General features: G+C 43.8%; 6 protein-coding genes across 7 annotated transcripts in view; 2 read left to right on the forward strand and 4 right to left on the reverse strand.

Annotated features, from left to right (window-relative positions):
- MSH4 (mutS homolog 4) overlaps positions 1 to 11,986 on the reverse strand; it is a gene marked incomplete at both ends in the record, with an annotated part of 25,451 nt that extends 13,465 nt beyond the window's left edge. The window contains 8 exons of the mRNA XM_084265848.1: positions 1,497 to 1,564; positions 2,280 to 2,452; positions 2,982 to 3,155; positions 3,674 to 3,789; positions 4,847 to 4,957; positions 7,518 to 7,681; positions 9,849 to 10,010; positions 11,701 to 11,986. Of these exons, the coding sequence (XP_084121974.1) occupies positions 1,497 to 1,564; positions 2,280 to 2,452; positions 2,982 to 3,155; positions 3,674 to 3,789; positions 4,847 to 4,957; positions 7,518 to 7,681; positions 9,849 to 10,010; positions 11,701 to 11,986 (1,254 nt within the window). The remainder of the gene's footprint in view (positions 1 to 1,496; positions 1,565 to 2,279; positions 2,453 to 2,981; positions 3,156 to 3,673; positions 3,790 to 4,846; positions 4,958 to 7,517; positions 7,682 to 9,848; positions 10,011 to 11,700) is intronic.
- Positions 11,987 to 14,981: 2,995 nt separating this feature from the next.
- Positions 14,982 to 24,889, reverse strand: RABGGTB (Rab geranylgeranyltransferase subunit beta; the record flags this gene model as incomplete). Its single annotated transcript, XM_084265849.1, has 8 exons — positions 14,982 to 15,306; positions 17,243 to 17,392; positions 18,157 to 18,282; positions 19,782 to 19,892; positions 20,008 to 20,060; positions 21,132 to 21,237; positions 23,041 to 23,238; positions 24,206 to 24,889. 8 exons carry the CDS (start codon positions 24,887 to 24,889, stop codon positions 15,166 to 15,168), a joined length of 1,569 nt encoding a protein of 522 aa, XP_084121975.1. The 3' UTR covers positions 14,982 to 15,165.
- A 222-nt stretch (positions 24,890 to 25,111) lies between these two features.
- On the forward strand, positions 25,112 to 30,359 carry LOC311193206 (uncharacterized protein). Of its 2 annotated transcripts, none has more exons than XR_014617378.1 (3): positions 25,112 to 25,401; positions 27,807 to 27,916; positions 28,044 to 30,359. XR_014617378.1 is itself a non-coding variant. In XM_084265946.1 (3 exons), the coding sequence occupies exons 1-3, from the start codon at positions 25,181 to 25,183 to the stop codon at positions 28,204 to 28,206; spliced, it is 390 nt and encodes a 129-aa protein (XP_084122072.1). In that variant the 5' UTR covers positions 25,112 to 25,180; the 3' UTR covers positions 28,207 to 30,359. The 2 variants fall into 2 exon arrangements, 1 of the variants encoding a protein (XP_084122072.1); XM_084265946.1 differs by having other exon boundaries at positions 25,112 to 25,297.
- ACADM (acyl-CoA dehydrogenase medium chain) lies at positions 26,865 to 43,007 on the reverse strand. The gene is made up of 12 exons (XM_084265945.1): positions 42,956 to 43,007; positions 38,625 to 38,724; positions 37,781 to 37,878; positions 37,590 to 37,659; positions 34,836 to 34,936; positions 34,669 to 34,749; positions 33,707 to 33,837; positions 32,420 to 32,528; positions 31,488 to 31,628; positions 31,305 to 31,400; positions 30,376 to 30,624; positions 26,865 to 27,288 (listed from the first exon to the last, which is right to left on the reverse strand). The coding sequence occupies exons 1-12, from the start codon at positions 42,977 to 42,979 to the stop codon at positions 27,217 to 27,219; spliced, it is 1,272 nt and encodes a 423-aa protein (XP_084122071.1). The 5' UTR covers positions 42,980 to 43,007; the 3' UTR covers positions 26,865 to 27,216.
- Positions 43,008 to 46,115: 3,108 nt separating this feature from the next.
- Positions 46,116 to 113,679, forward strand: SLC44A5 (solute carrier family 44 member 5; the record flags this gene model as incomplete). Its single annotated transcript, XM_084266564.1, has 22 exons — positions 46,116 to 46,152; positions 78,077 to 78,125; positions 85,392 to 85,465; positions 89,398 to 89,482; positions 91,598 to 91,682; positions 93,137 to 93,265; positions 93,912 to 93,972; positions 95,474 to 95,597; positions 96,693 to 96,776; positions 99,266 to 99,378; positions 99,793 to 99,924; positions 101,217 to 101,316; positions 103,606 to 103,698; positions 104,623 to 104,710; positions 105,900 to 106,162; positions 107,083 to 107,177; positions 107,577 to 107,680; positions 108,916 to 108,989; positions 110,774 to 110,844; positions 112,173 to 112,261; positions 112,894 to 112,978; positions 113,551 to 113,679. The coding sequence occupies 22 exons, from the start codon at positions 46,116 to 46,118 to the stop codon at positions 113,661 to 113,663; spliced, it is 2,148 nt and encodes a 715-aa protein (XP_084122690.1). The 3' UTR covers positions 113,664 to 113,679.
- Positions 113,680 to 126,314: 12,635 nt separating this feature from the next.
- On the reverse strand, positions 126,315 to 137,938 carry LHX8 (LIM homeobox 8; the record flags this gene model as incomplete). Its single annotated transcript, XM_084266500.1, has 8 exons — positions 126,315 to 126,391; positions 127,225 to 127,408; positions 129,238 to 129,333; positions 132,110 to 132,213; positions 132,653 to 132,873; positions 134,303 to 134,424; positions 137,379 to 137,537; positions 137,858 to 137,938. 8 exons carry the CDS (start codon positions 137,936 to 137,938, stop codon positions 126,315 to 126,317), a joined length of 1,044 nt encoding a protein of 347 aa, XP_084122626.1.
- Between the last annotated feature and the right edge of the window lie 4,693 nt (positions 137,939 to 142,631).

Here is a 142,631-nt window from a genome sequence, read left to right on the forward strand (position 1 = left end):
CAAAAGAACAGATGTGGTCATATGTTGTATTTTGTAATGGAATGTACCTTTGCTGCAACTGTTCTTACAGGAACTTTACTGAGCTGGTGTTAAAAGTGGATCTTAGTACATGCTACACTTTAGGGTCAAAGGGAGAAAATGAATGAATACAACCATAGTTGGTAACTCTTCTATATAATGTTACTCCTTTATGATTCATTAATGACTAAAATGCAAGCCTATCCTTTACAGCATCTGAAATTAGTTTGCCCTCAGTCACTCTGTGTACAGCACGACAATTCAGGGGAGCCTCTTCGTTTTTGTGCTAGACATTTCAGTCCCACAAATTTAAGTGCTACACCAGTGGATCACCCCTAATTTAATTTTCCTATTTCATGGAAGTTTTTTATTGTCAACTAACAATACTGGTACCTTCTCCTGTGAGAGAAGGAAGCTATCTGTCACACACCTGGAACTTCATCAGGCAAAGAATCTACTGAATATGTACTTCAGATGCAAATCATCAAGAGCAGGTGGTCCTGATTTCCACCAAAGGTTGGATGCTGATCCAACTTCTAAAGATCCTTCATGATTGAGACAAGGCTGTCTTCTAAGGAAGTCTGCAAGTGGGGGTTTGTCCAGGTATCTTTAAGATGTCCCACCCATGGAAGTGTTCAAAGTCAGGCTGGATGGAACTTTGAGCGACCTGGGCTAGCAGAAGGTGTCCCGGCCCATGGCAGGGGGCTGGAACTAGATGCTCTTTAAGATCCCTTCCAACTCCAGCCATTATATGATTCTATATACACTGATTTCCCAAGAAGTACTTGATTTCACTGATGAGGCAGCTTTTCAAGTAACACATCTCAGTTTGTTGGTTGATGGTCCCCCTTAGGATGACAGAACGCTCAAGCTGAGCATATCACTCACACTTCTAGTGACTGGAACAGTAGGATATTTCAGATGAGCACCTGTACTATTAAGCACAGCTGAGAAGTCAAGAGTGCTTCTTAAGCACCTTTTTCAATACTTTGTTTCAAGCAACAATTACTAATTTTATTGACTTATATCACATGAAAACAAAGAGATTATTTCCTTTCTAGTAAGAAAGTTGCTTAACTGTCTTTAGGCTATCAAGAATTGTATTAACCTCAAAAATAAGAGTTATACACTCTATTATACTCTTTTTCCTTTTTATGCTGATGTGAAGAAAATTCCTTCCTCTCATCCTAGTAAAGAATAAAGGTGGAAGGCAATGACAAAGTGAATGTTTTTGGAAGTCAATTTGTATGACCTAGGATGAATGTAATATTGAAGCAAACCCAAATTTTCCTAACATTCTCCTACAATAATTTTCTACTGCCATAAAATAGGATGTACTCTTGATCTACAACAACATTATCCCATGTCTTCTTAAGTGCAGTCTTTTTCTTTTTGTATCACGCATATTTACAGATATGACATTTTAAAATTGCATACTATAGCCAGGTAACTGATCATTTAAATATCATTTAACATACTGTATCCTGCTTTGGAATTTGCACCAAAACTGAAAGTAGTTGTTCTGTATCCAGGAATTTTGAAATAACTGTAAAATAAAAGTAAAAAGATCAGAAATTGAACGAAAATTGTAATACAATCTATTTTAAAAAATTACTTAGTGATATTTATACTAATTTTTTTTTTCATTCTAACTTCACAAATTATTCACCAGGAAAAAAACAGGTTAAAAATAGTTGCTATCTAAATTATTTTTGTCATAACTATATGTAACACACCTAAACATGTAGTGATTATTGTACAGGTGGACATACACCAATTCACCAATATTCTTTTTGTTCGACTGGATTATAGATTAAGATGACATGATCCAATTTGAGGCAGACTAACTAACTCAGACTCTAGTATTGTACTTTTTTATATATGACTAGACAACCATGTTTTAGGAAGTATCGGTAAAAAAAAAATATACATACACAAGTATAAAAGCCTTTGCTTTTAATGCATATGTTATATATACATGTATACCCGTATCTAGACACAGAGGTAAAGAGACAAACTCAAATTCTTCAAAAAGGCAATTAGCTCACTGACTTCAATCCACTGTACCACAGAAGCTCACTTCTCTCAAATACTTGAGAAATTATCACTGTCACAATAAAGATTACTGAAAAAGTATCCACTACTTGTCACCTAATAAATGATGATACTTTTCAAAGACACTGACTCGCACTGCATACTTTCATAGATTAGAAAAAAATGTTGAAAACTATACTAACATGTATGCATAAATAAAGTAATACCTGCTTGGAGACCAAAAAAGAGCTCCTCATCCTGGAGTAATTCCTGAACACAGTCCAGTCTTGTGTTAATTGTTTCAGCATCAACTAGTGGCTCCAGGATATTGGATCTAAGTTTTCGACTTCCACCTGGAGTTTTAGTGTAATTTAGGACACCAAAAAGCGTGTGACCATTCCTTTGAAAACAAAATACAGGTGAAGTTCCTCAGGGGTTGGTACTGGGACCAGCGCTATTTAACATCTTCTGTTGGCAACAGGGACAGTGGCATCAAGTGCACCCTCAGCAAGTGTGCTGAAACACCAAGCTGTGTGGTGAGGTCAACACACTGGAGGGAAGGGGTGCCATCCAGAGGAACCATGACAGGCTTGAGAGGTGAGCCCATGAAGGTTGGGCAATCCCAAGCACAACTACCGCCTGGGTGGAGAAGGGACTAATACACATCAGCACCATTAGCAAGTTTGAATAAAATATCCAAATCAGTGTAAAGATAACTATGTGTCATCTCTTCCTGCAATTCACTCGTAGGATTTTCTGTGCTGAATAGTAATGCATTTCTCTAATATTTTTTTTAAAAGCTCTGAATTGTATATGAGTTCTGTCATACAGAAAGAAAAATAACCATCAGCTCTTTCACACAAACAGCAAGGAAACTTGCTGAAATAAAATTTTATGTAAGTGTAATTTCTAAACTTAAATATTCTTACCGAGAATCTCTGTTATTAATTACTAGTTCAAGGTTCTGTGTGGATGATGAATCTATCATAGCTGTTTTCTCACTCCCCTGGAAACGCACCTTGAGTGACTTAGGAGCATAAACTGAATTTTGAATAAATTCAACATATTTTAGCAAAGCTGCAGCAGCTGCAAGACAGTAGTACCTTGGAAAGAAACAATCTTTAATGAATGTTGAACGGTGCTATTTGAAGACCACAAAACCGAGTGGTGTGCTACTGAAATCGCATTCAACTTCTGCTTGACAGCCACTGGGATCGGTAGCACTAACAAAGCAGCGTGTTTTACGTGCACATATATGCATGTGAATGAAATATTCATGAACGTTTAAGTCTCTGTGCTCATGACACCCTAGACGATCTAGCTGCTATTGTGAATATAGATACTTCAGTAGATCTACATGACTTGAAATGAAGACCAAGTCACCAAGTATCAGTACTTAAAATTACTGGTACAAATAAAACATTTGCTGAGGCTAGAAAGATAGGCAATCATAGCCATTAAGTTGTATCTTAAGTTTCTGGACATATGAGAAACACTGGAGGACAAATAAAATAACAGCTCTTAAGTTCTTCTAACTTTTTCAACAAGACACAGACTTGTGTACCATGTAAAAAGCTGTTAAAAACTGGGCACACTATGTTTTTTCCTTATATAAACATACTTTGATTGAACCTCCATGAAAACGGTGCTGAATTCAGATGCACACAATTGTTCTATGTATTCCAAACCCTTCGTTTCATTGAAGTATTTTCTTTGAACAGTTGTAAAAGCCACATTCTGTGAAGACAGGGGGAAACGCAAATAGTTTAAAAACTTGTAAGAGGATTTTTCATCCAACAGTCTTCTCCATTTTTCTAGTGGTATGTGTTCCCGAGAAAATCTATCAACTGATTAAGCAATCCATCTTTATAGAAGTATTCATTCTAGCTTATTAGCACATGCCAGCCACACTACTGTTACTCATCTTTCCTTCTCTCAGGTAGTTGGTACATATAAAAAAAGCTCATACTGCTGTTTTGAGCAAATTAAGATAGGCTTTTTCTTGGATATTGCTTTTCCTCTCAAGAACTAGTTATTCCAGCTTTTGGACCTAACCTGGATTTGGTTAACATAAATGTATTTTCAGGAAGAGTTATTTTCATGCCAGCATCAATGCTCACATTCAAACTCTATAGTTTTCCCCTGCCAAGGTTTAAGCCCAAGGGATCATTATTAAGATCTCAGTCAGTAACAGGGAATAAAGATATGCACATCGATGTAGCTGAATGTGTGCAATGTGCAAGTGATTCCTGCAAGAAAAAGAGGAGAAAGGCAAGGAAGTAGAAAAGGACTCATGGAGAACCGCCAGCATTGTAGACATGGAAGCAATTCAGGCAGTAATAATAAAGATTTTTAAACATTCTGAGGCTTTAATACTCAATAATTACATATACCAGTTCATCTCACCTTATTTTACTCTCCTGGTGCTCTTCTTCCCGTTCTGCAATACATGATCCCCATCTATTTATCACGTTGAGAGAATTAAAGGAGCAAAGGAAAACATTTGATTTTTTTCACCTCTGATCCTTTCCAAGGTTCAGTGTTGCTCACATTACTCCACAAGCTTTCAGCTTTAATCAGTAATATACTTACCTCTGTAATTGTTTGGATTAGAATTAGCAGTGCTGGAGCTGCATTTAGATTGTTCTTTACCAAAATTTGGCTCCAAAATCACAGAAAACACAAAATCTGATTACATTTAAAGTTTTAGAAGTTGTGGGAAACTCTCAAATCAGCAATCATATAAAAGTGATCAACACGAATGCTAAAGTAGGGACTGAAATTTACAGTTTACCTTGAAATGTTCTGTTATCAGACTGAACAATTTTGTTGTGTTCCCTGCATCACAAGCGGTGTTTGACATTATTATTTCTAGTGGTGTTAAAATCTTGAGTTTAGTAATAACCTGGCAAAAAATGTCAAGATAAATCAATGAAAATCACTATATAAGCTAAAATATTTTGACATTATAATGAATCAGCAATAATTGCAGAATCCTTATATATTAAAATGACAGTTCCAGTCTTGCAAATAAAGACCAGACTTTCTGCTAACTTCTAGTTAAATTGATCTGTATCTGTAGATACAGATATATAAATATACGTGAATGAGGAGAGGAGATGACAGGAAAGGAATCTATCCCCTGTTATTTAAACACAGAAACAGGGCTGTCATCAAAGCAAGATATAAGTATCAAAAACTGTATTCCATGGCTGTAATGGAAGGACTTATTTTCAGCAGAAGGCAGCTTTCTGGGCTTGCAGCTGAAAAAATTAACGGTGCTTTGGAAGATGAAGAAATTCAACAGGTCTGAATATTAATTAATCCTTTGATTGAGATTTGGTTTGGACTTTGTTCTAACTTCCTCTTACAAGATTTATCTAAGCTGTACCTTTTTCACTGTGGCTCAAAAGGCATGCATTTACACATTTAAACCACCTTTGCTTTGCTCATGCAATATACAAGTCCTGTAGGGAATTACAGACATCACACACTTTTCTATTTGTATACTTGTCCTGTTTTCACCAGAGATGTCGTTAATGTTCTTCATAGTAGAAGAAAGGACAAATGTTGTTGTGTATTTATATTCATTTATATAATCATCCACAAATTCCCATGGGACAAACATGAGAAAAGAGACTGTATTTTAAGGACTTAGAAGTTAAAATGCGAAAGAAGGGACCAGTAACAGTGGAAAGGTGAACAAGCATCAAAAGCTACACAAAATAAATCATCTAAGGGCACTGGGGGTGGGAGAACTGTCGCTGCCTGTCATATCTGATCATCATCAGAATGTTTTTCCAGAGGTATCACAGTTGAAGCAAACCTTAAGGAACTTAAAAGAAGACAAGAAAACTTTACTGAATTACTTTACAGAATATTTAAAAATAAAATACAAGAAGCCTGATAACAATCACTAGGAAAACACGGACAGTGACACTGTAAGACAATAGCTTATCAGCAGACAGACAGTATGGTTGGAAGTGTTAGAGATTAAGATCAGGAACTAGGCCACACAGTGCCTTTGGGAAAAAGCACTTGTGCACTTGAAGCTTTTTTTTTTTTTTCACTGGATGGTTATAGAAGATACAAACTTGTTGAGTTTTATACATGAGGAAGAGAAGAAAGTCATGTTAATGGAATTAAAGAACAAAGTCTGAAAGGTATAAGATAAGTAATTGTATTTTTTTTTCATTAAATTCAAGTCAAAACCTAAAATAAAAGGGGGGGGGGGGGACGGGACACACACGACTTGAGCAGATAAAATACTTCCCAGTTTGAAAAAGACAAATTTAGTGGAACAATAATACAGTTAACTCTGACACACTAGAACCAGGGAGACTCTAGACTTTGAACACAGCAACTGCTTGCTAAAAAATAAAGCCTTTTTCTCTTAAAAGTAACTGTAATCTTTATGAAACCATTAAAATTAATAAACAATTTCCATAAAAATAATCTGAAAGTTTCCTTGCTGAAATCTAGCCATCATATCCTTTTGATTGCATGGGACGACTTTTTTCTGTGTACAAGCAAAACGATTTTTCACTTTCAAACCTAAATGAATTGTCATTTGAACTGCCACATCATTGTCTGAATGTTTACATTTTCTCAGGCACCCAATTTTCAAGGTACACCTCTCATTTTTACTACTGTGTGTTACAGAACTAGTTCTACAGCTGTCAGGTTTAGTATGTCCTTTTATGTGTGTCAACATGAGGATAAGTTTTAAAAGTGCTAACAATCAAAAAAAAAAAAGACATTATACAACATGTTTTTCAGTAAATAGATTTGACAGCTGTTTATATTCTGCCAGATCTATTTATTCTAATCAAATTAGGAATTTGTTTCTTTGAGTATTATAAAGATGCCACAAGCCACATTACTTTCTAACATGCAGAACTGCAACAAAACCATTAAATAAGATGTTTTATTAATGCTGGTGTTACACAAACCAATGAGATTATTCTCCAAATTAATGTAGGGTATGTGGTGCTGGTAGATGGAACACTCGGCTGCAAATTGAGTGAATTTTATTTATAGCTGAGGAGGAGTTTTTATGCAACCACAGAAAGTTAGATCTACAGTTATCCTACGTGCCCCACACACATTCATGCAGTTCTGCTCTCAAGAGTTGTTCTGCCTGATGAAAAAAATATTTGCAAGTTCTACTACCATATATTGCCCAATGCTCTTCAAAACAAGGCATCTCACACTGTACAAACACAGTATTTTTTGTAGCAGGGCTTTTTTTCTTTTGCAAAATAGCAAAATAAATCTAAGGCACAGTAAAGAAAACAGAAGTCCTTGCAGCATTTCACATTTTCTTGCTTAAAAAGTGAATTTCACTTTTGAAAAATTTCCTCTACAAACTAAAAATTTAATTTATTAGTCATATGCTTTTTTAAAGAAAGAAAGTCACAATAATTAGCCTGTAGGAGACACAGCAATTAAATATGGAACTATACCTTGGCATAAGTTGTATTATCTGCAAACTGTGATAATATCACTTCAGGATTTTTTAAATCAATACTGGCCATTCCTACTTCACCCCTGGCAAGGCCTCTTCCTTCTACTACAGCTACAATAACTGACGCAGCCGTATGAGCAGAAACTGCAGATGAGGATGTAACTGTAAAACAGTTGCATGCATTCAGTTACAAGCCACCTTTTTAAATTCACAAAGCCATACTGAGTTTCCAAATGAAGTATGTGTTTACATTCCCATACCCACAGAAAGCCCTTTCAGTTTACCAAATGTCATTAAAAATAAAAATCCCAGTTGTTAAACTCCTTACTTGCCATACCATACAGACAAGGGACATTTTCCTAAGTATGAACATCATACTTTTACATGAAGTCTGATTGAATGCATTCATTCAAGACTGCCAGAACTAACTACACTTCTGTAGCAAGTGAAAACAGTTTCTGAGTCACTATCTCCATACTAAACAAAAGATGTTTAGTACAGGCCAAAAGGCATGCCTGTTACTCAATATTTGTCATTTAAATTAGAAATTATATATAGCTACTACTGTTAGTTAAAATCAGGTGTATTAATTGCAGAGAGATACTGTAATATTCCACTAAAAGTACAACTCTGATCCAGGTGGTTTAGATCTCACTGGGTTAGGGAAAACAAATGTCATATATATACATTTCATCTGACTTTACCGTAAACTTCTTAAACTCTCCTTTAAAAAAGTGTATATATTTATGTGTGTGTATATGTATCTACAGTACACTTGAGACCTAATCATTTTATGTTTTCATTCTGGTGTGTTTTTTTAAAATAATTTTTAGTATCATAAATATTTTGCAACATACAATCTCCTTTGTACTGTTATCCTGTAATTATACATTTCTCGTGGAGAAAAAAAATTGGTTTGCCTTAAATTTTCCCAAATATCATCACAAACTCAACTAATCTCATCTTCTTCAAATAGAGAGTCATAGTATCATTCAGGTTGGAAAAGAACATTAAGATCATCAAGTCCAACCATTAACAGAGCACTGCCAAATCCACCACGAAGTCATGTCCCTAAGCACCAAATCTGTGTGTGTTTTAAAAAGCTCCAGGGATGGTAACTCAACCACATCCCTGGGCAGCCCGTTCCAATGATTGACAACTTTTTCAGTGAAGAAGTTTTTCCCAATATCCAATCTAAAAGCTCCCCTGGCACAACTTGAGACCGTTTTTTTGTCCTACCACTTGTTACTCAGGAGAAGAGACAAACACCCACTTCACTACACTCTCCTTTCTGGTAGCTCTAGAGAGCGATAAGGTCTCCCCTCAGCCTCCTCTTCTCCAGGCTATACAACCCCATTTCTCACAGCTGCACCTCATTTGACCTGTTCTCTAGCCCCTTCACCAGCTTCGTGGCCCTTCTCTGGACCTGCTCCAGTACCTCAATGTCCTTGTAGTGTACTCGAGGTGAGGCCTCACCGGTGCTGATTTCAGGGGGACAATCCCTCCCCTAGTCCTGCTGGCCACACTTCCTGACACAAGCCAGGGCGCCCTTGGCCTTCCTGGCCACACTGCTGCTCATGTTCAGCTGTCTGTCACCCAGCACCCCCAGGTCCTTCTCTGCCAGGCAGCTTTCCGGCTGCTCTGCCCCAGGCCTGTAGCACTGCCTGAGGCTGTTGTGACCCAAGTGCAGGACTGGGCACTGAGCCTTGTTGAACCTCATACTTGGCCCACCAATCTACCTTGTCCAGATCCCTCGGTAGATCACACAGATCAACACTCAGAATCACAGAATAACAAGGTTGGAAGAGACCTTTGAAGATCATCAAGTCCAACCATTCCCATCCTACGCTAAACCATATCCCTAAGTACTCACACCCATCCTGGTGCATAATGCATAAAATCTGCATCATGAATCTTGAAAACTGCATCGTTACAGAGCTACCAATGCATTACAAGTATAAAAGAATCAGTGATTAAGAATGTACATAAATTTGGGCTCTTCAGTTCACCACACAAAACAACAGGTCCACAAGAACAATTCAGTTTTGGACAGTTTGAAAAACAGTTTGAATTCTAACTATACTGGTAATTTATATCTGAATGCAAAGTGGTAAGAGGTTGCAGTATCAAAACATCTACTCAGTATCTAAAGCAATATTTTCCCTTATGAGTAAATTTTTCATCAGCAAGCATCCTCTGTATTACAAAGCACACTGTCTTGTGTTTTGAATGTATTTCAGTATCTTCCTGTATCACACTAAAGTATGTTTAATACAGTAATGTTAGACATTTCAGTCGGACTATTTCCTTTAAGAGCTGTCAATCTTACCTGAATATCCCATAAGCGGGGTATGGCTTCTGCAAAGAGATCTATTAGAATAGAGGGGTGTTTTTCCTGCACATGTACTATTCAGTCCCCGTGTAGAAGAACTGGTGAGATTCAGTATGCTAGCATTTTCCACACAAGAACTTTTGTCCCCAAAATATGATTCTGAGGAGGGGGAGAAAAAAAAACCACAAACCTTTAAAAAAAGTTTTTTTTTTTTTTTTTAAAGCTGAACATTCTTTTTGAAAAGGACAATAAAAGAAAGCAAAGAACCATGTTTAAAAACTCCTCTGCTTGAGAATGATCCTGCTTTGAATGTGTAGGGTTCAACTCTTAGAAATCATAATAATACGGTATGTATTTTTACAAACATAAGATTTATCTACAGTTTTAAGCTCTGCAAAATCTTTTTCTTATATAATTCTCTAAATAAATTCCTTATTTTCAGTTCTCTTGAGATCATTAAAACAACTATCACATCCTTAATCTAGCTTGAATAGTTGCTTTTTAAGATGAATTAAAACATAAACAGAGTTTTTCTATTTAAAACCTGCAAAATTCCAGGTATTAAGAGACATGCAAACCCCGAAATTCTGTTACTTCTATTACATTAAACTAAAAAGTACTTCAGTATCATTCTCAAATGACCCATTAACTTCATGACATCTTCTCATGGTTAAAAACCAACATCACTGGGGTGCTGCATAGGGTTTTTTGATTATTTTTTGTTTGTTTTTTTTAAATCTTGCAAAACTTACTTTGGCAGCTGAAAAAAAAACACCCCACAACATTATCAGTCCAGACTGTAACTTTCTAAAGAGTGGACAGCCAGCACTGTAGTACATATAGATGTCATTGGGTTTTTTAACTAGCATGCATCTAGATGTTGCATAGGTTCATTCAGAAGTTTGGCAGAAGAGGCTTTGCTATTATCTTAGAACGTACTGCGTCTGGTATAAGATAGGGAAAGAAGTCATTTTAAAGACCAGATGAACCAAACCATCTACATGCGATTTTTAAAACCAACAGTTAACAAGTTATGCCCTACTGAAATTAGCATTCTAAGTTTGGATTGATTGTTGTTCAGGGTTTGTTTTGGGTTGAGTTTTTTTTTAGGATTCATGACTGATCATGCACATTATCCAAAACCGTGCTACTTTCTTCCCAATTAATGAGACATACATACTTCAGAAGACACTTCAGCAAGTGTTAAAAGCTTTTCCAATTCTTCTTACAATTTTTTCACTGAAAAAAACCCTGCATTTGAACCTTTCTTTTTTTGTCCTTGCTGCTAATAGATGCTGATGGTAGGATCAAGTCTAATGAACTGCTTGATGCATAAAGGACAGAGGACTTGAGTGGTTCACCCCTAAGGGAGAGCCAGGAGGCTGGTGTTAACAGCAGCTTTATGTAATGATGGCAAATAACAGTGTTGCACTGTAGGACCACAACACTCTGACCACGCATCAACAATAACAGCACTTATAACTATTTCAAAGGCCAGGCCAAAAAAGGCAAGCCAAACCAAACCCAAAACCCGTCACTGACTGAATGCCATTTACATCTCTAGTAAAGCAAATGCCATGTTGGAATTCAAGAGAGTTTATTGACTCCAGACCTCAGATACTTCTATCTAAAAAGCTTATATAAAGAAATTAATAAAAATTTGTTTAAAATTAGTGTGAGGAACAACTACTGTTGTTCTGACAAGAGGAGACCAGTAAAACGAGCAGATGATGCTGCCTCCACCCAAGTGCTACTTGTAGCAGCTCTTCAGAAGCAAACCAAGCAAAGTGGGTAGAACATCGAAACAAAGAGGTAAAGGCTCGGAAAGAGATGGAAAACTCCGCCACACCTCCTCTTCCGGGAACTGGTGTCTTCCCGCCGCGACCGCTGGCAGCAGGGCCAGGAGCCAGGCCTTCCCCGCTGGAGCTACCTGGCCTCACGCCGGCTCTGGAACAGCCGCCACTGCTGTCCGCCGTGCTGCGCGGCGTCTGCAGCAGCCCGAGGGTATAGCGGGGCGTGCGCTCCGCTCGCCCCTCCAACCCCGAGGTGGAAGAACCGCGGCCCGGATAGGAGTCTGAGGCGGCCGAGCCGGCCGCCCGCCGGCGGGCGCTGGCGGTACCGCTTCCTTTCGACATGGCCACCTCGCCCCTAACAGGAGCGGCGCGAAGCCCTACGGCAGCCGCCTCCCGCCAGCGCCGCCTCCTCGTAAAATGGCGGGAGGGCGGTATCCCCGCGCATGCGCACAAGCCTCTAACCCACACCGTGACTGCGCGTCCCTTTCACCCGGCACCCGCCTCGGGAGGAGGGGGCAGCAGGGGCCGCGCGCGGCGGGGCTCCGCGGGGCCGCTGGAGCTGTGTGTGTGTCTGTCCGTCCGGCCACAGCGAGTACCGCGCCGGGCGCGCAGCCTTACCTGGCTCAGGTGCCGCCAGCAGAAGGTATCTGCTACACTCTTTAAGAGTACAGCATTTAAACGCCGTTCGTCCCGCAGGACCGTCGCCGGCACCTTCCCCCTCCCCACCCCCCAGTCATGGGGCATCAGAAAATGCCCCTAAAAAGCATAAAGCCTGTTTACACATAGAACCGCCCCCAGTACATGTCCTTCCATGCATGTTTTAGTACACTAACCCTGCTTTCTCTGTTGGCACAGAACAAACCCCACAAAGAGCCTCGGCTGATGCTCTGACTGGGACGATAGGCCCTGCCCTGAAGGCAGCCTCTACTGCTCCTGGGCAGGTGTAGTCGGCTGGGGGCAATTCAGCTTCGCAAACACCGCTCTGCAGGTTCATCACCTCAGCCAGCAAGGGAAAGGCACAGCCCTCTGCCCCCACAGGCACACGGTCTCTCAGCACTGAGCATCACCCATCACACTGCTTTAAAAACCTGAGCATCAGAAGCTTGGTTTCACTGAAGAGCAATGGATGTAAGGCAGCAGTTCCTGGTTCCAGCTACAGCCACTGGCCTGAATTTCAAGTTCTAGGCCGAGCTTTCTGTATGCATTCAGATACCTGCAGCTGGTGTTAGACTGCCTCTTCTCTGACAGAAAGCCAAGTGTCTGGGAAGAAAAGCAGAGGCAAAAAGAACGTGTGTCTTCACCTTCCTTCCTTCTGGCCACAAATTGTAAAGTTGAATTCGCCTAACCAAACTGCCTCAACAGAACCGAAAGGAAATGCCTTTGGAATAACGCAGGTAGCTCTGGCCTTGACCATGTTTCTTAGAAGGTAACAGAATCGCCGCCCATTTCCGCACATAGGCACAGATTTATTTTAATTAACACATTCACAGGCATAAACTTTTATGTACCCGAATAATTATTTAGCAAATTCCCACACAGCTTCTTGCAAAATTTATTCCTGGGAATGTTGGCTACCCTACAGTACTTAGGATCAAGTGCTAAGACAATATAAAGATTTCCTTGGAGGGGGAGAAGTGAAAGTACACATTTCTGAAAGCCTTTAATCAAGCACCTGTAAACAAAGACTGAGAAAAGGAGATTAATTACAGCAGTTTCTAACTACATAAGCTCAGAAAAAAATCATTATCAGCACTTTTAATGAAATAGAGGTAGACAGTGACAATGTATTCTGCACCAAAATGACTTAAGTCATAACAGACGCACTGGACAACTACTATTTTTCACAGTAATAACAGAAAATGTGATTGTGTATGAAAAATTGTGATGACTCTCTACAAACATAGTATTAAAAAAAAAAGATGTAAAGAATGGGAGAATGTTCTTAACAAGTTTTTAGTTTGTACACACTCACCCCTTTTTTAACCTACCATCTTATAAGGTCTTACAAATCACATCTGACTTAGGAAATGAAGTTGACCAGACCTTCATCAGAAAAAACCCTCCCATCTTAAAAGGGCTTCAGCATAGGGTGAAAGGGTCTACACTGTCATGAAGTTATCAACCACATATTAATTCCCATAGTCTCTCAGTCAATACTAGACTAGAAATTCCTAAGAAGATTCTAGCTTGTCTATACAACATGAAAATAACGACAAATTCCTATATAATGAACAGTGTTTCCTTAGATGAGAAGTGGCACTTGCAAAGGTAACCTGGAATGAGAAAAATGTATTTTAAAATTTTCCATGACAGGTAAAATCTGATCAGTTCTCTCATTCCTTCACACTCAACACAAAGCCTACTGCAATTTTTTTCCAAACCCTGAAAAATAAACTCCAGGTTTTAACCAAAGAAATTCCTTAGAAATACTTGAGCATTCAAATACACATTCCCTTAGAAATTCTCTACCAGTTAATGTCTGCCAAAAAGTTACTTTGCCCAGGTGCATCTTACTCTACTAACATGACCAGGCTGGCTTGTAAAACCGTGCTTGAAACAAACTTTAGACCTTCCTTAAGCAGAAGTACAGAGATTCTTAAATAATACCTCCCCTTCGTGATTACGATTTACTGTATACTTCAACTGGAACACCATTCAGTCTCAGCCAGGGTGTGTGGAATATAAATTTAGAAGTGATTTTAGGGCTTCTGTGAAGACAAAGAGGACTTCATCCTTCAGAGAAAAAGTTTTCTCCATGGCTAGTGTTATTCTCAATTACACCATAATAAGTGTTGGCAATTATAGTCTTAAAAGCTACAAAAGCAGGACTTCAAATCAGCAGTAAATTCAGGATCAACTCCACACTCATTCACTAGAATGCTTAATCTTAGTTTCACTATACAAACTACACGATCCTCTATTTCAAGTATCAGCCAACTTTTGTCTATGGGACTCATCAATAAGTGAAGACATTTATATACTTAACAGAGCCATAATCCTTGTTTTTCACTGGTATCAATTGCTATCAGAAGAAAAAGCTGATTTGTCAGTATATACAAGTGATGGCAAACAAATAGGAAGAGTTAAATACACAAGTGTGTGGCATTAAGTGCATGGCTTAAGTAGGGTTTTATTTGGTGGGCTTCTGTTTGGTTTTGTTTTGCTTAATAATATTTTAAAGTGCTCTGTGTGATCTACCATCAAAACATGCTTGTGTAAAGACAGAAGCTACTGCAACTGGTATCACAGGAGTACAAAAATGAAGCATTCACACTATTGCTTTGAATTGAGTATTAAAAAAAAGCTAAGGGCCACGACAGATTAGAACTTTTTCTACATCTCTTATATACAACCAAGAACATGTTACATTCAGATTATTAGAACCAGCCTGTTCTGAGAGAGTTTACGAAGTGACAAAGCCCACAGTACCACAGTAAAGCTCCTGCTTTACTTTTGCAATGCAAATGCAGCAGGAATATGCTAGCAGTGTCAGAGGTATGAACCTTTTGTCTCCACCAGGCTTAGCTCACAAGCTCAGGCTGTACATTTATTTTTCGCAGGACATCTTCTGGCATACAAAAGACAGGATTGACAGCCTTAATTTGTTCTTCTCCTAATAAAGACAGTCCAGCGATTCCAAATAAAGTGTGAAATGGATCCACCTGGGACAGAAAAGAAAGTTTGTATCTGTTTCCAAAAGTCAATCAGCTTTGCACTTGCATGGAATGAAACTAGCAAGCAAATCTGGCTGGCTGGAGAAGGCTATGCAACTGAGCAAACTTTCATTTGTGCTGACAGGCAAGGTAATTCCACCACAGGCATTTACCACGTCTTGCTCCCCAAAGGTTTGGTGACCACATTACAGATGTGGTCAAAGCTCAGACATACATCTACTTGCTCTCTCCCAGGATGAGTATGTGGGCTATTAGAGGAGGAGTAAAATGAAGAAGTACGTAGGGAAAAAATAAGCAGCAAATAAAACCCTCAACGCCTCCCCCCCCAAAACAGCAGCTATACAATTAGGCATGGCATTACAGAATCTACTTCTACAGACAGACAGGCCCAGAAAGGGAGACAGTGCACAATGGGAAGCATGCAAATGAAGTTAGATTCAGCCTCTTGATGAACATTATATAGGTTCAGGGAAACCCAGAAGTATCTACTGCTATGTTGTCTGCTCCTTTCTGTAATTTTTAAAAAGCAAATTAAAAATGTAAAACCTGCTGATTACACCTAAGAGCTAATAAGCACAGCCACCAAGTTCATTTATTAAGAACAGATAGAGCTGTCTTGTCAAGTGGTTCAAAACCTGACATTCAATCAGTGTCACATCAAAATATTAGAACCTCAAACAAATCTGAAATAAAAACAACTGAAACCCCAAAGCTACCACCCCCCCCCCCCCAAAAAAAAAGCCAGAACAAACCCAAAACAATGAACAAAAACCAAACAAAAAAAACCAACCAAAACAAGTGTCTGGGGAGGAATGAGCTGCTGCAGGAACAAACCAAAAACCTGTAGGCACCAACATTTCTATGGCAGCATCCGTTCCCACGAGGGAGTGAAAGTAATATGCAATTAGGGCTAACACAATATGCAGAGACTCTCCCAAAGGTGCCTACATTAGATATAGATGAGAGGCTCTGAAAAGTTGTTCTTCTAGTGTGACAAATAGCTCAAGTTTAATCTTGAAGTCAGAAAAGCATTAAGACTTTATGGGTTAGGCATTTCTTGGAGAATTCTGAAAAGGGAAAAAGCCTTTCTTGTGAGCTGCTTAGAAATGCAAAACCCTTCCCGTTTTAAGAACACAAAACCACTCTCCAAATGACATAGCAAAGAGATTTCTCCCTCTCCCCCAACTGGGAATCATGTACCAGCTTGCAAAGAAAAGCAAAGATACTCCTGTTTTGATGCATTTGTGAAGAAAGAGCAAGAGGCAGTTGGCTGCAATAAGAACAGCTAAGGCTTCCCCTGACTGTTGATATACAAGCAGCCATGTCTCACCATACTTTCATCTGCCCAGCACCCTTGAAAGACACAAACTGCATTTGCCATTTAGCTGGACAATCTCAATGAATTCCACTTGAAACCAGAGAGAACAGACCAGTTAAACCATGGCTGCTCTCTCAGCCAAGCAGAAAATTCGGACCTCCAGCTTCTCCATAATGGTACCTCAAAAGCTTCTTCCTCCCTCCCTCAAGGCAAAACCACCGGAGGTTGAAGACTGCACTGAACCCTATCTTGCTTATTATTATACCAAACAAAACAAACCCCCAAATAACCTGCACATCCCAAATACCATCCCAGGAGGCATTTTTACACAGATCTTCCAAATGGTCTGGTGAGAAATGATTTGTGTGTAACGGAAACCAAACCAGAGTTTGTGAGGAATGGCAACTGACTTCAGGGGGAACACCACAGCACAAGTGCAATATAAAACACATACTCCCCAGCTAAGCCTTCAAAACCAATCCCACTCTAGTCTTTCCTTAAGCAAAACACATCTAGATCACAAGCTGAGTTATGCTTCGATGAGAAAACTTACTTTTTCATTTGAAATTTTCAATTGTCTGTTTTACTTAATAAAGGATTATTTACCATATCTCCTGGTCTGTCAGCAAATCCTCCAGTCTCCTCATCCTGGCAAGCCAAAATAAAACAGCGCAGCTTCTCTCTGTCAATCCAATGTAACCTGCCAATCATCTTCAAAGATGCTAGCACCCACCACGAGTAACACACATCAGGTAACTGGGAAGCAGGGAAGCAGACAGACAAGCAGATTTTTATTTCATTTTGTTTTAAATACGATGTTGCAAAATTTACTAGTGATTCTGCAAATTACTAGGTGTGCTGTCGTAATACTGCTGGCAGAGAAGCAACCCTTTTTTTATACAGTTTCTTTGGGGAGAAAGAGAATAAAGATTTTGGATGCAGTCTCTTTTCAGAGCACTTCCCTTTTTCAGGAAGGTAAAGTCTCTTTTTTGAACCTCTCCTTCCAAGAAACAAATCCACAAGAATGTGATTTTCAAACAGCCTTCACCATCTGCAGGAGAGGGTAAAAAACCAAAGTGCCTTTTTCAGGAGTAAATGCAATTAACTTATCAACTAGTTTCAATTAAAAAAAATAATCTGGTGACTATCTATTTGCCAGCAGAGATTATTCTAGGTTACACAATTTCCTTGGGTGGTGTGGAACACTATTATACCCAGGATTTACATCCAGTAAACAGTGATGTTTGTACAGAAGAGATCATTCCCACTGTCAGAAAATAGTCAGTCCCTGATTTCACAGGATACTGGTTCAAGAGGTCAGCAAGACGCACGTCAGTATGTTTCCTTTCCTAATGTGAGGGCTCAAACTAAGCATAGCTAAGAACTGCATGACAAGTGTCAGTGACTTCTCTGAAAGGTTTACTACTTCACAGAAGTCAGGACATTTTCCAGAAGTATTTCAGTTTTGCGAAAAATAATCTCTATTGAGGTTTGAACAAACAAAAGAAAGCACCCGATACCTTCTCTGGTCGTCCGTTGAGACCTCCAGAAGGTAACTGACGTTCACAGAGCCACCAACCCAGCAAGTCAACGTTTATTTGATGCAACTGATCTGTTATAGCCAGAAATCCTGTGCAACAATAGATCTAAAATTACAGACATAAATGTTTTGTGTATTTAAAAATTAAGTACAGTTTAGCAGACTAAGTGCAAGACCATGCCAAAGCAGGAGTCCAGTCACAGAATCATAGAATCATAGGGGTTGGAAAGGACCTCAAGAGATCATCGGGCACAACACCCCTGCCAAAGCAGCTTCCTAGCACATATTGCACAGATAGGTGTCCAGACAGGTCTTGAATATCTCCAGAGAAGGAGACTCCACCACCTCCCTGGGCAGCCTGTCCCTCACTGTGAAAAAGTTCTTCCCCATGTTGGTGCAGAACTTCCTGTGCTCCAACTTGCAGCCATTGCCCCTTGTCCTGTCTCCACAGACACTGAAAAGGGGCTGGCCATTTCCCCCTGCATTCCATGCTTAAGGTATTGATAAACATTAATAAGGCTCACTCAGCCTTTCCTCACAGGGGAGATGCTTCAGGCCCTTCAGCATCTCTGTCCCTCCTCTGGACTCTCTCCAGGAGATCCCTGGCTGTTTGATCCCAGGGAGCCCAGCACTGGACACAACACTCCAGGTGGGGCCTGAGCAGGGCAGAGCAGAGGGGGAGGATCCCCTCCTGTGACCTGCTGCCCACACTCCTCCTGATGCCCCCAGGATCCCATTGTCTCTCTCAGCCCCCAGGGCACACTGCTGGCTCATGGCCACCCTGTCATCAACCTGCACCCCCTGGTCCTTCTCCTCAGAGCTCCTCTCCAGCAGCTCACCCCCAGCCTGTACTGATATAAGCGGTTGTTCCTTCCCAGGTGCAAGACTCTACACTTGCTTTTGTTGCATGAAATCTGGTTTCTCCCTGCCCAGCTCTCCAGCCTGTCCAGGTCCAGTCACACAAACACAATACAAAATAAACACACATTTCAGCTTTTCAAATGAGTTTTACTTTTCCATGAGAAAAATACGTTATTGTCTCAGTTGCTTTTGTGTAACAGTACCAGTTAAACAGTGTAATTATAGAACAGTAAGATTTTACTAATAAAGACACTATTGCAAGGTTTGGGGAAAGACCCTAAAAGATCAGGCAGAGCCTGCTAGAGTTCTCTTTTCAATACACAGGCTCTCAAGCCAGAGTATTCAAATTGATTTCTGCAGGATGGATATGGCTTGCCTGACAATTCTGCATCCAGCCTACAGTTTGGTCCTGTATGTGGCTCTTAAAGGCTTGTGAACAGCAAACTGAAGACCACTTCCCCAACAGAAACAGGTTAGCCCTGATCATTAGCTATCCTGGCAGCCTAGTCACATCAAACTTGCTTTCAGTGTGTCACGAAACATCCATGCATTGATTAAACTCTGTTTATTTTTTTCCCAGGAAATAACATTTCCAGTGCAACAGCACAGTCTGGTGACATTTCATGTGGTCACTTAGAAATCGACCAAGCACAGATGGCAAGAAAACACACTATCAATTGAAACCTGCTCATAAACGCCTTTTCCTTGCTAACTGAAAACATTTGTATATAAAGAAAAACTCACCTGTCCTGCATGTGATTCAGAACCTGGTCTACAACCAAATCCTCCATCAAAGTTCATACATGACAAGACGAATTCAACTGCTTTCCCAACATTAATAGCATCCAGCCTTCCCTGCATGTCAGAAAAACAATGCCTTTTATATTCTACCACGTTCACCAACTACAGAAAATTCAGCAGTACTAAAGGGAAGATTCTGTACTTCTGTAAGGAATGACTTAGGACTTACCAGAAGTGCAAGAGTTGCTGCAGCACAGAAGGAGAACCTTGTATCTATTTCTCCTAGAATGGGAGGGGTAGAGAAGGAAAAAGGAATCAAACAACAGTGTTTTTGTTAACAACAATAAATTTAAATATGGAACAAAATGTTAAAATAATAAATTTGACACTGAACAACAAAAATCAGCCAAAAAACTATGCCCATCCTGTTTTTCCTTTTCCACCCCATGGATTATGCCTGCAGTAATTCAGGAAGTGTGCATTGCAACCCAAGGGATCTATGTGTTCGCTGAACATAAAAGAAAACAACTAACTTTGAGCTGGTGAAGAGACATATATATCTACAAATCACTTCAGCTAGAATTGATTTAGAAATAACTATATAATTTCAGAATTTACCTGTAGTGCTCTATGAGGTGGCTGCAGAACAGTGGACTCACTATGTGGATCTGCCTTAAATCTGGGCAGAAGTACAAGCCCTTTTTGGTTTTAGAAAAAGACTGATGAAAGTTGCAAGGATTTCTTTTTCATACTTATACCTGGAACCTAAACCAAAACTGCCACACCTATAGTAGAATGATCGCTCAGCAAGTCCACACCAGTACAACTCCCCCTGTGCAGACTGAGTAATTAATACTTGATGTTAACATTTAAAATTGAACCCAGCCACATAACATTCTTTTTCTCTTTGGTCAAGCTAATGCAAGGCTTAGCTCCTAAGCAATCCACAAGCTGAAAGAGAAGTTAACGAGTACAAACCCAGTTCTTCTGACTCCTGTATAGTGACAGGTCCTTTCACAGCCAACATGGATAAAGTCCACAACCAACTGGTATTGAATAGCAAGCAGCAAACATTCCTTATGGAATAACATATCCAGTATATCAAAGGACCATCAAGTTACAAATTCCCAAAGGTTATATTCTTTAAGTGGTGGGCAACTTTTTTTTAATTCAAGAATGGAACTGTAGCTTTGAATATTTAGGAAAGGAATGAAATGCAACTCTGTTTGTCATTACTGAGAATACAAAAGTGTTCACATACAATACCTAAACAAAAGGACCATCCAAGGAAACTGATGATCACACACTTAACATGTCAACCTAGTCACGCAATGTTAAAGATCTAAAAGTTACCCCATTTGTCTCCAGCAAATGATCCATCTTCATTTTGCAAGTTCTGTATATATTCAACAATTTTATTGACATCAACAACATGGAGACTATCATATAAGATAAGAATCTGGAAAGAAAAAGATACAGTAGCAGTCAAAGAGAAACTTTGAAAAATGTTTTAACAACTTCCCCTCCAATCCCCCCCCCCCCCCCGCCCGAATTTATAGAAGACTGTGTTTAATGGGCTGTGAATACTATTTGGTCAGGTTTGTTAACATGAAATGTTAATCACTGCAGTTCATATACCTCTGACTAAAAACTCTGAGAAGTTCTCAAATGAAATACAGGCAATTCAACCTGAACTCTTGCATGCTTTGTTACCTTCCAACTTCCAGCTCTCCCTTCAAAAGCATAATCAGATTTGGGTTTATGTTAGCATTATGAAGAACATGTATTTCATTATGGTTTATTTTGTACTGGGATAATGACATCCTAGGTATACAAATCTGTAGATTTTTCACTGCTGCCACCTGGATACATGCAAGTGTAAATTAAGCAGCTGGTTACTAATACCACCTACAGTCCAAGCCTGTCAGCAACGATTGGTTTCAAATTATAATATTTTTATATAAGTTGAATTTTTAAAAACAAGGAGTAGAACCAAACTGCAGTCATTTAAGAAAAAGCCTGAACAATATGATTAGACACAAATTGTACAGTCAGTATCTTCTGGAAGAAAAATAAAGGTCACAGTAGGGAATGCAAAGTTTTCTGAGCTAGCACTGATTTGAACCAGTACACCCACATGACACAATGTCCTGTGAAAACAAGACTGTTTCTGAGCCCCAGCTGGCTTTGTGTTTTCACTTGTAACAGCCTAAAGCAACTTCAGTCTCCTGGTTCTCAGAGTACCCAGAACAATTTCAGAGCTAAAGTGGTGATGAATATGGACTCTAGAGCACATGGTACATACCAACACTCATCCCTGACCCAAGAAAACAGCATTATTCCGTCCTACCTAAGGGCTTCAAATCCAACACCTTAAATCCAATCCTGCTTCTTCCTAAAACAGGATGCTATCTTATTTATCTGTAACACTGTTTAAATATTGCTTCCGTAAGATCGGACTAGATTGTTCAGAAGTTTTTGAGCCTTTCTGGCATTTTTTTCCACAACTGTTTCTATGACCAAGGAGGAGAGGAGGAAAAAAGAAGAAAGAAAAGGACACAATAGATAGCGAGAAATTAAATCTATAATGGAGATAGTTATGATGAAAAAACAAGATAACAGATTAACTTGTTTCCTCAGGAAAAGAGGACACACCAAGTAAATAAATAAAAGGCTCAGACTGCTATCATTTTTAAGTTCTACACAAAAAAAGCAATTTGAGGAACACAGCAAGAAATGGCTAAAGCAACACTTCTTTTGTACAGTACTGAAGTGTACACACACTACACACAATTATGCTTATTACATAAATATCTATTTTTTATAAATATTCCCTAATTATAGAAATAATAACATATAGCAATATATACACTAAAAATAAAATCCAAAAACTTTACTCTTACTCTGGTTGTGCATCTCTTTCACCCCAATGTGTCCTAAAAGTTTATAAAATCCAAAGTTATCCACCCATCTCCAGTAAAACCTGCAGCTAAGCAGTACTTTAAGATGACCTTTACAAAATTTATCAAGAACACAGTCACCATTAAGCAACCATTAAAAGCACAACACTCCTAAGATCTGACAGACAAGCTTTCAGGAAATGATTGATAAATCCTACAGCTTTATTAATTAGGAGGTTTTTAATAAGGTACAGAAGGTATTTTTGCCTTTGGTATCCACCAGCACCTGGTTCATAAATCTGCAATCATCAAAATAATTAACTACAAATGTTTCTTTCTGCAATTAACCTGTTAACATTTACCTGGACAGCACTGAGAGTATACAGAAGATGAGGATCATGACCTATGCTGGCACTTATTCCACCACATTCATGTTGACATGATTTGATGAACGCCAGAATTTCTTCTTTGTTCATCCGGTGCAGCTGCCCCATGAGATCCATTGCTGTCAGCCCCCAGTAAACACCACTCATCCTCAAATACTCCGACATACAGTATTCCTAAGTAGTGCATTATTTAGTTCTTAGTCAGGTAAGCACATCATGAAGCAATGAAAATACATTAGTTAACATTTACAAACAGTTTGCAGTATCAACCGTCTTCCATCCCATCAACAACTTGCTACATACCAGCCACTCACAAATACCCTGCACATCACGTGTGGGTGAACAGAAACACACACACATGCACACAAGCACACACTGCTTTTCCTTCCTCCCCTGTATCTTCTAATTCAAAGCATCAAGCCCAATGTCAAATCAAACACATACAAGTGGGCACCAAGTCACTGCAGGTCGCCAGTTGTCGTCTCGGCAATCAAACTACCACTCAAATTACTACTCTAACTAGTCTCAAAAATAGCAAGTCCAGCATCCAACGGAGCTTACTCCCAAGTGCCAGAACTGCCTCACTGAATTTCTCCTACACCGCTCAGAGACATTTTCTACACACAGTACTTTGTAAGTGCAACAGCAACCATAAGCAAATAGTGCTCAGAGGTCTTTCAGGGACAGTAAAGATAACAGCAACCGTTCCTCAGACATAAATAGGGATTGACATTTTTCCCCTGCTGGAACAGGAATCCCTTTGCTGTGAGCTGCGCCTGATAACGTACCGCTGTGAGACTGATGACAGTTGAAGTGGTAGCAAACCCAGGAAGTGTATGTTGTCCCATCAAAAGGGCAACATGTAAAAGCAGCTATACGGCGTGTGCCGGTAGACAAGGAAGCAGCAAACAGTTAATTTCCCAGGCCTCAGAGTAATTCTAGAGCTAAACTGATAATCTTCAGGTTTATACTCAGATAATACATGCCAAAACTCATCACAGACCTAAGGAAATTAACAAAGATGTCTTTTATACTTTGTGTTACAGGGCAAGAAACAATTATCCTGTGAGCGTGCATCTCACCCTTAAGTCTGAGCAAGGAAGCAAAAGCTACTGCTGTACTGACACAAACCAATACCTACGTAATCATCTTTCTTTGTCCCATACGAAGCTATATATTCTGCATGTTTCTCTGAAAGTAACGTGCTTGGGGCATCGGGTTTTATGACAACATCCTTTTGTGGCGTCCCCTGTAAAAAACACCAAGCAAACGCCGGTTGTGTTGCCAGTGCAGGAGGGCTCGGTACGCGGCTGTAACTCAGTGCCCACCCGTGGCAGAGGTGGAAGCCGAACCTCCCGGTCCGTCTCGAACTCGGGGCTGATTTTGTGTCTCCCACCGTCCCCGAGTCTGGCCCTGCCCTTCCCGGGGAAACCCTGCGAGCGAAACCCCTCATAGGGCTGGGAAAAAACACCAGCTGGCAGGACCAAACCGCGAGAGCAAGGCCGAGGAACCGTTCCCCCGCGCAGCGCGGCCCCGACCGGGCGTCCCAGGGCCCCGCCCGCCGGCCCGCCACCGCCAGGCCCTGCCGGGGCGGGCGAGCTGCGGCCACGCTCCCGGGCCCGCTCTGGAAGCGGAGCGGCGAGCGCCGCCAGCGCCCCCGCTGAGGGCGGCCACAGCCGGAGGAGCCGCCGCAGTACGAGCTGTCGCCCCGCCGAGCAGAGCTGCGCGACTGGAAACGAGCGCGTCGCCCCGACAGCTGCGGCGTGGGCCCCGTCTGCCGGCCGGGCCGGGCCCCCTCCCCGCCACGGCGAGCGATACCCACCATGTCTGCCGCCCGCACCGGAAGGAGCCGCGCTGCGGGGCGGAGCGGGAAGTGGCGCCCGGCCGGAACCCGCCGTCGCTGCCCCGCGCGCCGCCCGGCGGCCTCCGCGGCGCCGGCCCGAGGCACGAGCCCGCCGCGCGGCCTGGGGCGCCGCGCGCCGGCACCCTCGGCCGCCCGCAGCTGGCGGCGCGGCCCAGCCGCTGTCGGCTCCCGGAGGGCTGCGCGCGGGCCGCCCCCGTGGCGGGCAGCGCCGAGGGGCCGCGGCCCGCCGGAGGGTCCTTCAGCACCGCGTCGATGCCGAGGCCGGGCGCGGCGGCCGTTCCCGGGCCGAGCTGCGGGGCTGCTGTGGCTGAGCCCGCGGCAGCGCGGCCCCCTCGAGGCTTGCCCCAAGCAAAGGCTGTATTACAGCGGGTGAGGAGCCAGCGTGGCGTGCGCGGCTGCAGCCTGAGAGCGCACAGGAGCGTTGGGAGCGCCGTCAGTGGCCTTCGGTTACCTCAGCCACGCGCTTGGGCAGGGTAGGCCGGCAGGCGGGGGCAGCTGCGCCGGGGCTCGCACGCGCCCGTTGCCAGGTCCCTGACTGAAGCTGCCGGGACGGTCACATCGCTGGTGCCCAGCGCTCCGGCCTGGCCGGGCCTGACCAGCAGCGTGCCAGGCAGCAACAGCATTGTCACTCTGCACCATCAGTAGGTGGTGCTGGCTTAAAAAGCTCAAAAATAAGGTGGGTGGGGCTCTTTTTAAATGTATGCCGAATACTTGCCAAGGATATCGTATTGGGCCTCCTGCGGGCAGGTAAGCTGGTGATTCATGGTGATTAAACGTTTTATTGCAATAACTCATTTCCTGGGTGGCCTGTCTGGGAAGTGGCCATTGCAAAACTGATGCCTGATGACAGTAATTGTACCATCCAGCACTGAATAAAACCAAAAGAAACCACAGTGAGGCAGGGGCATTTTGTTGAGAAATTACAGGTGACTCCACAGAACTGTTGAGGTTTGAAAGGACCTCTTGAGATCACTGAGCACAACCCACCTGCCCAGGCAGTGTCAGCCAGAGTGGGTTGTGCAGCGCTGTCCAGTTTAGTTCTGAGGATCTCCACAGATGGAGACTCTACAACCTCTGCCAGTGTAGAACATCCCTCATCATTTAAAAAAGCAAAAGCCATTTTCTGTGTGTTCCAGTGGAATTTCTTCTGTTTTCACATGTGCCCATTGCCTCTTGTACTGTCAGTGGGTACTACTGAGGTGAGGATGGTTTCCCGACCCTTCATTCCATGCTATCAGGTATTTGTTGTATGTGAGATTACTCCCCAGCCTTCTCCTGTCCAGGCTAGAGTCCCAGCCTCTCCTCACATGACAGATGCTCCAGTCCCTTAATCGTATCTGTAGCCCTGTACTGGACTCCGTCCAGTTAAGTCCGTATCTTGTACTGGAGAGCCTAGGACTGGGTACAGCACTGCAGGTTTGGCCTCACCAGTGCAGAGTAATTTGTTCAACACATCCAGAGATGCCAAGAAGGGTCTATCCAAGGGTAAAAAACATACAATAATCTCACAATTCCTTCTCACCTGTTCTGGCTGCAAAGAGTGGAGTTTGCACTGCAAACAGTGGAGTAACGGGTTTAAATATACTGGATTTACTGAACAGACATACTTTCACTTGAAGTGAATCATCCTAATTGAACATTTCCTTGCTTAAATGAGTTTAACAGTGCAAAAGGCCACATTGTCTCAAAGGTGGTATGGTTACTACTGGAGAGTAACTCCATTGTTAGTGCAGACACAGAATCACAAGGTTGGAAGAGACCTTTGAAGATCATCGAGACCAACCATTCCCATCCTATGACACCTGTGCAGACAAGGGCAATGCAGGCCTTCCTGGTGCTGCACTGGAATGGCTCTTCAGCAGAGGAGGAACTGAAGTACAGCTGTTAATACATGCAATTTAAGTGATGTCACAAAGAAAACAAATAAAAACCAACAACACTTCTCAAAAAATTTATTAGAATGCAGCAGTGACTGTCAAAAATAACATTCTGACCATCTGCCTTTATAGTGAGAAAACACAGCATTCTTCCCCTTTCTCGCCCACTTCATATTTGAACAACCAATCACTTTGGAATTAAGATGTTTAGAAAGTACCAGCTTTGTTAGGAATGAAGCGAGGGATTGGACAAGAACAGTAATGCTTAATAATGTGTAGAATAGAAAGTTTTTTGGTTGGTTTGTTGTGGTTTTTCTCCATACCCTTTAAATTCTATTGAAAAAGGCACTAAAACCCTCTTCCATGAGAGCACAGAGCACTACAGCAGCACCAGGCACTTCATATGTTGCTTTAAGCCTTAAATTTGCCAACATGTTCACGAGCTATGATCATCCTTTGAATCTGAGCAGTCCCCTCATAAATCTGAAAAGAAAAATTGCAGCAGATTTAGCTCATGATTTTCTACAGGTTTTAGGAGATTTACAGTTTTAAACCTTCATGGCACTAATCCAGCACGGATCAGGATGTCAGAAAGACAGAGAAAACCAGTGTGACAGAGTAACTACAGTGAGGTAAATGGAATAAATCACATACAAGATACTGAGACACAGTCTTTTCTCTAAGGTGCTCTTCTGTTAACCCAAAAAGGTTCTCATGAAAATAAACAGGCATGGTAGGCGAAGAAGGATGAGGAAAATACCTAAGTAAGAAGACAGATCATTTAGGCTTTACATCATTTAGGCTTTACAAAGGAGGGCTGTAAAAATTAGGTGGAGGGGAGGTGGAGACTTGTGCTCAAAGTGGTGGGTTTTCTTTGACTAGCCTTTCAAGGTCATGCCCAACCTTCTCTGATCCATTTATTTCCTTTGCTTCTCTCCCACACAGTTTTGCTTGTTTGTTTGTCTTCTTTTTTAACCATGTATTCTTGGCTTTTCTTCTAGAAACAGTCTGTATCATCCCTCTATTCTGCAGCGTGTAGGCTGTCAGCAAAGTCAAAGATAGACAACAAAGCACGAAGCTGTAATGCTGAAGGAAGCCACTTTCTCCACAGGTATGGGGCAATGTAACGCAAGGCAACACAGCTGAGGGTTTTCAGTGTCCCAACTCCCAGCTTGGCCACAGCTTGGTTTGGCAGATAGCTCACATTAATGCAAATTCACTTTCTCATTCACTTACAGGAATAATCTTCCCAAGATCCTTACAGGTTTTGTTGAAAATAAAGATGCTGTAACCTGCATGCACATCATGGTTTTGGTTCAGGAGAAACCGTGTGTTCCCCAAGTGACGGGTTACCACATGTTGATCCCGTTCAGAGGGGGCAACGTGTTTTGTGAGTATTAGCTGCCTTTTGGAGCTCTACTTTCTCTGATATGCCAATTACCCACGAGCCTCTAATGAAGACATAATGGTCTGACCCCACAGCTGGACCCTGACATTTACATGCGTGTAGGGAACCTACAGCCCAAGGGACCGACTGCTGTGAACTCCACCTGCCCAGACTGCGCAGGGTGTAGTTGTGGGGGCCTCAGCAGCTACTCCTGCCAGCCACTAATCTGCTCCTATTGCACTAAATCACTTGCTGATGAAGGCAGCCATGGATCTCAAGCTTAAAGACATCAAATCTCGCAACCTCCTTAAGTAATTACAAGAAAGATTTTAGTTTATCAGCTGATGGAAATGATTTCAAGAATCATGGACAATTAATAAGGGAAGTTTTCCAAATTTGAGAAAGGAAAAGTTAAGACTTTCTACCAGAGAAGCCCAGATTTGTAGCCAGACAAACCTAGATCAACAATGTTAACCAATAAACACAGTATTAGAATTGTGTAATATTGAAAAAAACTGAAATATTCAGAAGAATATGCAAAACCCCAAGTTTTTGTACATGAAATATATGGCCAAGAGCATGTACCATCTGAAACTGGGCAGCAATATAGTAAAGTGCAAGGTATAACCATGAGACAAAATAACTGTAAAGACAAAAGCCTTTCCTGAATTCTTTTGGGTATGAAACGGAACAGAAAAACACCAAAAATTTAATACTAAGTCTAATTAATCTTAAAATAAAAATAAATCTAATGCGTTTGTGATGGATCAGTGTAATTGAGAAATACAGATAACTGGGACCCTGTAAAATCAATCTCAGCTTTCAATTAAAGTTCCTACCCCCACACCATCTTTCTCTAGGAAAGCATGCAACTGGACAGGATAAAAAGCCCAACCATAATAAAGTTCAATTAATCATTCATTTCCTCACTCACAGGAGTGCAATTAGTGCTTGTCCTTCCTTGAAAAGAGAAAAATTAATTCTTGGCTAGTGAGAATAATGGTTTTCATTTTTAAATCAGCTGTAAGAGAAGTATTAACTACCTAGAATCTTAAGGAGCACTGTTACAGCTAGCTAACATTACAGGTCACAGTCCATGTGCGCTTCTGGCTAGCATCTATTCTGCTATGCTTTACCTAGTCACTACTAATGTCATAAAAAGGTGAAAAGATAAAGATTACTGGCTTTGTTGAAAACGATTAAAATATATATTCTTGCTGAATAAAAAGCTGTAGCATAGTATATGCCTATGAGGAGTAACAACATGACATAGAATAGCTTTTTGGCAGTAACACTGCAGAAGAAAACCCCCTGGGGATTACAGGTGACTATGGGCTGAACATGATTAAATACGAGTGGGCTTTGTCATAAAAAAGGCTCATAATTTCAAGTTGTGTCACACTTCTGTTAATGCAACAAATGCAAGATAATCATTCCAGGATACTCAATCCTGGATATGGCAGCCAAAGTATTCTACCCAACTTTGGAACTAAAGTCTCAAACAGAAGGTTTAGAGCACAACAACAAATGATGAAGAGGCTGGAAACAGAAAGGGAAACAGAAAAATTCAACCAAAATCCCTGCCCTCCCCCAAAAACCCACCTAAAGAAACAAACCAACCAACTAACCACAACAAACCACAAGATATGAGGGAAAGTGTGAAGAAGTTGCTTTACAGTTCAGGCTGAGAAGAAAGCAAAACAATAGGCAGCACCAGTCCAGGATAGGCATGGAAGGTCAGAACATTTCCATCACTGAGGGTTTACAACACATTACATGTAAACCATTTCTACTTACAGAATACCACAGCCAGCAGTAGTATTCCAAACTCTTTTTTTCTAGAATGTTTTTTTTTATATCTAAGAGTTCAAAGGCTTCAAAATGAAGAGTCCAGGAATTTCAGAGACTTACCACACAGGAGAAAATTGAAAAAAAAAAAGGAAAATAATAAAAAAAAAAAACAAACCATAATTTACTTCTCTTAGGTGGGTTGTTGGTCCAGTGCAGTGACTTCTGTATGCAAGTATTTACCTGATTTGTATGACTCTTTCTTTAAATGGAAGGATTACTGTGTTAGTTTTAAAAACTTTTTAACTAATTGCACATTTCAGATAAGCAGCCATTAGTTTATTTTACATGCAGCAATTTATGCATTACTATGAGGATCACGTTCTTTTACTCACCTGGTAGATTTTAGCATCTCTCATTAGTTTTTCTACAGGATATTCAGTATTAAATCCATTTCCTCCAAAAATCTGTACTGCATCTGTGGCGACTTGGTTTGCCACGTCTCCAGCAAAGGCCTTGGCGATGGAAGCGTAGTAGGTGTTCCTGCGGCCCGCATCGACCTCCCAGGCAGCTCTCTGGTAAGCCATCCGAGCTAGCTCCACTTTCATCGCCATTTCAGCCAGCAAGAAAGACACTGCTTGGTGCTGTGAGTGATGAAATAAACTAGGTTAGCGCTGCCCATTGTGACATCCAAGAAAAATACCATCTTAGTGGGGTGATCCTCTGACCAAACCGAGTGAATTTCCCTAGAGGAGTTCTGCAGAACATGGATCAGGCTCTTGGATGCGGAACTGCCTGTGGAATTATCGTTCAAGATCTTAATTCTCAAAGCCATTTCATCATAGTGATTAAATACTGAATGACCAGGTTGTTCTTTACTATTGATTAGATTGGTATTTACGCTGCTGTTTATTCATATTTCTTTATGGCTGATCAGTGGTGTGATTGGCAATGTATTCTATCAATACTGTGGGCCTTGTTTCGCAGAACTCAAGAGGTTTTATTCCTTTCCTGAAAAATCCCTGTTTATTAGCACAGAAAAACTTCAGTAAGTCCAGATAGTACGTAAGTGGCAGGATCTGGGGCACTTTTCTATTATCATTGATAAATTACAGAAAAAAATCCTGAAGCATAACTCAGTTTACGTAAATCACACTGACCTATATACTTGGAAACCCCAAAATGGCAGAGATGTAATATAAAAATTAAAGAACAAATCAAGGAATAACCTTGAAAAGTCAGTAGTAGTACATCTGGTGTGAATACACAGCTTTTACTTACATTCTCTCTCTCTCTCTCCCCCTTCCCCCCTGCCTCCACTTACTTCCACAATTGCTTTCCCAAAAGTTTTTCTCTCCAAAGCATATCTAGTAGCTTCATCAAGTGCTCTTTTTGCTAATCCAACAGCGCCAGCTGCTACCTGAATTGAATATAGCACAGAATATTAAAAAAATACAAATAAATCAGAAATTCTTGCGGTATTTTATAAGTTACTTGTGATACTTACAGGGGGTCTGGTCTTATCAAAAGCTCCCATTGCAATTTTAAAGCCAGCTCCCTCAGCTATTAATACGTTTTCTTTGGGGACTCTCACATCTTCAAAGACAATACCTCTTGTATCTGAGCAGCGTTGACCCATATTCATTTCCTGAAAAGGGAAGTTTACATAGGTACAACTAAACTGATTATTCAAAGGTGCAATACCTTTTAAGTCTTTAGCTTACTCAAATAAAGTATGTGCTTTTTCCCCAAAACACTTCATCTAAAAACTATGACATACATAACAAATACTAGTTTTGCAATTGCAGACCAGCATGTCCTTAACTGGTTTAAGATGGGCGTTTTCTCCTTATATGAGATCACTTTTGTAGCTGTAATCAGTCTTCCTGTCTTTCTCTAGTCCAACTGTACCCTTTCAGGTGGGAGTGGAAAAAGACTGTAACATGCAGGCAGTACAGGTGTACTACAGGTAAATAAATAAATGAGCTTTTCAAGTTTTCAGCTTCCTTTCTAATGTTCAACATCCAGTTTTTCCTACTACTAAAAATAGTAGGTTTTTTCTTAGTTTTGTTTTTTTAGAGAGAGAGTTAGCTACCAGCAGTAGCTAAAGTTAATGCCACTGTGTGTGTATTTATAATTAGAATTGTCCAACATGCTTCTTATCTTTTCAAGGCATAATACTTGTTATTTATTAATAAGAGTACTCAAAAAAGTATTTCTCTAAGATTCTTCTGCAGCTGTTCAGTCATCTAAATTTCTTATCTGAATGAATAAAATTGTCTTATGTATAGTTTCTCTATGTTGTGAAAATTAACAGATCATTGTACATGAGCATATGGAAATGTTGAGCCTTTTTCCCTTTCATGGTAATTTGTTGCATTGTTGGTGTGGAATCAAGCAATAATTCCTAGCTTCTCAAATAAGAGATACAGTCTTCACCTTTCTTCCAATTTGGATCCCAGGGCTATCTGCTTCCACAATGAATCCAGTAAAAGCTTTGCTTGCAGGTGCTTTTGGATCTGGATCGGTACGAGCTAGCAAAAAATACCTAGTGCAAAACAAAGACAAGGGATGCAGTTTATCCTTACAATTAACAACCAGGCACTTTTTTAGCTACCATTTTAAATGCTTTTGCATGCATTTATACCACATGCTAAATTCTATCTACAAGTTAACAACCCTTTTTTCTTGCTCTTCCCAAAAATCAAAGAGGGAGTGAAAGAGGGAGTTTCAAAGAGTCAAGATTTCATAAAATTGAGTAAAATGTCTGCAGATCAACATGCAAAGATTCTCCAGCTTTCCCATGTATTGTAAATATTTACAATACCAACAGCTTCATGAATAGTACAAAGAAACCTATTCACAGACTGCATAAGAATTAATGCTTAGGAAACACATTCTTGCATGCAAAATGCTATCGCTTGATTTCAAAGATCTGATTTTTATCCTTCTAAGTACAAGGTGTAAGTATTTGTCTTAGAAATTAAACAGTTGTAAATCATATTTACTGTGCTCAGTAACGTTAAAAGGTATCTGCTCTCTGATGGATCTGCCTTGAACAAGGAAATAAATAACTAGAAATATCAGCTTTTGGATAAACGTTGGAAGCTTTTCCACTTGAATTAAGCAGGATGCATGTTGTGAACCAGTGTGATGTGAGACATCATCAAAGAGGTGTATATCATAAAGCACACTCCACAGACACCACAGCAATATCTGGATTCTTTGACAGAAGGAAGATGCCTTCCCTTCAGAAAATACAACCTAACACCACAATCCAAGAGTGTTTCTAGCTTCACTAGAAGAGAGGGGTATTTCTAGTAGAGTCAGAAGCAACCAGTCTCGGTCACCCCAACTACAAAGCAAGGGAGATAGGAATGTGAGCCCACTGAGTACTTGGCAAGTTAAATCACACTGTTGCCATCCTGCCTTCAAGAAAAAGCAGAAATAATATTGTTTGATAGCAGCAAGAATCAGGAGGCCTTCTTGAGCAAGGAGCTGCCATGTCGTCTCTCCTTCTCCTTTTTAGCCTTTGCACCATGTTGAGACTGCACTGTTACATCCCATCCTGACACACTGGTCAGAGGTTAAAGGGCAGATTGTTGAAACACAATGAACATTCAGATTTTTAACAGATCTCTAAAGAATTTAACTCTGGGGGAGGGAGGGGAAGTCACTATATAACATCAAACCAGAAAACACAGCATGAGTTAACAGTTAACACACCAGTTTGCTTTCCCACCATTTGTGATCCACATCTTCTGCCCATTAACAACATATTCATCTCCTTTCCTCTCAGCCTTTGTTTTTATACCAGCCACATCAGAGCCTGCTCCAGGCTCTGTTACACAGTAAGCCTAAAAAAGAAAATAAAATACACAATCTTCATGAATAAAAGCTCTATTTTTAGGCATCCACAAATTATGGCAGACTACATGCATCAAACTGATTTATAAAAGGTCCACTGAACTGCAAGGTAACCCCCAAAACATTACATAAACAAACAAGAAAACCCCAAAAAGCCTACAACAGCTGTCTAGCAAGAATCCAAACCTATATGGGTTAATTTTCTTTATAAATCCATAATAATACATGAAATTGTCTCTTAATCAAACAGAACCGTTTTGCAACACTTAAGATACTACTTCCTCAGGCTTCACAAACCCTGGTGTAAAAGCTGAGAAGATTTAACATCTGAAAATAAAAGCACTGAGTAGCATTTTAGGTTTACTGCATCCTTCATTTTATGAGGCCTAGTTATTCAGACTTTAATGCACTAAACACATCTATGTACCAAGTACTGCTTATATAGTATTTAAGATCATAAGCAGAGTTTAGTTCTCATCTGTGTTGAGCTTCTCCATACAGGAAGTTCGTATCTTGCTTAAATGCCTCCACACCCTATTAAAAGTAAAGTAAAAGGTATTAATTTTTGGAAAGTGACTTAAGATAGGGAGGGTTTTCCAAGTATTATGTTCTGTTTGCTTACTGAATGTATCATATCATCAGTTCCCTGACTTCCAGTAAATGTGTTTTGTTTATTTAGAAAACAAGATGGGCTAAGCTGTGACTATGTGTCAGTGTTTGGGGGGGGGGGTGGAGAGGAAGAAAAAAATAAAGGAAATAAAAAGGAGTAATACTGATTAATATGGTTTATGAACATTCTAGAGTGCAGCAGTTATACTTACACACATCAATGGTTCCTCTGTCATTCTTCCCAAGTATTTTTTCTGCTGATGCTCATTTCCTGCAATGATTACTGGCATTTGCTGGAAGAAAATATTTAGACCATCAATCCGTCTTTTTAAAGCACACAGATTCCAGTTTAAGGGATGCAAGAGAAGACAGAACTTACCCCTAGGGAATTGGCTTCAATGGCAGTTTGAACCCCTGTACATCCATAAGCTAACTCCTCCGTAATCAGGCACGCTTCGAAAGTGCCGAGGCCAAGACCACCTGCAAGTGAAACATGTACTTTACTAAAATGGGTTTAATTGTAACAGTGATTTACACAAATTAATTTTTAAAACATGTGTTCCCTCACACACATTTGATCATGTACCACGTTTGATTAGATATTCCCATGCAAACTTTTTAAATGGAGGTCTGCCAGAAGAGTACGACACAGTGTGAGAACTGCGCATCACAGGTCCCGGGTTACGGAGTGACTCAAGAGAGGAGAATTGCTCAGCGTGCCAAGAACGTACTGATGAAATTTTTCTGTCTATATTAGTGACAAACAACTCAGTAACCTATTCCAGACAGAAGCCAACACTTTGGGAAATAATTACAAATATACTTCCTTAAAAATCTTTCCCTTTGGGTGACCTCCTCAGCCAAAGAGGTGGCTCTCCTGGGTGTCTGTGTCATGCTAACCCTCGACAGACAATTCTTATGTGAATTTGCCCAGTCTCTTTTTGAATCTGTGGAAAATTTTAGCATCGATATAATTCAGCAGCATTGAGTTTCACAAGTGAATTACACACTGCATGCAGAACCATGTGCTCTCATTTATTTTGAACTTGCCACCTCCTGACTTACTTGATGCTTTCTAGTGACATTGAAAGGAACAGTGAACCATCAATCCCTTTTCAACCTCTCCATGACACTGATGGTTTAGTAATTTCTTACACAGAAGATACATCTCACACAGAAGATACATTATTTTAAAATCTCTGTCATACTTTTAGGAACCTTTTCCTTCTCTATGATGCTCTTTTGAGGTGGAAGGATCTGACTACATAACAAATTAAAAAGGCGAGTGCAATTTGGATTCAGGCAGAGCATAATTACACCTTCTGGGTTTTTTCTTCATTCCCCTCAAGGTCCTGTCTGACCTTAGATTTTATGGTTATGACCATTTCTAAGCACTATGCTCACGCTGACAGAACTATGTATTACAAACCTAAAAATCCCTTTTTTGAGGGGCAGTAACTTGTTCAAAAGATAGCATTTCTCTATGAAGTTTGGATCGCTTCTTTCCCTTCACATGTGTATCACTCTTCCTTTTCCAACTGCATTTGCCATTTTAACAGTCACTTGGTTTCACAACTTCCTGCAGCTCTTTGCACCAGCCTCATCTTTTCTACACTGAATAAATTAATGTTATCAGTAAACTCTATCACCTCTAGTACTGACTCCAGTTTATTTATAGATATTCCAAACAGCACAAGACCCAGCAAGGCTGTGCTGCTGATTTTTATACTACGAAACCTTATGACTTTAAAACTCGCTTTGGAAGTTCAAAGATTCTGTATCAACCAGGCATCCCTTATTTTCACACTTACTCGCTACTTCAGAGAACTCCAGTGATTTTATGAAGCATGATTTCCCTTCACAAAGACCCTTCTCTAGCACATCATCTTTATCTGTACCCACTATTTCTGTAGTTCATCTTGATCCCAACTACATCCTGTATCAGGGTTACTAGTATGTAGTTTCCCAGTGTCCCCTGGAGATCTTTTAAAGCAATGCCACTTGTAATTTTTCATTTAATAACCAAGTGGTTGCATACTGCAGTAGACCAGCAATCTCAACTTTTAGTTTCTCTAGAATTTGTGGCTGAATCAATCTGGTCCTCACAATTTCTCCTTTTGTCTCTCTGTTCCTTAACCTCACTTACTAAATTTTTAATCAGAAATACCCTCTGATTATACTATTATATAGATTATATAACCTCCAAAAAAAGGGTTGCTCTGGACACTTTCCTAACTTTCTTTTCCAGGTAATATAAATGCTCTGCAGTGGTGAGGCCACATATGAAGGTCCGTGTCCACTGCTGATCTCCACAGTTCAAGACAGGGTGCTACTGGAGAGAGTCCAGTGGAGGGTACAAGGATGATGAGGGGCCTGGAGCATCCCTCGTACGAGGAAAGGCTGAGAGAGCTGGGGCTGTTTAATCTGGAGATGAGAAGACTGAGAGGGGATCTGATCAATAAACATCTAAAGGGGGGATGTCAAGATGATAGGGCCAGACTCTCTTCAGTGGTACCCAGTGACAGGACAAGGAGCAACAGGCAGAACTGGAACACAGACTCTTTCACTTTGAGGGTGCCCGAGCACTAGGACAGGCTGCCCAGAGAGGCTGCGGAGTCCCATTCCCTGGAGAGATCCCAAACCAGTCTAGATGCAATCCTGTGCAGCCTGCTCTGGGTGATCCCGCTTTGGCAGCGGGTCGGACTAGATGATCTCCAGAGGTCCCTTCCAACCCCTACGGTTCTGTGATTCTGTGTGACTGTGTAATGTGAACTGCAAAACTGTCCTTCTGCAATAAACTCTTAATTACTCCAGCCTGTGTCAGAGACTAGAACAAAATATGACCTTCTAATTTCTCTGCCTAATCAGCTGACACAGCAAACCAGAGGAACATTAGGCAGTCGCAATCACAGTAGGAAAATCTGGTCATAAATTACTAAATCATAATCTGCGTAATTTGTCTCCTGATTACACTCACACCTAGTAACACTTCTATGTGTCAACTTGCCTACTGATTAAATTTAGATTATTCAAGTATGCAACTGTTCATTCCATATGGAATCCATAATTACACATATAAATCTAATGCCTTTTCTTTGTTTTGTTTCATAGATGAAAAAGAATGTTTACTTACCACAACTTTCTGGTATGTGTGAATTCATAAGACCAAGTTCCCATGCCCGTTTTATAAGTGGAACAGGATACTGAAATAGACAGGGAAAAATCACCTTCTGATTCATGACAATCATCATTTTAAATTTTACCTGAAATTGTATGCAGGTTAAGATAAAAGTCTCCTTTTTCCTTATATTATGATAGATTTACCTCTCCAGTTTTGTCATACTGTGCAGCAACAGGAATTATTTCCTCCACAGCAAACTTACGAGCAGTAGCTTGAAATTCTTTCTGTTCGTCAGTAAGTTCTATTTAAAAAGGAAAAAAAGACAAGAAAAAAGGCCACAAATTCTCTACTATCTCTAATTTTGCCACAAGAGTGTCCTTCCAGGAAAACACAAACCACCACTTTTTTTTGGGCCCCTCCAGGAAGCAAAAAAACTCAGCTCCCCCCTCCTCCTGGGAGAAAACCTCCACTGTTCTCTCAGCAACACCTACAAGGCATTTACTTCTGATGAAATTACCCACAAAATATTGAAAATGCAGTAGAGAGGACTGTGTAACCTCAGACGTATTACCAAAAGAAACAAGAAGAATGCCATGTTAATTAAGTGGGGGAAGAGGAAGCAGATGATGTATGCAGTTTCAAACATGCAGCTGCTGACCCACTACCTTGGCTTTATGTACATAATATGTCAAAATGAAGACTAATTTCTTTATAACACCACCTTATAACCAAGTTCAACTATGACATTGTAAACAGCAATATGAGATGATTATTCAAAGCTAGGACACTTGGGCAATAAAAATGCTTAAGACAGACATGAATTAACAAGAAATAGTAAGAAAATCTTATAAACACTACACACATACCTGGCTTGCCTTAGCTGAGGAAGAAAGCAGTTTTGGTTTTCAAACATTTATTAAAAAAGAATATAAATCTATTGAGAATAAACATCTTCATTCTAAAATCATGCTGAAGTGCAATATAGGATTTTCTTGACTGCCACTTTCCCCTAATCGCTGTACTTCTTTCAAAGACTGTGGCACTTACCAAAGCTGAAGCCAGCGCCGGCTTTGCCTACGTGTAAGCTCTGAGCAGGTTTACTAGAATGTGACCTCCATCCAAGCCCTGCAATGGTTTGAAGCACTTGCTAAAGAGAAAAAGAACGGGAGGTGTAAGCTTCCTAAGCCTGACTGCAGCACAAATTTACATGCAGAACCCCTCTTCAGAAACACCATGGCACCAAGTGTAATACAACTACTAACCCTAACCCAAAGTTTTGTCGCCGTGGCGAGCAGCGCTCACACCAGCTGAGGCATCCCAGGCTTTACCAGCACTGGGCAGGAGTGAACTGTCATAGCCACGTTCAAGTATTGCACAACTGCATATTTACAAAATAATTAAGCCTAACTAAAAATTATGCCCACACAGACACATCAATACCTATTTCTCTCATTCACACACACACTCATCAAACCTGAATTCCTTCTCCGCTACCAAATACTCTATCTGCCCAATGTTCACCCACAGGCAAACCCAGCAAGACTTGGCTACCCAGTAGCCAATATCTACCAGGGTATCTTGATAATGTCACAGACTCCTGTCTGCTTTCTTTTAAAAATCTGCTACTGTGGATGCTTAGTGACTAGTGTTATTATACTCCAAATAGGATAGAGTCTCTTGAGTTCTACATGAAGCTGATTTTTCTTCCCAACACTTCTCACAAATGTATTCTCTTTAGCTGTAAGTGCTTTCTTTGCTTTTCTGAGTTTAGTGCCCAAAAATATCGTTATAGCAATTTTCAGAACACCTTAATACTCTGCCAAAACATGCCTGAATTTGATTTTCAAAGGCTGTTTTAGTCTATTTCATCCTTCAGTAGTTAGGAATCTCTGAAGTGTTTGGAAAAGAAGTTAAAAATATTTAATTGGATAAATATATACAAAGACCCAAATCAACCCTGTGCAAAACCAAATTAGCCTGAACACCAATAAAGGGATTATTCTTTATTTTCTTATGGGAAAAATGAGGGGGTGAGGGGGAAGGGAGGAGCATGATGAGACCAGTCCCTTATTTGTAACAATAATTAATCATCCTAGTGCAAAAATAGCACAGACGTTTTACTGCACATTCATTGGACTCTAGAAGACAAGGGCATTACAAGAAGTTATACTGCTGGGGAGGCAGCAACTAGTTCCCAAATAAGATGGATGAGAAACTTCCCATGAGCCAGCAGTGGCTCTTGCAGCTCGGAAGGGCGATGGGATCCTGGGCTCCATCAGCAGAGGGGTGGCAGCAGGGACAGGGAGGGGATTGTCCCTCTCTGCTCTGCCCTTGGGAGGCCCCAGCTGGAGTCCTGTGTCCAGAGCTGGGGCCCCAGTACAAGAAAGATGTGGGACTGGTGGAGAGGGGTCAGAGGAGCCACGGGGATGCTCAGAGGGCTGGAGCAGCTCCCCTAGGGAGAGAGGCTGAGGGAGCTGGGCTGGGTCAACCTGGAGAAGAGAAGGCTGTGGGGGGACCTCACTGCAGCCCCCCAGTCCCTGAAGGGAGCAGAGGAACAGGAGGGGAATGGGCTTGTTAAAGGGCAGAGACTGGCAGGACAAGGGGGATGGAGTGAAGCTGGAGGAGGGAAGGGGGAGAGGAGAGACTGGGGGGAAGTTCTTTGCAGAGAGAGTGGTGAGGGGCTGGAAGGGGCTGCCCAGAGAGGGGGTGGGTGCCCCATTCCTGGGGGTGTTCAAGGCCAGGTTGGATGGGGCTCTGGGCAACCTTGTGTAGCTCCAGGCCTGGAGGTTGGTGTCCCTGCCTGTGGCAGGGGGTTGGAGCTCTCTGATCCTTGGGGTCCCTCCCAACCCAGACCAGTCTATGATTCTATGAAGGTTGTGTTAGATTTCTGTGCTCCTAAGAACGCTACGCAGAGGCGGCCACAAAGTGTTGTGGGCTCGGCAGGGACAGAGCTCATTTTCGTCCTAGCAGCTGGTGCAGTGTGGGGTTAGGAGGAGCGCAGGGTGGGTAACACATGCTGGCTCAGGACTGCCAAGCAGCCGCGGCCCTGCGAGTGAGAAGGTGGGGGGCACCTGGGAAGGCACAGGGCCCGGATGGGTGGCCCAGGCTGACCAGAGGGGCTCTGCCATACCGCGGCTCGTGCTCGGCGTAAAAGGGGGCTGGCGAGAGGGGCGCGGCTCGGGCACCATCCGGCTTTGGGACGGCTCTGAGCTGTGCAGCCGGAGCTGTGCGGTTCAGTGAGAAGCTGCACTGTGTATCACCAGTTGGGCATACTTTGCTATCAAGTCCTGCGGTTGTCATTTCTCTGCTGTCCCAGTAAACTGCCATCCTGTCCCACCAGGTCTGCCTTTCTTTATGTGTTCCTTCCCCCCTTTCAGGGGGGGTGAGCGAGCGGCTCCGTGGTGCTCAGCTGCCAGCTGGGGCTGGAACACAACACAAAGCCACAGCACAAGAGGCACAAAGAACACAGACAGGTATCAACACAGTGAAAGAAAGTACTTCCAGAGGATGCCAAAAACATCTGTAAAATTAAAAGGCAAAGAAATGCAGGAAGGCCACTGCTAGGCACAGAAGAGGGGAAGGCCATGACATAACTGAATACTGAAGTCAGTTTATTAATAGTTCAGGACTGCATTTCCCAGTAGGCAATGTATTATTCATTTCAAGTTTTGACAACCCATAGAGCTTGCTAGATGGCATCTTGCCAAGTTCTGTGTTACTGCTACCACTCATACAGAAAAAACCCAACCAAACAAACAATACTAACAACCATCTAGAAAGAATTCAATCCTTCACAATGTTTTATGCCTTATTTTATCTGAAAAAAGACAAGATGAGGTTGTAAAAAAAACCCAAAAAGCCAGGTGACTGCAGTGGTTTTTACAGGTTTGAGGTTTTTTCTACATAGCTTTGCCACCAAATAGATTTGTCTACACCAGAAAAAAAACCTGATTTAAAACCAATACTGGAAGTGACAGCCTATATGAGAAAGCTGTCAATTTTTTTCCTAGATAATTTATATCTACTGTGTTTTTTGTACCAGAGTAGTATGCCAGGTCAATGCTTAAGGTTACCCTGGAAAAACTCAACACTCCCCCCACAAATAGAAATATGGACAGGCAGGATCCATATGTAGAAGCTGCATGAGTGATCAAGTGACAAAGGTTCACGGTTTGCTACACAGAAGAATTCAGATGATCGTGTCTACTTGGTCAACTTTTTTATTGCTGACTCAGAGGAACAGTTAGATCACAAGCTAGTGATGCTCAGATGCAACTCCTACTACATTTCCTTGCACTAACGCATAATCACGATCAGAAAAATAATTATCACAGCAGCAAGACTAACTCTGCAATAATCTGCTGCCTGGAAACGGGTCTGACGAGATACACACAGAAGCGATGCAATCTTTATCACCTTAGTGCCAAAAGAACTACAAAACTTGTTCAAAAAGCTGTAGATCACAGAAAAAGATAAGACAACAATAATCTAAGGTCACTAACCTTGATCTTCCCTCACATAATATCGAGCCAAAATGAAAAGAGCTGCCAAGAGCAGTTTGTTGCTGAGGTAACATGTCAGGAGGCCGAATGTGAAATACCAAGCATAACTGCTCCCTTGCCTAAAGCATTACTTTTGATCCATAAAACACCAGCTGGTTTCAGAAGGAGACCTCTTCCCTCCGTGACTCTGTCACAGCAACACTGTGGACACAGGTCCAGGCTGCAGGACTCTGGGGCAAAATCACACTGCTTCCAGGGAGCAACGACCAAGTGCCCTTCGCCTAGTGACTGACTGGAAATGGGGAGATCAGCAAAGGGCCCGTCCAAGTGCTAAACAAGGTACCAGAGAGTCCTGAGTAACTTTTGCTGAGCGGAAGCTAGGCGGCTCGATACGGCAGCACATCAGCACTGCAGGAAAACACTTTTATACGTCACACGTTTAAAAAAATAGCGGAGTAAATGCACCGTGTCAAACACCCTGAGCAGCGAGCGCTGCTGTTCCCGAGCTGAAGCGGCAGCGTGACCTTTGGCACACGAAGAGCCCCAAGGTTGCACAACAACAGATGGCAACGCCCAGCCAGAGAAGATGAAGGCCACAACTCGGGAGTAACACGGCACGGCCACCGCCTCTCAGCCGTGCGCCGCTTCACCGCCGGGCACCTTCCAGCTGCCCCGACCAGCGGCGGGCGAGCGCGGCGGCGGGAGTCGGGCTTGCCCCGCGTCAGTCGCCCTCACCCCACGACCCGAGCCCGCCAGAGCTCCCGGCGCTTCGCCGCGCAGCGCTCCCCGGGCTTGCCGCCCACCCCTGCCGCCCCGTCCCGTCTCCCGGGGCCTCATGTCCTCCGAGCGCCTCCGCCGCACGGCCCAACCACTCACCCGAGTGACCCTCAGCGCAGACATCTTGGCGGGCGTGCCCGACGGCCGCGGAGACGTCCGGCGGCGCGGGGGCGGGGCGCTCGGGGACGCGGCGCTCGGGGGCGGTGCTGGGCAGGCCGCCCGCTCAACCGAGCGCCGAGCGGGGCGTGGGGGATCGGTGCCGGTCCGGGATCGGTGCCGGGCGGTCCGTCTTCACTCGAAGGCCGGCCGGGCCTGGCCTTGTGAGCAGAGCCCGGGCTTGTCCAGGTTCTGGCGGAGGCCCGCGGGGTCGGACGGTCCGGCGCGGTCTGGGAGTGCTGTGGCCCGTCCAGCTGGAGGGGCGTTTATTTCACCTACTGCTTGCTCAGCGGAAGGCGGGGAAGTCGAGGTTCGTTTGTGGTCCGAGGCCTTTGAACCTTCTTCTCCATCGGCCCTTGAACGTTCTCCATGGGCAGCCCGGGGCGGGGAGGCAGCCGCAGCTTGGCGCTGCGTTGCTTGCACACCCAGCCTCCTGGGCTGCCTCCAACCGCCCAGGTCTTCTCCCCGTTAGCAGAAACGGCCCCGTGACCTGTTCTGCTGTAATATTGCCCCTCAGGGAAATCATAAGCTCGCGTTTTGGAGAGGGACCAGGAGCTGGGCGCGGCTGGTGCTGGTGCGTGGGCACTGCTGGGCTCCGGTGTGCCTTTGTCTGCCTCAGTGTGCCCAGGGTCGGTCTCTGTCCAAGAGCTTCTGGACTCATAACTGCAAAGAACATGACCTGCTGGCAGAGCTCGGCCTCTACTGCTCTGCCGTATTTCTTACTGGTTATTCCTGTTATCAGTGGATACTGCAGTGGAAGTTGGGTGCCATGCTGCTTGTTGTGTTATGAGCCCAGAGAACTCTGTGTCATGCTACTGAGACGTGTAAACCCATGAGAGAACACGGTGTAACGTTACGAAATCCATGCTTGAGCAGCTAAAAACACCTCAGGAGATGTTGTCTGGTGCATTTGTTTGCAGGCCTCGCATGCAGGAGCAGCGCAGTGTGGGGACAGCAGGGGCATGGCAGGAGAACGCCCCAGTCGCACCAGGGCTCGTGTGTCATCGCGTGCGGGAACATGCCCATGTAGGCAGGTGCCATGTGAGATAGGTGTCCCTCTGGTGCAGGAGGGACAAAACACAAAGTAATTCTGGTGTGGAGCACAAGAGGAGCTGGTCTCTAGAAGAGCTGGTCTCCAGAAGGTCTGAGTCTCTAGAAGGGCTGATCTCCAGAAGGGCTGGGTCTCCAGAAGGTCTGAGTCTCTAGAAGGGCTGGTCTCCAGAAGAGCTGAGTCTCCAGAAAGGCTGGGTCTCCAGAAGGGCTGGCGAGCCCGTGCCTGCGTGCTGAGATCACAGTTCAGGAGCAATCTCAGCTGTTGCTGCTGTACTGCGCACGGCAGAGCTCAGAGCAGCTGGCTGTGGTTACAGCCCTGCTGGGGCATGTGCAGTGAAACTAGAGAGAGAAATAGAACGTCAGGGATCCTGGAGGAAGAATCATGAGAGTGAAAATACGGGCACCAGAGGGTGAAGGTTGAGCTGTTCACCCAACGTTCATGTGACGAACGACTAGGGCCTTACTGACCCAGGAGAAACAAGTACCCCCAGTCCTTCCACTACGAGCAGACAAAACCGCGTATGTGAAATTCGGTAATTAGAGCATTTGACCTGAACGGAGAGCTCTGGGAGGATGGATAAGGTGCTGTATATGCCTGATTTAGTTTTCTTAAAACTAGCCAATGCAGCTAGCTCTACAAGGCCTGGTGTAACACTGGGGGTGGAGGAGGCACATGCCCTCACTGCCCCTAGCACATACATGATTGGTTTGTGTTTCGGTTCAAACATAGTAACAACTTCCATGCTCTAGGTTTATTAATCTGCTCATAAATAAAGTAACAAAGTGTCTTTGAGAGTCTTAAACCAGTTTTTGAAAGGGTACCTTTGTTTGCAAGCCTTGTAAGGTAATCTTTTCCTCAAACTGCTCATCTGTAAGAATGTAAATGATGTCCTACTGGTGTGTAGGACCCAGTGATGTTTCCCTAACAACAGGCAAATAGGTAAATAGCAATGTGTCCTTTTGCTGCAGTGATGGTTTGGGATGTCACGACTGAAAAAGAATCTCAGCAATCAGACTAATTGGTCTCTAAGTGGCCATTGCCCCGTTCGGATGAAGCAAAGGGAGGTGAATGAAGCTGAAGGAAAGCTGATGACCCGTAATGCGGATTTGCCAGGACTGAACCCACTTTAAATCTGAATCACGAAAATGGCCCCCGGAACCAAAACCGAAGTGTGAAAATCCCCCCCATCTCTCCGTGAGCCAACCGGAGTGCTCCGACCTCTCAGCAGCCCCTGTACCTCGTGCCCTTTCCTCGCGTGGACGTGGGGCTGCCCGCCGCGGCGCGGCCCGGCCGGGCCTGGAGAGCTCAGCACGGGCGGCGCGGACAGCTCCGCCGGGAGCCGCGGCGAGAGGCGCTTTCCAAGGCCGCTGCCGGGGCCGGCGGGACCCGGGCGGGCGGTGAGCGGCGAGCGGCCCCGGGACGGGCTGTCTGCTTCCTACCCGCGGCGGCGACTCCAGGCGCGGGGCACGGGCACGGAGAGGGGGAACCTTCCCGCCCTGACGACGGCACGGGCGCTCGCCGCCCCCGCCGGAGCCGATCCGGTTGCTGTCAGTCTCGTTTCTCGGGGGAACGAGCAGCGCTCGGGGGCAGGGCGCTCGGGGAGAGGATGCAGACCTCCCCTCCGCGGACCCCACCGGCGACAGCGCCCGCTGCCAGCAGCGGCCGAAGTTGTCGCCGGGAGACCGGCCCAGTCGAAGTTGGCGAGGCGCATCCCAGCGAGGGGGCAGCGGCGCGCCGCGGCGGGGCCCTGCGGTCCGGCGGCCCGCCTGCAGCCCCTCCGCCCGCCCCCCGCGCGCCCCCTCCGCCCGCCCCCCGCGCGGCTCGGGCACCGCCCCCGCGGGCTCGGCGCAGGCGTCGGCCGCGGAGCCGGCGGGACGGGAGGGTCAGCGCGGGGCGCAGGCGGCGTTCCGAGCGGCCGCGGCGGAGCGGAGCGAGAGGCTGCCCGGCCGCTGCCGCCTCTCATGCCTTCACGGCAACAAAGAGCGCGCTGAGCGGCGGGCGGAGGCGCCGGGCCCCTGGTTGTGCCGGCGCGGAGGGCACCGCGAGACGATGGCGAGGAAGGGAGAAACCTCCACGCCTCTCTACGGTAAGAGCCTGGGCGCGGGGGCAAGGCGGGGCGGGCGGGCGGGCGGAGGCAACGGGCGGTTGTGCCTCCCTCCGGCCTGTTTACATCGCGGCTCCAGCCGGCGTGGAGCGGCGGCGAGAGAGTTTGTTTCCCTCGGCGGGTCTGGGGCCGGGTTGCGCGCAGGACCCCCTCCCGCCCCGCCTCGCCTCGCCTCGGAAGGAGCCCCCCCCCCCCCCCCCGACCCGCCGGGGCGCCTCGTCGCTCGTCCTGCGGCTCGCTCGGCCCGAAGAAGGCGCGACGGTCGGGGTCGGAGAGGGGAGCCGCTGGGCGCAGAGATGGGGGCGGGCAGGGCGAGGACGTCCCCGGCGGCAGGTGCGTTGCGGCCGCTTTGTCCGCGCTGGGGGTCGGGCGGGCCGCCGGGCGGCAGGTGCGCGGCGCAGCAAGGGCCGGGCGCGCGGGGCCGGGCAGGCCGCGCGGGACGGTGCGGGGGGCCGGGAGGCGGCAGCCCGTGGTGGGGGGGCCGGGGGCCGCTTGCCCGCGCGGCCGGGGCCGGGGGGCCGCAGCCCGCCGCGCCGCTGGCGCTAGCGGAGCGCCCGTGCTTGGGGCTCAGCGGCCGGGAGCTCCGCAGGCGTAGCCGGGGGCCGAGCGGGCTGCGCTCCCTAGCCGGATCCTGCCGGCCGGCGCGTCGGGGAAGGTCACCGGGTGCAGCGCTGCTTCAGTCGCCCCTCGGAGGCGAACGTATTTGCGCCAGAGGACACGGGGTTCGTACGGCCCCGTAGCCTGTTTGAAGGTGTCGCTGCAAAACCGATTTCCCTCTGCAACGTGCGCGAGATTTCCATGGCAAAACAAATCTGCAGAGCGAGTGGAGCCCCTCAGGAACAGGGCTTCTCCCTGAGCCCCGGGGGCCGGGAGGAACGGCGCGGGGAGGGGGTCTGTGCCGCGATGTCGCAGGGATGCTGGCTGTCATGTTTGTAGCTCAGAAAACTGTCTTACAGTTCACCTCTATGGCCTGAACCTTGATCTGGCTAAAGGAAAATTGACGGGTTGACTGCCTTCCAAGAAGGAAAAAGGGGGGAAAAAACCTTCCTTTTAGGGAAAGCAAACAAGCCAGAAAGAAATAGAGTTTCAAAGGTGAACTCTAAAGAGGCGAGTCTGTAGTTACTTAACTTTTGAGAGAACCTGTTCCCCACTCCTGTGGAATTCAAATGGGTTTGCAGGTTACTGCAGAGGAAGTAGGCTGAGGGCTGTAGCCATCCAGCTCTGAGGGTCGCAGGGTGGGCATGGAGGGAGAGTACCTTTGAGGGGAGTTCAGTAAGTGCTGCCTGCGCTTCCTCACTTGCCACTTGTAAGCAGGAACATTCTGGTAAGAAAGTCATGTCAGGGAGCACTGGGTGTTATATTGTCATACTACAATAATCCTTAAACTTCATTTTTCGAAGCTACTCAGGTAGGAAGGGGTGATCCTTCAGTTATTCACCTTGAGGGAGGAGGGCAGCGTATCCAAACCCAACTCATAGTTCCATAAGAATTACTCTGACTAGAATTTTTGCGCCTTTAGCTGTTTCATGTCATCGAGGTGTTTACTTCCTCTTACCTGGCTTGCATGTGTGGGTTTTGTCAGTGACTGTGTGTACTGTGTTACCACATTTGCGGGATTCTTGAGAAATTGCTCCAGTACTGGGAAGCAGGGTTGTAGTTCCGATGTGTTTTCCCAGGGTTTCAGTTCCGATGTGTTTTCCCTGTCAGATGGCATGATGTTAAGGCCTTGCAGAAGGCGAGGGCAGCATTTCCAAGTTCAGTATATACAGTGTGGTTTTCCTTTCACATTAGTTATTCACAGCAGTTATTCTCCTGACTGTTGACTCTGCCAGTAACTGATCATCAGTCCATAGGTATATTTTTTAGGAGTGTGGGTGACCTGAACTTCTCGGAATCTCATGGATTTCTCAGAGTTTCAGCATTTGCAAATGTCAAAGGCAAATTCTTCTCAAAAGTGTTGGCCTTTTAACTTTCAGCATCCGTCTGATTCTGTAGAAGAGATGAGTCCAGCCTGTGGTTGACAGCTGTTAGGCTCCCTGAACAAGTTTGTAGCTACCTCAGATTTCCCTTCAAGGTAACAAGTATCCTACCAAGTGGCTGTTGGTTTGACTGCTGGAAGCCCAACATACCAGACAGAACGGTTGGCTGGTAGTGTGAGTATGGCTCTGTAAAAGGTTTTGATAAGTCCATAGATGTTTTGAGGCTTGTTCCTCTTAAGCCCTATCACTTTTAGCTGTGTTGTCTGTCTGCATGCATGTGTAAGGAGGACTGTAAGGTCATCTTCAGAAACAAGCTGCTTAGTGGTTCCTTTAAGTTTAGTCTTGAGATAGCTGTAAGCTGGCTCCAGGAATTACACAGGTTATTCCTTAAAATGGGTTAAACATAAAGGATTTGTCAAGAACAATGACATTGACTTTATTGAGACCTCCCCCTCTCTAGCAGGGGATTTCTAAATGAGAAAAAACAGTTATTTTCCAGCAGGAAGGTTGCCACTGAGGCTAAAGGATGAAATTATTATTTCCTTTTCTCATAGGTGACTTTTGTGGTTGTGGGATTTTTTTTTTTTTTTAAAGTCAAAGTAGTATTTTCCCTCTGATGTCAGTATGAAGGGCTGACATTAGACTGTTGAAATCAGTGGTAAAATCTCTTTGACTCCGTTGCAGAATCAGGCTCTTTGCAATGACTGCACCTTAAGCAATTTTCTGTAGTAGTGAACTGAGATACCAGGGACACAACCCAAGGGGATGGTGTGAAGCTGCACAGGGGATATTTAGGCTGGGTGTCAGGAAGAGGTTCTGTACCAGGAGGGGGGGGTCGAGCACTGGCACAGGCTCCCCAGGGAAGGGGTCACAGCCCTGAGCTGGGCTGAGGGCAAAAAGCGCCTGGATGATGCCCTCAGTGCCACCTCTGACTGGGCTGGGCTGTGTGGAGCTGGGAGCTAGGGTTGATGATCCTTCTGGGTCCCTTCCAGCTCAAGATGATCTGTCATTCTGTGAACTGTAGTACAGTTGGTAGCTTACAAATCACTGAAGTCTGAATAGATGATGGCATTCTCTTTAAAGAAAGCTTTTATTGCTGTTTTGAGAAAAATTATTGAGGGGAATTACGCGGTGCCAAATTTTATTACTTTCAACTCAACTTTAGTTAGCTTGCTTTTTTTTATAACTGCTTATTTAGATCCTCTCTAGCCAGAACTACTTTCAGTGATTTCTTTTGACAGTGGTAGGTGCAAAAGACACTTCAATCTGTATTTAGGATTCCTAGGTACTGCTGTGAAGTGGTCGTGTCAGGTTTTTTACTAGAAATACTTTTATTTGGTTATTTTCTCAAGTTGAGGTTCTGTTTCCCTTGGAAGAGCTTTTAAAGAACTGTGAAACTTTCTGTCAAGACATATTACATCATGTGGCTTGGCCTCCGTGTCCCTGTCCCTGTCTTGCATGTACCATGCAGGAAGGACATCCTCATTCTAAGGCAAGTGGGATATTTGTCTGTAGCAGTGTCATATGCTGTGGAAGCTGTTGGCCGTGACACCTGGATAAATCCTCCATAGGTCCTGCTGGTAAATCCTTGTGTGTTCCGTTATGTCATTCTTCTATCTTTGGAGGTTCAAATTCCCTACCGGTGGGTGACATTTGTATTAAAGCTGAAACTTGATTTAATACTTATTTTACATTTGAATATACTGAGAAGTGTTAGAAGTAGGTGAAACTCAGATAGTTTAAACCTTTCTTCCTCCTGTGTAAATTTTGTCTACTTCATACAGGCTTTGCAGTACAAGTTCTAGTATAAATCATTTATTCCTTGAGCACAACTGCTGAACCTAGGGACTGAGCTTCAGCAATGTCTGGTTTTGTTAATGTTCAAGTTCTAGATAAAACAATTTGCTGCAGAATAAATTGAGGGGAATGGTGAGAAAACCAGATGATTTTAAGAGCAGCGCTTTGTAGTAAGTTATTACTGCAGATGGGTCTCTTTGAATGAGAACTTTATCATTTAGCATGCTGCTTCATCTTTCTCTGGGCCCTGTAATAATGTCCCACAACATCCTGGGCCCAGGAGTTACAGTCAGTAGCTCAATATCCAAGTGAAAACCAGTATTGAGCGGTCTCTGTATTGGTACCCATCTTCATCAACATTAGATAGTGGGATGGAGCTATTTGCTAGAGGGAAGGGATGCCAATTAACTGACCTTTGCACAGTTTCTGCATGATACAAGCTCCAGGAAGGGGTGGGTGTGTAAGGGAATTGTCAAGCAGAAGATGACAAAGCTCAGAGCTTTTAGTGGCACTCCCTGTGTTATCAGAACAAGGCTTTACATATGTGTATGGGATTTTTAAAGCCTCTCTGTTTCCCTGAGCTACATGCTCTGAAAAAGGAGACGTTGCACACAGCGTAGCTGTTGCAGAGTCAGAACTAGTACACTTAACTGTAACTCGGTAGTTTTGTCAGTGAATCCTTCTGCTTAAGAATCCATGGTATTTCTCTGCATCAGGCCACTGAGAACACAGATAGGTGTCGTTGTCCTGATTAGTCTCACTGGGGCTTCCACCCATGTCATCTGATGGAGGGTTCCATTTAAGCTCAGGCTGGTGCCTTCGGTTCCTGCCTGAGCTGTGTCCTGTGGGTGCCTACGCCTGTTTCTGAAGAGCTGCGTTACCTGGTCTTGCCTGATGATCACTGAACAATCGGTAGGACTTGTTGCTGTCACTGCTTTTGTGTGCCTGCCTCTGATGCTGTAGGTGTGAGGTCATCATGCAGCCTGTTTTGGGCATTCTGGAGTCCAGACTTGCCTTCTGCTCTTGCTGTTCCCTGACACTCTGTAGTCTGGCTCCATCCACATCACTGTCTTTTCAATATGACCGTCAGACACTAAAGCTGATCCTTTTTTGGATTGATCAGCGTTTTGTGCATGTGCCACAAAGATATTTTCACAATTCAACTTGGTAACAAGAAATTAATTTATTTGTATCAAATTCAGAGACAATGATGTTTGTTTGGAGGTGAGACTCTGCACTTCTCTGATAGCTGTTGGACGTGTTTATGCTCCAGCCTGCTGGCAGGTAAATATCCTCAGGTGTTTTATCTCTTAACGAGCTTCTCTCGCTTTCAGAATCAGGCAGAGTCTTATGAGTAAAATGAAATCTAGCCCTCCTTTTCTCTCGTGCATGTACATGCAGTGTACTCTGACATATTTTTATAAAACTAGTGGAAACCTCAAAGGTGAGAGAGGAAGTTTACTGAATCAGGAAGCAGACAAATAGATATGCCTTGAACACCCCTGCAAGAGATGGAAGAAATAAGGGCCTGAACATTTTTTGCATGCTGAATGTAGTCATTATACCACAAAATGTGTCTCTGGTCCTGACTAGTCACTTAGAGCTTTCTTGGAAGCCAAGGCTTTGAGACGTATTCCAGGACTTGCTCAGGTCCTGTGCTGTGGCTGGACTGTTGCCTGGTGTCTACTGTCTAGAACGTGTCATGGGTTTGGACTGGAAGAGTGTGCTGCTCTGCTTGGGGAAGAAGAAGGGTATTTACAGATGCATGGAGGCAGGTATGACCAGTACAGATGAAAAATTAGCTTTGGTATTTAGGAGACATTCTTAAAGATGCCCCTCTGAAGTGGTAGATGCATTTGTAGTGGTGTTTAGTTTTCCTGTGTAGCTTCTCTGCCATATTGTTTTTCATAATCTGTCATTGAAAAAAATACAGAATCAATGCATTAAATTCCTGGGCAAAGGCATCATCTCAGCTCTGTTTAGCAAACATGTCTGTTTCTCAGAACATACACCAGAGAAGTTGAGGCACTTTTCATGATTATTTGGCTCATCAGAGGTGAGGGAAAAGACAGGAAATGAAGACCAGGAATTCATCACAAGTCCTACAGCTGGTAGTCTTGTGCTGTGGGGGGTGCAGTGTTGCTGTGAGTTGCCAGCCTTGAGTCCCTTGCCAGGAGGGATATGGTGCTGGTATTAATGTTTTCTAGCTCCTCGCTCTAGGATCCACATTGGGACGTGTTTGTATGCTTGCTAACATACCTTGTTCTTCATTGGCCTACAACTTCAAATTATACCCAAACTTACTATATATGGTGTGGCTTACTTCTGTTAAATACTTGCTCTTTGTTGTCTCTTACTGCCCTTGAAAACCACCACTTTTCAGGTCCAGCACTGTATTCCCGTAGCTGTTTGCCATGAGGTCTCCTGTGCACCTTCTTCTGTCAGCCCATGCCTGTACGCTGTGTTGCCATCTACTCTTGTATCTACACTTTTCAAGGTCTCTCCTGTGATAGCAGGCCTGTATTTCTCTACACGGCGTCCCTGTGTTAGTCATAGATATCTCACTCTGTACAGGCTAATTAGGTGTTATTGTTATCTGTAAAAACATGGTTGTACTATGCCATGATGAGAAAAAGTACAATGAATTGGCCATAATCACCTGGTCAGAAGAAAAATGTGTTACCAAGTCACCTCCATATTTGTTTTCATTTGAATAAATGTAAGTTCAGCAATTGATCTTCACTGGGATGTGAAAGATCTTGTGTGCTGTACCTTCGCTCCTGAAGTGCAAAAGCAGAATAACCTTTCAAAGGTCCCTCCAACTTTATTTTCTGTTACCACGTTTCCCACCACCCTCCTCTGTATCGTGCCGCATAAATAAGATCCCATTAGTTCATCTAAGTCTGCGTAGTCCAATGAGAACTATGAGCCAGATCTCCTGCCTCCAAAGGTCCCTCCAACTTTATTTTCTGTTACCACGTGTTTGGGAGGTGGTCGAGTTTGAGAGCTGGAAGCTCCAATAAAAAGCAGTGTTTGTGGGGGTGCCTCTATCCCTGTGAGGTTTTGCAGTGCTTGTAGCGGCTCCTGGCCAAGTTCAGGCACAGCAGATAGTGTTTGGTCCTGGATCAATATTTATTGCTTAAAATTTTCCTCTTGGATAGAGAAAATAGTAACCAAGGCAGGAGATCTGGCTCATAGTTCTCATTGGACTACGCAGACTTAGATGAACTAATGGGGTCTTATTTATGCGGCACGATACAGAGGAGGGTGGTGGGAAAGCTGTGATGAGCCTAATAAGTAATTACAGGGAACAAGTAGGTTTATCGTAAACCCGTGTTTTACTAGTATGACAGGAAATGAATACCTGGCTGATAGTAGAGTTAGATGGATATCTTAGAGCTTGGACCACAGATCCCAACAGTAATTGAGTATAGTTTTGGACAGAAGATCTGTGCAACTTAAATGTTGTCTTAATGTTTTTGTGTTGTATTCCCTCTGTATTATTCAGTCTGAATTTTTTTGGTACCAAGCTTTCCTGGTCCTGGAATCTCAGTCTCTGGAATTTACCTCTATCCAGGTGCAGATATAAATACCTTTCTACCTGTCACTGTGAATGACAAGACTGCAATCCATATAAAACTTCAGGGTGGGGGTTTTTTGTGGTTGGTTTTTTTTCCATATAGCAATAATCTGCTGTGGCACGTCACAGTATCTGGGCTGCCATAACCACCCATAAGTAAAAGTAGCCAGGAGGCAATCTCTCTAGATTGGGGGATAATCATGCATAGCCTACTGGTGATGTAGATGTTCACTGCTGTCCACGTGGAGATAACAGATTTTGTGGAGTCTTTATGGTCAGGGATGGGATGCTCCCGACTGTTCCTTCTCATTAGGGAAAGGCTGGATACGCAGCAATACTTAGAGATTTCCAAACTTAATCCGCATAAGTGAAATCATTCTTTGCCTCCTAGCTAGTGCTGAAGAGATCTACCTATGTGTACTCAGTTGAGCAATCACTTTGGAGTCAAGCCTTTTTTATTGTACTGTAAGTCTTTTATTGTATTGTCTTTTATTGAATTGCTAGCTCAATGAGGACAAGTGCAAAGTCCTGCACTTGGGTCGGGACAATCCTCGCTACCAACACAGGCTGGGGAATGATGTGTTAAAGTGCAGCCCTTCAGAAAAGGATTTTGGGGGACTGATGGATGAAAAGCTGGATCTGAGCAAACAATGGGCATTCGCAGTCCGGAAGGCCAAAGGCGCCCTGGGCTGCATCGCAAGAAGTGTGGCCAGCAGGTCGAGAGAGGGGATTGACCCCCTCAGCTCTGCTCCGGTGAGACCCCACCTGGAGTACTGTACCCAGCTCTGGAGCCCGTGGCACAGGAAGGACATGGACTGCTTGGAGAGGGTCCAGATGAGGCCATGGGGATGATCTGAGGGCTGAAGCTCCTCTCCTGCAAATACATGCTGAAAGAGTTGGGCTTGTTTAGCCTGGAGAAGAGGAGGGTCCAGGAAGACCTCAGGGCCCCTTCCAGTCCCTGAAGGACCCACAGAAAAGCTGGGAAGGGCTGTTTGTGAGGGCAGGGAGCGATGGGACGAGGGGCAATGGATTAAACTAGGGCAGGGTTAGATGAGCCCTTAGGAAGAAGCTCTTCCCTCTGAGGGTGGTGAGACACTGGCACAGGGTGCACAGAGAGGTGCGGGAGGCCCCATCCCTGGAGACATTCCAGGTCAGGGTGGATGAAGCTCTGAGCGACCTGCTCTAGTTCAAGGTGTCCCTGTTCACTGCGCAGGGTGGGACTAGATGGCTGTTAAAGGTCCCTTCCAACCTAACATATTTGATGACTGTACTAAAGCCTGAAACCATGCCTTCAATTGACCTCTGGCAGCTGCCAAGACAGGAAAGTTTGGCCTAAAGAGTTCTTCTCGCTACAGAGAACCAATGACTGAGGTTCTCAGAAGATGTTAGGTGTTACTTCTCCAGCAGGAAGTGCCATGCTTGTATCTATTTCTTAAACCAGGAGATAGTCCATTAAAGTGTATGATTCAGTGTGTACTTCTAATTTGATGACAGTGGGAATCTCTTTGCCGCAGGAACATGTGTCCAGGAAGAGGAGCTTTGACACATGAGTGGGCCAGGATCCTGCTTAATTGTCTGTTCTTTACAACTGATAATATATAGGAGGAATTAAGTATCTTTTTCATTTTAACAGATTCCTACGGGGTTGATTACATGAGGAGCATCTAGACTTGTACAACCTGATGTGCCATGAAATCTGGTAGCGGAATCACTGTCCTTTGTAATCAGTGTACTTTGAAATAAATGAATATGCTGAATAATAGCTCTGGTACTTATTTAAGATTAATAACACTGGATGTTACAGTGAAGTTAATTTGGGTTTTTTTCATCACTTGTATTTTTCCATGAGAGTTACAGTCTCTTGGATGTGATCAGGATGCTTAACACACACATCCCCCTCCAGCTAACAGTGTATCAAAATGCAGCATTTAGTTTGAGGGTTTTTTGCCCCCAGCAGAATGGTAAATAGCTCCTGTGCTGTTGCTCTGCCCTATCTGATGAGGCAGTGAGCTGTGAATACCCCTTTTTGTTGGTTTCAGTACAATGCAATATCTGTGCTAACATCTAGACAACCGCTATAAACAGGAGAATGATAGAAAGAGCCATGTGCCTGTGACCAGTTCTATTGAGCTCTTGTAGTATTTGCCCCATGAAGTAATTAAAAGTTTTGATTGAGGTTTGTGAGATAATAAAGTGCATAGATAAACATGTGTCTTCTGGAAAATACGTATTTAATATATATTTAATTGTTTTCTGGCATCTGTTCAGGTCCCTTCTGTACCTAGACAGAATATCGGTAACCGAATTATTGTAGCCATGAATACACAGTCTCATTTGGAAGGCAAGTAACATAATATGTGCATACATTGTGTTTCTATTTATGTGGTTCATGCTGAGCAGGCCCTTGCTAATTTATGCTGATGGGCCCTTCACAAATGACTGTTGTGGCAAGGGGAGTGTAGTGCTAGTCCAGTGTTTTGCCAGAAGCTTGAGGCCAGCCACCATTTGGGGACTCCAGCCCTCTAGTCAGAGGGAGAATATCCATCCCAGTAGCTGTCTCGAGCTTCTTTTGCAATTCTAGAGAAAATAATAAAAATTGCTCAGTGACTGGAAACTGCTTCTTCTGTCCTGATGGGTGTGTGCTCTTCCCAGATGTCAACTGGGAACATCAAACAGCGGACACAACAGGTCCAGATGATGCTCTTAGTCCTGTGGTTTAGTATTAGGTAGTCCTGCGAGGAGCAGGGAGTTGGACTCGATCTTTATGGGTCCTTTCCAACCTGAGATGTTCTATGATTGTTAAGACTGCTCACAGTAGTCAAGTACTTGAATGTTTGCAGAGTCTGGGCCAAAGCCCATAGTATGGAAAGAAGGAAGAAATAGACGGGAATCCTTTGAAATCCATAAACCCAAATATCTCAGAGGTGTGTAACTGTCAAACTTCATCTTGGTGCCCTGGTTTATAGGATTGTGGGAAATAGGAATGTGGAGGGTTAGTTAAGGTGGGTTTTGTCACTTGTTTTAAGCTGTTGGGTCAGTTCAGTTAGCAGGATCAGTTAATGATAGTATTCCATGCTGTGAGAATGAAAACCTGTTAGGTTTGACTGGTCCTAACAGTCTGTAACTTGCATAAATCTATGTTGACTTCAACCGTTTTCTCTCAAATATTTAAGGGCAAAGTGTCCTAGTTACATGTCAGTACCAAAGCTTTGTAATTACCATCTTTAGAAGGCATCCTGCAGTGAATTTGCTGTTATGTCTTGAATTAGCATGTACAAAAATGATATAAAAGCCCAGCTCTCCCAGCCTGTCTTCATAGGAGAGGTGCTCCAGCCCTCGGATCATCCTCTGGACCCGCTCCAACAAGTCCATGTCGTCCTTGTGCTGAGGGCTCCGGAGCTGGACACGGCACTGCGGGGGGGTCTCACCAGAGCCGAGTATTTCTGTCTGGATGAATTTGTACTTGACTTCGAGCTGTGAATTCACCCTAATGCTTGATTGCTCCCCATGGAGAAAACTGCCATTTTCTTTTGGCAGAATGTCAGTAGGGATAAAAATTCATCAGGAAGTTGTAGGAGGTGATTTGTTCTTGTGTTTTGCAGCTTTCGTGGAACCAGGTAGAAAGCACATTGCAGCAGACTTTCTATACAGCTGAAAGTTATTTGCAAACCTTTCCCAAATCTTCTGGTGAGCGAAAATGATGAATTTGTAATAAAATAAACATTTTGGCTAAGAGAAATCTTTCTCAGAAAGCACTGAATATGATTAATGTTGTAATGGACTGTAGCTTTAGAAAAACATCAGGAAGTATTTAAGAGGTAAAGGGAGCCTTTTGTTTCCATTAGTCTGTATTGCTCAAGGCAGGAAACTTGTAGCATATGTATCAACAAGTTCACATTTGAGGACCTTTTTTCTGGTCACTTTTCTTGAACAAGTTACAAGCTGAAAGCAATTGTAGATGTAATTGTGTGGATACAACTCTGAAAGTATCAGAGCATCCCAGAAACATTAGGTCTTAATTACCTAATGATCAGAACTCTGGCTTGGTTTTACTTGCACTGTGCGGCAGGACTGAAGCACTTCTAATGCTGGGAGCGGGAGCAGGGTGGAATGTGTGCTGTGTGACACATTTCTGCTTGGAATTCTTCAGTGAGTGGGAAGTATTTAAAGAGGGGGGGTGTGAAGCCCAGGCATGGAGGTAAAGAAAATGCCTTTTCAAGTCCAAATGGTGGCTTTGTGTGTACTGTGAAAACACATAATTGCTTTAGTGTTCCAGCGCAAGCTGGATAACAACTAAAGTAGGGCTTAGCAGGGTAGGTCTCAAAATCAGGGTGAGGGAGGCAGGTACCATGTCTTGACATAACACAGTTGGCAAGCACACGGCTAAAAATGTGACACAAGTCTGTAGAGGTCATGGGCAGACTGGGTTCTCTTTAATAATTCCAGATTTCTGAGTGCATTAATCCACAATGGCTATTTGCTCTTTTTTGGTCTATAGTGAAGCAGGAAGAGAGACTGAGGATCATTGGTATGTCAAAAAAAAAAGCTTGGGGTTGAAAAGCATTGGTTTCTGCCCTTAGAATAGAACAGTAACTTGTCCCAGCCTTCTGGCATGTGATCTTAGAGAGTCAATCTTCTGTGTCCTGGTATTCCCGACATGTCACATTTAATGTAAATTAATCTTCTCCACTTTTACAAAGATTTTGATTAGGTTTAGTGATTGAGATCTCACATCGAAGGTGCTCTGAGAAGAAAACTTATCCTTTGTTTTACTTGTTAATAACAGGACAGTACATGGTGGTGTTTAGGTGGTGATTTTTTTTTCCTCTCTCTTCATGCAAGTGCATTATTGCATTTCCTAAAGCATTCAGAATATACATACGTTATCCCTTTAAACTGCATTTTGCCAGTACATGCTCATTACTTAATGTGGTTCTGTCAGGAATTCATATGGGTCTTACTGTGTTTCTTTGTAAGCATTCAGGAGTCATTTCATCAATGTATTATTCAGAAGTCAAAACCAAGTAGTAGCGTACTATAATTATCAAATTCTCATTTATACATAGTTTACTAGGGCTGCAGTTTGACTTGGATCCTGTTGGTGGGAATGTACTGTTCAGTTCGAAAGTACTTAGGTGCATTAGAAGTTACTGCTGATGGGTAAGATCATACGGCTTGCAAAACACTGTATCTTGAAAACATGCTTGGGTTTGATCTTCCAGTTCACACCATCCTTCATCGCAGAACCGCTGTGCTTTAGATTCACAATTTTCATTCTCAAATAGATTTTTGGAGTAGTATCAGCTGTCAAGATAACTGAAGTCCAATTTTAAGTTTATGTCCTGAGGTTGCTTACTAAATATAACTTGTGGTAGACTTGCCTTTAACGAAGGTCATTTGAATAAGTCTGCTGCTGTTCTTGGGCATTCGATCGGCCTTGTGAACTCCCCTACAGTTACACTACAGCTTGTTCTTCCACGTATCCTGCTGCATCATCTCATTCCTGTCTCCTTTGCCTACCTGATGAGGTGTTTCTGTTTCTACTTGCTTTGAAGTTTATGAAAAAAAACAAAAAAATCTCTTTTTCCCATTCAGAATAATTTTTGTTCCAGGTAATCAAGCTCCATTAATTGTCATTTAGATGGAGATCTGGTGTTGTATCTTTAATCCAGAAGGCAAATATTGCCATTGCTGCATTGGCAGAGGAGGAATTCTGATACATTAGAGTTCTAAAACATTTGACCAGTCCTATTTTAGGTGCAATAAGATTTTTTAAAACAAAACATTCCAGACAATCAAAAAAACCCCGCTACTGTCTCAGAAACAGCACTCACGGAGAGAGAAACTGCTATTGCACAGACTACAGATTTATTTTAGTAGTAACAGTGAGCTTGTTTAGGTGGTTGGGGAATCTCAATGGGCAAACACTTGTAATTGTTTCACGATGTAGTATTTTACTACCGGTTGCACAACTAACACCTTTCCTGCAGGCTGCTGCAGGTCTGTTTCCTGAGGCTTAGCCTCTTTGTGCACTAAGAAATTCTGCTTTGAGGGCTACAGATATTGCCCAAAGTTTCTGGACCCCTTATAGTTGGGTAGTTCTCAAGTTGAGCACAGAGGGCAGAAATCCTGAACATAAGCCCAGTGTTGGCAGCTGCTGGAACAATCACCCAAGTGCTGAGCAGTGTGCATGTGGGTGTAGGAGGGCTGATGCTCTTGGAGGCACAGGCTCACTCTGCATGTTGTACTGCTCCATTTGGTGCATGTGTTGTAAGTCTGTGCATTCGCTCACCAGTGGTTACACAACCTGGAAACCGTGGACTTAATCCATTTAGTGCAAGACACACTTTCTTCTTTCTCACAGTTCCCCATCTTCCACGGAAAGACAGTGGTATTTCTGAGTCACTGAGGGGTCTTCACTGAAACTTGTCAGTGGATGGACTTTCAAAGAGAGAAACCCTCACACTGAATATGGTGCCTGTGTACTTAGGGATGCCTTTTACCTAGAGGGAACAGGAGGTGTGAAGTTTTGTCTCCAATATCTATAATCTAATAGGTTTCTCCTACTGAATCTCCCCTTTGTCTTCTGCTGGACTTCTGGAACATGGGCTTTTTATAAAGAGGTGCAAGGTGGTCTGCAAACAGCTTGTGAACCTCTTAACCAGCATGAATGTAAAGATCAAGGGTGCAGCAAGAACTAACCCAGATATAGTGGGAGGTCAAAAACTAAAGCAAAGCAAAAGGTCTCAGCATTTATTTGGATTTCCCTTGTTTTCTTAACTATGCCCTCACTGTAGTAGTCTGTAATGTTTTGCAAATATTGTTAATTGTTCTATAAAGTCAAAAAGATCTCCTTTTTCCCCCTGGAAAAAGGAGAAATTTCAGATAATCAGAAAGCATAATGACACAGCCCAGTAGTACCCTGATTATTTCTTTCTATAAAGTAGCATCTTCTGCATCATCAAGACTTGGAAAGAAAATTGCTGAAATACTGTCGCCTTTTTTTGCAATTAAAATAATTGTGCTTGACTCTGATCAAACTGCATTTCCTCCTTCTAACAGCGTTACCTGCTTAATGGGCTGTTTAGCGAAGAACTATATGGTGCTTTCCTCTAAAGTCTCACCCTGGTCTTGATGTTAATTCACCAGAATTTTATTAGCTTTTTGATAATGTTAACTGCAACTTATTATTTATTTACTGTATTAATCACTGTGTGAGATCAAAGTAGAAAAGTGAGATCTAAATGACCTTCTTCCTCCCTCAAAATGATTTAGGCAAATTGCATTTCTACACAAACCCTCCACACTGCTGTTACTTCAGCATTTTTCCTTCTGCTGTGACTACGAGGTCGGAGCGGTAGGTAAATGATTGGTGAGACAGAAAGACGTGCTGTTGGCCAGAGGATTAGAGGAACTAGATGATAACTGGTTTGCTGCATCTTCAGGACTGCTTCCGAAAGGGTAGGTGTGTGTGATTCCTCTTTCTTGGAAAGAGCACAGATTCTCTGGACAAACTGGTTTTATCCTGGGTGAATTGGTAAATGTATCCTCAAAGACTGGCAACACGGGCATGGATTAAGCATAGGATAAGCATAACCTTAGTCTCTCCCCTCACCCTCCTTTCAGAACTGCCTGTTCTGTTTCACCAAATGAAGAGGCCACCTTGATAACAGGCACATTTTTTCTGGGAGTCTCAGACTGTCAAAATATGTGAACAGCTGAGGACTGTGTGGGAGGAAAAGTCAAATGATACAGAACAGAGAGAACATTAAAAAGTAAAAAGAAATCATTCAAAGATAACACATTGCTGCCAAAGACAAGGGTGGTTATCTAGATCTTAGTCCTACACACTGAATCAAGGAATGAAATAAAAGTCATAATACAATCCAATAAATACCCAAATGTACTGAAGAGTTTAAGGGACTTAAGGTAAGGAGAAAAAAGAAGCGGAGGCAAGCAAAGCTGAGAGGAGATGCAGGGGAAAAGAAATTAAATATTCACAGAATCACAGACTGGTTGAGGTTGGAAGGGACCTCTGGTCATCATCTGATCCAAGCCCCCTGCTCAGACAGGGCCCGCCAGGACCATGGCCAGGTAGCTTTTGAGTATCTCCAAGGATGGAGACACCTCTTGGATCTCTTTGCAGAGATTTCAGAAGAGATTACTGCTGTAAAATCTCAATAGGGTGGTTTCCATGTGAGGATGCTCTGGCTAGAGGACCAAGCAAAGCTGTGAATGAAGTGCCCTTGTATTGGGTCAGGGCATGGTCTGCATAGTCTAGGCAAGAGAGATGGTAAACTACAGTGGAGAAAACCTTTCAGAAAATTGTAAAAGGCTAGTCAGAAAGTTTCTAATTCTTATCTTTGGCATCTCTTTCTCTAGCATAAGGTCTGCTGCTTAAAACATTAGATAAACTCAAGATTCCTCCTATTTTTCAGTGCAAATGTTCGTAGCTTTTCTTGGAATTGCTGCTGTTGTGTAATGATTGCAGCACACATTTAAGTTGCTCTTTAAGAACTCCATCTGTCTTCTTTAAAAAAAAAACCCAGAAGATAGGAAGAAGAGAGGGGTGAAGTTTCTAAAGCATTATTTCATACTAGGTTAAATCTCTTTCAACTGGCAGGAAAGATTGAGGCTTTTCCTGTGGAACTGTTAGAGAAATAGGTTCTTATAACTGAGCAAGTTATAAACAATTTGCAAATATTGTTGTAGAATGCTAAATGCACACATAAACTGTGTTCACATTAACAAAATGTGTTAGTAAATATATCCATAGTCATGGGAAGACAGTATCTGTACCTTTAAAGTCCAAATGCTTTGACGATGCTAGTACTGATTGCTGAAAATTTAGAGCTATGCTAATTGCACCTAAGTGATGAGCTGCTGCTTCAGTGTGGCTAAAGCTTCAAACTGAAACCCCACGGTTGGCACTTAAGTTGTGGTTGCAGCAAAGAAGCAAATAGTATCAGTGGCTTGATGGACTATCTACATTCTTCTGTAACATAAAAGGGCTTAGCTGGAACCAGTTCTGTAGTGTTGCATATTATATACCAAAAAAAAACAGAAGGCCATATGGCAGTTAAACCCAGCTTTTCAAAATACTGTATCAGGTTCTTAGAAACGACAACTGCTTTAATTCCAGGCTTATGCAATGCCTTGTGCACTAGGACCCAACTTAACTTCAGTTTTGAGACCTTTCTCTAATGATGTGTAGTAGCTTAGCAGACAACAGAAGTGCTGAGTGAAGAGGGCGGTAGCTGTTGCAACACTCTTTGTAGCGAAGCACTGGTTATAACTGCTGGTGACTTTACAGTAGTTTTTAAAACATTTGTTACTGTGGTTCTGTATTATCAGTTGCTTTGCTTTGTACCCTTCTCTGAGCTGGTAAACTGTGTGTATAATACCAATAAAAATAGAGCGTGGTGTTAATCACACCAAGTGGCAGTAACCCACCTCCGTTTTAGACCATACGCTTTTTCAACACAAAAACTGTAGTTAGGATTTCAACACAACTGTCTGTAGTTAGGATTTCTCTTGAGAAGGGAATTTACACACGTGTGAGATCACACCAGCCTAATGAAGCTGTGGAGTGTTCAAATCTTGCATTTTGCAGTTGCACTGAAGAAAATCCTTCCAGTGACAATTTTAAATCAATATATGTGTATGCTCACAGACACACAGGGAAACATTGTAAGTAAAATGCAATCACTGCAAAACTGTAATAGCTTTTTTCTTTCAGCTTCTCCGCAGATTTGGAATATTTAGTGTGTGCTGATAATAAACTTACATATTTCACTTTTATATGTAGCATATTACAGATGTAGTGTCTTTCTCCTCACTTTCCTTTTTAAAGGGATTAGTGGATTAACAGAATGTTAAGGAAAAAGTAGGGTGTAAGTGTACACTGTGAAATCTTCACACAGTGACGGTTTAGTTTTGCAGTATCTTTTGTTCATATCAATCAGAGGCTCATCAGAATTAATACTGTAGTGTGGTGGGATACTGTAGAAGGCAAATTCAGACTGCAGACCATAAAATTTGTTTCTGTGCAGTTCCCTCAAGGTCTTGAGAAGTTAGATTACAGGAATACATTGGAGATGAAACTAGAGACTAGCATTTAGGCATCTGGGCGTAATATTAATCTTTTTAAGCTATGAAGATAGTACCAGAAGTTCGAGTCAGCAAGTTCTTGCATCCTCTATGATTTTATTGCTTACTTTTGTTCTTAAAATGTTAAGGAACTTCTGCAGTGCATAAAACCAGACCTGGGACTGTAGAATGCTCTTTTGTGACTTTTTGTAAGGATGTTTGACTTTTGAGGCTAGGAAGGGATGTTCTGATCTTTCAACAGAGCAAAACAAATAGTTATTTTTAAGGCTTCCGTCTTGTGTTCTGTTTCTGCAGCTCTCTTTAAAGATTTTATCAGTATTGCTAAGATTAAAATGAATTTTAAGAGTATTCCCAAATAATATTTTATCTCCTACTTTGGTCTGATTTTTACCTGGTTTTGAGAGATTTCTTCTACACATTACATGTTGGTCTGTTAAATATGTATGTGTTAAATATTCACATCCACAGTGGGCTGTGACTTTTAAATTATTTTTTCTGCCCCAGGCGCTGGAGTAGTCTTTTAATGTCATTTGTGGATAAAGTGTAAGTAGTAGTCTGGAGTTGCTACAAAGCCTGTAAGAGTGCCTCTTCCCTCTTAGATAACTGTGAGGATCTGAACAAGCATTTGCATTTGACAAACTGCACAGCTTTTGGATACTGAACATTCTCCCCATAAGACGCTACCAAGGCCCATTCTATCATTCCTATCGTAGAAGCAGATGTTGGGCTGGGTTAGCATTGAGTAGTGTTTCTTTTGAACAGCGTGTTGTTTTGACTGTAGAAAGCATTGTAGAAATGTTCCTACAGGTTTTATCTTTTCTTTATCTTCACTAATTCCAGATACCTTACGGCTGATCCACATCTAATGATGCTTCTATACGGTGTTTAGTCCTGTAATCATTTCCATCTCGACTGAGCATTCAGGACTGTTACGTATTTCTTTGTGAATTTACATCCATGATTATATTCCTCAGCTGGTTCACTTCTAAATTGGTAACACCAACAGCAATAGAAAATGCGTTCCTAATTGCATCACAAGCTGGGAAATCTGGAGACCAGTTATAATAAGCTGAGTTTTACACATTGAGGCAGGATGTATTTTGCTATTGACACAGGGGGGGGAATCTCTGCACAAAGCCAGCTCTGTGTGCTTTAGAAGGTAATGTGACACGTGCTTCTGCAGATACAGGTTGTTTCATGGAAAGACTTTCTTATAATGCACAGTGCCCTGTACACAGGATTGGTGATGCATGTCTGCACAGCATCACTAAAAGCTAGTCTATGTCAGGTTAGAGTCACCATATAAACTTTTTTTCAGGTGTCTAGCTGATGTGAAGTTTTTCAGATTTAATCCTCTTACATTCAAAGTCAAACAATTTTCAGATCAGCATTCAAATTGTATCTTTTTTATTGTAGCACCTGATAATGATATGTGTGGAGACATTATTTTCTGCATCAGTGTAAAAATATCTAATTTATTGTGTATGTTTTGAATGCTGACAAGTTTCTTTTAGGAACAAAAATCTTTAACTGAAGTTGGATTACTTAATTGTTAGCAGTCAATGTTTAGGAATAGGACCTGGCTTAATAGATGCAGACCAAGTTGGCATAATAGGTTGTGCCTTTGGGGTCTATAGAGACAGAAAACAGCAGTAGTCACAGTCCCCTTTTTTGTCTAAGAACACATTTGGCTTTGTTTAAATTCAAGCTTTTGATTCCAGAGGATTTTTTTATGAAGACAAAATAGAGAATATAGTGGTAGTCTGTTTTTTATTAATAAGCTGAAAAAACTTGGAACAAAGGGTTGCTTCTGACCATTTCTAAGCAACTGTAAGGGATTGATTTGCTCAAATAAATTCTTAAATTAAATCTGCCTGTGTTATCATTTTGTGAATATATTCACTGTTCCAGATACACAGAGCCATTGTTAACACGGGTAAGACTGCAGAGCACATCCTACAGTAAATGGCAGTAGTCTCAGAAATGAAGGCAAAAGAAATGAAAATGTGGCTGCCTATTAAAATCCTCCATCTAATTAACATAATCTTACAAACTCCACTTGTAACTGCATATCTAATGGTTCAAAAACAGCCATGGAGAGCTGGTGCTTTGTTCATTATACTAGACAGTGTGCTGTACATAGACTGCTTTCAGAAAGGCGGGCATTCGTCTTGTGTACAGTGTTGCATAAATTTTAACCTCTGTTAAAGCAGCAATATGCATGAGTCAGCAAATCTCCATCTGAGTAGTTTTCATACACTTTTTTTTTTTTGATAACGTCTTTACAAGGTGTGTGTGTGTATCTATACAGAGAATAGCCAGTGAATTCACAGGTGTTTAATGATAAGGCTTCTTAATCTTTCTGAGTCATTTTCTGGGCAAATCTATTGTTTTCCTAACATTGTAATCAGTCTAAAGCATAACAAGTTATTTTTTAATTCAAATATCATACCAGATACTAATATCCTCTTCCAAAATTTGTCCTGCAATTGGGTAGTTAGATTTTCAAGCGAAACTGTGTGCATGGTTCAAAAACGCCCTTTGTAAAGGGAAAATAAAACATTTACTAGCTTTTAGAAATACTTTATCAACATACCTGTGATATGTTAAATAGTCCAGACTAATGTAGTGTAATTTATTAGATATTACCCTGCATACACAATCTATTGGTATTTCAGCAATGTTTGGGTAAAAAAACCCCTCCAAATCATTGTGGAGGATGTTCTTTTAAGAGAAAATGGTTTACTGGTGTTAAATACACTTGAATTTCTAGTATGTTTTTCTTTGAGAAAAATTAATTCACCAGTCTTTATGTAGTTGCCCTGTTATCGGTGATGGTTTGCCTCAGGGAGCTGGGCAGTGAGCCTCATGACTTGACTAGTAGGGCAGGGGCCTGGTGCGACAGGGCCTGTTCCATGGCACCCAGGCAAGACTGGCAGGGATGGCCTGGGGCCAGGGGCCAGCAAGTCTGGGATGAAGGGGCAGGGCGGGCATCAGGGAGGTAGCACGGCTCAGTGGGCCAGGGTGAAGGCTGGGCCAGGGTGTGAGCAGGGCCAAACTCCATGATCCTGGCGTAGGCTGGGAGTGACCTCAGAGTGTGAGACCGGCCTGTGCCCAGTGCGAGGCTCGCTCTCTGGGCAGCTCCTGTTCTGGGCTGCGTGCCTGGTGTAGGCACGGCTGCGATGCAGCAAAGTGATGGCTTAGGCCAGGCTTGTGCAGGAAGGGATATTGGCACTGGCTGAGGCCTCCCTGCTGTGCTCCAGTGTCAGGGAATGGAGGGCAGTGCTCAGTTGTGCCATTCTGAGGCCAGAGGTGAAGCAGAAAGGGATTGCAGGGCCGTGGCACTTGCACTGCTGTCGGGCACAGAAAACTATGTGGAAGGCATAGACCTGAATGAGGGCAGAAAATGTCTTGCTCTGTTTCAAGTTCTTCAGTCTCTTTTTAAGAAAAAGAATGGGTTTATTTCACTTACAAAATGTGGAGGTGTGGAGGAACCACAGAAAACATGTTACAACAGCTTGCCAGTAAAGGTAATACAATGATGACATCCGAAGATTTGTTAAGGAGTAAAGTTTTGCTAATTCCCCAGGCTATGCTAGGAGATTTTCTGGATGTTTTCCTGTTTTCTCTTGTAAGAGGCTAATCAAAGAGTCCACTAAAGTGCTAAACATGTAATGGAACAAACTTTTTTTAGTCCTAAAAATATATTCTAAAGGAATATGAATAGACTGATTTACCTCCACAATAAGCAACTTGTTCTAGAACCAAAGGTTATTTTGTTTGTTTTATGCCTTCCCTTTGATTTCAGTATCATGCTTGTTTAGTTTATAGAAATAACGATGGAGTTTTTGTTGTTGTTGTCCAAAGGAACCAGAAGATTATTTTCAGATTTCTAGGTTTACCTCCTTAAAGTGCTGTCCTTGTGAAAGTGAACTCAGCAGTGCTGGATGTGCTCAGCAGGCATGTTGCCAGAGGGCTGCTCAAGTGGAAGAGCGCATGTACTACACCAGAATAGGGTCGTACACACCAGGAACTGTGTCTTTGAAAAGTGAAGAACCAAAAAAAAGGGAGATAAAACTGAAGCAACTGCCTACAGAATTTGGGTGTCTGAAATATTATCAAGACACAAGCTGCATTTGGAAATCTTTAAAAATGAAAAGAGGGGGGAGCGGACACCAATTAAAGGATAGAGTCTTATTTTAGAGGTTTACCTTCTGAGAACTGGGTAAGTAATCATGACTCATAAACTTTAGTTACATTTGGAATTAGGGAACATCATGAGACACGACAGCTACGTGCATTTTATGTTGGCCATGTTAAATGTGTAATTTTCACAGATAATGTTAGCTCTCTAGACAAATTTAGCTAACCAAACCCAGGCAACCATTGGCCATTCTTAGTTTAAATCTGCAGGCCTTAGAAAAGGCCTGGTATACAGAGGAGGACCGATCTTCAAAACTACGTATCGCTGTTAAGACAGTGATTACTGCAGTTTCAAGGTGGCCTTTGTGAATTAGACAGTGGTTTATTCAGAAGCTTGTGGGTCTGGCTGTCCCCTTGCTTGCAAAGTTATTGAATGCATTTATACAAATAAAAGTGGTAAATAGATGATGTACGCAAGGTTCAGAAAAATGCAGCTTTTGTTTCTTCCACCTGTTAATTTTGTATACGAAAAATGTCTACAATTATACATCCTTTCCCAGTAGAAACAGTGCAGTGGTTTAATTATTAATGGTAAATGCTGATAGATAATACCCTATTTGAGTAAAGAAAGTGAAAGTGTTATTTTAATGTTATTTTAAAGATTTTTAGAAAAGGTCTCAGATGGTTTGGTAAATGAGTGCAGCATTTTACAGCATAAGATAGACTAGAAGATGTTGCAATGATATATAATGGTGTAAAGCATTTGAGGCTAGAGGCTCAGCTAGAAGAAAAAAATATTGGCTAGTATTTGTTGTCTTAGATCAACTGGAATAAAGCAGCCTAGAAATAAAACCTCTGGCAGATCCTGATGCTGAGTAGGAATCTTCCAATTCTTATTTCAAAGCATCACTTTTTCTGATTAAAGCATCATAAAAAGACAATATTTTAGATGCTGTTTTTTCTAAAGCATTAGAGAATGTTTCAAGACCAAGTGCCTTTCCTAGCTGGGAGCTAGGTTGGGAAAAGGTGATATTTAACAAACCAGTTACATCAAACAGAACTGCATGATAACAGCCTGCTTTCCTCTGGAGTTCACCCAGTCTTCTGGGCCCAGTCTTTGACAAAATGTCTCATAGAATCACAGATAGTTGGGGTTGCTGAGAAGCACTCTTCCCACACTTCATTCTGTTTTGGAAGCATCTTGGTACTGTGTCTTTGCTTGGAAGTTCCACAGAATTTGTGGTTGCAATAGTTCCAGAATGAGAATAAGAAATGGAAGCTGGGAGACAAAAGAACAGACATTATTTCATCTCTAAAGAAGAATTTTGGGCACCAGCTAATAAGCACTTTGAAACAGAAGCCTTAATGAAGTTGTGTATGTGAGCCAAACTGCCAGCAAGCTTACTGTTTGATGTTCAGAGGAATGCAAATCCTCTGTTAGCTATCAGTATTCTTGATCACAACATAATTGCATCTTAGTGATCAGTTAGGTTGGAGTGTATTAGCTGTGTACATTTTCAATCCATTTCTGTGCGTAGCTGTCTGACAACTGCTGTATTTCAAAGTCTGCCTAATAGTCTGTGTTATCTATCACTAGTATCAGAAGAGTGTTAGGGGTGAAATGTGATCATATCGTGCTGATCAAACAGGTGCAATCTTTTGTCTCATCCTAAGTGAACGTGGACAATGTGAGTTGTGCAGGCACCACCTCAGGAAGAAACATTGCACAATCCTTGGACAAACTGGCAGTCAGCTGAGTGTATGATGCGTTGTCATTCACTTTGTCTTCAGACACATGACTAATTAGGACAATGCAATAGCATTAATTGTACAGTTTTGGTGTCATTCCAAAACACCCGCTGCATGTGCTTCTGCCTTTCCAGAAAAATGGGAACGTAGTGGAAAGCTGATGGAGATCCAGAGGAAGAAAGGACATGGAAATCAGCTGGGAGAATTGTGTAGGAGTGCTTAGAAGAACGTAGATAAAGCACTAGTGTCATTTGCTCTGGTGTTGAAGCACAACTTCTTTTTTTTCTCAGTGTTAATCGTTCTGAAAATCCCAGAGAGAGAATTCACAGTGGTTTGATGCAGTAGCAAGTATATAGCACCATGAAGAACTGTTCCCTTGGGTGTGCAGCTCATTGGGGAATTTATCACACTGTACATTAATAAAAGTGGTCCTGTTCTGCTCGCTATTTGTTACTGCAGCTCTTGATTTATGAGTTGATCAAAAACCTGTTGCAAAATGTTTAGCTTTGAAATCTGGATGATAAAGCAAAAGGGTTTTCCTTGCTGTCAGTAACTTTTCTCTTGCATGACTATTACCAGTGCAATCCAAGCCACCAGTTAGATCTTTGTGAAGCTTTGTGTTCTGGGAGTTTCTAAGATGAATGGTAAGAGTACTTTTGGTATCTGGCATAAAAAAACCTAACTGCTGTGTAATAGTGTAACAAAATTTTGGTTAAAACATTTAAAGGAAGAAAAAATTATTTTTTTCATACTGGAAAGGAAGAAATTACTGTTCTGGCTGTATGTTGCATGCTAACTGTTGGAGTAGGGACAGGATTCTTGGTGATCCACCATGAGCTACCTGAACATATACGTAATCGTGTTCTTTCTGACAGTAGCTCTTAGAGCTGCATGGTGTACCTTTCTGTTCATGCATAGGGGAATGCTTTCCCAGACTACTGTTGTGCAGTCTGGGTCTGAATTTTTCTCTCTTACATCTTGAGTGGGAGCAGTCTTTTTCTGTTCCGTGTGAGACAAGCACCATCATCTCTTCTGGGATGTGCTTTTAGGGAAAGAATGCCTTGTTTGTTTGGTTGGGGTTTTTTGATAGGAGCTCTAGGGAAGGAGGCAGGGCAGTGAACGTTGTCCAGAATTAGGTACCCAAGTACCTATAGAGAACTGAGCTAAAGATGCACTTATTTATTCAGTGTTTCATTTCCCACATTTTTCTGCTGGCCAGTTAATCACTCCCTGCCTCAGCATGCTGGATGCTGCTATCCTGTTTCAACAGACTTGTATTTCACTGTTCTTAGGTGGCCTAAGTGATGCAGAGCTCTCTAGTCCACTGTAAGGACTCAGAGTCCCTCTTTAGCCTGACTGTAATCACCTAATGTTGCCACTTCTTATGTTGTTGTATTGTCCCAAATAGCTGCTGCTTGTTCAGTTTTGTTCAACCTAAAATAATGTTTCAAATGTGAAGGCAAATATTTTACTTAGTTTTTGGATACTTACTAATCTGTAATGCTCAAGGTACCAGAGCTGATATGTGTGTGTGGGCACATGAAGAAACAATCGAAGGGAGCTCTCCTGCTGTGCAAGGTTTCCAACAAACATCACATACATAATCAAGCCTGTGATTTAATGTAGGACCAAGACATTAAAACCTATAGTACAATTATTTATAGTAGTGATATGGCTAATTTGCATTTCAGTGTGTGGCAAACATTCACAGAGACTTGTATGATGAATTCTCAACTTTTAAAAGATGAACACATAATTGTTGTTCTGGAAAAAAAATCTGGCTGCATGAATGGCTCATAGGAAATAAAAAACCAGCAAAACTCAGAAAAGTTTGTCTTCTTTGGGATTTAAAAGTGGAATTCAGGGTGAGTTGTATTCATCATCTCATGAGTTTTTCTGGCTAAATGAGGAACAGAAAGACAGACTCATACTGTCATGATAAAAGATATTTCAAAGGCAGCTGCCATTCACTGTTGTTTATTGCATGAGTAAAATCATAAGTGTGCTTTTATTGTAGTTGAAATTTATGCAGGTGCTAGTGTATGATCTCAAAAAACCAAGTTATACCTGAATCTTTCAAAGAGGAAAACGCCCCATTTGCGTGTAAACCAGGTACAAGACTTACTGGAAGAGCTGTTTTTTGTGTCAACCTTTGGACTGCTCCTACACACTCGTGTCCTACAGGAACAGTGTATTGTTTTATATTGCTGGATCATTAGGTTGTTTCTGTATAAGGAACATTGCATGCAATTTACAGCGTAGCCTAAGATTGCCTAAAAATATCTTCAAGTAAAATTAAATTGACTTATGCTGAACAGTAGTACATCTCAAACATTTATTTGAATTCCTTGCAAAATGAGACTGTAAACCTTGCAGAGATTAGGCTTTCGTATATGTTCCAGAAGGTTCTGTTTCTGGAAGGGACAGGTTAATTATGCAAGAACTTGTCTAATTTGGGGTTTTTCCTACCCTTAGCCAGAATGCAAGGGCAGAAGCATCAAAATCTTCATATGATTTTTTTAGAGAAACGACTGGGATGAATCTCATTCAGTCCTAATTCATCCCAAGCATTTATTTAGCAGCCTAAATTTGTTGGCCTGTGCATTTGCATCCTTGAGCGCTGAATTAGCAGATTGTGTACCCTTGCCCGAAGGGAGGCATTGCCTATCGTAGGGATGCTTTTAGTTACTGGAACATACGTATTTACTCCAGCAGAGGGAAGCAGCACATACACGTAGTGTTCCAGCGCCACAGGCACCTGTAATCGTTGGCCAAACACCAACGAGGAGACCTGAAGAAACTAAGAATTATTAAAGTAGAAATAGCATTTTATTAGAGTTGGGCAGTACGTTGCTGGCCAGATGGTGTGTCAGTGTACATCTGTGTTTAGCACTGTCTGCTCGGTGCCTTCTGTTACTGCACTGTCATGAGACTGAAGCAGCCTTTGGCAGAGGTGCAGACTTGAGTAGGAGCGCAGTGGAACTGTGTCTGCTTTGCTTTTATTTCTGTGATTGCTGGAGGATAGCAGGACTTGAGAGGTGGTTAAGTATGAGAGTTCAGTCAGTGGTTAGTATTTTACAAAAGATTAATCTACATTTACTGTTGTTTACCGATACTGGTTATACTGAATATCTCGTTCAGTAAACATTGAACATCGCTGTCAGGTTCTGTAATAACAAAATGGGACGTCTGGGTATGTGATCGTTCTTTGTCATTCTGTACTATGCAGTGGCAGGGTTGACTTTAAAAAACCCATTGTTTCTGTTGTTCCTGCATGTAGTTCAGCCCAGTCTGTAAAAAAACTGTAGGAATGCATGTGTTTCACAGTAAAGAATTCTACAGTTGTTTTTAAAACACATTCCACAGAGAATGGAAACTTCATGCTGGTCAGGATCACCATACAGGGATTCTGTTACTTTGACAAAAAAAGAGAGGTTGATGGCTGCTCTTATTTTTTTCCTCTTTCTTTTTTTTTTTTTTTTCTTAATGCCTTCAGGCTTTCGGATTCCACTGCTAACTACAACACATGTCCTTCCTCCCACTGTATAGGTGTCACAGTATCTAAACAATGCAAAGACCTCTAGTGCTAACTCTTCTGCTCTGTGCTTCTGTCCAGAGCAGAAACGTGACATGTACATTTTATTAAGAAAATATACAAATTATAAATACTTCTACAGATGAATGTTCCTCCTGACAACAAACTTTTATGTACAGCAGACAGTTTCTATTTTAGACTTAAACACGTCATAGTAAATCTGTTTTTTGCAGTTGCATGACTTGTACTTTGGGGGAGCTAGTCACTTAGCACTCACTGTTGAGGAAGAAGGATTTGGCCAGCTCTGGCACGTAAAGAGTATTTTCTTTCACAGTAGCTGTCCTGGTTTAATCTGGCAGGCAGCTGAAACAGCCACAAAGCCACTCACTCACCCCCTTGGTGGGATGGGGGAGAGAATCAAAAGGGTAAAAACTTGTGAGTTGGAATGAAGACAGTTTAATAGGGTGAAGAGGAGTACAGTGACAACACAACTGATCCACAGCACAGATGGTCACCAACTGAAGCTGATACTCAACTAATTATTGAGCTGAGCCACCTCCCAACCCACCTCCCAGTTATACATGGAGCGTTATGTCATATGGTTTGGAATATGCCTTGGGCCAGTTCGGGTCACCTGTCCTGGCTGTGCCCCCTCCTGGCTTCCCAGGTGCCCCCCCACCTTCTCATTAGCAGGGCAGCAGGAGAAGCTGGACAGTCCGTGACTGCTTGGCAGCACCTAGAAACATCAGTGTAATACTGACACTGCCCTCATCCTAAACCTGAAAGGCAGACTGTGCAGCTGCTAGGAGGAGAAGCCTCTCAGCCCAACCCAGAACCCTAGCACAGCTGCAAACCCACAGTTGCTGGCAGTTGGTATGTTATTGTCAGCACATCATCAGTAATGTTTTCAGATTATTTTACAAGTGGGATTCAGGTGCAGAGATTTCCCCTCCTGCAGCATTGGAGGTTAGTACAAGCTGATAAGACTCGTTTCTTGACAGGCTATCAGGCTGGCTTGGAGTCGGTGGGCAAGGCACTGCGCAGGATCTCTGCTCACTGCAAGGCCTGCCTACTTTGGGAATTTCCATTCTGATGGCAGAAGTCAGTGACACTCAGCTTTATTTTAAAATCTGTTAAGTGTATCTGTGCTTGCTGGGACAGCATGCTACCACACAGGAGTCCTCAGCATCTCAGCTTGCTAAAGTGATCTGGATACAGTAACATGGATGAAGAAAACTACTATGGAAAACATGGTAATTTACCTGCTTTCTTAAGGCAGTTCATAAGTACCTGATCTAAATCTTGTTTATTTCAACTGGGTTATTTCAGTTGATTTCAATGGGCTTAGACCCAGTCCCAAAGGTTTTATATAACTTCTTTTGATTATTAGCAATATCCTACTCTCTTTTTTTTCAGAATAACGTTTGCAAGTTTATTTAAATTGCAGAACAAAATTAAACTGTATATGTGTATTGTCTGGTTTTATTTTAGGTAAGTAATTTAGATCTTTTTTAATACAGTAATTAAATTCAAAATTAAATTTATATGCTGTTTGAAGTCAGAATTGGTGGCAAAATATCTTGTGAAATATTTCTTGTAATGAGTTTGTAATTTAATGTACAGAAGTTTCCTATGATAAAGCACCTTGTGATATATGTCATCTGCAAAGAATTAATAATCTCAATTTTTAATTGTAGCAAAAAAATGACAGTTATTATACCACACCAATGCTTTCTTCCCTATGCCTACTAAACTTCTAAAGTTTGGAATTGGCTTCTTTTTAATTTTTTTTCTTTTAAGAATGGTAGCTGTCACTTTTATATGGTATTTGATGACTTGTTTTGTGCTCCTTCCCCAAATCAGTCATTGAAATTCGCGTTCATTTATTGCTTATTGTAAACCTATTAGTGTCTTCTTTTAATCAGTCCTCCTTCTCTCCAGTTTGTCTATATCTTCTGAATTCTGGTGCCATGATCTAGAAGGTTTTTCATCCGAGGCCTTACATGTGCCTGAGGTCAAGAAGTGTCTGGAGGATGCGCTCAGTCCCGCGCTCTGACTCAGCTGGCCCTGTGTGGAGCCAGGAGTTGGACTCCATGATCTTTATGGGTCCTTTCCAGCTCCGGATGTTCTAGGGTTCTGTGTCCCAAGCACAAGGAATGGTGACTTCTTCAGTCATGTTCACACTCCTTGAATGATTTGTGCCTTTTTTTTTTTCCATGCAAAGACATTGCTTTACTGACTTACTGTCTCCTTGGAGTCTGCCAGAAGCCTTTAGGGTTCATCTCAGTGTTGTTGTAAGCAAATACTCTGTATGGCTTTGTGAATGGACTTCGTCTTTATAACCTTCCTCAGTTTACCAGAAACACTTTGAATTGTTAAATTACCAAAATCCCTGTACTTCCATCTCCACAAGTATTTTAATGCTTGTCATCTGCACAGTTTGAGAATGTTAATTCTACTTCATTGTTCCAATTGTGAAGGAAAATACTGAAGAGCTTTGGAGAATAGGTTCCTCCAGTAGTGTTCAGGAGTGAGAACTTGAGGTCTTGATTCAGTGGAAGTGTCTGCCCCAAAAGCAAGTAGACTGTAAGAAATAACACTTAGGAATGGAATGAGGTCAAATAGAAAAAAGTCATTATATGATTGTATAAATTACAGCCAAATTTGTGGTGAATATCCTGTGCAGTTCTGGCCCAGAAAAGGAATGTTTCTGGTACAGAAAAGGGACGTGGGCATGACCAGAAGTATGGAATGGCTTATGTGCAAGAAACAACTGAACAGTCTGGGGCTCTTGAAGATGGACAAGTAAAGAGGAGTACAATAACCTGTAAAATTTTTAGTAGCATGCCATGCTGCCACAGAGGTATGAGCTGGAGTGGTGGTAGTGTGTTTCATTAACCTGTAATACTCCGTGACGTAGAACATCACAGATTCTTAAAGTGTGCGCAAGTTAAATAGAGATTTATGGAATTAGTGAGAGAAATTCAGCCATAAAGTTGTTTCCCTTTGGTGCAGAAAAGGGCAGTTGCACATCTTTGTAATCTCAGTTTTTGGGGAACGTCAGTATGTGCACCTCGATGCTGCATTTGTTCTCATGTAGTCACTGTGGCCCCTTGTTAGAGATACGGGGTATGGATTCAGGGGATTTCTCTTGACATCTGGTGTGCCTGTTCTTACATGCTCAACGTGGGTCTTCATGAGCAACGAACAAAGGCTCAGGTCAGTATGCCCTATGGCCAGGCCTTGGCAGGAGGGAGTAATATTGCAGGCTGCGCTGTTCAGGAGATAAAATTATTTTGTAGAAATACCTATTTTCTAGAAATTGCTGTACAAAAAGGTTCCTCGAAATACAGGTTTTGGGCCAGCATCAGGAATCATCATGTATGGTTCTCTTTCTTCCTGGAGCACAGTGGGTTCCCGTACTACCTCTGTTAACAGTTACTTCCACAATGTTGCTGTCACGCATCGCTCCTCCAGAGTTTTAGCTTTCCCAGCCTCTTCTGTGTTAAAAGATATTTGGTTTAAGAGCTTGATAAGGTGGACCTGAACACCTCAGATGAAGGGCAAATAGAGTTTTATCATCTGCTGTGTTTATTGTACTGGTCTGTGTGTGTTTTGATAAGGTTTTTCTGATACAAACAAAGAACAAAGTCTGGCATTTAGTTAATAAGTAAATTCTGCTTTTGAGAAGTTGCTGAAGTCTTCTCTAATCAAAGAAAAGTGTTTTTCCTGTGGGTGGGGGAAAAGCTTAGGCTGGTAACACCCTTTAATAGCAGGTATATTCAGAAGAGGAGACTCTTAGGAAGTCAGTGAGCGCTCTGAAACAGTAATTTGTAATGGAATGTTGACAGCTGAATGAAAAAGTAATTTATCATTGCACAAAGTTTGGTTCAATAGATCTCCATAATTAATGAATTTTAAAAAAAATCCCATGAAGCTGAATATCTAGTTTCAAAAGAGAAAATCCAAAGCCTGGTCTGTTGAGTGAAGGACCAGTTCTTTTTGTATAGTAGTTCAAAACTTAAAAATTTAATTTCTACCCTAATTTTGTGTTACTCTTTCCTAAGTGAAATCATACTGTAATTTATACTCAGGTCCAAATTTGAAGCACAGATTGGTGGGCCAGTATTTGGTAGTTTCTTACTATAATTTGCTTGTGTGTAGAGTGAATCTGTTGCAACTATGCTAACCAGGATAGCCACGTGAAAAAAAACATGTCGCTTTTGACTCCTTTCATGCATAAACCCTATCCAGATGTTGCTGCCTGTTTGTATGAGGAGCTGGACTTGATCTTCTAGACATTCTGAGACCCACAGAAAGCAACAAGCATTCAGGGATGTGTGCATGACCAACTGTAACTTTCAGACCTGCCCTGCTTCCTGCACTGGCATCTTTGGTGGGTGCATACGCTTGAAAGAGCGAATATACCTCATCTCCAGCTTTGGAGGAGCGGTGCAGGTACGCTGCCTGTGCAGTGTAGCGCAGAGCAAGGTCAGCACTGAGTTCCTGCAGTCTCCAGCCAGGCTTTGTCATGATAAGCTCAATGCAGAAGGGGCAAACCTGCAGCTCTGTCTAAAAGGGAATGGGAAGTAAGAATAACTCTGCAAGACTGTAAGTGTAACACTAAGTACAGGAATGACTCCAAACTGATAATTTAGAGAAAAATTCAAGTGCCTAGCCTGTAGGTTCACTCTCGTGCTGCTGAATGCACTGAGTATGTGACTATGAGGCTTAATCCTCGTCTCTCAAATGCCATCACCTTTCCACTGTGAACACTGTGCATAGATGTGGTGACAGAATGTGTATTAAAGGCAGTTTATCCTGTGGAAAATGAGGGGCCTAAGAACTAGACTGCTGAATTACTGACATTGTCTGCATGAAATTCTTTTAAAAGAACTGACTAAATAGGAATACATAGAGGATGGTCTTCAAAGACTGCTCCTAACATTCGTCTCTCCATAGATTTTGTTCTAAATAAAGGATTATTTTTTAACTGTTTTATTTTAAATGCAGGTGAACCAAGGAAATTTGACCCAAAGTTCAGAGGACCTATTCACAACAGGTAAATATCTGAACTCATTGTATTCCATTCTTTCAGTTCGCGGGAAACAAAACTTGTGAGTTCGTTTCTGCAGTTCTTCTAAACCCAGAAGACAATCCTCACCACCCCCGGGGCTGTAGAGTTTACTGGGGAATGTTTAGCTGCACGCTCTTAAGTTCTTTCAGTTTGAATGCCAGTCCTGTTTGTTGATACCATCTAGTGCCTGCTGTCTTTATGCCGACACACGTAGGACCATCTGGGGTGTCCCGCTCCGGGTTGCTGCGGCCGTGTGGTGCGGTCTGTCCTCTTCCCTGCAGCACAAGGCTGGAACCCTGGCACATCTTATTGTTCAGTTTGCAGCTGGCTTTCTGGCTCCCTCACCAAGGGATTTATTTAGTGTTCTCCAGAGTATGGCCTGGCTGTGCACCCTTGTGTCTGTGTTCTGGCTGGCCAGCAGGACAAGTCCATGGTGCTTGGCCGGTGTCAGGGGTGACATCGTGTCAGTGACATGGCTGGCTGCCAGTGTGGATCAGCCCTGAAACACTGGTCAGTTTTTACACGTGTGGAGAGTGTCCCTAACATGTGCCAGGCTCCCTGTGGTGCTGTGGAGTGCAGAATGCTGCAGAGTAAGGATGCTCTCGAGCTCTCTGTTGCTGTGCCTTGGCTCACGTGCATGGAAAGTGCTGAGTGGTGGTTGGTATCCCAGGAGAATGTCTCCTCTTTTTACTGTTACTCTGTGATAGCATTAGTAAGAACTGGTTTTGCAGTGTGGCTTGCTGTTATTTATGTCTGTGTGTTGCTGTGACAGCTGCTGCAATTCCAGGTGTATGTTTACATGCTGTTGTAACTGTACATTCCATAGCAGCTGCTAGAAAACACAACCAAATGAATGCAGTGCTCAGTGCATTTTGTAATGCTTTGGTGAGATAGTGTTCCTGGAAACAATACAAAAAGGATTAGTTCCTTAAACATTAAGGGTACAGTAGGCCCTGAGGTGATGACAGCTGCGCTGGTCTTGCTGAGCATACTTTGCCATGAGGTGCACTTGGATTTTGATTCAACCTACTCCTTCTGCAAGACACCCGGATGACTTGCCAGACCTTTTGGGGTGATCAGTGCAGCACTGTGCAGTACACTATACACACACCCTTCAAGTAGTTTAGGATTATTATTACTTTTTATTTAAGACAGTGAACTGGATTTTTTAATTTGTTTTTCCAATTACTAAGATTAAATTACTAAGAAACAGACTTTCAAGCAAATAAAGACTATCTAGTTGCTATGAAAAAAATGCCTTCTCAGAATATATTCCAGAGTTTCTGGCTGGAAGCATACATTTTTATCCAGACAAATCAGTGGTAGGAGTGATTATGTTGGTGAGGACAGAGCTGTTTGTATGCCATAACTGGCATAACTCTGTGTAGAGTATGAGTGGGGAAACACCTGTCTTCGCTTTCTGTTGATAAAGTGACTTGTCCTGCTCTTGAGTTCAATGTCAGTTTTCATTGGCCAGGGAAAAAAGTTCGTTTTTTTGAAGAATGGAGAGGATACCTTTCTAGGGAGATGGGCTGCAAATTGTACATACCTGCATTGAAAGGTGCAGAGAGGCAGCTGGAAAAGGTCACATCCCATCATTGTGATTGCTGAAGCTGATGCATTTTTGGAGATGCCGTGGAGTAGAAATTATGTTTTGAGGTTGTTGAGCACCAAGCTATTCCCCAAACCACTAAAAGCCTGGAAATTGGAGAAACAGAAAGCCAAGTCTTAGACACAGTGTAATACAGAATAGTCTGTTACAGAATGGATTGCTCCCACAATTTTTGTCAGATGGATGCTTTGCAAGGAGGTTCAGTTATCTGAGTTGTTTGTTGTTTCGTTTCTGCAAATAGAAAAGACCTTTTCTATTCAGCCAGTGGTTGAAGTGTTGAGCAGTGGTTAGTGAAAGGAGTGTTCAGAAAGGCACTGTGTATAGTGCTTTGCTAGTACCAGTGTTCTCAGGGGACTCCGTGTGCAGTTTGGTGTATTTCATTCAACATCTTTTTATTAAAAAGGATTAAAATACAGTGGCTGTGTTGATTGACTCTGAGCCATCCAACTCATGAAAATCCAAAGTGATGTTATCGATGATGTATTTGTTCTTTTACAGGTATGACTGCATACTGTAGTCCTCTCAGTTTTTTCCATTCTCATTCTGCTCTGCTCAAGACTATCTGCCTGTGTTGTCCATAGAAATGTTAGGGTACAGTGCAAATATGCATTAAAAATGGATTGTGTCTAACCTAAAAGTGGTTCTGAAATACACCTCCTACCAGAACAATCTGGCTTGTCTTCACTTAGAGCTACAGATGAGCACATGTCTGTTACCTCTGAGAAGGTTCAGCAGTTCATAGTAGAGTGAAATTGCTCAGAAAGTATCTAAGAAATCACAGGCAATTTGTCATTATTTTGCAGATGTAAGTGAAACCTAGAGAATAATTTCTAAACTGCTACTTACTACCTCTAGTGAGAAGAATAAATTAGAGAACCCCAAGTTATCTGTCAATTTCACCTTTCTCAGCAGAAGATTTATGACAGAGAATAACACTGCAGCCATGTGGTACACTCACTTCAACACACACTATTATTGTCTATGCAAGATAGATTTATTCTTTTCCTTTCTGAAAGCTAATAATTTTAGAAATAAATTGAAATGTTTGTTTAGGAAGTTGATCCTAATCTGAGAAGCATCTTTATGGTACTGCCAGTCAGATTTTGTATGCGCTGTTTGCAGGATGAATTTACATGGTAGTTTAGGATGTTATTAAGTGTTCATCAGTGTGTTACTACTGGAAAACTCTGGCAAGGTTTTATATTTTGTATCTGCCATGTGAGTAGGTTTACAGGTTGAAGCAGCAGCTCTGCAGTTTCTCTGCTCAAAATGATGTAGCAGGAGTTTTGGTAGACAACTTTCTAGAGGAAAATAGGAACTCATAGTGTTCCCCGTCAGTCGGAGCTGGAGGTGTATACCTCCCCCACACCGGGTCTGATGATCACCTTGACTGAATTTGTACAAGTTCATACAGTGTACAAAGTCTAGTGCATTGTATTCCATGTCTGAGGTATCTCTGATTCTGGATAAATCAGTCAGCTACCATCACACGGGTGTGATGACAAGCTGCTCTGTTTTCTTAATGTAATTATGCTGCTTTGGGTATAAAATGAGCTGTCTTCCTCCGTTTAGATTTGTTTCTGGATTCTAGTACAGGAATTTATACAGGCAATATAATCATAGCATATTTTTCTGAACTGCTTTGGCAAAATCCAGTTAGTAAATTACACTTCTGACATATCCAATCCTGTGGAGTTTGTCTTTAGTCTTTACCTTGCCCCTTGTTATTCTTCTCTCCTCTGTGTTGTTTCTTGGGGTTTTTTTTGTCATATTCCTCTTGCTAGTTAGACACTATAGATTCTTATCCTTGTTTTGTTCTAAAAACTCCTGACACCTCCTGGACTATCGTTAACTTACAGAAATTCGGGGTACTTGTTAAGACAAAGATTGAATCCTCCTCTGTGATTAGAAAGTAAAGTTAATCTGCTCTTGTTTGAGTCTGGTATCAGTAAATTTCCATAACTATTCAGCTACCTGCATTTTTCTCTTAGAATTCTTGGTTTGTGTTTCTGATTTGGAGCATACAGTGTCTGCAGATACTGCTTATTGGCAGATACCAACATTTGAGTTTTCCAGAACTAAACAATACTTCCTTAAGCATGGTGCTTGTGATTAAGACATACCAACTTAGTAAATCCATGCAGGTCAGTGCAGCTGAGTCATACTCATTAAGAAAATGCAGAATTTAAGTTGATGGAAACCAGCCTGTGGTGAAAACTTGTATAAATATTTTTTGATGTGCAGTTCTGGACTCCACAGTAGGAGTGAACTTTGAAAGGAACTTTCTCTGCAGCCATTTAGAGCCTTGTGTGTTCATTCACCTCTGCAGAATGATGCCCTCAGTGTCTGTGCGGATAGAAATGCTTGTACAGCAGATCTTGCTTCTCAGTTCAGCCCCAGTGAAGGAAGGGTGTTCAGAGCTATTCATGGCATTTTATGGCATACATAACATCACCTTGACAGAACAGGTTTTAGGGAGGTCTCAAAACGCAAGCTGTTAGTCCAGCAGGGAGGAGGAAGCTAGAAGTGAGGACATCAATGTCAACAGACCTGAAAGTGGTAACCTGAAACTCATGCTGTGAACATCTTGAGCCTGGCTTTGCTCTGTGGTTGCCAGGCTCAGGACAGTTTGTCGGTGCTAAGGTACTCCTAGTGCTGCTTCACTAATGAACATCATCGTTTCTTGCTGGAGCTGCACCTTGAGCAGGTTGCCCTTATGACAGATTGGGTGTGAAGCTGACAGAGGGAGGTTGTAGTCAGTCGTTAAGGATGAAGTGCAGGAATTGTCGGTGGGTGAAAGGCTTCAGTGCACCAATGCTCTGTGAGAAAGATTCTGTCTTTGGTAGGTTGCCAGGTGCACAGAGTATTGTTCACTGCCACATGTAATGCAGCTCTCGAAGCCAGGAAGCCACTATGCTTCTGAGAGACAGTAGAAAGCAAATCAGGCTCCATAAATTAAGCTAAATGACAGCAGTAAGCAGTGAATTGTAATGTTTGACCCTGAACTGTGCACTTAACCAAATGAAGGTCTTTTATTACGTCACCTGAACATGATGAATCTGACTCTCTTATTAGTGGTTTATCTCTATGGAAACCCCTGTGCTCAAATGCACAGACCCAAAACGAAGTGAGTGTTTCAGATTATGGAACGTGGTTATCTAAAAAGTACCACAAAACAAGAAGCATTTTTAATATTTTCATCATCTATACCAAAAGAAATATGAAGAGCTTTTTCTCATTAGTCTTTGAATTTTTACACATAATTAATACACAGAAGTATGATAACACTATCTGTAACAAAGATTCTAGAGCCTGTATGATAACCACTGTTCTCAGCTCCTATTCTAATATGCATATTTCCATTCATCCATCTTCAGTTTAACAGTCCAGTTTTCTGAGTGATTTTGCTCTGCCTCATTAGCCTCAAAGACACTGAAGAAGCCTTCTTACTTGGAAAAAAATTGTATCAAATCTGCTTTTGGTCAAAGTATAGCCAGATAGTTTCTGATTAGGTTTCAGTAATAACATGTGCTTCCAGTATCTCCTTTTCAGGAAGAGGCAATCCCCATCATTCCAGTTCCTGCAGCTTTGGGAACTCCCAGAATCTTCACAGGATAACCCTGTATCTTTACAGAGTTACTGTAATTTGTTCATTTAAGGTGTTCTACATTTTTTCCCTCTCCTGTGGAGCCTTGTATTTTTGAGGTAATACGATCTCACTGCAAGTGAGCTGCATGAGCTAATAATGATGCTAAGTGGAGGCAGGGTTTCACCCACAGCATCTAGTACAATAAGCAGTAATTTTGTACAAACAAGAATCAGTCTGTATAAACTGTTTCAAAGTTTTCTGAAGCCACCCAAAGGAGGATTTATGTGACAATTTTACTAGGCACTGTAGAAAAGTTTGTATATTATGAAGAACAGAAGATCCTGTGTTCTGGTAAAGAGTGTGTGGTGGCTCTGCATACCCTTAAAAGGCCGTTTAGCAAAACGGGTGTAACCTCTAATTGCATTTAGGTATCAGAAAATGAGAGCTGTGAGAACTGGACTAGAAGAGGATTTTGAAACTATAGGAGTTGTAATTAAAACATTTATGGTGCCATATTTCTCCTGAGACATCTTGAATTAAATATTGTGCCTCTTAAAAATGTCTCTGATGGGGTGAGAGCCAAGCTTGAGCAATGTCAGAACTGCTTCTGAATGGCGGCTGGGACAATGAGCAGCACTGCTGTAGTGTCACTGCTTCTGCTTTAGGCAGTTGTCTGTAGAGTACTGTCACACTGACCTTGAGTCCTGTACCGCCTTGGCCTCTTCTAAACATTTATTTCAGTGAGATGTTAAAACTGTGTCTCTCTAGGGAAATGTACAGGATTTTCCTTTCCTTTTCCACACCTGGAAACACTTCTAAAGTACTCCCAATTGTTTAAAAGATCTTCTGTCTTTATCTCCTTTGTGCTAAAGAGTAGCAGATCTCTGGAAGAGGAAGCATAGAACGGGAAATGGAAAGGGTGCTAGATGCTGGAGGTGACTGTGTGTCAGCTGCAGCTTGGGTTCTAAGACTTCTGCTGGCAAGATCCAGCAGTGGAGCAGGATCTGGATCAGTTTGCACTCTGCTGTGGGAGCAGCCCCGCAGGCTCTGCGGACACGAGCCCTGCCTTCACCAAAGCTCTGTCATAAATAACAGCAGCGGTGGGAATCCTTCAGGTAGGGAGGCTCTAGGCAGCACGCCCTTGTAGGAGTAATTCACCCTGTTGCTAATGAAATCCTGAATGTTTATTCACCATCCAGCCTGCAAAGGCCTGGGAGGTAGCAAATGTTTTGGTTCCATGTCTTTAGAAACAAGGGCTTGTGAAGGAGAGGTGCTGGCCACAGCCAGAGCGCTCTGTGTTGGTCTAAAGCACGTACTGCCCTTCTTGCTGGAGAGTGCTGTGTTCACGTTACACTCCCGGAACTGCTCTGACGGAGGTCAGATGATGGAGAAAAATGAGCCCAGTGGTCCGCTGCTCCACTCCCAGCCTGCATGACCAATAAGTAGACGACAGTAATTAATTAAATATGCTTTACTCACTGGCTGGGTTTCCTGACTGGTGAGCACTGTTCTTTGCTTACGTGTCTGTGAAGGGAGGTATGACTCTCCACAGTGTATCAGGGGGTTTTTGGTTGCCTTAAATCAGGTCAGGCAGCTGGGTCAGAATTTTGTGCAGAGGTCAGGGTAGTTGCATATAGTCTTTTTAAAATTTCATGCTGTTATTTTTCCATTCATAAGCTATTTATAACAGGTCTAGCATTGTTTGTGGTATTTGATGCCAGCTGTAGGGACATGCAGAGGCAGATGTCCTGTGGTAACTTACACCACAGTGATCTCATGGATTCAATGTTGTAAGTTGTTATTTAAGAATATCTAAGCCTGTTCCTCAGTATGTTTTTATTGCTATCTAAAATGCAAGAGACATGCACATTTATTTGTTGGCCTTGCTACAAAAGCAGGGCCTTACACCTCAAATGTGATTCTGCGAGTAAGGTTTCTACTAAGTGCACATGCAGACCTCTTATCCAGATGTTGAAATATCCTGTGACAGTGTTTTCAAAGGGTCATACTAAACCCCTTATTTTTAAAAATCATTTCTTTCTGTCCCTAGGCACTGTACAGACGTTATTTGCTGTGTGATCTTCATAGTCGTCATTCTGGGTTACATTGCATTAGGAATTGTGGGTAAGTAACACAGAGTTTTCTTATACAGGGGGAAGCAAGTTTGTGAATTTTAGAGTTTTTAACTGAGATGTCCCTTTTGGTTATATCTATGTAAAGCTTTCAAACCAATAAGCAATGCCTTGCCTGGAAACAAAGAACCCAGTATGCTAGATGTTGCAGAAGTAGGTAGCAGAAGATGATGACTGGCCAGTTCCTTCCATGGTGATCACTGGAACAATTTGCACAGAGGTAGTGGAGACCCCATTCCTGGAGATATCAGGCTTGGTAGGACTCTGGGCAACATGGTCTAGTGAAGACGTCCCTGCTTAATGCAGGAGGGTTGGACTAGATGAGCTTTGAAGATCCCTTCCAACCTAACACATTCTGTAATTCTTCATGTCTCGAATATCAGGCAATGTAGTTACTGTGATGCAAGACAGTGAATCAGCCATATTTCCTGCTCTACACATGCAGTGGTTTCCTACTAGACACTAGGCATCTGAGCAGCCTTCTCTTGCAAACTTTAGGAAAGGTTGGTTAGAACTTGAACCTATTCCTGACACCGGGTAATGAACTTGTAGTAGCTGGTGACTTTTTCCACATTTCTTACAGAGAAGATTTGAATTTTCAGTCTAGAAACATTTAGTTCAGATCCAAATCCAGTTCCACTTGGTCACTGGTTTCCATTTTCCTTCTGCTGTGCTTCAGCTATTCTTTTTACTCAAATTTATTTCTAAGTAAGAGATGAGATCAGCTTTGGTACAGTTCCAGGGGCCAGCACTGTACAAAATACATGAGATTCAAAGAAGTTCCCATTAAGAGAAAATCTATTATGGATCTATCCTTAGTCATGAATTATGCCTTGTGGCTTATTATTAAAAAAAAAAAAAAAAAAGAAAAAAGTAGATTTCCACAGGTTCTGGAATACATGTGGATATTGCTGTTATCCCTGTTTAATTTGGCTTTCTAAGTAAGCAATAAATGCAGGTTTATCACACAGCTGATGTGACTGAAAATCTGAGTCAAATTTCTTCCTCAGTTTTGTATGTGTAGCTCACAGAGGCTTAAGCTATATGTGTGTCTGTAACAATAGAGTAGAATTGGTTTATGTTTACTGGGGGCTGAGATGTAGTCTGTGTAAAAGGTAATCAGCTCCCCTTGAAAGATAAACCCAAACTTGATTATTGACACTAGCCTTTCTTAGTTCTGCTTCAGTGATGGCTGTGGTTGAGTGATTCTACTGAATATTATCCTGTGATCCATTCTTTTAACCTTACAGATAAACTAATAGTGCTAATGTAACATTCTGTGTAGTTTTCCTTCCTATCAGACTTAACTCTTGCTTAGGACAGGTTGATCCCAAGTAATAAGTCCTGTTGTTATCCTGTCATCCCCAAGGGATGCTTACACAATGCCAGTGTTCTCAACACAGATTTACAAGCTTTGTATCATGTGTTCTGTTACCTCTTCCAACACGCTAGTAACAGGCATAAGAACCATTTGACTGGTCAGTTGCTCCATACATCAAAACATTAAAAGGATACCTTTAAGGGAAGCAAAGTAATGGTGTGAAAGGCTGCCCTTTCAAAACTACACAGCAGAGGCAGTGAGGCAGATAGTACAAACAGATTTGCAGTTCATTTTTAATTATCACAGGATGCTGCTGTTCTAATCGCATTTTCTCCTTGGCAGAGAGCTTTCCAGCCTTCACAACCGCTGGCATAGCCCATCAAGCAGAGGAAGGAGGGAGAGGGTCTGACAGACATTTAGTGACAGACATTAGCTATTTTTGATACTGTCCAAGTGTGTTGGCTCCACATGGAAAAAAACACTGGCATAATTGCAGGCCTCCTGAAAATGCTGTGCCAGTGTCATAGGATGTCACTTTGCTGCTCTGAGGGCTGAGTCAACTGTGTAATATGCTTCAGCTGCTCTTTCATTTTCTTTTTTAGCCCAGATGTTTGTGCCAGCACTCAGACTGCAGCCGTATGAGCATCAGAGCATGATGGAATAAAAATTCTGTGTGGCTGGATTCCTTTCCATTTAGTGCTTGACAGTGAGTCACCAGTAGTGCAGCACAACACGTGCAACACGGTGATGCTCTGGCAGGATGGTTCTTATAAGCTGCTTCTTCATTCAGGGAGAACTCTTAATAGGCCAGAAAAATTGATTATTTACCACATGGATTCTTTCACTGTTGTTGCTCTAAGTTTGCAAACAAGGTGACAGAGGATTAAGTTTATTAATCTTGATGGTTAGCCCTGGCACAGGCAGTGACAGTTGCTGTATATTTTCTCTTCCACTGGTCGTTTCCCTTCTCTTTTTGCTGCAGAGTTAATTGAAAGCTAAATATATATGTTGTAAATCAGACCCTATTATTCTTTGTTTACCTTTGGAAGTTAGCTGAGGTGGAATTTAGCTGAGGTGTCTTTCTCCATCCGCCCAGCAGCTTATCCCAGTGATGGAATTTCACAAAATGTACTAAATACATCTTTTAAAAGCAGATTCTTTAAATACTGTTTTATTAAAACATGTTTGCTACCAGGTAGCAGGTTAATTTATGAATGCCAAAACACAGGGAAACTAACACAGGTTAAAAAGAGCCAGCAGATTCATTTTGGTAACCTAAAATTCTTCCAGGTTGAAGGTAATAGAGATTTTCTGTAGCTATTTACAAGTCATTGAAGATATGTTGTGTATCTGTCCCTCTCTCAGATCTTACATAGGTTCTGTCTCTTCTGTGCACGTCATTAAGTGCTGTTATCCTTACCAAAGTGGCCTTGAGGAAAATCACAATCTTGCAAATGACTAAATATACTGTCACAAAGTTGAGAGAAAATGGGGTGATTGCAGAGAAGCAAGTTCAGGGTGGTTTGCATAGATCAGAGCTTAACGTGCATGCGAAGTGGGTTCCTGACACTCAGTATATAGAGCAAGAGGGGGAGAGTTGGGACTAAAATCTTTATAATACCTGTAATCCTTTCCACATAATATGTGGTCAAGTAAAACAGTTGGGAGATCAATGGTCTTTTCTAACAATTCTCTAGCAACCTGATTTTAGGGTGTTAGCTCAGGGTAATGGCATGGAATTGTATTCTGCCATTCTATCCTCATTTTAGATGATACTTCAGAATAAATGAGGTTTCCATTATTTAGGGTCAGCAGTTAGTAGACAGAAAAGTTCACTGGGTAGTCATGTCAGAAGCTTTTTCAGGTCTGCACACTGCAGCTTAGCAATAACAATACTAACAGTGATAGCTGGTGGTATGCTTTATATCTTCAAAGGATAATTCAGGTGCCGGTGAAAGTGGCTTGGAGAAGAAATCCTGCTTCCAAGTGGAGAAAAGAACTTTGCAAGTCCAAAATAAACCTCTCTTCCCATTCAGCTCTGTGGTTCATGCTGGCATACAATCCATAGGTTGCCAGATGCAGACCTAATAACTGAAAAATGGGACATTTGCCAAGTGAGAGGTCAGGAAATGTTTTCATTTACAAAATGAGAGCTTGTTTCCATTCTTAGTGCAAATGGAGTCCATTAGATTCAGTCACACCCTATGGATTTCTGTCACGCACTCAGGTATTCCATTAATTCCAGTACCATTGCAGTTGTCTAAGCAGTCAGATTTATCTACACGGTTAGCTCCTGCTCTGTCCCCTTTTAATAACCATTACTTCTAAGTCCATTACATCATATTTTGGATACAGCCCAGATATATGTGCCCTGAAGGTAAGATGTGAACTGGTTTGCTCGTTTACTGATTTATCCACAACTTAGTTCAGCTTAGTTTATTTTATAATTTGGTTTTTCATTAGGAAATCTACAATCTCTTCAGTGGTGGTCAGGAAAGGTTAACATGGTATGTCAGAGGTGATACATTTCCACGCTAGTTAGGTTGAATGATTGGCTGTGTACACTTAACTAAAATGTTAACAGATAACGTGTGTGTTTGCAGCTTGGGTGCACGGCGACCCCAGGAAAGTGATTTACCCAACTGACAGCTATGGGCAGTTCTGTGGTCAGAAGGATACCCTCAATGAGTGAGTACTAAATCCTTTCACATAACTTTATTGCTCGTGTGCTATGAATAAGATGTGAGGCTTCAAATCCCTCTGCTAGGGCTTTTTGTGGGAAGTTGTAGAGTCAATGACCCTTACTGTATTTAGTCCAAATAAAGTTCAGAAATAGATTAGTTGCTCAGTGCAAAACTAGACCCAAATTCTTACTATAATCCAGTTGTTTTCATCATTCAGAGAATACTTTTGGTAAAGTATCAGGATAACTTAAAGATTGCATTGTTAGTTTTTCTCAGCATGCACCAAATAACAGAAAAGACCATAAGGAGAAGCAGTTGGTTTTTCTGGTGTTTATCCAGTGCCAGAGGATCAGTGGTGTGGGGGACAAGCAGCTATGACTATGCCTTCCATGGGGATACCAGTCAAACGACTCTATTACTTGTCTCTGTTTCCCAGTCTTAGAAAATTTTGAATTGTGAGTTTAATTAATTGATACAGTCCTGCTACATGAAGAGCTTTGAGAAGTAAGGAGGGGTGTCAGCAGAACTGAAACTGCTGAAGGTTTAAACTTTCTTTTCAGCTGTCAATATCATTAAGTGGGTGAAGATATTAAGAGAAAAAAATCATTAATGGTTTTGAGCAGTTCACAGATTATGCTGTCAAGAAGCTCTTCAGTCCAAAATCTTAGTGTATGGATTTTTAAAAACGACAGCTAATGGCAACGAATTGGTTTTGCCATGATGCATGCTTCATTAAACAGGGCATAGGGAACATATCTGAATGAAAACAATTTAAACTTGTAAAATGCCAGGCAGTTGAACTAATCCCAGCTTTAAAGGAAGGTTGAATGTGCAGTGATGCTACCTAATGGCTTTGAAGGCACAGCTGTGATCAGCAGTTGGTGGGAGCCCTGTGCTGGTGGAAGAGCAGAGGATGCGCCCTGGACTGGGGGATACCGTGGGATGATGTGGGAACAGGACCTGTGCCAAGCCCACAGATGGAGGAGAGGCAGCCCTGTTAACCCAAGCACAATCACTGTTAATACTGTTCCCAAGGCAGAGCTGCCTCTGCTCCCACAGTAAGGGTCAGCAGTGGCTTAAACACAGTTCACTGTTTTCCTGCACATCCTGGGCTGTGGGTATGTGCACCGTTATTTCATGCAGGAACACTGTATAGTCCCAGCACAGCCAGCTGACTTTGAAGTCTCATGTAAAAAGGGCAAGACTGCTGCCATGCCATCTTCAGGAGAGCAATTCAATGGTTTCCTTACATAGCAAAGATTAACAGCATGTTTTGCTGTCTTCAAAACACAGGTGTTTAAATCCAGAGACCTTAGGATAATCAGTTTTCAACAAATCTGAACCGAGGTGGCAGCCTCCCTGAGGTCCCAAGTTTCAGGAGCTGTCATGGGTGTGGATTCTGGGGTGCAAACCCCTCAGACTGTGCTTTATTTATAATCAAAGGAGGTTTATCAACTTTATTAGCCAGCACAAGAAGCTGCAAAGTGCATGGCTGTTAGGGAACAACTGAAAACATCAGTGTGTTACCAACACTGCTCTCTCTCACCCTAAACTGGAAACATGTCACTCTATCAGCTAGGAAGAACATAAACCAGGGCATGTTCTTATCATTCTGTTCCCTGGGCAGCTGTTACCGATTTCAAGCCTTAAAAAGCTTTAGATTGATTCTGGTGCCACCTTCTGATCAACAAAAAATAGGCAGTTTTTGCAGTGTAGAATTTACTGATAGTGATTTTGCATGTGGTACATACACAGTATCTTCAGAGTAAGCAAAGGCACCGCAGTGTTTTTGCAGGGCTATTTTACAGACCTTACTTCTTAGAGGCAGGACTACAATACCTGTAACAGTGCCTAGGGCTGCTTCAGCTTAAAACCTTGCTGTGGAAAAAACTTCACAAAATTAGCATTCTTTAGAACAAATACTCCTGTTTTCAGAGATGTCTTGGCACAGAATATTCAGGGTCTGCTTGGGTTTTGGGGGGTTTTTTGTCTTGTGTTTGCAGTGTGAGTGTTCACAATAGTGGAATTTAAGTGTTGATGTATGATATACATTTTTGAATGGTAGGATATATAAACACCTGTATTTATAATATTAATTATCCTATATTCACTTCCATAGAAACAAGACTGTTTTGTTTTACTTTAACATCCTGAAATGTGCCAGCCCCGTAGTGTTAATAAATCTACAGTGTCCTACAACACAGGTGAGTGAAATAGAGATGAAATATTTTCCTTGCCTCTTAGTCATGATGCTTAAGAACTAGACATACATTTGTTTGGATTTAAGAATTGCTGTTCATATCCTTCAAAATATAATATGACTGTTACATGGATGAGGTGTAGTGCACAGTCTCTGTAGCTTGTGGTGGTCAGAAAAACTGAATAGAATTGGGCAAGATTGTGTATTTTAGAAAAGAGCTGGGAAAAAAAGTCTGTTTCCTTGAATACAGCGATTTGTTACTTAGGAGTTCATTGCAGGCAGCTATCCAGGAGTAATCAGTTTGTGCAGAAAATAATATTGATTCACATCTAGGATTCTCCAAACTAGACATTTGCAAGGCAATGTGCATATTCCCAGCGACAGGAGTATCTGGGTGTAGTTAGATCTTATGGGCTGTGAAGTGACGATCCTGCAGCTTCTCCTGAAGCTGCAAAATAAACTCAGTGACTGAGCTTGCCCGGGTTAGAAATTACACTTCTGATCTTCTTCACATGAGACCATTTTATTGGCCTGGTTTGCTGAGTAATTGCACAAACAGCCATGTCAGCTCATCTTATGAGCAACAACTTACAGCATGGGGTAGGTCAGAGGAATTAGGAGCAGGACTGCTGGGATCCAGCATTGCTGTCAAGGTAATTGTACCGTGTAATTAAACTGCAGGTAACAGAGTGTGGTCTGAGCCTTCTTGACAGCATTCAGTGAAGTCCAGGATTGATTTAAATGAGGGCTGTTACATGGTAACCAATCTACTGATTACAAATGTTGTCTTGTTTGTTTCACTATCACTTTAAAGTGTTTCCCATTCCAGCTTGCCCTTACCTCTGATCCCTGTCATTGATAGATGTTTCTGGCCTATCAGTTAGTGTGACCATCATATGAGTATTTGCCACAGCTGAAGAGATGGAAATCTCCCACAAGGAAGAGTAAGAACCCTGTTAACACCAGTTGCTGTCAGAATGGAAACTCTGTCAGCAGTAGATTTGCTTCTCCCTACAAATGTAATTGAAGGAAATGACCTGTATTCCCTGAAAGTAGCTACTGCTCCACCTGGTTCATACACGCTGCTGCTGCTGGGAGTGGAGAAGGACCTGATGGGTTTTCACTGGGTATTCAAAAATAGCATGTTTGTGTTTTCAGCAGACTGAAGACTCTGTGTATCTCTCTGTAGCACCCACGATACAGAGAGCAGCATGATATGCCAGATGTGAGGAGAGACTTTGGAAGTGTATTTATCAAAGAATTTTAGAAGTATTTGAGGGAATCAGAAAGAAAAACACGTCCCTTTCTAAATACAGCAGGAAACATTACTGAAGGCAATTCCATAAAATGATGCACTTTTATTGGTGGTCTTTCTCTTGCTTTCTAAATTGCACTGACTTTCCTTCCCCTTCTCTACCCCCAGTGTGTCTTTACTATTTGGGTATTTTTTTCTTGCAGCTTTGTGTCTCAAAGTGCCCAGACAGGTTTGCAACCTACATTGATGTTCAGGCTTCCTACAGATACAAACCAGATCAGTGGAATTACTACAAGCAGTTCTGCAAACCTGGTTTTAACAATCCTCGCAAGGTGTGTATCTGGCAGAAGGTGATGGATTCTTTTTTTTCTTTAAGTACTATATAACGTGCCTGGTTTTACTGAGCTACATCAAAATTCTGAATTATTGTGATTTCACCATGTAAGGAGTTGTCCCATGTATATGGTTTGAAAGTGATTTAATCAGGAGTGGAGGTCTTGTATGCATGCCTAATCCCCCACTCTTAAAATGATTACTGTTTGCTTAAAACAATACCTGCAGCTACCTATGTAGTTGCAGTACTGTGGCAAGCAGTATCCTTTAATATTTTGGTACTCCACATTGCAACTTGCAATTAAGCTGTATTAATTATGTTTAAATTTTTACTCTTCTTTAAGAGAAAAGGCGAAGGGGAGGCAAGGAACAATTGCTCAGTCACTTCTGGCTTAGACACTGATCCAAAGTGAACAGTCTTTTCTTTTTTATCTCTAGAAAAGGGAAGAATAGTTTTTTCCCAAACTACAGTGACCATTTGGATTCACACTTTGCGTCATGAATGTATCTTGCAGCTCCACCAGTCCAGTTTGGGCAGGAGGCTACAAAGTCCAGTTTGGGGCATTTTCTCAGACTGGGTGAGAAATGAAAAAACATGTAATTCTTCTGCTACATATTCAGCAGTGCTGTCTTTCCCCTTTTTAGTCTGTTGCTCAAGTTCTTCGTGATGAAGATTGTCCTTCGATGATCATTCCAAGCAGACCTTGTGAGTGGTTCTACTTATTACACACTTATTAGCAGATGATAAGCATTCATGTTAGAGCACAACTCCAGTTTGAAAAGTGTTTTGTGGTAAGGTCACTAGGAGCTGTAAGTAGCACCCTTTCAATTTGAAGCAATAAAGATTTATTACAGTGTTTTCTAACTGCTGTCTGTGAGCATTCAGAATGTGATTGGGTCAAGCTGAACTCTTTCTTGCTCTTGAATCAGCACAGATAACAAAAGTATTACAGTTCAGATTGTGCCCTCAAAAACTTCTGAGCAAGCACCCGTTGGCATCAGGAAAATGCCACAGATGTAGGAAGGACCATGTGGCCAGCTGTTAAACTTCAGATGGTCCTTGATCCCAGTTACAGTTGCAGGTGTCCAACTTCTGGCTCCACCCAGGGCCAGCCAAGTCAGAGCATTGGACTTCTTCCTAATGTCCAACCTAAACCTTCCCTGTCACATCTTCACACCATTCCCTCAGGTTCTATCCCTGGTCCCCAAAGAGAGGAGAGAGATTTATGCTGCCCCTTCACTCCCCCTCATCAGGAAGCCACAGACCCCCATGAGGTCTCCCCTCAGCCTCTTCCAGGCTGAACAAACGCAGGGACCTCAGCCTCTCCTCATAAGCCTTTGCATCCAGACCCTTCACCATTCTCGTTGCGTTCTTCTGGACACTCTCCAATATTTCTGTGTCCCTCTTATACTGCATTGGGTGCCCAAAACTGTACCCAGGACTCAAGGTGAGGCCACACCAGCACAGTGCAGAGCAGGACAGTCCCCTCCCTGGACCAGCTAGCTGTGCTGTGCTGGATGCACCCCTGGGCACACTGCTGGCTCATGGGTAACTTGCTGTCACCAGGACCTCCCAATTTGGTGTCATCTGCAGACTTACTTAAGGCACCTTCTAGTCCTGTGTCCAGGTCATTTATGAAAAGATTAAAAAGAACTGGAGCTAAAGTGGAGCCCTGGGAACCCCACCAGTGACCGGCCATCAGCCAGATGTAACCCTGTTCACTATCACCCTCTGGGCCAGACCTGTCAGCCCGTTGCCCACCCAACACACTATGGCTTTGTCAAGTTGTGTGCTGGACATTTTGTCCAGCTAGATGCTGTGAGATACAGTATCAAAAGCCTTGCTGAAATCCAACAAAAGAACAAAAATAGAGATCATGTAAATCAGGTTATAAAAAAGAGAAAATATGGATGGATTTATTGAAAAATATCAAGAATTTGTATGGAAACTGATGTACTGACCCAAAAGTTGAATGCTGTGAGCCCACCATGCCTGAGCATGGGCAAAAAGCCCCAGTGCGTGAAAATCATTATCTTGAATATAATGTCTCTTCCTAGATTTGTCAAAGTCGTTAGATAACGGGTTGAAAAACAATTGCCTGTGAATCTGAAATGATTTCAATATGTTAGAAAAGACAAGTGATAAAAGCGGAGCTTGACGTTAAATGTAATATGTATGCTATGCTTGGCTTTGATATCTTGAACAGTTCTTAAGAGATGCTTCCCAGACTTCTCCACAAAGAACGGTGTGCTAACTGTGGCAAATCAGACTACATTCAAAGATGGAATAGGGAAAACAAGAAATGTCACTGATCTCAGGGAAGCTGCAAAGTAAGTTTTGCCCTTCAGTGCTTGTTTGCTGGATTCTGAGATTGTGAAGTAATTTGGCAATTGAAAAAATAATCTGAATCTGTTCTAGTAAATGGCTGAAGGTATCTAGGCCACACTTGCTAGTAGATGGTCTGTTTGTGCCAGGACACTTGTGAAGTTCCAGTAAGGAATGAGCAAGCAGCCAAAAGTTTTAGTCTGATTGTCTCAGAATGAATGTTGGGTTTCAAGTAATTCTTGTTGGTTTTCCTAGCAAAAAAAAAAGCATTAAAAAATGCTAAAGGAGGTTCAAAATGAAATCCTCGTGCTGCAGGACTCAGGCAAGCCTGAGTTAATGGCTTGGTTATTTCTTCCTGTGATGGCCTTTCCACTGACATGACTGTCCTAGTACTTTGAGCATCCCGCTTCCTGGTTTTAGCACGTCTGAATGTCAGAAAGCAATGTACTGATACATGACACCACGTCTCCATAGAGAACACACAGCTGCTGTCATTCCTCAGCCTGCCTGAAGCACAGTGGTACCTTTTCTTGCCCCTCAGTCCCAGGCTACCTCCTCCTAGCACCTTATCAACACTGGCAACACCGGCGCCTTACTATGCTCCCTTTTCTGGCATCTACAATTGCATTCCCTGTTCACTGATAAGAAGATCCTTCCATTTTTTCTTGGGAAAACATTAATATAGGCAAGCACTTTGCAGGACAGGAAGACAGTTCTATCACTTTGCTTCACTGAGCTGTTTCCTGCTTCTCTGCTATTAGCAGTTCTGGAGTCAAAACTGTTTGGCTTTAGGTATATTGCAGATCTTAATAGTATTGGATTTTCCTGTGACTTAAAGTGATTATATGTGGCAACAGTCCTTATAAATCTTTTTCTAATGAAGCGTTTTCAGAAGCTGTATTGACATTTTTACATAGGCTTTCTCATTGGTGTAGATGTGATTGATGTTGGCTTGGTTACAGGACTGAAGCTGTAGGATAGTAATGTACTCTAATAACTCGCAAAGCTATTTCAAATTCTTTCACTGAGCCTATCTGTTGTTTAAATAAATTCACCTTTTCTACCTAAAGCAAACTTTTCTTTGGTTTGTCTTTTCTCAGCGGCATCAATAATGTCCTGGATGCAAGATCAATTGGAGTGAAAATTTTTGAAGACTATGCCATTTCCTGGTATTGGATTTTAATGTAAGATTTTCTGTATTTTTAACTTTACTGAACTCACTTTGGAGAACACAGGGAATTAAACAATGTATCGTGTGTGTGTTTGTTACCAATCCTGTCTTTAAACTTGAGGAGCAACTGTCATTTCCTTTCCTCTCATAATGATAATGTTGTTGTGGATCTGTACATGAGGTAAGGGTAATGCAGCATGCAGACAGCGTCAGCTGATCTTGAGTAGCAGAAAAACTGGAAGTACTACTGAGGACCCATCTGTGTGGTAATTCCAAACCTGTAAAATCATAACTAAAAGACATTTCAGAGCAATTGGAGTTGTTAAGTGTCATTAGTGTATATATAAATCCCATGTAATTTCTAAATTCATGCCAGTAATATATAATTAAATCCATTATAATTCATAAATCAAATGCAGCGGGCAAAGCACCATTGAGAACAAAAAGTGTTGAACAGTATTAAGCTTATCTTGCAGTTAATGCTCACTAATCACCAATTAGTAACCATGCAGCACTGAAACAAAAGAAGTAGCTATTTGCTGAAAGAAGTATGTAAGTACATGTGCATTCTTAGCCCATTAATATTTGTTTTGATAGACTGGGGTATTTATGAATTTCAACAGAAGTGTAAGTCTTCACCAGGTGAAAGCCTATAACACACATATATTAAGCATACATTAGTCAATCCTCAATGCAAATCACCACCAATAAATACATAAACTTTAGGTAGTAAACTTAATGTGGAGAATTAGTTCAGCACCATGAGCTGTCAGCTTTTAAAGGTGTTTAGTCACTGGTGGTAGGACAGCTTTCTCTGATACTGAGTCTGATAATGGCTCACAATAGTCAGTGGCAAGAAGCTCACTGCTATTCAGCAAGCCTGGTTCTCTCTAGATCTTTTATTGAGATCAGGTTTGTAGTTTAGATTGTTTCAAAGGAATTCTTTCGCTGAACAGATATGCTAGAGGAAGAATTGACTTTCTTAAACAGAAATTCTAAATACCAAAGATAGTTTCCACATTTCAAATAAAGAATTTTATAAGGAATTGTTATTTGTAAAGTAGTTGCATAGAATTTTCTTGATCCTTTTCACCAAATGATAGCATACATCAAACGATTTCTGGACAAATATACCAGAGTTTGGGTAGTGGCAATTACAGCCTGATAGTGAATGGAGGTGGGACTGAAAATTAAAACTGGAATTGCTCTGGTCTTTTTAGCATGCCCTCAAAGAACTGCTGCTTTCTAGCCTCAGTTCAATGGAGTTGTTCCCATGTACTCAGTTTTGGTGTTAATACAACTTTTGTATATGTAAAGATAACTTCAGATAAACTTAAGTTACTGCTTTCAAGAGTAGAGTCGTAAGCTCCAAATCTACAACTGTTTTTGAGGAATATATTGTGGATTTCAAAGAAGCCATTCAGAATGGGAAAGTACATCATGCTAGGAAATCTCTAAAGGACTAGGACTTACAGCCGGTTTATGAAGGTTTAGCTAAGTAAGCTGATATTCTTTTTCTTGTCTTTCTGCCCATCTGGCTTAGTTTGCCTTTTTTGATTGCTTATGATCAGGCAGACCTATTTTTTTATCTTTGTTAACTGGCAAAATAAGCTGGGAACGTTCAGAAGAGAAATTGCAACACAGACATGAAGAGGTTTTAAACTTTTTTTGAATCTGCACTAATACAAAAGTATGATGTAACAACTAATAAAAATTCTGAGAAGTTAAATCTTCTGTGAAATGTCTGAGCTGGATGTTGGCTGGATGGGATTATCATTCACACTGCTTTAGAAGGCCTAAGGCCTTGCTGAGTCAAAAGGCCTTTTGCAGTTGTTTTTTCCTGGTTTGCTTTCTGGGAGTGAAATGAAAACAATTATTTCCTTACCATACACTTCATAAAGAGAAGACACCCTCTAGATGTCTTTCCTAGGGTCCCCATTGATAGCTCCTAAGAAAGGAAAAACAGTTTCTTTTTATGCCTCACAGTGCCCTGATCATTTTCTCTTCTGATGGGTAGAAAGAATCACTGCTTCTCCTCCTAAATTTAATTCCTTTTTTCTAGGAAAGCTCCTAGAATGTGAATTTGCTAACATTGCTTCTTTGCCAGTAGGAATTTTTAATAGAGTAGCAGCCTCCTCAGGCATACATCTTCCTTGGGCCTAGCTTTCTGTACTGTAGAGCACACCGCGGCCTGGAAAGGGCAGCGAGTTGTTCATCTGGTGTAAATGAACACAAAGTCTTTGTGCTACTCCCATCAGCCAACCTGAGAACCTAGTGTTTACAGACATTTCTGGCTCTGCCCTGGGAGATCATCCTTTACAAGCTGTTTGTTTCTAATAGCAGAGAATAGCCGTGGGGATGTATTCCATAAGAAAGGATTTGAAATAGATTTTTGCAAGTCATTCTCTTGTGAGGTGAAGTGACCCTCACTTGCAGTAACAGACATGCCAGAAAGTGAAGATTCTCTTGTTTTTCTTGTGTTTCTGTTTCTTGTCTTTCTAGTGGGCTGTTCATTGCCATGATTGTGAGTCTGCTCTTCCTGGTGTTACTGAGGTTCATAGCTGGGGTGCTCTTCTGGATTTTCATCTTTGGTGTGATTGGAATTATAGGTTACGGTAGGTGTGGCCTTCCAGCCTCCGAGGCTATCTTTCCATACGGCTTAAGTTTAGGCAAGTAAAATCAGTAGTTACATTGATTAAACAGTAAAATTGAGAGTATTAATGCCTAGTTTTAGACACAATTATTTGAGAAATGGTTAAATGGCAGCAAAATTTAGTAAGAATCTAACTGTGCTGATAATTAGCACCAGTTGTAGTGACCTGACTTATCTACCTTTAGTATACTTGGTCTGTATTCACTTGTATTTCTTTTCTGTAAGTGTGAAGTTAGATTGACTAGTCTCACAGTAATGCATTTTTGGTTTCTGCTTACCTGACATGCGAAGGAAAAAACACTTGACTTGTAAAAGGTATTTTTTTTAAAAACAATCTTCTCTCTTCCCTCACTTGTTATGGGTTGTTTTGTAAAAGGCATCTGGCATTGTTACTGGGAGTACGATCATCTTAAAGGAATACCTGGATCAGACCTCACTGTTTATGATATTGGATTCCAGACAGACTTCAGAGTGTACCTGCAACTGAGGCAAACATGGTTAGCATTTAGTAAGTGCCCTTTAAACTTTGTATCTGTTAATGGATATTCAGAGAATCTCCTTTCTTTGTGTCTTCATTTGTCTCTATGTTGGATCACTGAGCTCATGAGACATCTTCTAGACACTGTTGAGGTAGAGCTTTTTAGTATCCCTAAGAGAAAAGCAGGACTTCTGTATGTTTTTCCTTGTAACTCCAGTCTCTTCCACTGCTTGATTCTTAGCAGCCGATGTGTAGTTATCTAGAGGTGTCACTTTCAGATGAGTAAAATGATGTACTTGAGAATTAAATTACTTTTCCAGTCTTGTGGCAAAGCAGTTAAATATCCTTGAAGGAAGCATTGGTCCTCTAGTCCTGGTCTAGAACTCATCGTGTATGTTGCTTTCCTTTTTTCACAATGTTTGGGACAAGCTGCATTACCTTATGTGGTGGTTTAGGCCTGGAGAAGAGGAGGCTGAGGGGAGACCTCAGCATGGTCTGTGCCTCCTGACAAGGGAGTCCAGAGACTATTTTTACTTTCTACTGCAAAAGTAGGTTTTGTAATGACACAAATAAAAGTCAGACTGAAGCAGACTCCTTAAACCACATCTGGCTTATGATTTAAAAACTAAGAAAGGAAACATGGCGCGCTCAGCTCTCTGACCTCAGAGCAAGTTTGTACAATAACAGCAGCAGCACAACTGGAAAGTGAAAATATTTTTTCCAATTCTGTCCTATCTTAGTCTCTTCTTTTTCTGTTTTTTAACTCAAATGGGATGAAAGGAGGTCATGCCAGGTTAGTACTGAAACAAACCTAGTGTGTAAGTACATCTAAATACTGGAAATACATGTATCAGAAAAATGCACACTCTATCTCTTTTTTATTTATTTTGTTATAGCTAAATAACACAAATTAGCAGCATTAGGATACAAATATGCAAAGTGGTAGTTTGTGAAAAGTAGAATTTGTTCAGAGTGAAGTGTATCTAAGGCCAAATGTGGTCACAGGTAAGTAGATTATTATCTTTCTCTGAGAATGATGTGTTCAATTTTTCTTCTAAAAATGCAAATGCTAATGTCAGGGGTGTACACATTTTGACTAACTCTATGTAAAACTTTTCTGCACTGGAATTTACAGAATTAAGAGATGGGATTTAAGATTGGGACGTGCAGTAAGAGAAATGGAGAATGGTAGAGAATTCTCTAGCAGAGAATTTTAAGCAGATCATGAACAACACTGTGAAATACAAGAGGGGGGAAAAGCTTACAGATGCAGCATGTTGGTTCTATTCTTGATGAGTCTAACTTTGTTTGCTTGTTTACAGTGATAATACTTTGTATTGTTGAGGTCATAATCATACTGATGCTGATCTTCCTAAGGAATCGGATCCGGATTGCTATTGCACTACTGAAGGAAGGTAGTAGGTATGTTTGATTTTAATACAGTTTGAATATTATTAAATGTTCGCTAGAGTACACTCTTCTTGAGCTTTGTCTAGCACTGCCAAGGGTAGAAATTCAGGGGTTAAGTACAACATTGGATTTGTTGAGCCAAAGAGGGCAGTATAATGAACACCAGTTCTCTGTTAATTAGGTTGTGCTTATAAGAGCTTTCTCTTTGGCAGTATGACATTTCTTGTCTCTCAGCTCCCTGCCTTAAGAGTATATACCCTGCTAAGTGGTACCACGTGTCCTCAGTGCAAGGAGGTGTATCAGCAGAAATGGGGTGTGGTGCACTGTTGATGGGAGCCTGGGACCTCTACCTGCCAACTTGGCTCTGTTGTGTGACAGTGCTGAGAGATGTACTAGTGGTAGAGGGTTGGTGGTGTTTTGGCTGTGGCATTTATTTAGGAAAGACTGGATTCTGGCTCAGATCAGACTGTTGTGTGGACATGCATAAATCAGCAGGGAGAAAAGGCGGCTTCCATGACCAGACACTGTAATATGGTATATTCCAAGATACTTCTTTTCAGCTCTGAGTAAAGAAGAAAGCAGAGTGGGATTTGAGAGTTGAAGGCCTGGGAGACCTGTTAATTTTGTATTGCCTGAAATCTGCATAAATTTTGTTCATAGTGTTTGCTGTTTTACACAGTGCTCTTTTTTTTTTTTTTAAGTGGGAATATAAGGAAGGAATTAACTTAAAACATCAGACTCTTGGATTTCGTTGCAAACAGGCTAAGTTCTCACGGGCCTTGTAGAGCACACAGAGTTAGCTCTGAGTTTCTTTGTCTGCACCTGTAGTTTTCTGCCACCTCTGTTAACGTTGTGGTTCTTGGAAATCATGATTGGGGATTTTCTTAATGGGGCTAAGAAATCCTGAAGTTCTGCATTCAGCCAGGTACCTGTTTCCTGTCTTACGCTACTGTGCAATTAGAGCATAACAATTAATTTTGTCAGCACTAAATTACACTCTTAAACTCTTGTTCATTAAAATCCAGGAACACTTTAATGCTCTGCAACACTTTTGTTCACCTTGACAGGTAGAAGGATTTCAGAAGGTTCATAAACTTTGTGCTGAGAAGAAATAACACTCAGTAGTTTTTTGGTGGCATGGAAAAGTCACTTGAGGGTGATGATTTTACTCTCATGCATAATGCATGAGGTGAAACACTGTATATAATTACTGTAAACCTAACAGACCATGCCCTGTATTCAGGAAGATGAAAAATAAGATGCTAATGACTAGAAATCAGATTACATTTTTCAATACCTTTCAAAAAAACCTGCAATTATAATGCTAATAATTGACTTGAAATCCATAGTTAGAAAAAAATAACAATTATTACGCAGTGTTTTGGAGTAACTGTCCGTTGTCTTAGCAGTAACAAAGAGGTGTACCATTAGCTGCTGAACAGTGCTAGCACATGGTGGTTATTTGTCAAACAACCTTGTGCTGGTTGTCCCCTCCTGTGTGGCTCTTAATGGATTTTATGTCTCTAGACTAGGATGGGAACTGATGTGCCACGCAGCCTCTTGATTGCACATGACAGTCCCCTTGCATTCCCTCCAGCATTTACTAGCTTAGCAGCAGGAAATGAGTGAATTTACCTCCTTCTACATTCTGGAAACTGCCTCCTATAAAACAAATATCATCAGAAGTGCCACAAGTCACAGGAAAAATATTAAAGGAAATAGTAACAGACAAAAAGGCTTGTCATAAAGTTACAGGATCACTGGGAAGAAAATGGAGAGAAGTGGGAAGGGGTAGATGGCAGGAGTGCAAAGAGAACCTGCGGCTTCAGCGAATGAAGCGCCTGCTCTCTGAAACCACATCCAGGGGGATACCCAGCTGGAGTGTTCATCTCTGAGGCAGCTGCTGCTGGTGTGCCCGGAGGGGCTGTGCCACCTCCCTGTCCCTGCCAAGCTCGAGTTCCTGCTCACTAGTCACATTCTCACACAACAGTTGTTAGTAGGATGCTGGCCTCTGAAACATCAGGCTTGATGTTAGGAGGTGCTCTCTATGCTGTCAGCAGGAAAGGCCATTCCTCTTTCTGCCTGCAGAACACCACAGGTGAGCACCACTGATTCATGTCACGGGCAAGGACAGTCACGTAGTCACGGGAAGGTGTTAGTGTGTCTGGCAGGGTTGGACTGACTGGATGGTCTCTAGAGGTCCCTGCCAGTGATTCTGTGATGATCCTAGAAGAGGACTGATAAAAAAACTTGTTTCTTAAATTGTTGAGTGCTTACTGATGTGTTTTCTTTCTTTCCCAGGGCTATTGGCTATATAATGTCTACATTGTTCTACCCAATCGTCACCTTCATCCTCATTGCAATTTGCATTTCCTACTGGGCTGTGACAGCTGTGTATCCTTCCACTGTGAACCTCTCTGGAGGAACAGGCTTCTGATCTGCAAGGCTGGATAGTTCTCTGCTATTTCAGTGTGAGGAGGGCTACAGGTCACTTAGCACTTGCTGCACTGATGCACTCTTTCTGATGGCACATTTGCATGTGGTGTCAAATCGGGCAGTGAATTTAATTTCATTAAAAAGAGCTGAAATAAAATACATGCAGAGACAGGCAATCTGCTGGTGCTCCACAGGCCTCATGTCCTACGTAAGGTTGACTTTAAGGGGTAAAAAAGGGGCACTCAGCAAAGAGTGAATGTGGCCTTGAATGTGCTGCATGCTCTGTAGGCATCTTGTGAATTCTCTTAGCTGGCGTGGGGTGAGTTCCGGGCATGTTTTGTTCAAAAAAGTATAGGAAGGGAGTGAGGGAACACACAGTGCACTGAGTCCTCTGTAAATTACCTAACAGCACCCACCAGCTGTTCTCAGAACAGCAAGACTTTGGTGTAAGGCATCAGAAAGGGGAAAATGGCTTTTTTGAAATCAGATTGTTCTTTCATGTGCAAAGAGGGTCAGTTATTGCTGTTCAGGACAATGTTAGTTTATCCTTATGCTCTGTGTCTGCTTCTACCAAACCAGGAACTGTCGTAGAACTACTGTATAATCTGCCTTACCAGACTTAGATGTGCAGGAGAGACTGGATCAACTTCAAGATTACTCCCCTTGCCAGTTCTGGTCAGGGCTTATTACTGGATGGAGTTTGCCTTAGTTCTCTGGGTAATGAGAGTATTCAGTCTTGTATATCAGCCCTTCAGATAGATCTATGCATAGCAAGAGCAGCTGTTCTGTTACCTGCACAAGTTCTTTAGAGCTAGTGGTTACCCACTGCAGAATCCTCCAAGCCTGTAGTTCTGTGATTCCTCCTTAAAATAGTTTGTTCAGTTTCCTGGCCACATCAGGAGAACCTGTGTATAAAGTGATGGCTAATGAAACACAGTGCAAGTATGCAAACCTGACTTGTGATCCAGAGGTAAGTGAACCAATATTTACCTATAGTGAGAGCGATACTAATTGCATTCATTAATTACTATAAATGCAATGCTAGTGGAAAATGTGCATATCTTAAGTAATGATTTTCCATGTTAAATCTGAAAAAGAGCTCTTACTGTCCAGATAACACTTCTTTGCTCAGAGCAATTTACAAACATAAACTATATCTTTTTGCTAAACTGTCCTGTGAGGCAGGTAAATATTAACTGTTCTAATTTACAGGGTGAGAGCAGAAGACATGGAAATACAAGTTTATTTGAAAAGATGTTCTTGAATACATGAGGATTCTCTTTTATGGTCCTCAGAAGGCAGTGTGAAACTTTGAAAGCTGTGCTTCAAGCCTGCCCAAGGACCAGCCATGATTTGAAGCAGAGGCTTAGCTTCTTTTGACACAGCAATGACTTCTAAGAAGCTTCAAAAATATTTCTTTATTATTATTTTATCCTCAGGGAAATGTTTTTAACTTGGCTGTAGGGTTGAATTTAAATTTTTTTTTGAAAGTATAGATGTTTATCAAATACTATATCATGGTTATTTTCAGGTGTTTAAACTTCAGTGTACTGCTGTGGTTATGTATATCCCAAACAATTCCCCACCCTGCTGATGTCTGAACACTAAAAAAAGAAAGGGATTAGAAATTGGCTGGCTATATTTCACATCCAAACTGAGCAAATGCATCAGATGAACAACATAAATAGGGAAAAGTAATTCGATGTAAAGACTATGTATGTGTTAATACTCTGAGATAGGTAAGGGAGGTTGCACCCACATCCACAGCTTGTGTAAAATAGCATAGCACAGTTGACTTCAACTGTGGTGATTTATCCAATGCCTCTGGTTTTCAAATAGTTGTGGGGTTTTTTAGTGTGAACAGGTTTTAGTGAAGCTGAAGCGTTTATGTATCTCATATTTCTGAAATTCAGATTCCACTTGCATGGTTTTCAGGGTGAGCAGCCCTGTCTGCTAGCAGCATAGTTGAGCACTGACAGGAGGCATTAATGTGAACCTCTAGATATGTTAGCAGGTTATGCTGCATTGGGGTGCACTGCTGAATGAGCTGATGAAACATCAGGCAGAATTACGTTATTTCTATTAAGCTGCTGAACCAAAGAGCCTGTACACAGAATTCATTGCTTCTCATGGTGGTGTTTATTCTTCTTTCTGTACAGACTTTCAACACAACCAACGTGACTAAACTGTGTCCGGGTGCACAGTGTACTTTTGCTTTTTATGGAGGAGAAAGCCTGTACCATAAGTACATACTCATCTTCCAGTTAGCCAATGCCTTTGTCTTTCTCTGGCTGGTGAACTTTGCAATTGCACTGGGTCAGTGTACCCTTGCTGGTGCCTTTGCCTCTTACTACTGGGCCTATCGAAAACCAGCTGATATTCCACTGTGGCCACTCTTCTCCTCGTTCGGACGAGCAATACGGTAAGGCTGGGGGGAGCCTCACCCTGTATCCAACAAGTGCCCTTTTTTCAGCCAGGGAAGCCAGACTTAAGAGTAATAGGTGAAAATTATCCATCAGCACTGTGGTTTAATCCCAGCAGGCAGCCAAACCCCCCACAGCGGGATGGGGAGAGACCTGGAAGGGTGAAAGTGTGAAAAGCTCTGGGCTGAGATAAAGACAGTTTGATAGGTAGAGATAGGGAGGTGTTCAGCCATCCCTGGGGCAGTGGGGCTTCGTCTCACGTAGTGGGGACTTGGGAAGATGAACTCCCTAACTGCAACATCCCCCTTTTCCTCCTCCTTCCCCTCAGCTGTTACTGCTGAGCACGACGATGTACGGTGTGGGACATCCCTGGGGTCAGTTGGGGTCAGGTCTCCTGGCAGTGTCCCCTCCCAGCCTCTTGTCCCCCCCAGGCTGCTCACTGACAGGAGCAGAAAGGGTCTGGCTGCTGCTCATCAATAGCTCAATCATCGGTGTGTTACCAATGGTTTTCATCACAAACCCAAAACACGGCGCCGTACGAAGAAAACGAACTCCACTCCACCCCAAAGCAGTACAGTAATCAGGAAAACCTAGCTGTGAGGGGAGGCTGGATCTTGTAGCCCAATAGCAGCAAGGCCACTGCAGGCCTGGCACCCAGGTCCAACCAGTTACAAGGCTGAGCAGGTACTCCTAGTACACACATACACCCATATACACATGTGTAACATGTAAATACACAGCTGGCCACACATGTTGAGAGGCAGACGTACTCACAGCAGCACCAATGGCTTCATTCTCTGGTGGGTCAGGTGGAGGTCCATCAGTATACATAACTTTCACTAGTGAGCCTTCCTCCAGTTACAGTACAGACTTGTTCACATAGACACGCACGTGGTAACAGTCGTTTGTTTTGTTTCAGATACCACACAGGTTCGCTGGCATTTGGAGCCTTAATTCTTGCAATTGTCCAGCTTATTAGAGTAATACTGGAGTACTTGGATCACAAACTGAAAGGTGAGATCTACGAATCAGCTCTAGGTTATTAAGATCTCCTTTGGTAAATTACTTCCTTACTTTCCCAAGATGTTTTTTTTCAGTGATTATAAGATAGTAATTCCACGTTATTTTTAGCCACTGTAGCTCCATTTGAAGCCAGTGAATTTGTTCTGATTTACCTAAATTGAGTCTTTGTTCTGGGGAACTTCATGCAAAGTTCATGCGTGTGGATCTGATGTAATAGAAAGCTAGTGAGCTAAATTTGGTTGAGAAAGAAGTCTGTATCTAGAAGAAAAGAAATAATGTTTCTGCTTTTGTCAGTAAGCTTTTCTTCTGAATAGTTTCCTATGTTCTGAAGACCATTCATGAGTTCTTTGTGTGATGTACTCTCTCTTTTTATTTTATTTACTTTTCCAGGTACACAGAACTCCTTCACTAGATTTCTACTCTGCTGCCTCAAATGCTGCTTCTGGTGTTTGGAAAAATTCTTGAAATTTATAAACAGAAATGCCTACATCATGGTATGTGCTGTATCTGCATGTGGTCTCCTATCTGAGACACTAAAAATGCCCTAGCCACCACTAGTTGACTCAACAACCAGCAGTACTATAACCTGCTGAATAAATAATGGGATTTATGGGAGTTCACAGGAAATGCATGTGGTCCTACTGTGAAGAATTAAGATTTGTTTTTCTAAGTTCTTCTAAACTCAATCTCTTTTCATAACTGTCCTTACCCATCTCCCTCACCCCCAAAGTAAGCAGAAGAGATGACATAGCTGTCTAGCTAGCCCTCTGATTCAGCAATTGAAACCCTGATTTCAGCAGGAACATTATCTTGTTTTATATTGCATGTTGACAGTTCATGTTGGAGGCAGTGTCTGAGTGAGGAGGTTAGAAGCCATGTGATACCTGTGTTTTCCCTTGGAAGTTAAAAGCACAAGTTCTGCTAACAGCAGCAGTGATAGTTCTCTAAAATAGCCCTTCTAGATTCCAGGAAAAAAATTCCAGATTTTCACTTAAATAAACGTACACAAATGTCAGCCTAGGATGTTCTGACTTGGAAGCAGTTTCAGCAATTGGTTGGTACAGTCACTGACTTCTTGTCTCGTAGGAGGTGACTGTAATGGGTCCATTATAACCCATGTTGATGTAACTGATGTTTTCAAGTAGTGCCATCCTGAAGAGACAGCATTCTTTTCACTGTCTTGTTTAAACTGATTGCATTAAGAGCTGTCTGGGTATGTTATATCCATCTGGACAGTATTCTAGGAAGAAGAGATGGTTTTGTTTCTGAGTACCTTCAGCTGCCTGCTCTTTGCTGATGTAAACCCTTGACTTTGACACTGGTATTGCTGATTTCTTAAGTGAGAACAGCATCAGGTCAGAGGAGGTACCTACAGGGGCCAACTCGCTTCTGCTTTGCAGCTGCCTGTTCCTTTCCACTCACCATGAATCTAGCATAGGTAACTAGCAAAGTGAGAAGAGTCCCTCAGCGAGTACTGTAATTGCTCTGCTGCCTGCAGGATCACAAAGGGTGATGCTCATGGCCAGGTGATTTGAAGGGGAGAGATGGATAATGTTCTGTCCCAACCTGGTGGGAAGCACTGAGAGGTGGCAGGGGGAAGTGCTTTATGCTCATCTGAGTTTCAAGGCCACATATTAGAGAGAACTGTGCGTTACACACAGTAAGATTCTGGCATACAAGGGGGTATCCTAGTCATTTTAAATACTTAACAGCTACTATTATTTTGCAGATTGCCATATACGGTAAAAACTTCTGCACCTCAGCAAAGGAAGCATTCTTCTTGCTCATGCGGAATGTGGTGAGGTAAGGGGCCATCTCCCCATCCCTGTCAGGGTTTCCTGCTCCTGTGCTCTGAAGACACACTTGGTTCCTCTCCTGTGTCTCCTCCAAATGTTGCAAGCTGCCTCTGCCCTCAGACACGGCCCTGGCTTCTGACGCTCGGTGTGCAGCAGCGTGCTGTCCAGCATATTGCCCTCTGCAAAGCTGGTAGAAGCTTACAGCTTTGTGGTGACTCTTCTTCTAAAGTCATAGTACCTCCAAGGAACCAACAGAGCCCCTGGGAGGAGACCTATAGATAAATGGGAGCAGGGTGCTCAGTATCTGCTGTATGTGTGTTTCTTGAGCTTTTTTCCTTCTTCACAGCTCACTGGCTGTGAAAAGGGAAACAGAAAGACCTGGGTCTTCAGATTCATTCGGAAAGCTTATGGGGTGTCAGAGTGTGGCAGCAAAGAAGAGGGCGAGCTTTGCTTTCAAAACCAGTATCTTTGACATAACCAGATCTCCCTGGTGCTGGGAACTCCCCTGGCCCTCTTCCCCACTACCAAGACTGCTGCCAAACTCCCTGTTCTCATCAGAATGTTTCTGCATTGCTCTTGGCTCTTCCTGTACTGCTGTGGGTTCAAAAAATAATGGGAGAATAACCTAGGAGCAGGCCATGGTAGCAACAGACAATCTAATTACAAAGCAAACTAACTGTGTGGTTTGAATTACTAAGTGAAGCACTGGGGGTAGTAGAGGAGTGGAGGTGGAGGCTGAAAAAGGAAAATGGAAACGATGTTTAAGAAGGAATTACAGGTGTGAGGATGGAGTGCATTCGCTGTGATACCCTGTGTGGATGTCAGTACAGCACTGCCTGCACCATGTAGTGCCTGTGCAGTAGGAAAGAGAAGCTGCTTTTGTTTCCTTTCAGAATATCACCTCACTATCCTTTGTGCTTTTGCTTATAATGAGTAAGAGCAATAGCTAAAAGCTAGCCGTATCATTTTATTGTTTCAAATGGAGATGTTTTTTATCTTGTTTATTTTGCTAATTCTGAATTCTGACAGGTTAATGATGATTTATTCTCTTTAATATTTCTTAACGTTTATCTTTCATGGTAGTCAGTGCTGTGTATTACCATATCCATAGCCTTCAGCACTGTCAAGAGGCTGATGAAACAAAGCTCATTTGCCATCCCATTATTTACCTGCAGTTTCTGATAAGACAGGCTGGGAGGATTGGGAGCAGAAACACATTAACTGTTGCTTTCAATGAGGTTGCAGATTTACTGTCAATTTTTCTGTCTACCTTCATTCATTCACCTGTGATTGTCTCCCTGCTTGGAGGCCTCCTGTCTGCAGAGTTTTACTGTGATACCTTAAACTAGCAGGTTCGGTGTGTTACAGGTCTCGAAACGTGGCCAGATAGGACTGAGGGAAAAGACCTACCAGCAGCCTTGTTTTGGCGTGTGCTTTGCCTCTTCTGGGCTAGCTTATCTGTGACCCTAGTAGAAAGGCTGACATGAAAGTATTTCAATGTTTTGGTTTAGTTGTAACCAGGCAGAGCAGGGAGCAGTCCCTGAGTGCTGTAGCAGTGTTTGAAGGCCTAACTCAGCAAGGGCTCAGCGCTCTCCTGCCTTATGGGACGAGGCTATAACAAAGCCCATCCCAGAGCTGTGTTTCTGCGTTTTTGTGTTGCCAGCCTGTGAAACCAGCAGAAGACAGCTTCATGGTCATATTTTATCAATTGTCTGTAGATCTAAGGAGAAAAGCTACAAACGTCTGGCTCGTGAGGATGATGCATTTGTCTTTCTGTCCTTTGTTGAACAGAGTTGCAGTGCTGGACAAAGTTACAGACTTCCTTTTATTCCTGGGGAAAATCCTCGTTGCTGGTGGTGTAGGTAAGCTGATTTCATTTTCCAAACGGTGTGTAGTTTGCTGGTACCTACAAGCATGCCTGCAGCACTCATACATGCTTAGTTACCAGATGGAGGCTCTCATCGGTCAGACTACTTGAGAAGCTGACCCCTTGTTTCTAGGATTTGCAAGACTGAACTAAAATACGTTTTTCACCCCTTCCCCCACACCTCACCTGGCTTCTACTGCTCTTGCATGTGTTGCTGGCACAAGGGCTCGTGCAGCCAGAGCATTGTAGGTGGATCAGACCAAGTGCCCATCCAATAAGTCAGCCACAGTCAGGTCTCTTCACAGGAAGGGAACAGATTCACCAGGTAACGGAGAACACACCAGGGGAGGGGGCATGTGTCTGCAGGGGGCAGGCCTGGGGCCCTGCTGGATTCAAGCCTGTGATTGCTATAAGCTAGAGTAAAAGAAATAGATTATTTCTAACATCCTTATAGGGCTCTCTTAGGTATCAGTGAATACATTATTCATGGGGGTTTTGTGACAGAAAAGTGATACTTTTTCAATGAATGAAGCACTTTCAGCAGCTCCAGTGGGCAGTATTCTCTTACTTTTTTTCTAAATTGTCAAATCAGTTTCAAAACTTTTTTCTACAGATAGCCATATTTTGTATTCTATATCCTTTAAAAGATTGCTAATGAATTATATTTTAATCAAAAGTTGAAAATTAGTACCAAGAACAGAAGTATTTTGTTGTTACTGTAGAATGACTTTCAAACTGGGGTAGCAACTTTGACTTGAGGCATCTTCCCTAAAATTTAAGTCATGAAACACTGAAATTAATTCATGTCTTCATCCTCCTCAAGAATAAATTCTCTGGGGATTTCTGTGGCAGATGCATTGGTCTGCACTAAACTTACTGTCATGCTCATCACCAGCGCTGCCATTTTTCCTGTTTAATCTAGAATAGTTAAATATTTCTTCAAGCAATAAAATCTAAAGCAGCATAACTTTTCTAAGATAAAAAAGGGGCAAAAAAGATCCACCCAACAGTCTTTGTTATCCCTTGCCATTGTCTTGTTTATGTATTAATTATGCTATGAAATCCAGTAGAATGATGAAACAAAACAATTCATTAAAGTCTCTCTGGGCCCATGAATATCTCTATGGTAATTGACTCATTTACATATATCTTCTGTCAGAATACAGATCTGGCAGATAATTAGTATTGAGGAGTTTATTGCTTACAAACTCTTATTTAAACCAACTTCAGATCTGTTGTCTGTCTGTTTCATCTCATCCGTTCTCTAGGGGTGAGGAAATCTGAGTCAACAAAGAAATCACTAAGGCTCTCTGCTTCTTGCAGGTGTTCTTGCATTCTTCTTCTTCACACAGAGGATACCAGTCTTTGCACAGGAAGCACCAACGTTAAATTACTACTGGGTACCACTGTTGGTAAGGCACCCATCTATTCCCCTGAACACTGAGGGCTGAGGTGCTCTAACTACTCGGGGCATGGTCTGATAGCCGCTTCCGTTGTCACCTGCCCGGTGGTATACTCTCCACTGGAGTGAGGACTCCTGTGCTGCGCTCTGGTCCTCTGGATCCTTGAGGCAGAATTGGCCCTGCAGTGACTCTGTGCCAGCGCAGAAATTAGGTTTCACATCTGCTTTGCTCAGACTTCCCAGAGAGCAAAGGCTGGTGGTGAGGCACTGATGGCAGTGTGGCTTCTAATGGAAGGGACTTGCGATGCACCTTTTCCTCCCTTTGTACCCCCCCTAGACTCTGGGGCATCTCCAGGGTGAGTGGTTATTTAGAATAAACTTGAAGGAGTTCAGAACATTCTTGGCACATATTCTCTCTGGGGGTTGAAGTGGCTCCAGTTCGGCAGCTGTAAAACTAGCAGCTGCTGCATGTTAGGATACAGTCTTGAACCTGTGATTGCTTTCTGCAGCAGTAGTAACCTCTGGTAGAATTACAGAGCTGCCATTAAATTCACGTAGCAGGCTAGGCTTCTGACTTGTGCTAGTGCTGCAACACTGGTGCCAAACTAACTTTGGGGGTTTATTGTGGTTTTTTCTTTGCAGACTGTCATAATTGGCTCCTACCTGGTTGCACACGGGTTCTTCAGCGTCTATGCAATGTGTGTCGACACGCTTTTCCTCTGCTTTTGTAAGTACTGCCTCTTCTTTCACCTGCCAGTCAGGGGAGGAGGAGTGGAAAGCCACTGTGTCCATCCCTTAGAGAATGAGGGTGCCACGCTGGCAGAGTGAGAAGGACAAACTGCTGCTGCTTTTCAGTCTGGCTCCTTGATACATTCCTCAGTGCATGAGTGTGTTAGTGTTCCAATTTAGGTAGCTTAAATAATGAAGGGAGCTGTAAGGCTCATGGGAATGTCTGGCGTTTGTTTTTCAGATGTTCCTTAACTTCCATTAACAGTTTGCTTTGCAGAGAGCCCTGTGCAGGAATGGTTCACCCAAACCTCTTGTTAATAATGGCTACGTTGCTTCCATTTAAAAATGGCTAAATCTTTACATCTGTGTTTTCTGTAAACCCTCTTCTGGTTTGGGAAATTTTATAGTGCTCTTCATCAACTTCACAATATAGCTAAATTGCCTTGATTGAGATTTTTTTTTTTTTAATGTTGGGTATTTTGCTCTCTCTTTTCTCCAATTCTCTGTGTGTGTGCACACGTGTTTGTACTGCTGTTGGCTCCTTTGGCTGCTTTTGCTGTGTAAATTCAGGTGAAGACCTGGAAAGAAATGATGGATCTACAGCAAAACCCTACTTCATGTCAGCCAGCCTTCACCGAATTCTAGGAAAGAAGGAACTAAGCCCTAAGAAGACAATGGGATAACGTACACTAAACCTCAGTATCCAAACAGTGTCACTTTTAAGCAAAACATTGTATAAAGTAGGAAAAAGTAAAAACTGTAAATGATGCTTCTGGTTAATGGGTGATTTCTTTTTTCCTTTTGCTTATATCTAAAGAATGAGCAACATTGGTAATGTTTAACTAGTTTAAATGCTTAAACTAACAGCTGTGAAAACAAGGCCACGTTTTAGTTTATAGAGTGCCTATGAAAAGGAAATTGTAAATTTGAAGCTTTTTTAAGTCTATAATGATGTTTTAATAACTTTTGTAACACGAGTTGCTGCCTTAGATGACAGCAGTTTTGATAACATTTCTTTTTATAAGTGTATATTTGTAAAAGAAATTCAGGCAATTTTTTGAAAGCACTAACATATAACCTAATTAGCCATAAAGAAAAAGATAGTCTGAGACTCTCCAGCTAACCAGGAGATGGTACTGAATTTGTAAATATGGTGCTATGATTGTATTTTTTGCTACAAGCTGGCTCACAGCTATTTAAACTGTGATTATACATGCATTAATGATTCCCTACACTGAAAAATGTAGTGATATTTTAATCACGTCCACTACTGCGTCTTTTAAGGAACGATGGTACCCTGCAAGTCCCAAAGAAGGTAGTCAGAGAAGACTATAGTTGATACTACTTAAAGTGGCGTTTTCTGTGAGTTGTGCTCAGAAGATGATGTAACTGAGAGACGGTCCCACTGCACTTGAAGTGATTTGTGGCTCACACAAATGAGGTTTCATCTGGTACAAGATGGTGAATGTATAATTTTTAGCTGATGTCTGAGATGCACTTGTATTCATATCCCCCTGTCTCTAAGGAGCCTCTGATTGTGTTCTGCATTATGAGGAAGTTGAGCTTTGTGGAAAGGAAAACCAAATGCAGTCTTTTTTTTTTTTTTTTCCTTTGAAGAAAGCCCTGGCTGTGTGTGTGTGCACAAGGAATTCCGTTGCCTCTTCCTAGCTCAGAAGGGCTTCTTAATGAGACGTGTCAATGGCCGTGCGGGTGCTGAGGGCTGGTGGGGTCCCAGACTCCCAGTGGCTCACATGGCTAGGTATGGAGACATCTAACTCAAGTCTGCTCATGACACAGGATGAATTATTTAGCTACTCAAAGATGTTCCAAAAGATTTAGTTTGCTTTTTTGATTATTAAATTTGCCCAGCCATTAATACAAAATTCTGTCCAGTTTCATGACCCTCCCGTTACTAGAACAGTTAGTGAGGTTAGTAACAGCTCTTCTCATGGAAAAAGTTGCTACACTGGAGTACTTCTCAAGTCTATTCTTGCCATGAGCTCAGCTGTAAAGGTTTAATTTACTCATGAGTGCCCAAGGACCCAACCAGATTATTTGAATGCAAGTTTCTGGGGAAAGCTTACTGACAATCTACATCCCAAAGTGATTTTGCACTCTGACTGTTCCAGTTGACGATTGTAATCAGTACCAAGGCAGAAAGACTGTCCATGTGGCAGGTCTGGGGTCAGGCTGATGCACATGTGATACCCACCCACATGCTTGTTGTCGTGGGCATGGTAGGATCTTGAAATCCTGGGAACTGAGGTGCAAGTGACAGGATACTTGGATCCATTCTCCGTGATCTGGTGGGCATTGTAGCATTGTAGCCCTTTCCCATGTCGCACAAATAAGTGGTTCGGTTTAGGACTTAATGTAAATTCGGACTCAAATAATGTAAGATACAGTTCCAAACAAAACTACTGATTGTGGGAACCTTGAGGTTTTGCTAACCCCTCTTGAGATACCCTGGACTAAACCCAACTTTCAGAAAGGGCTGAGAAACCTACCCTCAGAAACCATCGGCCTGTTGACTGATGGAGTTTTTCATCATCGTCATCATTCCTTTCTCATTAGGTGCACGGCATTCAATAAACACCACTGCCCCATTGCTCTAAACCCTTCTGAGAATTAAATCAGTAGCTTTTGGGGGTACATGTCATCATTCTGTGACTAAAAAAGCTGCTGGTCTGATTACAGTCCACTTGCTGAAGCTCTTTTTTTTTTTTTTTAATACTACTGTGTGATTAGTTTGCAGCTGAAGAAACTGCATTAAGTAATCTATATTTCTACTGGGCTTGAGTGTCTTACTGGGAGCTCGACTGAAAAAGTGTATTTCTGAATACAGCCTGCTTTTTTATCATATGAATGTAACCATAGAGTTTACTATGAATAAAACATAATAGAAGTAGTATACAGTTATTTGATTAGAAGACTTTTGTAACAAACCTATGCATTTACTAAAGGAATTTCTAAAAGTCAAAGTTTTAAATTGTATCATTATTTATATACAGTGAGAATATATATATGTATAAATTTGCTCCACTCACTATTTTATGAAATTATTTAGAGTGTACATGATCATCATTTCTGAGAAGAAAATTTAAAAGCCATTTTCTTAATGATATAATTGAGAACTGTGAAAATACAAAGCAATACCGTGTAGATTTTATAATCAATAAATTGAATAAATAAATCATAATGATTTAATATTAAAATTGGCCTTTTAAAAATAAAATGCTATTGATGAATTAAGTAGAAATTGATGCAAGTATTTACTTGGGGAAAAAATAACTTAGAGCATGTTAAGAGCAGCTTGCTGTGATGGTTCCTAACCCATCCTGTGGCAGGAGTCTGCAGAACAACACCGCACAGGAGGTGCTGGTAGGGACGTTTGTGGATCCGGACATTTATGTTGTGTGAAGTTTCAAGGCCCGTGCCTCACCGTAGAGTGGGACAGGTGGCTGTCTGTCAGGGCCAGAGGTCACACCGGCTTTGCTCCGGTGCCCACCCGTTGCGTGGGGCACAGCCAGCCCCATGACCGCAGTGACAGGAGGCCGGTGGCTGTTCTGTGTGTACCTGCCGGAGGGAAGATGCGGGAGTGAAAAACCTGCACTGGGAGCCCCTGGTCCTGCTGCTCGCTAAGGGCTTGTAGGAGTGGTCCTGCCCCGGGCACCTCCTGGGGAGAAGTTTGGGAGAGGCAGGAGGGCTCTGCAGAGTAGAAACCAAGAGACAGTAGAAAACTCCTGCTGTCATATCCACACAATCATGCTTGGTTTAGTTCTGGTTAATTCATTTTATCTCCCTACAATGTTGTAACGAATGGCTTTCATTTACATGTTTTATACCAAAGTTTTAATGTCAAGCCTTCAAATTTTGTTGAGAAAAAAACCCTGAAAGGTGACCCCAGAAATAAAGAAGTGAGAAGGATAGGATCATTTATTATGCTGAGGGTTGTTTTGTTCCCAGGTACTCTTCAGCAGCTGGTTCCTGGGTGTTACGAGGATGCCAAATGGTCTTTTAAACATTATTAAGGTATGAAATATTTGACTCTTGAACTTGCTGCTGTAGAACAGGAGAGAGGTTTTGACAGATGCTATGTGTAGGCTGGTTCTGGGACAGTCAGTAAGTATTCTTCCACAAATGGATTGTCGGCAAAGTGTGAATAGACTGTTTTTGGTAAGGTAGGATGTCTCCCTTCGGCCAGCTGCTCAGCCTGGACAGACCTGTCCTCCCTGACAAAGTGCCTTACTGGCTATTGTTTCACCTGGCTCGTATTTCAGAGTTTATTCGCACCATTGTAGATTACAAAGCAGAATCTAGATAGGAAAAAAGATGCTCTCTTTATTTCAAGTTAGTTGATGTAAAATGAACAGTAGAAAGAGCGCCGGATGTATTTGGAGCGTGTGGCGCGGCCTGCACAGGGTCCTGTTGCTGTTGTCAGATCATGAGCGTAGATTCTGTGGTCTAGGAGAAGACACGTGGCAGTTGTGGTGTCGCAAGTGAATAAAATCAATGCAAGACTGTTCCATTTTCAGTAGTGGATTTTTTTATAGCTTTAATTTATGGCATAGTGAACTGAGTAGGGCCTGCTCTGCTTTCGGTTACCAGGATCATCCGTGTTGTGTCTGTAACATCAGGGAGAACGGGGCTCTTGCTACTTAAAGCGGAAGGGAAGGAGCTGGCAAACACGTCGCGTGTTGCTGTCATACATCTGTTCGTGTGTTCATAAGCAGAAAGCTTATTCTCCATTTCAAGACTGATGATTTGCTATTCTGGAAGTGTTTTATAAATTATTCTGATTTTTTTAACTTTTGATACAGGTGATTTTTGAAAGTAATACACAATTTGTACTGCGCTGTAATTAAATTAGAAAGGTAACTGTTTCTTCATGTTTGAGTAACACTAGTGCTACTAATACTAAACTTGTCTGATACTCTATGCTACAAAAGTCCCTGTGTACTTGTCCCAATTAATGAGTTGTAAAATCACAAAAAAAGGCTCTCTACGGTTTAAGAAATGGGAGGTTACTGTTTCATTAATGTGATTATTAAGGTTATATTATTATCTTGCCAAAACCAAATTAACACAAGCACTACAGTTTGAGCTCTAAAACCTGTTTGCTTCTGCTATGCAGAAATAGGAGCGTATTGTTTAAATACCTTTGATAACTAAAGTGTTTAATATTTAATTTTGTTGTTATTCACTGTTTTACAGCTCTTGGGGATTGTTCTAATAAAGATTTAGATACAAAATGGAGTGTGTGTGGTTATGCAGCACCGCGCCGGCCCGCGCTCTGCCCGACCCGCAGTGGGGACAGGGAGCGAGGAGTCCCGGGGATAGGAGAGCCGTGGGGACCGGGGCGTCCCGGGGACAGGAGAGCCCTGAGGCTGGGCACCTCCGGCTGCGCGGGGCCGGCGGCGGGGCGGGCGCGGTACCGGAGGAGCCCCGCGGGGGCCCGGAGCCCGGCCTGTGGAGGCCGAAGGGCTGTCCCGCACGGCTCGGGGACCTTTCCGAGCCGCGCGCCCGGACACGGGGGTTTTGGCGCGCTGCAGGCAGGTCCTCTGGCACCGGCCGCATCCTCTGGCACCGGTCGGGTGTGTGTTGGATTCACTGCACTAAGTAAAACCTCTCCTTGGTTCTAGGGGACTCACTGAAAGGAGTATTTTTTCTCACGCCCGTGTGAGGCCAACCGAACTTTTACAGCCCACCGTGGGCTGACTTGGCTCCTCAGCCGCTCGCGGATGGACTGTCCGGCCGCGGCCCGGCCAGCGGCCCAGGGCGACAGGAAGGAAATGCCGCCCTGCCTCCGCCTGCAGCACGTCCGCGGGATGGCGAGAGGGAGCCCAAACCGGCTAAAAACTGTACAGAAGCTTTCCAGAGGTGAGGATGGATTTCAGAAGAGGCAGCTGGAGCAGGGTGGGGCAAGGGGAGAGTTTGGGCTGGAGGCTAATACTAATACCTAAGGCACGCGTTGTAGGTCGCCTGGGTGCGGGCGGCCTTGCTTGGGGTGCGCCTGGCGCTCGCTGCAACGAAACCTCAGGGCAAAGTTTCTGTGCGCAAGAAGTGTGATGGTGACAGCTGTGGCCTGCTGGGCTTTGCGTGGTCTCGGGCAGGGGCTGCAGTGGGCAGAGGCTTCAGCTGGAATGCTCCAATGGAGAAAGCACGGCTGTACATTTGGGAGTCAGCAACCGAGCAGCAAACAGATGTGTTCAAGCTCACAGGTACACGGACACTTTGAATTGGGAGTCGAGTGTTGAAGGGAACACCAGCAGGGTGTTATGCTTGTGCTGTAGGATTCCTGTAGGGAGGGTTAAAGGCTGTTGGTTGTGGTGGGGAGGCTGGTGGCTGGTGTTGTCCCGTCAGCCATATCGCCCGCCCATGGCTCGTGTCCGGTGCTGCGCTGCTGTGTGGTGTCTGTGCCCGGGGTGGATGCAGTGGCTGCCAAGGTCAAGCTGTGACAGACTGGTTGTGAGGGGGCAATTTCAGCCCAAACTAAGCAGTGAAAAAGAAAACTGGTTTTAAAGCGCCTTTTGGACAGATACTGGTGTTCCCTGAGCCCGGTGTAGCAGCAAGGCTGGCCTCGGCCGTGTCACACAGGAAGAGGTACAGCTGGTAGCGAGCAGTTGCCTGGCAGAGCTGACAGATGCTGCTGTTCAGGAGTCCATCAAAGTGGATGGGTTGCCTTTTTTTTTTCCTTAACGTGATCAGACACAAACCTGGCAAGCAAAGACCGTATGTGGTTTCATTCTGTAAAGCATGGACAACAACGACCATGCTGAGCACTGTGTACGTTACAGCACAACATCGTGCTTTGACTTCGGGTGATCACGTGTAGCCCAGCAGAATCTATCAGAGTGTACCCAGGTGCTGGAAGATACATTTGTAATATAAAAGTTATTGCAAGGGGATTTTGGAGCATAGAGGACCTTTACTATGTGTCTCATATGTATGTAGTTATTTTAATTAAATCTGGACCTTTTTTAAACTACATCAGTATCTCCTGCTAACACACATGGTCTGTTGGAACTGACTGCAGCTATTAGTTATATTGTCCTCCTTCAGAAAATGTCAGGCTTACTAACAAAATTGCTTTTTTGCCTCCTTTTAAATGTGTTTTCAGACTGATATGTTTTATATCTCACACGGTTTTCTTGCCATTCATATTGCATTTAAATCTAACACTGGCTGCTTGCCACAGAGGCTTTAATCCTCCTCCAGACGAATTCCAAAACCTGCTCTGAGTTTTCCCTCATGTGCCAGTGAGCTGCTCTCTGGTCCTTTCTAGGGATCCTCCTCCTCGTGTGAGGTGTGTTGTTTCCGCTTGCCCAGGGGAACGTCCCACCGTACGTGTCTCCCCCAGGCCTGGGGTGTGGTGGGTGACCCTTGTCACCGCTTGACAGCACACAGCACAGCTACTCGGGGTCCGTGGACAGATTTGTTGCAGGGAGCAGGGAGCCTGAGGAGCTCTCCTCGCAGGTGGCAGTGCTTGCTGCATGGAGACAGGGTGACAGGGCTGCCACACTCATGGCTGTGCCTCTGCTTAGTGTAACTGTGCAGGGACAGAGTGGTGCTTGCAGTCAGCAGTGATGTGGTCTGCTGCAGATGGAAAGGGCCTTGTAACAACCCTTTCATAACGAAAAAGACCCTGGTCATCAACAGGGGATGAACGTCCCTGCTGTTGCCTTGGCTGGTGTTGGGTACATGCCACTTTGCAGTTTGAACTTGAAGCTGAATGTTGCTGGTGGTGAGTTTTCTTCTAAGAACTGTGCAAGGCCACACATCGGCAGGCAGCGTGGAGCGGGAAGGGAGCCGTGTATCCCGAGCTTCATACCATAGTCTCTGGTTGCCGTCATTTTCAACACATCTGACCAACTCAATTTCCTGTCCTGAACCAGCTTTCATCTCATCAGGTCCCAGGTTCCCGTTCCTGCCGGTTTGGCTGGGCCGGGCTGTGGAGCAGTTTCAGTGCTGGGGTCCGACACAAACCGACTTTGGAAGAGAATCGCCGTAACCTCAGGAGAAGGGTGCGTGCTTGATTTGCTCCAAATGGTAACGTCAGGAGCGGGGTTGGCTTTTGGGGTTTAGTTTTCGGTTGTGGGTTGGTTTTTGTTTCTCAGGGCGGTGGGGTGAGGGGGTTGTTCAATGCAGTTACAATTTCTTACAGATGTACTAAGCACTTAAATCGCATCATCACACCGGTCTGATTAAGCTGACAGGGGGGTTATTTTGTGAGACCAAAGCAGGTTAGGGTATGAAGTCAGCTGTGGGGGCTCTGGGCCACCAGTGCATAGCAAAGTAGATGGTCTCTGTGTGACTTACTAATGGCTCCCTGTGCCCGGTGTTGCCAGCCCTGTACCAATGCCATGCCATGAGCTGCAGGGCTGAGCACGCCTTAGCATGTCAGGCCACTTCAGAGGTGCCTGTACAAAGTCATGCAGATCAAATGGTCACATTACTGTGAATTCAACTACAGGTAATAAATATGTGCATGGGTTGGTTTTTTTTGTTTGTTTGAACCTGTACTTTGGGTAAGTGCCTGTACCCAGGTCATAGTTACGCTGGTATTTCTGCTGATTATTTCTGAAAACAGTTAAAAAGGTGACTGTAAGGTGTTCCTGCATTCCACAAATTACAGTTTGCATCTTATTTATATGATATTCTTATGTTTTGCTGTCTTTGATGACCTGATAACACACATTTTAAACAAAACAGAACAAAACCAAAAAACCAACCCCACACTCCACCCCATGTTTCCTTGTACCCTTTTTAAATGTAGTATCTGTCTGTCTCTGAAAAGGAATGAGTTAATTTTAAAATAAGGAACTGTTTAACTTTTTTTATCTACTGGTGTACTGTTACTTGTGCTAGGTCTCCCATATTTTGGCAATACACTTTGTTTGGAGCAGAAGACTGCTTTGTCCCACGAGCTCAACGTGGGAAGCAGTCCCGGTGTGGTTTGTGATGGTGGGGGGAGGTGGGGGTGGGGTGGTTCCTGTCACTGTGTGGGAGGGCTTCAAAACAAAAAAATCCAAACCCAGAACAAGTCACTGGTGTCCAGACAGGAGCCGATGGCAATGGGGTGTGTGCCAAGTGGGACCGCTCAGTGCGAGAGGGAGGGGAAAAGCCCAGGCAGAGTTTGCTGTGGGATGAGAGGAGTGTGTGCTTTGCAGGCAGACAAGGGAGCCGTGTGGTCCTGCCCCAGAGCAACCCCGGATGCTGCAGTTCCAGAAGCCATCACAGCAGACAGGTTGGTTTGGTTTGTGTTTTTAAACATGATCTGACACAGATTTGGTAAGCAGAGACCTTGTGCTGCATGGACACCAACAGTAATCTTAAAGCACCCTGTACATTAAAGCCAGAGGTGGGGGGAGAATGTTAGTGGAGTAGAAAAGATGAGGCTGGATGTGAAACAAATGATGGATGGATGGAGACTCAAGTAGCCGACTTGGGGTGGTCCACCTGGGCTGCTGTTCCTGGTAACGCCTAAGTAAGGCTCACACATCCTCACTAGACTCCCAACAGCCAACTGTTTTGAGCAGTAGAGCAAATGCTGACGTCATGACTCCTTTACTGTATCTTGTGGGCTTCATGGCTATAGGTAACAGACCAACTGAGTATACTTTAAAGCACAAACGAAAACCAGCACAAACAGAGAGGGAGACTGACAGACAGACAGACACAGACACACAGACACACACACAGACACAAACACAGACACAGACACAGACAAACACAGACACAGACACAGACACACACACACACACACACACACACTTACTTTTAAGGCATTTGTCTAAAGACAAGTTTGGCAATTTGGGTGCCCTAATCCTCCTGCTGAGCATCAGCCAAAGCTGAAGGATGTGCTTCAAGAAGATGGACAAAGAAAACAGCATGGAAACTGACACTTAGAGAACATGACTTGGTTATGAAAAACTCAGTCACTTTTGTTTGGCATGGAAGTCTGGGAGGTTTCTTTTGCTGGATTTTTTTTTCCTGAGAAAGTGACAGAATTCACATCAAATCTGTAAAAATTTCTACTATTGGAGACACTTAAGAACAAATTAGTCAAATATCCCCACTAGCAGTAGCCAAGGAATTTCATTGTGCCTTAGGGTGAAGAGCGTAGTAGAGAATGTCTGAGTACTTTTCAACTTTATGTGAATGCAAACTCATATTTCCAGCGAGTAGCTGGAATTTCAAAACATCTGGATTCCAGTGCTTAACTGCACTTAATTATTTGAAATAGCTCTAAAAGATGCTGTAGCAATAGGCTATTTCTTCACTCTGTAAACTGAAACACTACCAATTTCTACTGATAATAACCAGACATCCTTTAGAGATCCTGCCACATTTGTATCTTGTCTGTATTTCTCACTCCCACAGCAGGTTGAATACAATACATTTTATTTTGCAGCATAGTTTCTTTTTCCACTACACAATGATATGTGACCAGCCCCACCTTGCACTGGTCAGGAAGCTCAGGGAAGGCAGGGGAAAAGGAGTGAATGCTGATAGACACTCGTCCAAGAGTATTTCTAAGACACAACTGGCTTTAGTGGTATTTCTTCCTTTCAGAATCTCTTGATGCAAAGTTAGTTTTGCATCATCAGTTCCAATTTGATTGTGCTGAAACTATAAGCAAGTGCCAAATGACCATCCTGCCTTGCAGGCTAAACTCTCTGGGGTCAGCAGGAACATATCACTGTTCTCTGTGAGAGCATCCCAGAGCAGAGCTCTAGGCAGAGCTCTGTACTGCTCTCTGTTCAAGACAGGTCACTTTCAAGCAAGATATTAAGACCAATTTATTTCATATGCCAATTTCATATGCTGTTTAAGGTTTAAACTGAAGCAGTGTGCTCTGAAAGGTGCTGGCTCAGCATACTGACATTCTTGCAAGAGCTGCATTCTCTTACTGTACAGAGATCCTGTGAATTCCCCAGCACACTGATATCCAAGCTGTGCTCTTCAACAGCAAGCAGCAGAAGGGATGATGGCTCCAGGGGCAGGAGAGCAAAGTCACAAATGCAAACCAGCACATAACCAGGACATAGAAGGACAGCATTGAAACCTGCAGAACAGGCTGTGGCAACAGCTTCAGCTGAGAGCAGCAGGCCAAAGCTGTCCTCAGGCTTCCCCATGCTCTGTCAGCCCCACACCAGACAGCTGAGGTCAGCAGTGACACGGGTCTGACATTTGTACAGAGAAAACTTAAAGACCCAGATCCTCTGCCCAAACTTCCTATTTTCATCTCTGTTTTCCTAACCACACTTACAAATAGCTGCTTAAGCACTGGCAGTGATGAAAGATTAATACTCCTGCTTCCTATTTTCATAGGAAAGTGGGAAATTTTCCTCTCTGCTTACTTAAATCCTGCACTGACTTTGGAGCCTAACAGAAGAGAGAGTTTGCTAAATGATCTTAGACTTACTTTGTTTCAGGCAACCTAAAGCCCTTTAGTCCTTCAAATTAGAGTGATCAATTACTTTACTTTAAAGGACCCTAATGTAAGTCAAGTTGCATTTTAAAGCAAGACAACTGGATGCTTTTTTAAGTTGTCAAGTCACCTTTTGGTCTAAATTACTATTATTTAGTGTTTAACTAGTAGAGCTTCAACTACAGTAGGACTCTAAGGCTGCCCTACTTGTGTATCATACCCAACAAATGAACAAAAACCAGTTTGCTGCTACACGGGCTGTTTTGCATCACACAGGTTGATGGAGCTAGCTTAGATATTGAAAACATATCAAATTCAGCATTCTGCCCAGAGCACCACTGTTACATGTTACAATGGAGCATAGTCAAGTTCCACAACACCCACCTCCTTACACCTTTTTGTGGTTAAAAGGCAGTACAGCAGGGAATAGCAGCACAGACAAACTGCTGCACCAGTGCAAGCTGGTGGCTTTTGGTACCCAATCAGCTCAGACAGCTCTGAGTAGCACTTGAAACAGTGCCAACATTTAATTTATAGAACTGGAGTACTTCAGAGCTTGCCAGTAAAGTTATGCTCTTAAAAAGCCACCACCATGCTGCAGGGGCAGGGAGAATACCACTGTTTCTGCATTGACATCAGCACATTAACAGTGTCAAACACCATAGATGTTTGTGTGTTTGACTGCATAGGAGCAGAGATTGGAGTTCAGTTTGACACAGGTCAATTGAAATACTAAACTGGAATTCACTTTACCACAGCCTGCATTTTAAAGTAGTCTGTATTACTTACCATCCTGATGTGCAATTTTAGTTAGATAAGGCCACGGGAAGAAACAGAAGCTGAAGTAAAAATTCAAACTGTTAAAGCAGATACAAGTTTAGGTTCCCAGCTTGCTCACAGTTAAAAGCCTACCCTACACATGCACTGCTTTTTCTTCACAGAAAGGGTTATTGATCATTAGAACAGCAGGCCCAGGAAAGTACTGGAGTCCCCATCCATGGAGGTATTTAAAAGACACATAGACACAATGCTTAGGGACATGGTTTAGTGATGGGCTTGGCTGTGTTGGCTTAACCATTGTGCTCCAGGACCTTAAGTTTTCCAACCTGAACAGCCTTTTGATTTTCCTCCCCTTGCAAGCATGCATCCTCACAAGCAGCACTGTTTTACAGACAGTTAAAGTGCCACACAGCTGGGGTGTTTCAAGACCCATCTAAGCCAAATTAAGTATTTTTGAAGTCAGTTGAGAAGGATATGAATGCTCCTGAGTTTGGTGTAGTGTAGCTACATCTACTAGTGACCTTCTCTTTTAAAATAAGAGTCAAGTTAGTGCTTCATAAATGATCACAGTTCAGTCACAACCACAGCATTTTTGCTTAGCATGCTACAGCAGAAACTTTATTCAGTTCATCCTGAAAATATCTGCAACCAAAATTTATTTTTGTAAACTCACAGAAATAAGCTTTAACATAGAGGCTGTGTACAACTCAAATACAGGTAATACTTTCAGCAATAACTTACAGATACAAACTAATGATAAGCTACACTTTCACAAAGAATTGTAAACATTTTGCACAATTTTCAGTCCTTTCTTTTAGGCAAAGTGCTCTTTTGATGACAAATAAATTAACACACACATAACTAGAGTGGACTACTTCCAGACAATACAAAAAGGCGTTTAATAAGGCTTGTAAACCATGTAATAGTTATTTATGCAGAATCCATAAAAGTGTCTTGCAGGCTGAATATACTTACATACCTGGGCAGCAAAAACGATCTTGAAAATGCCTCAGACGTTAAATTAAAAGTTAACATTAATATCTTCCCAATTATATTTTTAATACACAATAAATGACTTAAGGTTACATCCTTAATAGATTATATCCCTGACAGAAAGGAATTAGGTGTGACTTATTGGCAGCTGTGTCATTGAATGGGGTAGCAAAGGCTGGAGTCCAAGAGCTGTAGGTGAATGAGCTACAAAAACAGAAATATTTACTTGTCAATTCCACTGGAGGTACAAAAATACTGTAAGCTATTAAATCCCACTGGGCAGCGACAGGTCACCAGCCCCGATCACCACAGCATGCTCCGCTTTCTCTAGCCCAGCATTCGCCCTCCTCCACCCACAGCCCACTTCACACCACTGCTCTAGAGAAAGATGAGCTCAGGCCACACGTGCAGCTCAGCGGCAAGTTCTCCCAGAGCATTCACAGTCCCTCCTAACTGCAGCTGTGAGCCCAAGCTGTTGGCCTGCTGGGTCGTAAGAGACACAGTGACAAGCAGACACTTCACCATGCTCCCTCCACGTGTGCTACTGGGAGGCAAGTTTAATTTCTTAGTAAAGCTGCTGGATTGAGCATACCTACAGTCTTTAGGGGTCAGGCAGTGGGTGGTAAACATATTTAATAGTATATTAAAATACTAGTATTGTAAATTTATCCAATATACTATATCTTGTTACATATATACTATAATAGTATATTAATAGTATATGAAATAGCAATTTTCAAAATGAAAAATGTGGAATGGATGTTTAAAAAAGCACTTGATTTCTCATTACTAGTGTTCATAGTTTGGAGTGGGCACAAGAAGTGGTCTCCACACCCAGATCTTCACCTATGCTTACAGTGAAGGGGACTGCTCAGAAGCACGCTTCTTAACGAGGTGCTGACAGCAAGTACACCATTGAGGTACTCTGTAATGAACACTAGAAATTAGAAATCCATTAAGCTTCTGTAACTGGTACTTGGTAACCTGTTCTTGCTACAGTCTATAAGGTCTTGGACGTGCAAAGCTGTTGTACCTACCATCCATATAGCTGTGTAGAGCAGTTAACATAGTCCCATCCTGGGGTACATACGCAGAGTATGCCATTTCTTCCAACATGGGTGGAGACAGCCTGGAGGGCTGGACTGCTGTGATAGGAGCGGTAGATGAATGATTAGGGCTAACGTGCTTCTTATGGCGTGCTCTGCAGTTTTGAAACCACACCTGAAAAGGGGGGGAAAGCATTTATATCATGCTAACGGATTGTGTTATGTTTCAACATCAGCATCGTAAAACCCTAAGAGTTCCAACTCCTAGTTAGCTGGGCCTTTAATGCCATGCTGGCTATCCAAAGGAAGAAGTATTCATTCTAAGCCTGCTCAGTGCCTCAAAACAGGCACAGTCAAGTCAGAAAAGCTTCTGTAGCAACCAACAGCCTACACCAGACAGGCACAGCAAGTGGCTGCGAGCTCTGTAGCCAGGCTGTCTGCCATGCTGGGCAGTGGCATTGCAGCCCTGTGGTGCTGCTTGGGCTGCAGCCCCATGGCATGTATGCATGCTGTATGCAGCTATCTTTCTGTCTGAGAGCTTCTGACAGCAAAGCGGGTCTTTCACAGGATCATAGACTCATCTGGGTTGGAAGGGACCCCAAGGGTCCCAGAGCTCCAACCCCCTGCCACAGGCAGGGACACCAACCTCCAGGCCTGGAGCTACACAAGGTTGCCCCATCCAACCTGGCCTTGAACACCCCCAGGGATGGGGCACCCACCCGCTCTCTGGGCAGCCTGTTCCAGCCCCTCACCACTCTTTCTGTAAAGAATGTCCCTCTAATACCTAATCTAAACCTCTCCTCTTTCTTTTTCACATTTATAATAAGTGAAAAGCTTCCACTTTTTCAAGGGTTGATCACAGCTGGCAGATACCTTGTTTCCACAGAAACTCTGTCAATCTTCCAGGCTAGAATAAGCTAAGGGAACTGCAAGCTTATTTATATAAAATATAATCCATATTATAGTAAAGCTCACATGCACACACTTTTTATACGTAAGTGATCTCTACTCTGCTCTGGTCAGGCCCCACCTGGAGTATTGTATCCAGTTCTGGGCTTCCTGGTACAAAAAGGACAGGGATCTCCTTGAGAGAGTCCAAAGAAGGGCTATGAAGATGATTAAGGGCCTGGAGCGTCTCCCTTATGAGGAGAGGCTGAATAAGATGGGGCTGTTCAGTCTTGAGAAGACTAAGGGTGGATCTAATTAATGTCTGTAAGTATCTTAAGCATGGAACGCAGGGGGAAATGGGCAGCCCCTTCTCAGTGTCTGTGGGGACAGGACAAGGGGCAATGGCTGCAAGTTGGAGCACAGGGAATTCCGCACCAACATGGGGAAGAACTTTTTCACAGTGAGGGTGAGGGAGCCCTGGGACAGGCTGCCCAGGGGGTGTGGAGTCTCCTTCTCTGGAGATATTCAAGACCTGTCTGGACACCGCCCTGTGCAATATGAGCTGGGGAGCTGCTTTGGCAGGGGGAGGTGTTGGACCCGATGATCCCTCGAGGTCCCTTCCAACCCCTACAACTCTGTGATTCTGTTTGCTGAGAGGCATCATTCAAGCAAAGATTCTATGCTGGTGTCTCTCAGCTTTGGATGGCAGGGGTATGTATTTTAAATCTGCTCTCTAGAACAGGTTACTAGATACTCACTTACTCTGAAAGCATCATACCATGAGCCATTTTCAGAGCATGCAGGTCTTAAGAACAGGCTATTGAAGCCAAAAGTTTATCTTTAGAAGAACTTAGTGCCAATTTCTGTAGCATTTAGACCAAGAAGTTTCTTCCTGGGAGATTATTAATCCTCCACGCAAAGCGGAAGAGGAATACAGCAAGTTTTCTGCAGCAGTGTGTTTGTTCTAGACCCATTCCCAACTAAGGAAGGTGTCTGATGTTAAAGCTGCCACATTGGATCTTTTTCCATCTCAGAGCAGCCACGTGGAGAAAGCTGTTATTCAGCCTTATCCAGCAGGCAGGTACCAGGCCTTGTCAGCCCAGTGACTTCGGTTACCTGTATAACACGCCTGCTCAAGCCTGTTCTTTCTGCCAGTTTCTGAAGTGTTTGTGCATCCGGATTGTTGTCCTGAGCAAACTGTGCTTGCATAACCTGAAAAGGCAAGATGAAAGACTGCAGTATTTTGCATGAGGCCCTGAGCATGACATTAGAGTCCTCTCAGACAGCAGTCCTACTCCTTGTCTGGTATTAGGAAACTGTTGTATTCACTAGCCCTCAGACAGTCCCGTTAAGATACATTAAGGCCAAAACCAGTTACTCCCCAAAGCCAAAATACAACCCCTTTACCAGAAATGGAAGACAACAAAATAGCAAGAAGTAGTTAAATTCGCAGGGGGGGCTCTGTTGTGATTGCATTGAAAGGTCTGTGGGAAAACATTTTCTGCAAGCAATTCAAACACGCTTGATAAAGACAACGTCTATTGCAGCAGAGCACAGCAGGAGGAATGAACTCCAATCCGCCTCTCTGAACTTGCCAATCACTATCTAATCTCATTTTAGATGGAGCAACCCAGCCCTCTTCAGTTGCATGGTGACTGCAGGCAACTGGGAAACACTTTGTGCCTCACTTACCTTCAGCTGACCTGGGAACCCAGAGGCTCCACCTTGGCTGACCTGCACATCTGTGTTGGTTACTCACCTTTTTACAGAAAAATTAGCAAACACCTGTCATTAACATAGGAATTATGTTTTTTTGAGGAAGTAGTTGTCAACTTAGCCTGCATCCTCAACAGTTTTAGAGCCTGTAGAAGAGTTTACCTCTGTTAAGGAGGTAAGGCTTCCTGGATTTCCGCAGGCTCTCTTCAGCAACTTAGTAAACTGCAGTTTCTCACTTCTGGATTTTGTCCCTTGATGGTCTGCAAATTTTGCCTGGCTTCACCTTTGAAGATTCAGACTACTTCACATTTGTAACAGTTGAAAATATTTACTTTCCTACTGCTTCATACAAAGGCAGCAGAAAGCACCGTGCAAGTACTTTGTGTGTTACTCCACTGACCCATCCCTTGCACACTTCTCCAGGTGGAAGTCTTATACCCAGGGACAGAGGCTCTGAGCAGGCAGCAAGGGCCATTAAACAAAAGGCCCACTGAAGTAGGCTACATTCTATTTAAAACAGGAGGAAGGAGAGGGGAACATGGAAGTTTTGACAGCAAACAGGGAGCAGGCCTGAACAGAGTTCCTACCACAATGGCTGGGCCTATCTCCCTCCAGCTACTGCTGGAAAAGGCAACCCCCTTACAGAGGAGCTCAGGCACCATGTCCAGAGCCCTCACCCCACACCCCCTTTCAGATTGCTAACAGGCTTGCTCTGTACGAGCTCCACAGTCTGTCTCCAGGCATGGCTGAAACAGCTCACCAAGCTTCAGACAGCCTCATGCCACATTACACAGCACTGGTTAAGTGCCTCACATGTCACTACACCCCAACTTTAGTTTTTAAACAACTGCTTTCAACCAAGAGGGGGGCAGAGAGGGTGGAAAACAAATGTGAAAGACAGAAATTTCAAGACACATTACAAGCTGAAAGCAAGGATGTGTTTAGTACTAGGTAGAAAGCCACCACTTCTATCCCACTACCAGTTGAGGCCTCCAAACTGAGTCTCACCACTACCCCTTTCATCAGGAGCTGGCCCTGCTCACTGCTTCTCCCTATAGAGCTAATTTAAGCAAAGCAGTGATCCAGAATGTAAAATAATTCATATTTGAGGCAGTCCTGAGCGAACTCCTGCCAAGGCAGCAACAAGGCAAGAAGCCTTAAGAGCAGAGCAGATGCAGGTAATCCTTTGCCCCTGTTCAGGGCAGGCTTGACCCCACATGTCCAAGCTTCCTAGCTCCCACCTCCCTCGGTCCTGACCATAGGAAGGAATAGAATGAGTGGCTGAGCTAGTATAAAGGGGTATTTGAAAAGCATACTTCAGTAACACATCAAGAACGAAGTGGACAGTACAAGAATTGCTGCCAAGTGCTTCAGGTGCATTTTCGCTCTATTTCACTCCATCCAGCACTATGAAAAGAGAGTACTAAAGTAGACAACATTAAATACTGAAGCTAAGTCTTGAAACACTGACACCAAGACTATAATGACTTTAGTATATTTTTAACTGGCAAAGGTCAAAGACACTGAAGGGATCAGCATGTGAAGGATTTTGGAAGGGATGGAGTAAGGGAGGGAAGCAAAGCAAGAGACGAGTCCCTGTTGATAGTCTCTCCTCCTGGTGTACAAGACCACAGCCACAACTATAACGTATGATTTTAAAAGCAAGGATTGAAGAGAACAATCTTAGGAGGAAAAAATGGCAGTTAAGAAACAAATGTGCAGTTGCTCCTTATCTTCTCCATAAACAAAAGGAAAACAACAAACAGCCATGGATGGGATTCAGCCCACGCTCACGTGCATGCAAACAGGGACCCACGATACTTGCCTGTTTCAAGAACACAATGTTTGTTTATTACAACAAAATTTAAACTTCCATCCTGCTAATGTCTTGAAGTCGTATACAGTACCCATCTTTTGTACAACTCTTTACATTACATAATTCCAAAAATATTTTGTCTTTCTGAGTAGCGATGTAAATGCCTGATTAAATAGATTTCATCGAGCAATCAAAATAGAACAACCTTTTTGTTTCCACTCTGTAGAATTACGGGTTGCCCCCAGGGAAATAAAAAGCTTGAAGAGTAACGATTTCATATTGAACTGCTGAAGCTAACAAGCAGTTCCAGAAACATGCTGTGTCTTGATGGTTTATGAAATAGTTTAAAGCACGCAAGCTTTTTCTTTCCCCTCTATACGCACCCCATTTTCTATCAGTGCAGCACCCACATCCTGCCTAAACCCAAACTGTGCACATTTTTAGCATTGCCTCTACCTGTAGTTGATCTGCCGTGAAGCTGGTCCGAGCTCTTTTTGCTGGTTTTGGATGATTAACATCTTGTTCTGTTAGTAACGCTCCTTCCACACTTATCCCATTACCTGAAGCATTAAAAAGAACACACCATCTGTTAGACCCTGAAAACATCGTTACTCCTAAGTCAGACTGTCCTCTGAGACTAACCAGCAGTAGCTGGCATTTCAGCTTTAAAACAGTCAGATTCCATTCAAAGCTACATTGATCTGTCACCATTACCCATTACACCTCAAATGACTCCCTTGCAAGCGAGGGAAGGGATAGATCCAGCCCGGTGTTTTATCAACTAGATGTGCTCTTGCTCTCTTATCCTTAGGACAGAAAACAAGTTACACAAACTTTAAAAAAGTAACATTAAAACATCAAATCATTTGCACATTGTTTTAATTCAAGAACCTGTGCTTCCAGCCGCAGTAAAGCTAGGTAATTACACCTTAATAAGGAAGACGCAGTAAAACCCAACAATTAAGAGCAATGCCATTTTAAACAAAAGCAGCATGTTACCGTTTTCAACTTCTCTTTTCAGATTGTCCAACATGCAGTCATAGTGTACCCTGCAAAGGACCTTCTCTTCCACCAACGCAAACTCCTCTCCAGTGGAAAGCTGTCTCTTGCAGGAGAAGCACGCAAAGCAGGCCAAGTGGTACACGTTCCCCTTCGCTCTTCGGACCCAGTCAGTAGAATGAATGTGCCTCCCGCAGCGGGAGCAGCGGGTGCCGTACCGCCTGTGGAGACAGCGACGACAGGAGGGTGAAGGCACAGACACCAGCCCTACCGAGGGTCAGAGGCAACCGGGATACACCGCTGCAGCCGAGACACACAGCAAGCACACAGACCACAGGGAATTCGGGGACAGCTTAACTGAGCTTTTACTGGGGAGCAGGAAAGAAACCTAAAGCAGCAAGTTGTTTTTGGATGGCTTAAGCTAAGACCACTACTGAACTACAGAAGTTGTGAGGCAAAGAGTAAAACTTAAACAGCTCAACTGCTACAGGAGTTCAGAACTTCTCATCTTCCCTTTTATAATGATAGTTACACTTCAAGAAGCTGCGAGTAGGAGATGGAAACAGCTGACTGCTCAAAATTCTCTCAATTATTCAAATATATTTCACATTACTCTAGCAGCAGTCTGAATTATTTTATTTAGCTATATCATCCTTCACAAATCATTCAGTCCCCTTCAGCAGAAGGGGGAAACTTAATTACCATCACATTATGATTTTAAAAGATATTCAAATATCTGCAAGTATTTACATTACTACAGTAAAGTATTTCTCTCTGAAGAGGAAACCAGCCACCAAGATATGTTGATTACGTAGATAAAAGTTTATTTCTTTCCAGAATAAAAATCTTTGCAGACTACTTTTTTTGAGGTCCTGCAGAACCCTGTTTCTCTAGAACTTGATGATATGGAAAGCCTGTCCTCTCCTGCTCTTTTGCAGCATCAAGTCAGGGTAGCTGGACATAGCCTATTCACTACACAGGTGGGAAGCCCATGAATTCTTTGGTAAGGGGGAGTACTAGCAATCACACCAAAATTAACAGCAAATTTCTTCCCTGCTTTCCAGGCCGAAGATTTTGTGGCAAGAGTACTTCTAATGCAGCACAAATAAGTGTTCTCCTTTACAGGCAGAATTCTTCCTGTCCTAAACCTTCCTGTGGTGAGTCTGATCCAACTGCTGAAAGCTTCTTTGAAAGATCACAAAGTCAATTTGGGGTTGTTTCTGCAGTGCCGTGCGATACCCCAAGTCTCACGCCAGCGCAGTGCGAGTCCAAACGGTGCATCACCTCAGCCCCACCTCACATCCTCCATCAGCGCGGACCGAGGATGACACTGGGCACGCACGACAGCTCTACCACCGCACTGCGGCAGGGACTCCGACCTGCTTCCCCCCGCAGCCCCGCGCGTACTGAGGTTGCTGTATAAATGCAGTAGCTGCGCATAGAAACAGAGGGGGAGGCCTGGCAGGTAGTCACATTAGACAGGCCTGGAGGTCCTCCAGTCCCAGGAAACATCCCTGTTTAACTCCTGAAAACAAGCCAAGCAAAGAACCCCCAAAGAGCCTAAACACACCTTCTAGTTGCAGCATAAGCGAAAAGTAACAAGCGAGTGTGACATGCTATCTAATAGAGTGATATTCCTGTGTGATATACCTGAAATAATCAAGTTTGCAGAAGATATCTTTATCTTTGATGTAACAGCTGGTATGCCTTCCCAGAGACGTTCTGCAAACGCTGCACGAGAGACAGCGCACGTGCCAGCAGAGGTCATTTACCTGCAAGAACATGGAAGAAAAGCACCCCTCAATGTTTGTGCTACCGATATTATAGTTCATATTTACAAACATTATTTTTTTCATCTATTAGACAGTGCCAAAAGTTACATGTACCACAATTCACGGAAAATTTTTCTAGGCAAACCATTTCTCTCCTGTAGGACAGAGTGCATATTAAGGGTTAATTAATCTCATAGAGGTCCTCAAAATGAGCTTTCATGGTTTTGTAATTAAAAGCACCAGAAGAGGAAGCAGGAGAGTCAAGTTCCACGTAGATATTTTGTGCCCGGTTCTGTTCTCACAGTGTTTAGAGTAACAGAGCAAGTTTTGGCCTTGCATGACCTTGGGATGATAACTAAGTTGCATACTTTTATTTCCCCAGCCTGTAAAGAGTCCTGCCTAACAAAGAACACACTTTGCAAAGTGATTTGAAATTTTAAAACATGAGTGTTGCAGAAGAAAAAGAAGAAAGTCTGTCAGGAAACACACCAGGAACCATGCCTGCATCTGCCCGGGTTTCTGTTAAAGCAAAGTCAATGGAGCAAGATTTCAAAATATCAGCAGTTGCTTTAACAGCAAATTCAACAATCTTTAAGTATCAGCAGTGAAGCTAGGCAGTTACAGAAAGCAGCGGCAATCAGCTGTTTTGAAAACTCCTGTAAATTTGCCAAATAAACTAAGCTCAGTTATTTTAGTTTATTCATTGCTACAAAGAGACTCTGTCGCACAGACATTCAGCATCACACGTCAGTTAAAAACACTAAATAATTGAAAATACAGGACTCCCAGTGATCATAAAAAATAAGTAATAACCCCATGGATACTCCCATGGCAGACAGAAGGAATTCTGTAAACCAAATGATGAGTAAGTATAGATTTAGGTTTTTTTAATTTTCTGAGCCAACTTCTCCCTCGTACCAAACAGCCCAGACATCACCTACAGCAAAGCAGCAGATTTGAGATAATCCAGGATGTGCCTTCCACCAGGAGCACTGCCAGACAACCCGCAGAGAAAGTGAGGTTTTGACTCCGGCACTGGGGCTGGAATCACCAGTCGCAGACATTCTCCAGGTCACAACACCACAGTTTGGAGCTGCCCAACAGCCTCCCCACTATTATCCCACTGGCACCTTCCCTACGCTGACAAGTTTACATCACAACGTAATGTGAAACTGCTGATAACAGCAGTCACCAGGCCGATCCCCCTGAAGCCTCTCGGAAGCCAGCAGCACGCAGGCAGACAGCAGCACCTGGGCCCAGCCCAGCCAGCCGAGGGGTCCCACCACGCGAAGGCTCTGCAGGGCCTGTGCCCGGACCCCCGGCACAGGAGCCCGCATGGAGCCAGGCTGCTGCCGCCCAGCCTGGAGCTGACACCGCAGCCTGACAAAACTCCTCTTCCCGTTTGTTCTTCCAAGGCTAACGCTTCTCCACGGAAGAGGACATCAGCAGCTTTGACAGTCGTCCCATTCGAAGTCACCTGCCTACATCCTTGCTTACTAATTTACCGGGCTGCAGTTGGAAGACACACTGCTAGTGGCCAGCAGGTACTAGTTTACCAGCACAGATTCCTTTCTCTGCCCGTGCAGGAAGCAGCAACAGCTAATTTACCTTAATGTTAAGTCGTTGAGAGGTCCCTTCCTTTCAGGCAGAAAACAGCCGTGATCAGTAAACCAGCTACCGAAACCTCACTGGAGTTAATCGGACTGGAACCAAGTTCCAAGCTTAAGTCCACCCCACTCCCAGCCCTTCCACACTATTCACGTGCAAGCTCAGCCTGTTGCAGTAGTGCCTAGGATTCACTAGAACAAAAGGTACAGAGCGGCTCCCCTGCACCTGCACTACTCCAAATGAGCACCAACCCGCACTCACCTTCCTCTGACCTCCTCACCCCAGCCGAGATCTAAGCAAGTAACCCAGTAACATCCTTGAGATGTTTTCAGTGGTGGTACCGACTTCCACTCCACTGGGTACCTCATGGCTTCACTTGAGGCTGCATCTAAAGGCATTGAGTGACTTCTAGTTCGATTGTCTCACCTCACTTTTGAGAGTAAAGAGGGCAAAAATCTGACCCAGGATAACTTTAGTGGCTGTGATACAGAAGGAAAACAGCCCCCTCCCAGCCACACTAACACTTTAAAGTCACGTGGCTTTAAAAGCCTGGTTTTGAGAGATCTTCTCGGTCCTGAATGCCAAGCCCAGCTAAACTCTGCACTCACAGCTCGTTTCCTTCACGAGCTTACCAGACCACCTTTTACAGGAATAATTTCTTCCCACGTTTCTCGAGAGACGCTTTTTACTTTGATATCCACAGCATCACACCAAAGGACTTATTTTAGCTAGTAACAAACGGGTCATAGCACCACTGATTAAGCAAGAGCATAAAGGACGGCGAGGAAGGTACCCGCGTTACTAGCCGCTGGTGTTCCTCCCCCGTGTCTCCTCCAACACGTAAGACAGACACACCACCACCCCACCAAAACCCCAAAGCAAACCACCCCGCCAGCGCAGAAAAGCGCTTCCCGGAACACCGGCAGCGACGGAGCTCTCCTCCCAGGCCCGACCAAACACCCAACTCGCTCCAAACTTCCAGGCGCGCCCGTCTCCGCAGTAGCTCCCTCGCAGCCGAAGGGAACGGCGTTCGGGGCGAGAGCGGACCGAGCCGCCGCGGATGCCGGCAAGAGCAGTGCGGGGAAGCGGTCCGGAGGCGAGGGGACGGGGGCACACGGGCACAAGGTCCCCGCCGAGCCCGGCTCCGCGCCGCTCCCCCCATCCCCGCCGCTGCAGGGCCGGCCCGGGAGCCGCCGAGGTAGCGGGCGTGGCGGACGGTGTCGCACGAGCGGGCCGGGCCCCGCGGCCTCAGCCGGTCCCGCGGGCCGACACCGCCCGTCGGCGCGCCGGGCCGCCGCGCCACGTCGGTGGGCGGCCTCGCTCACCGAGGCGCCGGGCGCTCTTACCTTCAGCAGGTACTTGTCCACGATCTCCAGGCCGCAGCTGCTGCACACGCACTTGCTGGGGGCGCAGCCGGAGCCCGAGGCCATGGACCGCGGCGAGGAGGGGGGCGACAGCGCGGCGGAGGAAGAGCAGGAGTCCTCGTCGGCCGCTGCGGGGCTGGCCTGCGGGGGAGCGCACGGGAGACTGCGGTCAGCGCCCGGCCCCGCCGGCTGCCGCCGGGCTCGCCAGGGGAGCTCCGCGCCGGCCAGGCCCGCCGGTCCGCCGGCACCTGCGGGGCGCCGCCGGAGCCTCCCGCGAAGGGTCGCGGCGGGAGCCGGCGTTTCTCCGCAGGGCCGAGGCGGGACGCCGCGCCCGCGTCCGCCGGGCTCGAGTGGGGAGCGGCGAAGCGACGAGAGCGGCCGCCGTCCCGCACCGGCGCCGCGCCCTCCCCGCCGGCGGCCGCCCGCTCGCTCCCGGTGCGCTCGCTCGACGCCCCGCGCACCTTCTCCGAGGGACCGCCGAGCGCGGGAAGGTCCTTGTCCTCCAGCCTGCAGACGAACATCGGGTCGCTCTTCCAATACATGGCACTGCCCTACCGCATACCAGCTCCGCGGCGGGGGCGCGGCGAGGCTGCTCCGGGGACCCCGCGCCCGGTCTCTGCTCTCAGCGCCTGCAGGAAAAAAGTTTTGTTTTCAAGTGGGTGGACCCCGCGGCGCGGGGACCTGCCTCGCTGGCCTCACCTCCTGCACAAAACCCGCCTTCCGAGCATGGCGGGAGCGCTATCTCCGCCAGCGAGCCCGCGCCGGGCTTTGTGCGGAGGAGGAGAAAAAAAACAGCCCACAAACCAACGACCAGAAAACCAACAACAAAACCTAAAAAAACAGCAACGAAAAAACCCGGAGGATTCCCGCCCGCACCCCCCCGCGCTTATCTCCGTCGTTTGCCGCACTTTCCCCCGCCGCCCCAGTCTAAACAAAGATTCGAGTTACATCTCTCTGTTAGCGAAGTCGACAAACACGGCAGAAAGCGAGAGCACGTGTGAACGGGAACGGCTCTTCCACGCTGCTGAACCCCCGAGCGTAATCCTGCAGCTTTGACTCACTAGTCCCAACACTGCCTCCCCCCTGCTCCCGCCTCCACGGTCCCACCTTTCTCGTTAAGCTGAAGCAGCAGCAGCTGAGCTGCCCCAAGGCCGGAGCGTTGCTCCGGTTCTAAAATCAAGCCTGATAAGGCTACGGGTGCAGCTTGTTAACATCAGTGCTTTAGGTCGCGCTGAGGGCAGCGGGCGCCGTGAACTGGCCGCCCACAGCTCCTCTCGAAACCGGACAATTCCTTTTCAGCAGGCGATGGGAACGCTCTTCCCTCTCTAACGAACCTTGCCCACAGAGCTCCCACAGACCCAGCGGTGTTGCGGGGCAGGTCGGGAGAATAAAGCAGCGGCGTGTGCGCCGCAGGTGCGGGGCATTAGGCGCCTTTGCTGCCCCGCACGCACCTAACCGGCCGGGCGGCTTCAGTTACACTTGTCGTCGTTCATGTCTTGCCCTCTCTTTGTTTCAGCTCCACCCGACGACAGATGTAGGACACGTTGCAGGGCCTCGGTAAAGCAAACCGAGACAACTGCCGTGCCCCTAGAAATATTAGCTCGATAAAAGGGAATCATGCTTTTGAGAACCCGTGTGAAAGGAGAAACCTCGCGTTCTTGTCCCCCTAACAAGTACAACCGTTGTTTCAGATCCCGGGACCCGATTCTGTAGGACCGTAAGGGAACAGGCGGCAGTGCCGAGCCCCGGTAAATCCGGGCGTTCCCGGTCAATCAGTCGCTTGTCCGGCGCTAAAACCGATCTAAGGCCTGGGCAGCATCTCGCATAAATTCAGTCCCAGTGCCCGCAGCAGCCGCTGCCACAGCCGGGCGAACGCTGGTTTCGTTTTCCGCCCGCGGTGAGGCTCGGGCGCGGTGTGGGGGCGGCGGGACGGAGCCCCGAGCGGCCCCGCGGTGGTGGGCGGACGCGGAGCCCCGCCGTTGCCTCGGGTGTGTCTCTGGCAGGCCCGGGGGCGACTTTCCGCCGTCTTCCCTGGCGGGCCCAGGGCTGCCCGAGCTGCCCCCGGCCCGACCCGTCTCCCGGGACGGCCCGTGGCCGAGGCAGCCCCCGGTGCGAGGTCCCGCGGACCTCGGCCCCGCCGGCGCGCTTCCCGCGGGGAGACGCGCTCCGGGAGTCGACGGGCTGCTGCCTGGCAGAGCACGGTGTTCTGCCGCCGGTGCCCCGGCGTACCCGCCGCACGGGGCGAAGAGAAGCGCGGACCGGGGCCGCCCGCCCCCGGCCCGAGGCTGGCGCACCGGGGTTTCCCGCCGGTCCCTGCTCCCCTTCCGCAGCGGTGGCACGGGCCCCACCGGCCGAGTGCTCGAGCGGCGGGAGTCCAGGGCTAGGCGTCAGCGCGGCCCCGTGGGCTCCGGCGGGGGGGAGCGCGCGTCCGCGTCCCGCGGAGAGCTCGGACCGGAGCGGCAGCGGGCACGGAGCCCGCCGGGACCGTCAGAGGTACGATATCAGAGCCGCCGTCTGTCGTCGTCGTCAAGACAGACAACGAACATCTGACGGGGGGGCCTCCAAAGAGAAGCGCCGTGGAGGAAAGGGGGTCTAGACCCGCCGAGAAGAGAACCCGTGGTAAGCCCGGAGCGCGGCGAGACCTGTCCGGTCGCTCGTCCGGCAATCGCGTCGAGTCTGTCGCTCGTCGGTCCTTTTTCTGCGTGGTCAACGAGTTATTTCAGGGTGTTCGCGGGGCGGGCTGCGTGTTGGCTTTCGGTAGCAAAGCTCCCTTTCTGCACGCGCACACCTCTTCTCCGGCAAAAGAGTAGCAGCCAGAGCCCGGGAAGTTAACCCGGCTCGCTGTTCCCGCGGTCACCGCTGGTTCTCAGCGGTAACTTACGCGGCAGCTGTCGGAGGAAAAGCCGCGCACCGGAGACTTGCCGGTTTCTTACCGCTTTGGGAGCCCGGCTCCGCCAGGCGACGAGCGAGCGCGGCGGACAGCCGAGGCGACAGCGGCCCCCCCGCCGCACAGCCGCGACCGCCCCCTCCAGCCGCGGTTCCCTCCGCTCCTTGCTTCGGCTCGGGCCGCGGTGGCTTCGGGGCGTCTCGCCGTGACACCCCACCCTCCCCCACCCCCCGCGGCCGTGCCCTCCCCGCGGTGAGGACCCCGCGGCTGCCCCGAGGCTCTGGGGAAGCGCCCGCGCGGTGCGGGGGTCCTTGCGGCCGCGGAGGAGCGGGACGGGACACGCCGCTCCCCGGCGCGGGGTTCGTCCGGGGCCTCCCGGGGGCTACTCGGAGCCGGGGGCTGAGTCGGCGGCCCCGGGGGTGCGGAAGGACAACGCGGCCCGAGAACCGGCACGGAGACAGCCCGGTAGCAGAGCCCGGTTGCTGCTGTGCCCGTGGCGCTGCGCAGGAGGTGAGCGTGTTTGCCGAGCTTATCGGAGAGAGGCGTTATGTCCGAGAGCAGGTTAGAAACGCTGCCGGGTGGACGTGGAAAGTTCGTGGGCTTGGTTATCCGGGCTCCACCCGCGCGTGGTCTGTGAGCTTTTATCACCGGTCTCCCCGAAGTCCAGTCTTAATTTCATCGTTTCATTTACGCGCCCTCGACACTTTAATGAGCATTCCTGGCATCTGAGGAGACGCAAGCACGCGGACACGCAGGCTGTAGGCAATTCCCGATTCCTGCGCGCCCTCCCCGGTACTGTCTCCACGCACCCCGGAGGGATGCGGAGCTCAGGTGCAGCTTTTCATCCCGCCGCTCCTCGCCCCCGGGCTTGGGGCGCCGGGCACTTCGGCAGGACCCCGCGGCGGGGGGGGAGGGAGTCGTTGTCGGGCTCTCGGCAGCGAGAGACGGGAAGGAAGGGGAATCTGCCCGGGGGCAGGCAGCCCGCCGCGCCCGACCCGGGCAGTGCAGGGTGGCCCCGGCCCGATCCTGTCGAGGCTGAGAGCGGAGCAGGACTCCCGCGGGACCCTCAGACGGGGGGGCGGGGGGGGTGTGGGGGTGTGGAGGACGGGACGGGACCGCGTCTGTTTCTGATTCCTCTCTCGCGCAAGTAACGCAAGGATGTGTGTGGGTGGGAGTGATAATCAGTTGCACATAGGAGAGATCTCTTAAATATTTGACCGTAAGACACAGCACGAAGAAAATACAGAGCTCGGAGAATTAGTTATTCTGGTGGGAGAGTGTTGGCGTTTAGATTTCATCAAAGACTGCGCCGCAGTGCAAGTGCCTGCGGCTGGATGCTTCTCTCTGGACGTTACTCTTGCGAAACTGGTTCTCCCGTTAAAACAAGGTCCGCCGAGAAATCAAACCCGGTCAGCTTACGGAAAACGAGCGCAGACGCCAGGGCCGCGGCGAGCCGGGCTACTCCGCGCCGACCCCGTCTGCTCCCGTCGGGCACAGCCAGGGTCGCTCCCCGACAGGTCGACCAACCGACGCATCCCTGCGCCCAGCACCGGCGGCTCCCTCGGCGCCGTGCCCTTGTCCGGCGAGCGACCGGGACCGCCGACACCCCCGCTAACGCTGGCACGGCGCCGCTCGGAGCTGCCGCCGCCTCTCCCGGCCGCTCGGCCCGAGCGGCCCCGGAGCGGGACCCGCTCGGGTGGGGGCGCGGGCGCTGCCCGCTTCAGAGGGTCGTGCCCCCATCTCGCCCCGCCGCTCGTTTACCGTACCCGTGTCTCCCCGTGCGCCCGGGGGAGGGCCCGCGGCAGGCTGCGCCGGCTCTGCGCAGCCTGCTCGGGGTGTACCGGCGGGGCCGTGCGGTCCCCTCCTTGGCCGGCGGCTGTCTGGCCGGAGGGGCAGCTCGGAGCGGGGAGCCCGGCAGCTGTGGCAGCACAAAGTTCGCTGCCGTGCAAGCGCCGCTTTCTTGTCTCTGCCACCTTCTCTTACACGTACTTTGGCATTTCCACGCCTGCCCACGTCTGGAGGTTTTCTATCTGTAGAACGCAGCGTCCCGGGCTGAGGGGACGTTTTGTAGGCTGCGGAAGGCGTGCAAGCAAACCAAGCCAGCACTTTCGGGCTTGCTCTCGGCGAGTTTGCATCCCCACCGGCTCCAGCCACCGATAAAAGCTGCGGGGTTTAGGCTAGCCCCGAATTCCTGGTTCTGGGCTGGATTAACGAGAAGGAACGAACCCAGACTCCTAACAATTACTTGTTTTTCAAATCAGTGCAACGCGCTTTTCTCGGGCCAGGCTGTCTGTCTGCGGGTTGTGGGTCCAGCATCTTGCAGAGCTGTGCACACGTGGCTTTTGTTC

Source organism: Gallinula chloropus (genome assembly GCF_964237585.1).
Source record: "Gallinula chloropus genome assembly, chromosome: 6".
Classification (NCBI taxonomy): Eukaryota; Metazoa; Chordata; class Aves; order Gruiformes; family Rallidae; genus Gallinula; species Gallinula chloropus.

Excerpts from the sequence above, each read along its gene's own strand:
- LOC311193206 (XM_084265946.1), top strand. The coding sequence starts at position 25,181 with ATGCCGAGGCCGGGCGCGGCGGCCGTTCCCGGGCCGAGCTGCGGGGCT. Across the intron at positions 25,298-27,806 it reads CAAAGGCTGTATTACAGCGG|AAACAGTCTGTATCATCCCT; the intron begins GTGAGGAGCCAG and ends CTTTTCTTCTAG. Across the intron at positions 27,917-28,043 it reads GGAAGCCACTTTCTCCACAG|GAATAATCTTCCCAAGATCC; the intron begins GTATGGGGCAAT and ends ATTCACTTACAG.
- ACADM (XM_084265945.1), bottom strand. The coding sequence starts at position 42,979 with ATGTCTGCGCTGAGGGTCACTCGG. Across the intron at positions 37,660-37,780 it reads AGTATGACAAAACTGGAGAG|TATCCTGTTCCACTTATAAA; the intron begins GTAAATCTATCA and ends TGTCTATTTCAG. Across the intron at positions 34,750-34,835 it reads TTGAAGCCAATTCCCTAGGG|CAAATGCCAGTAATCATTGC; the intron begins GTAAGTTCTGTC and ends ATTTTCTTCCAG.